This window comes from Camellia sinensis, chromosome 4, assembly GCF_055761805.1.
Source record: "Camellia sinensis isolate YWXY chromosome 4, ASM5576180v1, whole genome shotgun sequence".
Lineage (NCBI taxonomy): Eukaryota > Viridiplantae > Streptophyta > Magnoliopsida > Ericales > Theaceae > Camellia > Camellia sinensis.
Window position 1 is genome coordinate 19,898,955 of NC_138964.1, and position 144,179 is coordinate 20,043,133.

Sequence of the window (144,179 nt, forward strand, 5' to 3'; positions counted from 1 at the left end):
CAGGATGATGTCCCATGGTGTACGTTGTTCGCAAATGATATTGTTCTAGTGGATGAAACTAAGGGAGGAATTAACACTAAAAATTTGGAGATAATCATTTGAGTCAAAAGGGTTTAAAATTAGTAGCTAAATTGAATATGTAACTTTAGTAACAATGGAAGTAAAAATAATAGAGAAGTGATCCATAGAATCTAAGGGTGGGCATCGTGTTTGTGTTGTGTCATGTCATCTCAAATTCGTGTCAAAATTCTCTTAACACTAACACGATATTATTATTATTATTATTATTATTATTATTATTATTATTATTGTTATTATTATTTGTTATTGTGTCATGTTATTTGGATTCATGTCTGATTCGTGCCATATTAACGTATCATGCTAAAAAAATTGTTGTAATTAAAAATACTAAGTCTATAGAAAGATTAACGTTTTTTCCTAAGTTAAATTTCATGAAACTAATCTCTACTAAATGAAATTATTCAAAAAAAAATATCTATTAAATTTTGACTCTATTTTATTCAAAAAAAAATATTTTTATCGACTTTAAAATAATAAATGAAAAGATCATGTTCTCTCAAATAAAAGACAAAATGACTATATTAACCTCAAAATACTATTTTACGTATTTTCTTTATTTAATTGCGTAGGATACATAAGAGATTTAAACATTTCTAGCATCCTTTAATGAAAATAACATTAAAATTTGTAATTAATTATCTATTAAATGGGTTATCTGTGTCAATTTCATATTATGCAGGTTTGACATAACCCTATTTATTTATCATGTTATTATATAGTGTCATATTTGTGTTTGTGTTGAAAATGTTCAACCCTAACCCCTAACTTCGTGTACGATTCATGTTGTGTTAGAAATTCCCACCTGTAATAGAATCAAAGTAGGTTCAAGTGGAGTGCCTTTGGCATATTATGTGATCAATGATGCTAACAAAATTAACGTTGTTAATTTATAAAACAATTGTAAGACCAGTAATACTTTGCAGTTCACATAATATTGGACAATCAAGAAACAACAATCTCATGAAATGAGTGTAGTTAAGATGAGGATGCTTAGGTGGGTGTTTGGTAAGTTTTGGACAGAGAGAAATAGAATTGAATATACATTAAATGGTAGGAGTGGCACCCATTGAAAATATGTTGAGAGAGAACAAACTAAAATGGTTTGGTATGTACAATGAAGACTAGCAGATGAAATGATAGAGAAGAATGTGATAGAAACACCATAAAAGGAAATGTTAGGGGAAGACGTAAATTCATTTGGGATGTGATAGTAAAAAAATTAAACGAATTTATTTAATTTAACCAAGCATGCAGCTTTTAATAGTACGAAATGACGAAAAAAGGATTCACGTATCAAAGCCCACTTGATTGGGACATAAAGCTTTATTTGGTTTAGTTTCGTTTGGTTTATTTCACTGTATTTGGGGTCAGGCACCCAAAATATTTTAAAAAATTCTTAGGATCTATTTTCATTTGGGTTTCGCTAAAGGTTTCCACTTAGTTGTTAACTATCAAAATCCATACTTTAGGACATAACTTATTGCAGGTGTCTGCATATAAGCACATAAGCACTTGTAAATTGTATGTTAGACCGGATTGCACTCTGCCCCTCCAAGCTAACCAATAAAAAAACTAAATTTTGGGAGGTGCCACATTCTTCCACAACCATTTGGAAAATCAAACCAAACAATTTATTTTTGTTAAATTTATTTATATTTTTTCAAAAAAATCAAAAAATAATTAAAAAAATCAAACCAACCCGCTATATCATGTATTATTTTTAATATACATTCAATAAAATTAATAATTTTTATAAAAAATATTAACTTTGATATTAGAATAATTTGAAGACATTTCATCATAAAATACTAACATTTAATTTTATAATCTTGTAATAGAAATTTTAAAAAATTTAATGAGCTGAATTTGTAATACATTGTAGACGTCCCCGAACGCCCCGGGAGGATGAGTCCCGTTCTGTTCATTTGGGGTTACTACAGTTCGGACTCGACTTGTGTCATGGTTCTTAATCTGAACCAAAGAGTCCAAATCTGGCAAATCGTTTTTGAGAAACTGATTTTTGAAAAAGTAGTGCCAAACATGGACTGCTTTGCCAGATACAGAGTCGCCACCTAAATATTTTTTATGGGAGAATTTAGGAAACCCTGACTCGGTGCCGAAGGCCACATGTCCGTCATCACCGGAGTTGTCTCGGCTCGGGAGCTTGGGTACGATCGGGGAAGGTCAGCTATGAGCACCCCCTTTCGCCCGGTCCGAAGACCGGCCTCTACTAACCGTGATATCCGTATTTGAAAACTTTATGTGTCCTTATTCCATTTATTAGCCTAGAATTACTATGTTATGCGCGCAGCAAACAAGTATAAACTAGATTGCCTAATTTGGAAACAAGCATTGCATATCCGTTTGTTTTGGAAAATGCTTTGGATTTGCTACTCGCAAGTAGGCTAAAACACGGATTTCAATGAGTTCTTCCAACTCAAACAATCCAACCTTCACCCACAGGCATCCAAGCAGTTTATAACACATAAGCATCTAGTCACATGTTAAGCATGCTGACATGGCAACATTCACACTCATGCGATATGCTAAAGCGGAAATACTTACATCGTACTCCGTGCCAAAACAAAGAACTTGTTAGCAAACATGCATGATCCAAGTCCATGTTAAGTGCCTAATGCATCACATACAAAGTGTTGCTAGAATAGGCTCGGCTATCCTAAACATGGCATGTGAGTAATGCACAACTATCACATATTCAGTTTAGAATTTGAAGTACAAATGCAGTTAGCGTGATATACCGAGCCTAATACATGTAGCATAAATGCATGAATGCACGCATGCGTAGCAAAAGGTATGCTAATTTAAACGTGCCCTAATCTACCATCATAAGCGGGTAAATAAAAGGGAAGAAAGACGCGAGGTTGGAAGACATACACACACTCACGCACACTTATTACATCTTTACCCTCACTCGGAGGGATCGAATAAATATTACAGATTAATTAACTACGCAAGCTAATTAATATTACAAATTAATTTAATTAACGAATTAAATAAACTAAGAAAAGCAGATAAATCGCCTCGGGAAACGCGCCGTCATGCGCAAGCTGCCTCTGTTTTCTTTCCTCTGCTCCTCTGGAGGCTGTCAAAACCTCAGGACTGCATCCCTAGACACTGGGGAGTGCCACCGGCTGAGTGGAATTACCACCGGCACTGGTGTGTGGCCATCGGCACAAAATGGAGTTGTCGGCAGAGGAAAGATTGCCGGCCGGCACCTTACACTGCCGGTCGGCAAAGAAAGCCTACAGAACCTGCAACTCACAGCAACAGAGGGGCAAAACAAAGCATGGCAGCACAATTCAAGGCATGTATGCACCAACCATGTCCCTTATCATGATAATGACTCAAAGGGGCATGTGCCTCTATTCTCGGACCACCAATTACGCATTTCCATGCATGATGGCCCAAAGAACCAAGTATGCAACTTTGATTTCAAATGCAATGCAAACCAATCAAACCAAACAAGGCCCAATTCCTATCATTAAGTCAAGGAACAAGGCATGCATGCAAGATGCAATGCAACCTAAGCATACAAACTAAGGATGCAACATGGCATGGTGACAAGCTTATGCAAGCATACAAGCATACATATGGCAATGCAAATGGGTGCAAAGATGGACTTATACATGGATTAGGCAGCTTTAATAAGGCCCAAAACAGTAGCCATAATGCCCAAAAATGAAGGCTAAACATACATGCACACATACACATGTTAAGGCCCAACACTTAGGCACAAAGCAAGCAACAGTCAAGCACACTTGAAAGAGGCAATCGTGAACAATTGGCATGCAACGCGAGCTCTAAAATCATGTTATAAAATGATGCCAAATCACATTAAACAAGACAAGCAAGTGCATGCAAGCATGGTCCAAGTACTTGAAGCAAGTCATAAAGCTTTGAAGCATGTTTATCACAACAAACATGACATGCATTAAACTACTAAAACAGATTTTTAGCATGTCAAAACAAGGCCAAAGGACTTCTTAGATGGCATCTAAGTGGCTCAAATACAAAGGCATACATAGACACCAAAACATGGAGCATTGCTACACAAGCTTCCAAAGCATTAAAGGGGCATGCAAGGCAATCAAACAAGCATGGAAATGGGACTGAAATAACATGTGGAGGGACCCCAAATCACCAATTCGATGCAAAGATGTCATGCTACACATGCACATACCCAAGGCCAACAAGCCCAAATACAAAGGAGCTATATGATGCATGCCAAATTTGACCCAAGCAACTTAGGACAGACCTAGAACATGGCAAAATAAGCACATAATCTTCACAAGACTAAGCCTAAAACATGCTCCAACAAAGGCTAACAACCTAAGGCACATTAAGGCATAAACAAGGCATTACATGGCAACTATGCTAAGCATGCATGGAGTACCAAAACCAATTTAAAATCATGTTATATTATGGATATATAAGCATGAAAAATAACCTAAACATGCTCAACACACACTCAAGCATAATGCTCTCTCAAGAGGCCGAAACATACCCTTTTCAAGGACAACAAGGAGAGGGGGTGGCCCTCTCCTTCTTGGGACTTCAAGGCATCATCTTCACCACTAAAATCCCTCAAGATTTCAGTGGTGAAGAGACCCCAACACCAAAATCCCGGAGCTAGCACAAAATGGCCCAAAATGAGGCCTTTCAAGGCCTAAGGGTGGCCAACTACCCTCAAACAACAAAACACTCTTAATAAACAATAAAGAGGGCCTAAAAACAGAACTTTTTTATGTTATACAATAAGCACAAAAACAGCTCTAAGACAAGTAGAAAATTAATGTAAAAATGGGGAAAAATGAGACTAGGTTCTCACCCTTGTAGACCTCTTCACAAATGGTGCTCCAATGGCCTCCTTTAGCTTGGATCCAACACCAAAACTTCAAAACCAGTCCCTTAGAACCTCAAGAGCCAAAAGAAGGTGAAACACTAGGTGTTTGTGTGCAATAGTAAGACACAAAACACCTAGTGCACAAATGAGAGGGAAAGAGAGATAGAAAATGTATCTAACTCAAACCCTAGAACAAGAGCTCAACAATGGCTGTTTTTTGCTCTCAAAATCTCTCAAGTCTCTAACCTAAGTCCTCTCTCCTTGTTACAAGAGAGAGCCTCTCTCTATATGTCTTGTAAAGCTTACAAGACAAGCTTTACAAGAGGGAGATCCCTCCATACACGTGTATGGAGGGATGCAAAAGCAAGACAGCTGTCTAAAAATATCTGCAAAAGCAGATGAACAGCAATCGGCCGGCCAAAAATGCCATCTTGGCCAAAAAGAGTGCCGACCGGCACAAAATAGTGCTGACCAGCAACAAAAAGTGCCGGCCGGCAATAAAAATTGCCGGTGGCAGCAAACACCAGCCGGTGGCCTCTAGCCACTGCCGGTGGTGGGTGGGGATGGTCTACAAGCCCCACCCTGCCTCTCAAGGGCAAGATGCAAGTGTTTGGTGCAAAACCAGACACTAAACGGTCGAGTTCGGGGATCCTGAGGCAAGGCGCGCGAGCCGAGACCTCTGGGAACTTCAAACGAACACAAACATGGAAGATCACCGTGTGTTCAAACGGTGACGTCCAAGTCTTGAGGACGGTCAAAAATGGGGTGTCTACATACATATAATAGCATTATAGTAGAAATTAAAATTTCCTCACAAAACTTAAGAAAATTTGAAAAAGTTTTTGAAATGGGTATTGAACGAAGGGACTCATCGCCACTTCCGCTTTGTAACTGTCCACCACCATTGAAAAGAAAAATCTTAACATTATGTTTTAATAATTTTATTTTGATTTATATAATTAGAAGTCATTATTAATTGCACCGAGCCTTCAGGCACGGGCATACACTAGTTATAATATATGCATGAAAAGAGTCTTAAAACATTCTAATAAATAGTCCATAGAAATTTCCTAGGTAAGAAGGGGAAAAAAAAAATGACACTTTGATGGGTAAGCCTGTGTTTCATAATACCAAATAATTGCTACGGATGGCCCAATAGATTCACATGGATAACTATCCAAAATTTACTATATAGATTTAACCACCAACATAAATTTTCTCTCTATTTTTTGGCTATTATAAATTATCTCTCTATTTTTTTATTTTTTTTTTTGGTATGTTTAAGAAAAAAAAAGAGTGAATAAATTAAATTTTTTTCTTACTTTTCAGAACAAGCCAAAATGAGCTTTTTGTTTGAATTTCACAACAAAGCCTCTATGACCTCTAAAAAGCAGACGAGGGTTACTATTTCACATAGGAAATAATTTTGTCATTAAGGTCCCTAATGGCACAAGTTTGAGCAAATCAAATTAATTTATCTTTAATTGTTCATAAATCTGAAGAATTGGATCATCAGTTTTAAAAAATTAAGAACAATATTTGAAACCTCTATTTTATATTGTCCAAATCAATAGAGTTATTTCAACACAATGAAAAAAATAACAATTTCATACAAAACTTACACTATAATTTAAGATGTTTGTATGACTTGTCCAATTTTGTCCAATCTCACTGAATAAAAAAAATACTTGATAGAATGAACTGTTTTTTAAATGTGTGATATATCTGTCTACTTTATCAAAATACTAAAAAATAGATCAAGATTTATAAAAAGAAAACAAAATAAGTGTTTGTAGACGTCCCCGAACGCCCCGGGAGGATTAAGTCCCGTTCTGTTCATTTGGGGTCACTACAGCTCGGACTCTCAAATTGTCACGGTTCTTAATCTGAACCAAAGAGTCCAAATCCGGCAAATCGTTTTGAGAAACAGATTTTTGAAAAGAAGTGCCAAACATGGACTGCTTTGCCAGATACAGAGTCGCCACCTAAATATTTTTTATGGGGGAATTTAGGAAACCCTAACCCGGTGCCAAAGGCCACGTGTCCGTCATCACCAAAGTTGCCTCGGCTCGGGAACTTGGGTACGATTGGGGAAGGTCACTTCGTGAGCACCCCCGCTCGCCCGATCAAAGATCGGCCTCTACTAACCATGATATCTATTTTTGAAAACATTGTGTGTTCTTATTCCGGTTATTAGCCTAGATTACTATGTGATGCGCACAGCATACAAGTATAGACTGGATCGCCTGAATTGGAACAAAACATTTCATGTTTGTTTGTTTGAAAATGGTTTGATGGTGCTACTCGCAAGTAGGCTAAGACGTGGATTTGCCACCCTCAGGTGGGCTTAGAAAACATGATTTTTGCCACTATCTAGTGGGCTTAAAACACACATTTGATGATTTGTTCCAATCCAAATAACCCAACCTTCACCCACAGGCATTCAGGCAGTTATATCACATAAGCAAATAGCCTCATGGTAAGCATGCTATTCATGGCAGTCACTCACACGCATGCAAGGATGCTAAAGCATAAAACTTACCGAGTACTCCAAGCCAAAACAGAAACTATGTTAGAAATCATGCATGGTCCTAAACATACAGAAATGCCTAATGCAACACATGTAAAATGCAACTATAGTAGGCTCGGCTATTCTAAACATGGCATATGGAATGCTACAGCTAACATGTATTCAACTTGGAATTGAAAATACAATGCAGTTAGTATGATGCGCCGAGCCCGGTGCATGCAATACAGATGAATGAATGCAAACATGCTGTCATACTGTATGCTAATTGAAGCATGCCCTAATCTAACCATCATAAGCGGATAAATAAAAGGGAAGAAAGACGTGTGGTTGGAAGACATGCATCACACTCACGCACACTTATTACAGTTTTGCCCTCGCTCGGAGGGTCCGAATAAATATACAGTCCCGAATAAAAGAATAGTACAGTCCAAATAATGTACAAATTCCTAATTAATTAACGAATTAACTAAAAAAAATAAATAAAACTGGCATGCAAGCCAGGGACTGCCTTGACTCTTCTCCGGGTGATGAATGATGCATGTGCGGGTTGCCTTTGCGCGGAAATCCATGGCGATGCCCCGATTAGCATCTGTTTTCCTTTTTCTTGAAATGCGCGCCAAACTCTGGAAAGTTGCTGATTCTTGATTTTTGCTGCAACAGAGAGCAGGAAAGGGGCATAGCAATGTATTTCACAAATATATGCATGCCTCGATCCTCGTGCCACCAATCACGCATATCGATGCATGATGGCCGAATTGCGCAATTCAATGTAGAATGAATGCACATGAAAACACAACAAAACCTAACTCCATCATGGATGATCCGGAGTGTCGGTGACTAGGGAATTGAGACGCGTTCCGTCACTCGGAGTACGAAACGCACCTCGTTTCCCGCGCCCGGGCTAACTCCTATTCCGAACACAATGCAATATGCATGACATGCATGAATGCATCTAAGATACAGCCTAGCATGCACAATGCTATGAAAATGAGATGCCTCGAAATGCGTGCACACGGGCACACAAACCGAGGCAATGGCATACGCAATGCAATGGCATGGAAATGACATATAGAATGCAACATGGACTTATACTAACATGAGAGAGCCTCAGCCACACTCACATAAGAGGCCGATGGATGAAAATGAAGTGCCTCGAAATGCGTGCACGCGAGCACGCAAACCGAGGCAACGGCATACGCAATGCAATGGCATGGAAATGACATATAGAATGCAACATGGACTTATACTAACATGAGAGAGCCTCAGCCACACTCACATAAGAGGCCGATGGATGAAAATGAAGTGCCTCAAAATGCGTGCACGCGAGCACGCAAACCGAGGCAATGGCATACGCAATGCAATGACATGGAAATGACATATAGAATGCAACATGGACTTATACTAACATGAGAGAGCCTCAGCCACACTCACATAAGAGGCCGATGGATGAAAATGAAGTGCCTCGAAATGCGTGCACGCGAGCACGCAAACCGAGGCAATGGTATATGCAATGCAAATGAACGGAAATGGCATATAAGCATGATAATGGATTTTCAGCAATGAAACGTGGGGGAAAACGGCCCCGAAATGAGGCGAAAACACACCCGATGCGCGGAATAGTCCCGAAACACGAATTTTGGCACCCGAAATGGCCTATAGCTATACCGAACATGCAAAATTGGTACATGAAATGTAAAGACAGAAGCTAGGCAGTCCCAAAAAAGGCACTTTCACAGTTATAAACATGGCCAAACAGCAAGCATAGGTAGGGCAAAAATGGCATGCAAGAATAGGGGCCAAGAGAGGGGTAATGAAGCAAGTGATATAAGAAAAATCCAAACTGAAAAATTTTCTTCTACAACACTGAAGAGGGACCAAAAATATGCACATTTACAGTTTATGGCAGCCTCAAAATCAGTATACAAACATGCTAAAAAAAGGCACAAGATTGAGGCTCAAAAGGTGCTATAACATGAAGTATACAAAATAATCACCAAACAGAAAAAAAATGTTAATGAAAAATGAAGTATATGCCAAAATAAGATTATCTCTAGGCCTGTAAAATGGCCAAAAACAAAAACATGGTAGGCTAACAAAACATGCAAGAATGGGGAATAAAAGAGAGATATAACATGAAGTGGCATATGGAGGTCCCAAACCATGAAAGGACCTAAATGAAACATGAAGAATGGACCAAAATAAGCACTTTTTCAGAACTGTAAAATGGCCAAAAACAAAATCATGGTAGGCTGCCATTGCATGAAAAAATGGGACCAAAAGGGGAGTATAAAGGTAAGTATAACATGGAAGTCCCAAATGGTGTTGAGCCCTTCTTCAATGTTGAAGAGGGACTCAAAATAAGCCTAATATCAGTTTACAACATGCTCAAAAACAGATTACTCATGGGCCAAAAATAGCATGCAAGATTATGACATATAAGAGGATCAATGAAGCAAGTGCATCATGGAGGGCTCAAACAGGGTTGAGCCCTTAATGAAAAGTGAAGATGAGCTCAAAAGAGGGCCCCTTTCAGTTAGGGCCGGAGCTTGAAACAAAAAGCATATAGGGCTTACAAATGGATCAAGAAAAAGGGTCAAAAGAGGAGAAATGTTACTCACCCTTGAAGACTAAAGCTTTTGTTGCTTCTTGGACCAATTTGTAGCTCCTTTAGCCTTTGAGAAGCTCTCCTTGTTGCTGGAAATGAAGTGGTGATGGTAGAGCTTGGTGGTGTAGAAGAAATGGTGATTAGGGACTTGGAAGTTTTTTAGGAAATAAGAGGGATAGAGAGGGATTTGTCTATGGAAGCTTGAAGACAATTTTTTCTAACCCCAACATATGATATGGCTTGCTGGTTATAAGGGCAAAAAAGGAGGTGCAAAGGTGGGGGAAAAGGAGGGCAACTTTCCCCCACAAAATATCCCCCGGATATTGATATTTTCTGGGGGATAAAACTCTACAGCTGTAAAGTGAACAGTGCAAGGATCTCGGCCGGCCAGTTACTTTTGTTGCAGGTGGCCGGCCGGCCACACCCTCTAGCCGGCCGGCTAGGGGTCAAAAGGGTCAAGCAGATTTAGTGGCCGGCCACCACATGATGGTGTCCTCCCATGTGTGTACATCACAAATATGTGGTTCAAAGTTCAAGAATGTGGGTCCAAGGGGTTCAACATTAGCCCGGAAGGAGGGGTTCAAAAGGGTCAAATTGAATTAATGGCCGGCCACCACTTTTTAGGATCCTCCCAAGTGTGTACATCACAAATATGTGGTTTGGGTTTGAAGAAAATGACCCCAAGGTGTTCAACATTAGCCCGGAAGGAGGGGTTCAAAAGGGTCAAATTGAATTAATGGCCGGCCACCACTTTTTAGGATCCTCCCAAGTGTGTACATCACAAATATGTGGTTTGGGTTTGAAGAAAATGACCCCAAGGTGTTCAACATTAGCCCGGAAGTGTGAAAAACGGGCGTCGGAGGGCCTCGGAGGATGTATAACTGGTTGCTGCAACAATTGCTAGCCTCCCACCCTTCAGTGACCTTCCTAGTGATAAAACAGAGGTACCTGCCAAAAATGAACGAAAACCGTTGCAAAATGAATGTTCGGGGGCCAAAACACGCAGTTCGGGGTCCCGAAAATGGGCTGTTAAGCACCGGAAGTGGCATTCGGCCACGAAGTGGGTTTCTCAGACCCTAGTGTCCCTCAAAAGGGAGAAAATAGGAAGTATGCCAAAAATCAGAGCAAACGGAGATGGTTAGGCGGTCTCGAACCGAGGCACACGGCCAACGATCCCGAAAAATCGGGAACCGAACTCCGAAATGGGCAAAATGGCCCGCGGCCACAAAATGTAGCCCACGGCCACTAAGAGATGGTCTACAGGACCTCTTCCTCCCCTCAGGAAAAGAAACAGAGAAAACCGAGTCTGGTTCGCAAACCGAGGCAAGGCACAGAAGAGGGTTCGGAAGTCCGGAGGTAGGGCTCGCAGCCAGGACTCTGCAACTTCTGAACGAGCACGATATGCAAAATCACCGAGTGCTCAACTGGTGACATCTGAGTCTTAAGGTCGGTCAAAAATGGGGTGTCTACAGTGTTTTTAAAATTGGTCCCACTTACATGCGTACGATTAAATCATTGCCTAAATTAACAGTTGTGTAGAGTCATTATTATTATTTATTTATTTATTTATTTTGAGTGAATGCCTATTAAAAATTGATCATATTGAGGGAGGGAGGCCCTTGCCGCAATGGCAAGGTTGTGTTTATTATGCTGATAATAATATAAAATAAAATAAATCTATTATAATTCGAGTGTTATAGATTCAAATCATAGAAATAATGGGCTTGTTTAGTTTGTTTTCATAAAAAATTTTGCGAAAATTTCTCTACAAACAAATTTTCAAGAGTAATCAAACCAAACAAATTTTTTGAAAAAAAATCTCAAAATTTTGTTTGGTTACCTACTTTTCAAAATAACTTTCTCTCTTATACACATCAAATCAATCACTTTTTGTAAAACTCTCTCCCCAAAACAATTTTCCACAATCATTTCTGAAAGAAGGCAAACCAAATAAGTTTTCATACTTTTTATCTCAAAAACTACTCTACAAACACAAACCAAACACACCGTCTCTGGATACTGAATAATACACATGCATATATCTGATCTGCCTCTAAACTCTGCCATGACTGTAATCTTTGGAATTGTCCCTTTATAGATCTTGTAAATCAAAATGGATCACTAGCTAAAAATCTTGTAGTTTTGTTATAAACAAACAAAGTTGATCATAAAATTGAATACAAATACATATATACGCATAAAATTTTATAGAGTTTGTTACTATTTTGAAAATTTTTATCCATCTATATACATTTTGTGTACAGTTTTATAACCATTTTTATATTCTTAGACTTATTCAAAATCTGAAGTTATTGCTGCTATGTGATTCAAAATTTCTTTTTGGCCACTAATTCAATAAACATTTTTGTATAGGACATCTATACATGTGTATGAATTCCAAAAAGGATCATATGAACAAAGCATATCCAACCTCAAAAAGAATGGGAATAAAAAAAAGACCAATGACAACAAAGAATTAAGACAAGAAGTATAGTTATTTTTATGTTTTTTATGAATTAAGACAAGAGAGCAATGACAACAAAGAACCTTCACGCAGAAAAGATAAGAGTCTCCATATAGGAAGTAAATAAAAACTCCACGTAGAGATGAAATCTCAGCTGTTGTTTTATACGAATAAAAATAAGTGAGAAAAAATGAGAAAATAAACACTAATAAACAAATTGAGACACAAAAAAAAAAAGTGACAAAATATAAATTGAAGTAATGTTTCACCTCTACAGTTCCTTCTACCTTGGAAAATATAAATTGACAAAAATGAGAGGGCTGATTTTTATAGGAAAATGTCATTTATGATATAAATGTCACTTATAGGAAAATATAAATTGTCTTTTGACTCCCACAACTTTCTTTCACCAAGTGTCTGCCTAAACAAATTCAAATAACGAACACAAAAATAAAAGCAGGTTAATTTACAAAAATCAAATCAACACTGAAATATTATCAAAACAAAGAAGAAGAAACATGGAAAAAGAAAAATTTACATTTACTGTGCACAGGAGTATGATGTTAATCGTAATAAATAATGGAAAAAGCAGAACACAGGAGTTCCATAGACAGTTATGTTCAAACAAACTAACATTTTTTATGTGTTGTAAGCTTTTTTCTTAAAAAGCTAAAAAATCCAAAACATCAGGTTTATTTTAACTCATATTTTAATTAAAAAATGAATAATGATTGTTGGATTACAATTACTGATTACTTAAATAAAGTTATTGCCTCACAAATAATTCTAATTAAATGATTTAAAATTCATATAATTATTTTAGAAGTAAATTTCGATATATGTATATTGTTGATATTTTAATGTTTATTGTTTCATTGAAGCAAGTATATGGCAACTGTTCCAATTATCTTCTAGGGGGGAAACATAATTCGGGATCCCGATGAAGGTGTGTCATATGATGCTGAGCTGAAAGGGATATATGAGGTGCAACTTGGCACCACGCTTAGCAATTTTTAGGAGATGTTTATGTCCAAGGTGGCAAGTTACGGGGAAACTGTCCGATTGATCTTCAAATGTAGATATCCTTATCGCCAGTGGCAAGCAACCAGCAAATACAAAATATTACTGATCAATGACGATGAGGCGTTGAACACCGTATTAAGTATCTGTGGAAGTTTCCAACCACTAAATTATTTGGAAGTGTATATTGATAAAGAGGTTGTACACAATGTCCCGAATATAACACAGATGGATTCTCGTCCGTTCACTACATTGCTGACACATGGGATTGACACGACAGCGTTTCAGTCTCCTATGTATGAATCACATGAATGTTATGCAGTGGGCTACACACAACCGACATTTCAGGGCCATGGTGTAGAATCAAGTTCACGTGGTGGATATGAGACTGAATTTCACAATAACACAGAAGATGTGCCCACCTACAGCCATCATACCACTCCAATTGAAGTTGCTGGTAATATGGCTGAAACGGTGAATTATGTGCAGTTTGCTGACAGTGACATGTATGGTCCTGATGTCGCCCTAGACAATGATGAGAATGAAATGTGTGATGAAGAAAATTTATTGGGCGGATCAGATGATGATGAAGAAGAAGATGATGTCGACGCTACCGTTGACCTTGACAATGCCCCCATTCCACCTAGACCTGAAATCCCTTTCTATGAAAACATTCACATGGGTGGTGATTTTGACATTAGTAACCGCAATGTCGTTCCCCGTAACTGAATCTGGAACGCTGAAAATCCAAAGTTGGACAAAGGGATGGTTTTTGTTGATAAGAAGCAACTCATACATGCTGTGAAGTTGTACCATGTAACAAATAATCGAGAGTATAAAGTTGTAACCTCCAAGCGAGACGTTTGGGTGTGTGCTTGCAAGCACGATTATAGATGGTGGTTGCATGCATCTCTTAGTAGGAAACATGGTCTTTTTGAAATAAAGCAGTATAGGGGTCCTCACCATTATTTATATCCATGAATGAACAGGGACCACACTAATATTAGCTCCAGTTACATCGCTTCTCATCTTTTGGGACAAGTTACGGTGAGTATACAAAATAAATATTTACATATCACTACAAAAAAATTCGTTTTTTGCGACGGTAAAGGGCCGTCGCAAATGCCCAGGATGCCGTCGCTAATACTTTTTGCGACGGTAATATGGCTTTTTGCGACGGTAATGGGGGGTCGCGACAAAAGGGGTTGCAAAAGAGCTTTCGCGACGGTAAGTACCGTCGCCATTAGTTTCTGCAATGGTAAGGTGAGTTTTTTGCGACGGTACTTTTCCAGTCACCAATAGTGGAAAAAAAATCAGTTTTAGCGACGGCACGTAAATCCCGTTGCTAAAAGTCAGTTTTTGAGACGGCAGTATTACCGTCGCTAAAACTCTGGCATCATATAGGTATTGGCGACGGCAACGGTTACCATCGCTAAAGGTATCTTTTAATTCCAACTGGACAGCTTTTTGCGACTGTGTTGGTGCCGTCGCAAAAGCATGTTATGGTTTTTTGCGACGGGTCCTTCTCCCGTCTCAAAAAAAAAAAAAAACCCTGCTGCAAAATTATTAAAAAAATTAAAATAACCTGTATTAGATAAAAAAATAACTATAAAAAAATTGAAAAATTACAGAATAATATAAATACGTACATAAACAAAAATTGACAAATAATGAAAATTAATAATATTGTTCCATTCATAGCAATACATAAATAAAAATTCATAACAATAAAAAGTATGCCACTACATAACGTCGCATAATACATACATAATGTTGCTCACAAATTTAAATAACATAAATCAAAATCAAAACCAAAAGTTTTCGTCTTCATTCGTTCGTGGGTTACAAAAACAAAAATTGGTCATAATCTTGATACGCCCGCATTCTAGAAGAAGCAAGCTGCTACTCAGGAAATATCTGAAAAAAAGAAGATAAAAATAATTAAAAACCATATAATGGTGTTAATATTTTAATTATAGATAAATATAAAAAAAAAATTGACTACTATATAATTAGAAAGATAGTTTAGTAAATAATTTTGACTGGACCGAAATCCGGCTCTAACTCCCAAACCGGGAACCCGATTCGAGCCCCGTCTTCTCCCACAAGTCTCTCGTGCCTAGGTGGTCGTGTGTGCCAAGTTTCGTGCTAAACCGACGCCGTTTGGTGATTTTGGGGCGTTAACGCCTTGAATTAAAGTTTCTTAAAGAAGTAGTTTGCCTAAAGTGAAATCCGACTCTAACTCCCAAGCCAGGAACCCGATTCGAGCCCCGTCTTCTCCCACAAGTCTCTCGTGCCTAGGCGGTTGTGTGTGCCAAGTTTCGTGCTAAACCGACGCCGTTTGGTGATTTTGGGGCGTTAACTCCTCGAATTCAAGTTTCTTAAGGAAGTAGTTTGCCTAAAGTGAAATCTGGCTCTAACTCCCAAACCGGGAACCCGATTCGAGCCCCGTCTTCTCCCACAAGTCTCTCGTGCCTAGGCAGTCGTGTGTGCCAAGTTTCGTGCTAAACCGACGCCGTTTGGTGATTTTGGGGCGTTAACTCCTCGAATTCAAGTTTCTTAAATAAGTAATTTGCCTAAAGTGAAATCCGGCTCTAACTCCCAAACCGGGAACCCGATTCGAGCCCCGTCTTCTCCCACAAGTCTCTCGTGCCTAGGCGGTCGTGTGTGCCAAGTTTCGTGTTAAACCGATGTCGTTTGGTGATTTTGGGGCGTTAACTCCTCGAATTCAAGTTTCTTAAGGAAGTAGTTTGCCTAAAGTGAAATCCGGCTCTAACTCCCAAACCGGGAACCCGATTCGAGCCCCGTCTTCTCCCACAAGTCTCTCGTGCCTAGGCGGTCTTGTGTGCCAAGTTTCGTGCTAAACCGACGCCGTTTGGTGATTTTGGGGCGTTAACTCCTCGAATTCAAGTTTCTTAAGGAAGTAGTTTGCCTAAAGTGAAATCCGGCTCTAACTCCCAAACCGGGAACCCGATTCGAGCCCCGTCTTCTCCCACAAGTCTCTCGTGCCTAGGCGGTCGTGTGTGCCAAGTTTCGTGCTAAACCAACGCCGTTTGGTGATTTTGGGACGTTAACTCCTCGAATTCAAGTTTCTTAAGGAAGTAGTTTGCCTAAAGTGAAATCCGGCTCTAACTCCCAAACCGGGAACCCGATTCGAGCCCCGTCTTCTCCCACAAGTCTCTCGTGCCTTGGCGGTCGTGTGTGCCAAGTTTCGTGCTAAACCGACGCCGTTTGGTGATTTTGGGGCGTTAACTCCTCGAATTCAAGTTTCTTAAGGAAGTAGTTTGCCAAAAGTAAAATCCGGCTCTAACTCCCAAACCGGGAACCCGATTCGAGCCCCGTCTTCTCCCACAAGTCTCTCGTGCCTAGGTGGTCGTGTGTGCCAAGTTTCGTGCTAAACCGACGCCATTTGGTGATTTTGGGGCGTTAACTCCTCGAATTCAAGTTTCTTAAGGAAGTAGTTTGCCTAAAGTGAAATCCGGCTCTAACTCCCAAACCGGAAACCCGATTCGAGCCCCGTCTTCTCCCACAAGTCTCTCGTGCCTAGGCGGTCGTGTGTGCCAAGTTTCGTGCTAAACCGACGCCGTTTGGTGATTTTGCGGCGTTAACTCCTCAAATTCAAGTTTCTTAAGGAAGTAGTTTGCCTAAAGTGAAATCCGGCTCTAACTCCCAAACCGGGAACCCGATTCGAGCCCCGTCTTCTCCCACAAGTCTCTCGTGCCTAGGCGGTCGTGTGTGCCAAGTTTCGTGCTAAACCGACGCCGTTTGGTGATTTTGGGGCGTTAACTCCTCGAATTCAAGTTTCTTAAGGAAGTAGTTTGCCTAAAGTGAAATCTGGCTCTAACTCCCAAACCGGGAACCCGATTCGAGCCCCGTCTTCTCCCACAAGTCTCTCGTGCCTAGGCGGTCGTGTGTGCCAAGTTTTGTGCTAAACCGACGCCGTTTGGTGATTTTGGGGCGTTAACTCCTCGAATTTAAGTTTCTTAAGGAAGTAGTTTGCCTAAAGTGAAATCCGGCTCTAACTCCCAAACCGGGAACCCGATTCGAGCCCATCTTCTCCCACAAGTCTCTCGTGCCTAGGCGGTCGTGTGTGCCAAGTTTCGTGCTAAACCGACGCCGTTTGGTGATTTTGGGGCCTTAACTCCTCGAATTCAAGTTTCTTAAGGAAGTAGTATGCTTAAAGTGAAATCCGGCTCTAACTCCCAAACCGGGAACCCGATTCGAGCCCCGTCTTCTCCCACAAGTCTCTCATGCCTAGGCGGTCGTGTGTGCCAAGTTTCGTACTAAACCGACGCCGTTTGGTGATTTTGGGGCGTTAACTCCTCGAATTCAGGTTTCTTAAGGAAGTAGTTTGCCTAAAGTGAAATCCGGCTCTAACTCCCTAACCGGGAACCCGATTCGAGCCCCGTCTTCTCCCACAAGTCTCTCGTGCCTAGGCGGTCGTGTGTGCCAAGTTTCGTGCTAAACCGACGCCGTTTGGTGATTTTGGGGCGTTAACTCCTCGAATTCAAGTTTCTTAAGGAAGTAGTTTGCCTAAAGTGAAATCCGGCTCTAACTCCCAAACTAGGAACCCGATTCGAGCCCCGTCTTCTCCCACAAGTCTCTCGTGCCTAGGCGGTCGTGTGTGCCACGTTTCGTGCTAAACCAACGCCGTTTGGTGATTTTGGGGCGTTAACTCCTCGAATTCAAGTTTCTTAAGGAAGTAGTTTGCCTAAAGTGAAATCCGGCTCTAACTCCCAAACCGGGAACCCGATTCGAGCCCCGTCTTCTCCCACAAGTCTTTCGTGCCTAGGCGGTCGTGTGTGCCAAGTTTCGTGCTAAACCGACGCCGTTTGGTGATTTTGCGGCGTTAACTCCTCAAATTCAAGTTTCTTAAGGAAGTAGTTTGCCTAAAGTGAAATCCGGCTCTAACTCCCAAACCGGGAACCCGATTCGAGCCCTGTCTTCTCCCACAAGTCTCTCGTGCCTAGGCGGTCGTGTGTGCCAAGTTTCGTGCTAAACTGACGCCGTTTGGTGATTTTGGGGCGTTAACGCCTCGAATTCAAGTAAAGAACGCAAAGATGCATTTTAGCTTAGAATGCAAAGATACATTGTATACCTGATCTTCTGGTGGTTGTGTATATGGATTCTCGTCTTCTGCAGATTCCCTAAATGCCCGGTGGCCACTCGATGCATCAGGAACCTATGTTAGTCAGTGCATAATGTGTTAATCATATTCGAATTTCATACATAATCTTGAGTGAAAATTGAACTATCAAACAATTGTGATGTTTATATGGAACCTGTCTGTTGGGATCCACACTCGCCCCCTGTGACACAAGGGCCATCATCTCAGCTCTCATCTGCTGAGAACTCTGCTCGCAACTCCTCCCTCAACTCATCCCTTAGCTCAGCACGAACCTGCTGCGTGATCTGATCAATAGTCTATGGCTGGGGTGTTGACTGTGATGGCCCAGCACCATCCTTATACACCACTCTCCGAGGCACGATTCTCCCGTATGTGCGACAATATCCATGTCTGTCATGACCTATCAACTCATGGAAAATGGCATTCCTAGCCTCCAAAGTCCGACCATCCTCATGTAGCATAGAGAGTTGACGATTAAACTCATCCTGTATTGAATAAAACACACAAGTATACGTCAAATTAAGATGGTTGACACACAAAAAATAAACTTTAAATACAATCAAAGGTGTTTGGAAACTACCAAGGTCTGGATAACCTCTGGGTCATCTACTCTACGTGTCATAAGCCAAACATTCATCTTATCAGTAGACTCCCCCTTACTGGTCATCTACATCTTTTTTAGAAATATGAAAATTAGAATCCAAATAATTTGCAAATATACAATGTTTATTTATATACAAAAATAAAACAATAAAATGTAAACCTCATGCCGTATCTGAGAGAAAGTAGTACGCCCTGTGGTATGATTGTTTCCTACTATGCTTCAACCAACACGATGTAGTTTCCTTATTGCAACAAGGACATGCATATTCTCCTTTAGTGCTCCATCCTGACAAGTTTGCGTATGCAGGAAAATCACTAATTGTCCACAGTAAAGCTGCATGCATTTGAAACATTTGATTTGTTGATGCATCAAATGTTGACACACCCTCATTCCATAGTTCTTTCAACTCCTCAATCAACGGTTGCATATAAACATCAATCTTGTCACCAGGTCCTTTCGGGCCGTCAATAAGCACGGATAAAATTAGAAATGGTTGCTTCATGCACATCCATGGTGGCAAGTTGTATGGAATGAGCACAACAGGCCAAGTGCTATGAACTATGTTCATCGTCCTGAATGGGTTAAAACCATCAGATGCTAAGCCAAGCCTTACACTTCGGCAATCATTACTAAAGTCAATATTCCGACGGTCAAAATCTTTCCATGCAAGGGAGTCAGCAGGATGCCTGAAGACACCATCATCAGTTCGTTCCTCTGCATGCCATCTCATTAACTTGGCCGTCTTGGATGACATAAACAATCTCTGCAACCTTGACTTTAAAGGAAAATACCTCATCTGTTTTGCAGCTACTTGTTTGCCACCTGTGTTAGGACCATTTGAACCACCATCACCATTTGATTTCCATCTAGAACTGTTGCATATGACACACTTATCAAGATTGGCGTCCTCGTTTTGAAACAACATGCAATTGTTGGGACATGCATCCCACGTCTCATACGTGAAGCCCAAATCTGTTGTGACCTTTTGAGCTTTATAATATGAGTCCGGGAGTTTCACACCCAACGGAAACGCCTCATTCAATAACTCAAGCAACATGTCAACAGACTTGTCCGTCCACTGATTAAGCACCTTCAAATGTAGAAGTCGAACAATGAATGACAAAGATGTGAACTTCTGACAACCCGGATACAATTCACTTTGTGCATCTTGAAGAAGTTTGAAATACTTTGCAGTCTCTGCATTTGGACCGAGCTGGGGTTCAGATGCACGGGGATCAGGCCCCTGTGGTTCATCACCCTCAACACTTGTACCGGCATGTGGATTTCCCATAGCCCCTTGTATCATTCCAATCATATCATCTCCAATGTCTAAATTAGCTAATGTTTCATTCTCTCGATTACTATGCAGAGATATGTAAGATTCCCCATGATTAATCCAATGTTTTTATTTTTTAAAAAAACCATTCAAAATCAGATGCTCCCGTACACCATCTCGTACAAAATAGTATCGATTCTCACACTTCCTACACGGACAACTGATCATCGAACCTTCAACCCTATTGGTGTAGGCAAACACAAGGAATTCATCAATCCCATTAATGTATTCACTCGACATCCTATTTGGCAAATCAATCCAACTCTTATCCATCATCTGTACACATCCACAAGAATATCTCACCAAAGTAACTCTAAATATAATACCTACACATAAATATTCACTCGACATCCTATTTGGCAAATTAACGAAATGTCTAAAATTCCTATTTAAGGTTTAAATTAATTAAATTAAAAATTTAAGATTTATTTTATTATAAGGAAACGAATCTACAGATGAATTTGTTATATAGAAAAGTCATAAAAAAAATGCTGTGGCAGTGTCATTTTATCAATTACAAATCACAACAGCGAATGTTTTAGTTTGAAATAAAATGATCACAGAAGGCAACATGATTATGATTACCATTAGATGCACATAACTTAGATATATTTAATAAGTAAAATATTTGTGAAAAAATATTTAAAAATTCAATAAATATACAAGAATAGGAAAATGTATTGAATTTTTATATATTTTTTTGTATTTTTTGTATTTGATGATTTTTTTTAAAAAAAAAATCTATAAATATTATGCTTTTTAATTGTATCTAGATTAGATGCATCTAAGATATAAAAAATAAAATTCTTAAAATATTAAATTTTTTTATTACAAATTAACAGAACATACAACCATCTTGTCAACCAAATTTTGAATTCTCAGCCGTTATGAATTTAAACTGCTAACCTATGAATATCAAGGAAGGGCCAAGTGTAGATTTAACATTCATGTTATTTATTTATAATTTTTTGGTGTTTAAAAGCTGTAAGGACTGAAAACCACTTCAAAAAACTAAAAAAAAATTAGAACTGAAACCATAGTTCACCTTGTTATTTATTTATTTTGAAAAGTGTTGCACTTACTTAAATCCCAAATAAAGAATTTAAAGTTTGAAATAATCATACATTTTTTATATATAAAAAAAGAGAGAGTATATAATCTTAACAAAAAATATGCAATATATAAAAATGTAAAATTATATTAAGATTTGTTAATCAATATCTTTAAAGATCTTGTTAACAAGATAAATAGTGAATGTAGACATTAAAATAGTAGATGCTGTATGAGTTAACACAAAACAAATCTTGACCTACCACCAATCTATTGTTTGTCGGTAGAGGCTGAGGGGGAGAAAATAAATTACACATCCTCAGAGTGCTATCTTTTTCGGTGTTGGGTTATATATATACACGGAGCCAATTGGAAATTTTTAATTAAAGTATGTTATTAATAAACAGATTTATATACATATATATAGACAGATTTATATATATATATAGACAGATTTATATAAACAGATTTATATATATATAGAGATTTATATACATTGCATATATATATATAGACAGATTTCAAACATTCATCTATATATATATACAGAGACCGAGAGAGAGAGAGAGAGAGAGAGAGAGAGAGAGAGCATACGCAGAGGGAGAGAGAGTCGTTGCCGGAGCACCACTGCTTGTCGCCGGAGCCGTCGCCGCCGCACCACCGCTGTCTTCCTCGTAGCCCGTTTGGGAAATTTAGGGGTGAAGTTAGGGATTTGGGGATGATGATCGAGCGGCAACAGGAAAAAAAGAGGGTTTTTTTTTTGACTTTTTGCGACGGTATGATGTAGACCGTCGCAAATATAAGGAAAAACGGCGCCGTTTGAATTAATCTTTTTTTGCGACGGCAAATATCCGTCGCAAATGATATATGCCGTCTCAAAAAAAAGGTGTTTTGCGACGGTTTTATTTACCGTCGCTAATACTTCCGCATTTCCGACCCCTCCGCTTAGTTTCATTACCGACGGGTAAGTGCCGTCGCTAAAGGATATTATTTGCGACAGGTGAAGTTACCGTCGCAAAAAACCGTTTTTTGCGACGGGGGGCGCGGCGTCGCTAAAAACCCCGTGTTTTTTGCTATGTTTTCCTGTAGTGTATATATACATATTTGTTTGTTTATAGTGTTCACACCAAAATAATCTAACTCATAGGTATTGTCGTATGCAGAATGAACCTGATATGCCAATTAAGAATGTCATCGAAGATATCAAAAAGACCATGAACTATAATATATCATACAAGAAGGCGTGGCATGCAAGGGCAAAGGCAATTAGAATAGTATTCGGGGATTGGTATGAATCATATAGGCTGTTGCCTAAATTTATGCATTCATTACAAACATCTAATCCTGGCACCATCGTGCAATGGAAGCATAGATATACTGGAGGTACAACCATTATGCTCGTCTTCCACTTTGTTTTCTGGTCTTTCAAACCCGTCATCGATGGATTCAGATATTGTAGGCCTATTATAACCATAGATGGTACATTCTTATACGGGAAATACACTGGTGTGTTGCTTGTAGCAACGATTGTCACTGCCAATGGCAAAGTATTACCGCTTGCATTTGTTGTTGTCGACAGAGAGAGTTTGGAGTCTTGGTCGTTCTTCATTTCAAATATCAAGGAACATATTGTCATAGACCAACAGGGAGTGACTTTGATATTTGATCGAGCTGAGAGTATTTTAGCTGCTGTGAGGCGGCATTGGCTGAATCCCTCGCTTCAATTTGTTGGATATCATCGGCACTGCCTTCAACATGTTTGTAGTAACTTTAACACTGGGTTCAAAAATAAGGAACTAAAACAACTTCTATGGAAAACAGGGAGTGCTCATCAACGATGAAAGTGTAATGGTTACTTAGAACAGATACAGACTATTAACCAAGATGCCATCGATTAGGTTCACAAGATGAATCCTGTGGAGTGGGCCCTTGCGTATGACGGTGGATATCGGTGGGGGGTATTGACTAGCAATGGTGCAGAGTGCTTCAATAGCGTCTTGAAAGGTGCAAGGAACTTACCTATTTCAGCTGTGGTCAAATTTACATTTCGGCGGCTCGTAAAATATTTTGACGAGATGGGAGCCCAAGCTGAAATAGATGTACAAAATGAGTTCCAATACCCTAGAGAGATGGAAAAAAACTATTGAGGATGGCATCGCAAGGGGAAATACTTTCAAGTTGATATCGTATGACAGATTAGTTTGTAATGTAAACTAAATTGTTCTTATTATGTTGTGAAGTTAAGTACACCTAAAAACGTGAACTTAATTAGTTTGTATTAATATTGTCTGATAGGCCCCGTCGCGTATTTGAGGTGCAAACATCTTTTCGCCATGGACGAGGTCGCAATACACAAATTGTGCGGATGAATCAACCCACGTGCAGTTATGGCAAATATGAGATAAGACACTATCCATGTTTCCATATACTCTCTGTAATGTCTGAATGCGGTGACAATCCATTCGAGTAAATTGATCTAGTATATAGGCTTCCTGTATACATGAGGGTTTGGGAAACTAAATTCAATCCAATACCGCATCAAGATTATTGGGATGATCCGCAGTGGACCTTAATGCCTAATGTACTTCGTCTGCGAGAAGTAAAACTGGGTCGTACATCTATGTCTCGTATTCCGAATAAGATGGATATATCAGATAGGCGTTTGACCGCTCATTGTAGTGAGTGCCAGCAGACAGGTCATGATAGGCAAACATGTCCGGCGCAACTTGGTCGATGAAGACTATGTAATACTTACATATTGTAATAGATCATTTTTTAATTCTTTATTTGTAATAGATCATTTAATTCTTTATTTTTTAATTCTTTATTTGTAAACGGGGTTGTACATTTAAATATATCATTTTTTATTTGTAATAGATCATTTCTAATTGTTAATTCCTTATATATTGTAATTGTTTGATTTCCTTGAAAAAATTTACAAGTAACATACTAAACAAATAAATTAAACTAAATATGTATGCAAAAACATTTAACTATACCACATAGGCCTAAGTTTTTTATTGTCTACTTGATTGAAAATGTTTATTACAAAATTTTAGTGAAAATCACATAGTTCTTCTACCATTTAAAAATTTATTATTTATGAATAAATTAAATATTTTCGAATGCTGTAAGCATTTTTTACATTTACACTTTATAATTCAGATCTACGTAATTTACATATTTTATACTTTATTGGAACTTTTACCATTACAAAATCAATAATGAAGTTTTGTCAAATATACCATAAATGTAATTAGTAACCTCTTATTGAAAAAAAAATTCCCATTCAATTTTTTCGCAAATATTTATGTAGGAAAACTATCCACATGTTACTGGTCATTATTAAGCTTATGTAACTGAGACTCTAAAATTATTTTGTAAAAGATTTCTATATTAGTTATAGCATAGATAACGGTAGGTTCTGTTGAATTGCTTATCATATTTAATGACACATAAATTGATAAATTTATATTTTAGTGAATTGCTTCCATGTTAGTGGCACACAAATTTATAATTTTAAAATAATCGACCACATTTGTTTTTCAAGTTGTCATGTATGGAATAATTAGAGTTTAATTGTTATAGTTAAATTACATGCTCACCAATACAGTTTTTTGAAATGAAAATTAATTACATTTTAGTGAATTGCTTCCATATATGGTGTCACACAAATATAAATTTGTAAATAGTTGAGCATATTTTTCTTTTACAAATCATAATTTATGGAATAATTACAGTTTTCCTGTTATGATTAAATGAGACTTTTATTGTTATGATCTAGTATTTCACTTGTACAGGCTTCATGGCACATCTACTTGATGAGGTCCCACTTTTCAGTCATCCACATCGGGCTGATAGTATATGGGAGGATCTGGTATGCAATAACATTTGTTGGTCTTTACGCTTACAATGAAAATACACTGCATTTTTTTTTATATTACGTGATAATGCTATAATTTAAACTAGTCATTCTATTATGCAGGACGAGGCACACACCGTGGTGACATGCCGGCGGGGAGATTCCGGCCAGTGGGAGCATCCATTGGACCATAGAGTCTTGCAGTGTATACTACGCGCGGGATTCTATGGTGTTTATTGTATAGGCCATATTAGACTGGACCACCCACTCATCACTGCTCTCGTCGAGAGGTGGCGCACAGAGACTCATATATTTCATTTCCCGATTGGGGAGGCCACCGTCACATTTCAGGACGTATCTGTCCTATATGGTCTACGGATTGATGGGCGAGTAGTTACTGGAGTTGACCCATCATTGACGAGGAAGCAGTGGATAGCCCTATGTGTTGAGCTATTAGGAGTAGCACCTACACCTGCAGACTTTTAGGCAGGTAGATTGAAGGTGAGGTGGCTGTCCGAGCAGTTTGGTCATCTTCCAGATCAGGCTCCAGATAAGTTAGTACAACAGCATGCCCGAGCATATATTCTGTGGCTTATTAGAGAGGTACATCTCCCTGATAAGTCACAGAACCTGCTCAAGCTGATGTACTTGCCACTGTTGAGAGACATTGACACGATCAGCCAGTACAGCTGGGGTGGCGCGGCTTTGGCATGCTTATATAGGATGCTATGTCGAGCAGCTCAGGTGGGTGCGAAGGAGATCAGAGGACCCCTTGTCTTGCTACAGGTTAGTAAGAATTTTATAACATGTCAATTCATATTGTATGGCATATATTAGTATTGTAATTGCGTTCAAACTATTGCAGATTTGGGCGTGAGAGAGATTGATTCGCATTGCCCCGTCTAGGCGGCAAGTGGTTGCTTCTGGTGAGCTTTCCATCGGCCAGGGAGACGTGCAGTTGCCAGCCAGACCTCGAGGTAGCCGGTGGAAGGTTGACATGGCCACGAGGTCGTATCGTCCCACGTAGTCGTCGTGTATAGAGACCAGCTTGACCGGATGATAGAGGGCGAGGTATGAAATTTAAATACCTAAATTTTAATTGTCTTACTCATTGTATATGTTCATGAGCGATTTTTAATAGACTTGTCATTATTGTAGTTTATCTGGCAGCCTTATGCTGGTGTCCTCAGTATGCTCCCAAACTATTGCCGACTAGGTGAGGAGATATGGATGGCGAGAGTGCCACTCATTTGTTTTGACGTGGTTGAGTGGCATCTCCTTGATTGTGTCCTCCGACAGTTTGGTCGGGTCCAGTCCATGCCGGATCGGTGCGACACCGAGTGAAGGTTGTATGCGATTGATAGACGTGGCCGAATCGGTACTGACTAGAGTCTATTTCATATGCGATATATACAGCTGTGGGATGCCCATTGCGACAGTATTGTACAGGCTGACTAGAGCGATGAGGTCCTTCCCTCTTTCCGATCCTTACATGTTGTTGTATCGGCGACATACACACCTACTAGTCGGTAATCCGAGCCACCTGCTTGAGTCCAGATATTAGGGACTTGGGCCTTCTCTCGAGACATTGGTGAGTATCATAGTATGTGTCAGATAATTGTTAAGATCATAATTGATTTACTTTCAGTCAACTATAGCCTAATACGTCTGAATTTTTGTTTAGGTGGTTCGAACTAGGAGGTCATATCACTTGGCTGAGGACGCCCTTTTCAGACGTGATGGACAACATGCGATGCAGACCCTTGCAGAGATCCGAGAGTTATTGTACGAGAGGATCCAAAATGCCTATCGGGTAGATCGTCTGCATTTTGGCCACTACGGTGTACACAGTGCAGCAGCTGCTCCAGACACATCAGTCACGTCGACGTCAGTGCCTTCCACTTCAGCACCAGCCACAACAGGTCCTTGGACTTTAGTCACCCCACCGCATGGTACCCCATACATTTCTCCAAATTCCCTACACGTACATCCTACCCAGCATGCTGACCCTGATTGGACACCGCCCCGATACATGCATGACGTTGTTACCCCACCCACCCAGTTACCACCTACTTTTGTGGAGACTAGTTCAACCGCGATCATGAGTACACATGATGCAGTTCTCACTGACATCTCCCACGTTGAAGATGAGGCCCATATTGAGCCCCCCCAGAGCGCAAGGGAGAGGACGAGGTTATGGTTGTGGTGGACGTCGTGGCCGAGGTCGGGGTGCGGGTAGAGGCAGAGGTCGAGGTTGAGGTCCAGCTACAGATTGTGATACAGTTGCGCCAGATGAGGGAGTTTCACAGCTCACAGCAGTATCCGATCTTCAGCCAGAGACAGGATCAGGGGCAACACATGCAGGAGAGGGGGGGTTACACTCACAGGCTCCACAGGCAGTCAGTGGAGGGCCACATGCAGGGGAGGGAGTGTCACTGGATACGCATTTACGATTGGGGGAGCAAGATATTCAGAGAGTCTACTGCAGGAAACCGAGGAGGGAGGTCCACGGTCGAGGTTGTGGAACTGGAGGCAGGTTAGGGCATTAGCAGGTGTGATATGGAGTTTATAGTTTTTTTATTTATTTATTTATAGTAATTGTTATAGTTTTTGTAAATCAAACTTGTACAGATGATGTAAATGTGTCATACTTATTTATTTGAAAATATAATTTCACAATTTTTTATTCTTACTTATTTTGATGATTTCCAAAATCTCTTTCACATCTCTATCTCTCTCTCCTTCTTCGTAGTCTGTGTTGTATTTATAGTAATTTACGTTTTTTTCTCAAATTTACAAATTGAGACAACCATTTATAAACTAAAAAAATTATCAAACAAGTTTTTATGATAGTTTTTAAAATTTTTGTAAATATAAATTGAAAACTGAAAACAAAATGGTTACCAAACATGCCTCAGATGGTAAAAAAGTTGTAAAATTAACAAATAATTAAATAAGTTACCAACGTAAGAAATGACTTATCAAAAGATTTTTAGGCTATGTATGGTTTGATTTTTAGAATTTTTTTCAAAAAATTAAAAATTAATTTGGTTAAGAAATAAAAAATAAAAAATAAAAAATAATTATCATTTAAGGGTAAAAAATAATTATCATTTTAACTTTTGGGCAGGTTATATACATACGTATGGTTGTTTCAATTTAATTTGTAAAAAATTATTTCTAACCACTCAAAAAATAAAAATTATATAAAAATGATTTATATTTACAAAAATTATAAAAATTATATAGTTGATTATTATTTGCTATTATAAATTATTACATATATATATATATTTAATATTGGTCCCAAATTTATAAAATAAAATTTATATATATTAAAAAAATGTGAGTGTGGTGAGTGTGTGTGTATGTGTCAGAGAGAGAGAGAGAGAGAGAAAGAGAGAGAGTGTGTATGTGATTGTGAGAATGAAAATGAAGAGTGAGTGCAACAGTGAAAGCGTGTTTTCAAAATACATTTTTATGATTTAATTAAAAGCGCAGTTCCTAATCACGTTTTCTGAAGAAAAAAAAATTATAAAATTTATTTTTTAGGGTTTAGGATTTATTTTTTTATACGATTGAAGTTAAAATAAATTTTAAGAATTAAACTATAAATCCTAAACCCTAAAATAAAAATAAATAAATTTTAAGAATTAAACCCTAACCCCTAAAATAAAATAAAAAAAAATTTATCCATAAACACTAAGGTAGCGTTTGGCAACGTTTACATTTTTTATTTATGTTTACAAAAATCTTATAAACTAATTTTTGTTTATTTTTAGAAAAACATAAATTATAAACGTGTTTGGTTTGAACAAAATGTTTAAAAAAATTTAAAAACATAAAATAAAAAATATGTTTGTTCAGGCCTAAAATATTTATATTTATTTTTATTATTTATAACAATGGGATCACACATATTATAATTGAAAAAAATTTAATTAAAAAAATATAATTGAAAAAAAAATTATTTGAAAAAAAAATTAATTGGGAAAAAAATATTTGAATAAAAATTTAATTGAAATAAAAGATTAATTGAAAAAAATTAATTGAAAAAAAAATTATTTGAAAATATTGGTCTTAATTTCATATAGTTGATTATTATTTGCTATTATAAATTATATATATATATATATATATTTAATATTGGTCTTAATTTTATAAAATAAAATTTATATATATTAAAAATTATATTGGTTTGGTGTGTGTGTGGGGTTTGGTGTGTGTTTGTGGGATGAGTGTTTGTGTGTCGGAGAAAGAGAGAGAGAGAGAGAGAGGAGAAGAGTGAGTGCGTAGAGTGAGTGCATGGAGTGGCTGGTATTGAAAGCATGATTCGAAATCACGTTTTCTCAAAAAAATTTATAAAGCGTGGTTTGGAATCACGTTTTATGAAGAAAAAAAAAATCTTACCAATTTCCCGCGGGAGGGTCCTAGGAACAGTGAAAGCGTGGTTTGTAATAGTGCTTTAGCCTAGTTTGGGAATTCCGTCCAAAGTAGGCCTAGTTTGGGAATTAAGTTGCTAATTTGGCTTAATTTGGGAAAAGCCCCGCGCTCATGTGCTAAACAAACAACAAGGCAGTGTTTGCTTAGATTTGATGAGCGAAATAAAAATGAAAAGGAAAACAGAAAGAAAAGGATAAGAATTGATAGGATTTTAAGTTATATTTAGGTTTCATTTGTTTGGAAAGAAACCAATGATAAAAAATAAAAATAGTAGGAAGTGAATTGAAAAAAAAGAAAAATAAATGAATAGATAAAAAATTTTAGACAAAAATGATTTGGAAAGAAAATATAAACATTGCATAATGGATAGTTGTGGGGAGAAATATGAGTAAAAAGGAAACAAAATAAATTTGTGAGAAAAAATAAAATTTCAAAAGCTTTTTGTAAAAAATTGTTAGCCTATCTAACAAACTAGTTCTATTATTTTATAGGACTCTATCTATCTAAACAAATACATAATTTTTTTTCCCTTTTCTTTCACTTTTCTGTATGATTGCATTCACTTTCTTTTTTCATGTATTTTCTATTATAACCAAACAAAATGTAGAATTATATATATTTTTTTCTTTTCTTAAATCTTCTAAGCAAATGGCAAAGAATTTTTTTTCTTAAATCTTCTAACCAAAAGCAAGCAACAGAGAATTGACAGTGATTGAGCGAAATAATGTCTTAAACAATGTTGTATGTTGTGTCGTATCTTCGTTACTGGAGTGTAAGACAATGTTGTTGTTCATTTAGCTTACGGATGCATTTCAACTATTTGTTATATGAACCTGAAATTTATGAAATCCCTACATTTATAAGTACACATGTCAAGATTCGTTACGAATTTCTCTTCTTATTGATAACTCATGTATAAGCATTGCAAAGCCATTATACTGAATGAAAATGTTTGGTCATACATGCTTGTTTAGTTCATTCAGTATCATCATTATATTCCACATCAATAATGCATGAAATCATGAAAGTCTAGTTCAAGTAGCGTTCTTCAAAATAACAATAACGAAGAGAAAGCAAAGGTATTTGTAATTTGTAGAATTACAAGAACTCTTCAAAAATAATTGAAACATCTCCCTTCATTGATAAGTCATGGATAAGTATTACAAATCCATTACAAGATAAATGATTTGGTCATTCATCCAAACAATTTCATTCATTATCATTATCATCTGACATCTCAATATCAGATTCATACATAACATCCATGCTCCAGGCGAAGTACTGGTGTGCATCATCCATTAACCCATCTTCGGCACGCTCATTTGCGGTCTTCATTAGTGAGGACCTTTGCAAACGTTGGGTCATACGATTAACTTCGTCGTGGATACGATGCAATACCCTTTGCAACAACTGTGGAGTGTCAGTTGGCATACGCATGGCTAACCAGCGAGGAAATTTAATATTAACTTCACGACATAGCTCAACGAGAACGTTTGCTCGAGTTATGCGAAATTCCCATTCAGCTCTCATGGTATTGAGGGTGGCATGTGAGTAACGCAAATTTGGATTTAATGGGTATTGAAATTCATCTCCATTTGCAACCCAATAGCGACCAATTGCTGAATATAGATCAACCACCGTATATCTCATGATGATATCGCTCGAAATAGCTATAAAACTTTTGTTGTGGTATGATGCGATATTTATACCTCATATACACTTGGTAGCTGCATATATGAAATTATTGTAAACAACTATGCATCAGAGTTGTCACGTCAACTTTTATGACCTGAACAACTATACATCAACTTTATAGGAGTTGTCACTTCGACTTTTATTTACTACTCAGTGTATATCTGAAGGTTTTAAGCAAAGTTCAAATCCGCTTAGAAATGTAATTTAATTTTTCCGCTTACAAATATAATTCAATTTATTTTGCCTTGACAATATATTTAATTTCACTTTTTACCTTACATATTTCATTTAATTTAATTGGAGAAATTTGACCAATTTAATTTGAAGTTAATTATGTGTTGATTTAAGTCGGTGTTGTTCTTGTCTGTATACTAGGCTAGGTTTTATCTGTAACACTTTCAAGTTCTGTACATCGAAAAACTCATTCATTCTAACTCTACTACAAATTAATCTTCAATACATTCTAACTGTATAATATTTTATCTTCAACGTTTATGAATCTATTTGGGGCTACATAGGGTGGCTTTTTAAACACAAAGGGTCTAATTGTTTTGTTATTTTGTTCTGACACCCCCTCATCCCATTATGAATTGCAGAATTCACATGGGCACAGTAGGTATGGTACGATAATAAATTGTAGCTCGGCGCAGTGATACGTCCAACATTTCGTAATGATGCAGTGCAGTGACTTGAACAGAGGTAATAATTTGTATGCTTTGTTTTTTCCTCAGATGCTATGTAACTTTGTGCAGCGATGCAGTGATGCATGTCATGCATGTGACTTTGTGCAGTGATGCAGTGATGCATGTGACTTTGTGCAGTGGTGCATGCCACTTTATGCAGTGATACAGTGATGCATGTGACTTTCTGACTTTGTAAATTACATATTTTGTGACTTTTTTCCTCACATTACGTGATGCATGTGACTTTGTGCAGTGCAACTTAGATGCTTTGTTTTTTCCTCACATTTCAAAATTCATGTAAGTCACATTAATACGACCACATGGCAATAGTGTTAATAAACAATTATATAAAGGACTGAAGGAGTGAAGTGTAATTTACCGAATATAAAAAGAAGCAAAAAATGCAAAGAGGAGAAAATGAAATGACTGTGAAGTTCATTAAGTGAAAATAAGATAAAATATAGGCTGCAGTGCCAATCTTGTTCACATATCAGGTGACCATTTTATTATTTTGGTGAAAAAATCAACGATAGTTTTGTAGGTCGAAGTGAGTTGGACGGTTGTGTATTTACTTGCACTCTGTTTTATAGTTGTTTATGAATAATATTACTTTAAAACAAAGAAAATTAAAGCCGCTATTTCATTTTATGATTTCATTTATAATTTTTTGAAAACACCAATTTGTACTGAAATCATCAATTCCAAGTGACTACTTACTGTATTAAAAAAGTAAGCATGAAAAAATAGTTTCATGTGGCGATGTGACAACTCACTGCATTACTGATTAATTTGACAATTCACTGCGAATATGAAGGGATTGCATTGTGAAAAGGACGGCCTACAATTATGATTTTATCTGACAACCACGTCCGTGACTACATCACAAGTACACAAAGTCACGGGTACTCAGGATTGCATGAAATGAATAAGATAAAATAATATCACGGGTATCACTTCTTCCATAGTACCCCTGCATGCATTATCATCACCAGATCATCTCTAGTTAACCCCCAGTATGATGTCTATAAATAGCGCTACCCCCAGTATGATGTTTGTTCGAGTCATAACAATAGTAATATATCTACAATTACTATTATTATTAATTTTTTTATTTTATGAACAATGTCTTCAAGAGGTGCAGGAAGTTCACACTGGCAAAGAAATCCGAAAGTGTGGCTGCTACCTCCATTTACTTATGACTACAAGAGCGAAAAGTACTCGAGTCTGAAGGATTATTATGTTGGTATCTGAGCAGAATAGGCGTTCAGGGTAACGAAGCAAGAAGGATTGTTTAATGATCTACGTAACTTTGGGGCACCGGTACCTCATCGTCGTTCATTGACCATGGCTAGACGAAATGTGAGTGACTATGAAAAAGCAATTAATAGAATTAAGAAGGAGAATAACAAAATGTTGATGCGGAGATGTCGGCATTTCATGCTTCAGCTAGCCACCGAAATGGCAGAAGCAAGCAACAGAGATTTGACAGTGATTGAGCGAAATAATGTCTTAAACAATGAAAAATATCTCTCTGACTACTACATGTCAGATGAGGAATGAGAAATCAAACACCTTTATCTTTCATATATGTTTGTATGTTGTGTCGTATCTTCGTTACTGGAGTGTAAGACAATCTTGTTGTTCATCTAACTTACGGATGTATTTCAAGTATTTGTTATGTGAACCTGAAGTTTATGAAATAACTACATTTATAAGTATACATTTATTAGTTCATGACTTTCTTTATTGAATTACAATGAGTTAATGAATGTTCTGGATTAATGTATGTTTAATTATGTGAATACTTAAGGTTTTTTTTTTTTTCAAACATGATATACAATTCCATTTTTTGTACCCACTTTATAGACTCAGTGATGTGTGAAGAAGATGATTGGTTGATAATCAAATAATATTTAATTATCAACCAATCCTCTTCTTGACATATCAGTAGACTTATAAAGTTTTTGATGTTGTACTTTATTTAGTTTTTTTAATTTTGTTTATGAAATTTTGAAATTTTCCCCTACCAATTATCCCACAAAATGAAATTAAAATAGAAATATAATATCATGAATACAAGTAAACACAAAATCACAACAATGCTACATTGCATAACAACAATATATTGTACAAGTTCACATTAGAAACATACAAAACTTAATGCACCATCTATTCTAATAGAACATGGAAAATGATAGGGAGAGGAAAACAAATGCATTTTGATAGATAAAACAGAATTTGTTAGCTGGAGAAACAATCTCAAAGCCAAGTGGTTGGTCCAATTAGGGGACTAATAAAGTTACGATAGACGAATTGCCGCCTTCAACAGCACAGAAAACAAACAGGTAGCTTAGTCAAAAGCTTCTCTTAACTTGGGCTCCTCAAATACTGATCTTCTACATAAAGAATTTCAATCTCCATCAGGAAAGACGAAAGAGTTGACTTTCAATTCCTAGAAGTCCAGTCAAAATGATGACTCTGGTAAAGAATGGGGGGTTGACAGAAAACTAAACTTGGGGGCTGGACAAATAAGCTCAAAGCCAAGTGGTTGGTCCAGTTTGGGGACTAATAAAGTTCAGACAAACGAATTACCGCCTTCAACAACACAAAACAGAACAGGTAGCTTGGTGAAAAGCTTCCCTTAATTGGGGCTCGTCAAATAATGATCCTCTACGTAAAGAATTTCAATCTCCATCAGGAAAGAAGAAAGAGTCGCCTTCCAATTCCTAGAAGTCCAGTCAAAATGATGACTCTGGTAAGGAATGGGGGTTTGACAGAAAACTAAATTTGGGGGCTGGACAAACAAGCTCAAAGCCAAGTGGTTGGTCCAGTTGGGGGACTAAAGTTTAAAACCCAATTGGTTTTACTTGATTTGCTTGTCAAAATAACTATGTACAATTAATTATACCCAAACAGATTGTTTTCTGCACCTCTATAAAGAAATTGACGATTCTCTTAGTATAGAATAGCAATCAATGCAAGGCCAAAAATTTAAGAAACTAGACTTGTAACCAGTTCTAATGACGCTGATTTGATATTTTTCGGATTTATACCCAAAGAGAACAACACTTCCGAAATTACTGTGTAACACCAGTTTTCTGGATAGATTTGAATGCACCAGTTAATATAGATTTTGACTCCGAAAAATTATAAGAAAATTCTGATATGCAATTCAATATGTAATTAATCAACTGTAAAAATTTCAATTCAAAATTCATCCGTTTGATAAGGTTTCTTCATTTTTAAAGATTGTGGTTATGTGCAGAATTTCATACTCATAGATTGTACCCTCAACTTTATGTATCCATCTGATATTCCTCAAACTACATAAAATACACATGATATTCACAAACATTGGTGGTCAAGTACTCCTACCTAACCCACGTTTCACTCACAAGATCCACCATTACAAGCAAAAACACTCATGGAATATAACCCATGCCATATACTTGTTCTTCATACATCCACTATACCCATTACACTATTTGACACCAACTATTAACCTGATATTTATTGAAGCCACCTAATCAGTTAAGCTTTCATTCCATCCTCTTCCAATGAATGCACAGAAACATAAATACAAAATAACTGTATTCACAAAATATTGATTTCAACCTTGGAGATGGAGTTATTAAAGCACCAAACTAGTTGTTCAATTTTCACCAAAAGTTACTCCTATCTCCTCTTCATGGCTGCTAGTTGAATAATATGAGAGTTTAGGGTTACCCACACACTTTAAAAAATCTGACTCCCTTATCCTTTTGCTTTTATTTATTTATTTATTTTGTTATTGTTAAAATCTTATCTCTAAATTAGAGATTTCCACCATAAATTTATTTTAGGTTTAAAAATTAATTAAAAGACCTTCCAAATATTTAATTTGCACTTTAGGATTGACCACAAAAATATTTGAGATTGTAATATTATTATTATTTAATTATTTACTTAATTTTTATATTCGGGTTCTCACTGAACAGGTAGCTCAGTCAAAATTTTCCCTCAACAAGGGCTTCTCAAATAGTGACCTGTACGTAAAGAATTTCAATCTCCATTAGGAAAGAAGAAAGAGTTACCTTCCAATTCTTGGAAGTCCAGTGAAATGATGACTCTGGTAAGGAATGAGGGGTTGACAGAAAACTAAACTTGGGGGCAGGACAAACAAGCTCAAAGCCAAGTGGTTGGTCCAGTTGGGGGATTAAATAATTTCCAAAAAACTGTTCTTCGAAATTCAAAAACCGAGTACGATTTGGATTTAAAATTTATAACAATTATTTTAATATATACATTTTCATTCCAACAATATTTTCATACACTAGTCTTCCAATACTATTGAGTTAAGTGGTTGTCCGTGAGATTTGCAAATTTATTATGAGTGATTTCCAGAAAAAATGTAAATAACAATTAATCTTCCATACCTATGGGGTTAAGTGGGCGTGCGTGCGATTTACAAATTTGTTATGATTGATCTGCGGATAGGTACGTTACGACCAATGTTCAGTTGATGTTGTAAATGTTTCTCAAAATATTACAAATTGAACATTCAAAAGTTGATTTTAAAATAATTTCAAATGACAACAAAAATTCAAATAGTCATACTTTTCAATGAAATACAAATAGTTGGTCGTAACAACGAATGATACATAGCTAAGTAAAACACAACATTGCCTACATAAGCTTCCTTTTTTCACACATTGAGTAGTCAAATCGTAGAGAGACTTGTCAGTATATGCAGATGGATTGTCAAGTCACGTGACTTGGTGCACAGGCATTGCTTTTCTCTGTTTTCTGATTACAGTGACAACTCATCTCTTATTGATATATGTGGGATTGTCAATTCAGAAAGTCACATGACAACAATGAATTCACTGATTTAACTTACAGTGAGCATGCCCTTATTTTGTCAATATATGCAGATGGATTGTCAAGTCACGTGACTTGGTACACAGGCATTGCTTTTCTCTATTTTCTGATTACAGTGACAACTCATGTCTTATTGATATATGTGGGATTGTCAATTCAGAAAGTCACATGACAACAGTGAATTCACTGATTTACCTTACAGTGAGCATGCCCTTATTTTGTCAATATATGCAGATGGATTGTCAAGTCACGTGACTTGGTACACAGTATTTGCTTTTCTCTATTTTTTCATTCTAGTGACAACTCATACCTTGTTCATATATGTAGGATTGTCATGCAAAGGCATTTATTTTCTATGATTTTTCCTTCAATGTCTTTCTAAAGCCGTTCATAACCAACTATATAAACGACTAAAGGTGAAGACACAACCTTACAACTCATTTCGCCCTATGAAATTATCATTCATTTGTTTTAAAAAATTAGCATGGCTACACGATTCATGGGAGGGAGTGGGAATCGCAGAGGTGGTAGGAACTTGCAAATTTGTGACAGTTCACGACGAGGAAGGAGAATGGGATGTGGCGATGCTGAAGACGAAACAACAATACCTATTTTAGATTATGCTTGTGGTTATCGTGATAGGTTTGGGAAACAACATTTTTTGATGCCCAAGTATTATCGAGTTCAAGGAGGTTCATGTATGGAGCCATCTGACAATCAAACAAGATATGGTTTATCTGACGCTACTCGTCTCAAGTGGCCCGCACTATTTATGCAGCGGGTACAGCTGGAAACCTTAAGTCGGGAAAATCAACTTAAGGTGCCAAAAGCACGTTCTGTTGAGATCCAAAAGGAAGATCCTGATAATGTTGATCAACTATGTGAAAGACTACAACATGAGATTTCTCAAATGTGTCGTAGGTTAGTCCACGATATGCAACTATACATAGTTAAGAAGGATGCCCAGAAGAACAGAACAGAACCAAATGTTGCGGTTATCAAGGGTATCATGGAGGATCTTGAACTTGTCTCTGACGCTGAGCTTTCGGATTATTCAGACTCTGAGATTGCCGATTTAAGCGCGAATTAGGTGTTAATGTCTACACTTCGGCAATATTAGGTCATGCATTAATATGTAATGTTTGTGTTAGACTGAGTGTTTCCGTAATGAGTTTGTCAGATTGTCTGCCTAATATTTGTATGTCTAACTATTATGTTTATGTATTGTGTGTTCAGTTTAGGGTGTCCAAGATGTATGTATTGTGTGTTCAGTTCATGGTGTCCAAAATGTATTTTTGTGGGAGACTTATGTTTGTACTACCTATGTAACTGAAAACTGTTACATTTGCAACTTCAGTTATGTTGTTTTCATGCCTGTATGAGTATTTAGTAAATTAGTGACTTCGTATATTATGTATTAAGTTTTATTACAAAAATGTTGACAAAATTTATTTTAAGAGAAATACACATTCTCTTAACTTGTTCATCTTCTCAATCGTGACAACCCAAAAATGTAACCATTATTCATTGAATATAACAAATAACATTCTCATTCTTACAAAAAATACACTACCAATTGAATAAAACAAATAACCTTTCCATTCATTCATTCATTGCACAACATCAGTCTTATGAAATAAGCAAAACCAATTGAATCACAATAACATCAACTCCAACCCAATATTTACATTACATAAGTTCCTGTTCGTAATCAGAATTCAAATTACATACAAATTACATTACATAGCAAAAAACGAAAAAAGTACCATTCGTATGTAAAAAATACATCACCAAAATTTGAGGTCTTTCTCTTATTCCCTCTTGCTGCAGCTCTCGCGGTGGCCTTCGTCTTCTTGGCCTACTCTGCGGTGCTCTTCGCGTCTCACCCTTCGTCGTTGTTCGTCGAACTGCACAGTGTGTGGGTGTGCTTCGGACTGTAGAGCATGTATATCACCTTCTAACCCAAAACAAAGACGAAAGAAAATAATAATAATAATAATGAAAACGGCTAGAAAACGGTTTTATTAAATCGGTTTTCTGAATTACATTATCGCATTCTAACCCAAAACAAAGACAAAAGAAAAAATATATATATTTAAATGAAAACGGCTTTAGTAAAGCCAAAATAAATTTCTGAATAACACCTTCTAACCCAAAATAAAGACAAAAGAAAAAAAAGAAAATTTTACATGAAAACAGCTTTAGTAAAGCCAAAAAAAAATTATGAATTACATTATCACCTTCTAACTCAAAACAAAGACAAAACAAAAAACAAAAAATTTTTACATGAAAACGGCTTTAGTAAAGCTAAAAAAAAATTCTGAATTACACCTTCTAATCCAAAACAAAGACAAAAGAAAAAAAAAATTTAACATGAGAACGGCTTTAGTAAAGCCAAAAAAAATTTATGAATTACATTATCACTAAAACAATGACAACAGAAAAAAAAATTTAAAATAAAATAAAATTTAAATGAACAGTAAAAGCGTGGTTGCAATCCACGCTTATTGTAGTGAACAGTGAAAGCGTGATTCACAATCACGTTTTCTTAAGAAAATAAATATGCACAGTGAAAGCGTGGTTTGGAACCACGTTTTCTTCAAAAAACAAAATTTAAATTATATGCACAGTGAAAGCGTGATTGTGAATCACGTTTTCTTAAGGAAACAATATGCACAGTGAAAGCGTGGTTTGGAACCACGTTTTCTTCACAAAACAAAATAAGCACAGTAAAAGCATGGTTTGAAACCACGTTTTCTGAAGAAAACAAATTTTCCTTAAAAGCGTGGTTTGTAACCACGCTTTCACTATTTCACAAATTTTCTGCTACAAACAGTGAAAACGTGATTTGTAATAGCGCTTTAGCCTAGTTTGGGAATTTCGTCCAAGCTAGGCCTAGTTTGGGAATTAAGATGGTAATTTGGCTTAATATGGGAAAAGCCTCATATCAAGCTATTTCCCAAATTAGGCTTAGTTTTGACAGAATTCCCAAAATAAGTTAAAACGTGGTTACAAACCACGCTTTCACCGTTTTTGTGGCTCTGCCGCGGAAGATTTGTAAAATCGTAAAAGCGTAGTTACAAACCACACTTTTAATTAAGAAAACGTGATTGCAAACAACGCCTTTAAGGAAATCTGTTTTTATAAAGAAAGCGTGGTTAGAAACCACGCTTTTAAATAAAATTGTTTTGTAACCAAAATATAAGACAAGTAAGGAGGTGGCTCAAATGGCATTGCTTCTCTTTTCCATAGGAGAGGTATGGGGTTCAATCCCTCACATCTCCAAATTCCTCTATACTTTATATATTTATTATGTATTTTTTTTTTTATCAAACAAAGTAAAACATTTGTTTGGTTAACTAATATTTATAATAAAAATTATATTTAAAATAAAAAATAAATTTTTTTAAATTTTTTAATATTTAAAATATTAAAAAAAATATAACACATAAATGTATGAAATATAGTGCACATTAAAATAAATAAATATTTATGTGTTGTATTTTTTTTAATATTTTAAATATATATTTTTTAATATTAAAAAATTTTATTTTTTTAATATTAAAAAAAATATTTTTTATTTTAAATATATAATTTTTATTATAAATATTTTATTTTATTTTATAATTATATTTTTAAATATTTTAATTTTTTTTGTTATGTGTTTGATTACGATTTGAGTGTAGAGTTTTGAAAGTAATATAGAATTTTGAGTTATGTGTTTGATTATGAGGTTTGAAAGTAATTTTTTAATTGAGTTTTGAATTATGTGTTTAGTTCTGATATGAGTGTGGAAATGTGTTTTGAGTTTAAAATATTAAAATTAAAAAAATTTTAAAAATGTGTTAGGTTATTAATTTTCTTAAAAGTGTGGTTTGCAACCACGCTTTCTTAATTAAAAGTATGGAACCACGCTTTTACAATTTTACAAATCTTCCGTGGCAGGGCCACAAAAACGTTGAAGGCGTGGTTTGTAACCACGTTTTAACTTATTTTGAGAATTCCATCCAAACTAAGCCTAGTTTGGGAAATAGCTTGGTATTTTAGCTTATTTTGGGAAAAGTCCTCTACTAATGTGTGTCTTTTTTCAAAATATCTTTCATAAATTTTTATTTAGCAATTTATGTGTATATCTAACGGAGTCAGAATTTTTTTTTTAAAAAAAAGAAAAAAGACATAAATTAATGACGATATTAAATTCTTTTTCATAATAAATAATAATAAAATATTACTGAATTTAAATATTATAAGTCTTTTTTGGGTAAGTAATATTACAAGTCTATTTAAGGTTGAATTTTGTAAAAATATTAGAGAGTAACTATTATAAGTAGATTGGGAAATTATAAAAGAATGTAAGTCGAGATAGAAATGATATATTTTAGTAGAGAAATTCTATAAAATACATCGTAAAAAAATTGTGCATCATACAACGCAGTTATAATTTTTGTAGTATTTGATTATAACACATTGTGGTGCATGACTCGTTATAATATTGGTTATAACTTAGTTATGACATATTGTAATTATTATTTTGGTTATAACTCATTATAATATTAATTATGATTTTGCTTTGACTTATTGAAGTTATTTTTAGACTATAACCGAAGAGATGGTGTTTGGTTACAATTTATTATGGTCTTTTTAGTTATAACATAAAGTGATTTGGTTAGAATACTTTCTAATATTACAATCCCTTTTGGGAAGTTTGTTGTAGAAGGACCCATTTTAGTGGGATGCTTATAAGTAGCAGGAAAATCCTTAGGGTTCATTTTGGAAGAATTTTTTTAGCGGACTTTTTGATTTTTTTACTATTTTAGCTTGACTAAAAAACTTCCGTTTATAATGAACTTTGGAATTTTTGTAGTTTTATGAGAGAAAAAGTTAATTGATTATTATTTGAATTTAATATTTTGTTTTATTAACTTTTTAGACAATTTATCTTTTAGTGGGTTAAATTAGTCTCAGCCATCTTACCAAACAAAGGTTTAAGGAGCACTATTACAATTTTAAGGAGGAGTGCTATTATAATTTTATAAAGGATATACAAAATATAATTTGCATATATTAATAAAATTATCAAAAATTTATGAGGGCATGTGACTCCCTAATCTCAATGTAAATTTGTCATTGTATATATCTATCTTTATATATAACGGGCAGGGACAAAATTAGATATTTTGATCAGGGAGGGCCGAGTTAAGTGTAGCTAAAAAAGAATCTTTGACAATTATAACTATTTGTTAATTGTTATTAAAAATTTAGTAAGAAAAATTATTAAACCTATATCAATCATTTCTTAATGGTTATCTCAATTATTTCATACAATTTTAGGTCTATATAATGTAATCAGATTCTTAGTACACTTCATTACACTGTAATTTAAAATTTTTTTAAAGATAAATATAATTTTTTTTTCAAATTAATAGAATTATTGCCATAGCGGAATATGTGAAATGATTTGAAGTCATACCATATAGACTCTTAGAATAAAAATTTAGAAAAACCATTTTATATACTATAAAAATATTTATAAATCTGACAAGCTAGAAGAATTTCAAAAAACTTGGGTGGGGCCATAGCGCCCTGGTTCTCCCTTCCCTTCGTCCTGACAAGAAAATTCTACATAGATACTCAATTTTGAAGTGTGTATTATAAAAGGGTGAAACCCAATAAATTTTAAAATATAATTTTATAAATTATTTAATTTTTTTTTATAAATTTAAAGGTCTTATTAAAATAAAAATTATGTAAAAAGGTCGTCATTTGTATGTTTGAGTTTAATTTTTTACGAATAAAAGTGAATTTCTCTAAATGTAAAATTACATATTTGGACAATTTGCACTATAGAAGTTTTAGGCTCTGTTTAGTAGAGCTTTGGAACGTTAGTTTCAGGATTTGATTTGCACACCGTATTTGTTTACGGTTTTCAAAAATTAATTCTACACTCATTTTTGAAAACTCTATCCAAGGAGAAAAAATTTGGACTAGCCGATTGTCTTACCGGACGTCCGGAAGGTCGTTTGGCTGGTTGACTGGAACAGTGCATAATTTTTTTTTGTTACAATTGACACATTAATTTTTATATATTCAATAAAAAATATTTTTTGATTTTTTTAAAAAAATTTATGAGTTTTGAATAGAATTTTGAGTTGTGTGTTTGGTTATGAGTTATAAGTTTTTGTATCAAATATCATATGCTACATTAAAAATTTCCCACTCAATTCAAAACTTATTCACCAAATAAAATTTTCACACTCAAATCATAATTTCAAAACTCACAAACTCAAAATACAACTCTATTCTCAAATTATATTTACAAAACTCTACCAAATGCAATATTAAATTTTCACTCATTCTAGAACAAATCTCACATTACCAACAAAAACTTAACACTCTAACATAATACTCTAATGTAACACTCTAATAACGTAATACTCCAATGTATCACTTAAAAATTCTTTGATGTACTTTTTTCAAACATAACAACATAACACTAAAAAAAACTCTTTAATGTACTTTTTTCAAATGTAATATTCTAATGTAACACACAAAAAAAAAACCTCAGTATATGAAAACCAAACATAACACTCCAATGTAACATATTTCAATATGACACACAAAAATATTATAAAAACTCTTTAGTATTCTTTTTCCAAATGTAACACTTACAGTTTGAAATTATACATTGCCAAAACTTACTTAAGAAATTTTTGTAATCTTTTTAGAATAGTTTTTGAAGAATCCCACATTTTTTTTTTGGAGTGTTACGTTTGAGAAAAAAATATATTAAGAATTTTTTTTGTGAGTGTTATGTTTAGCAAAAGTATACTAAGAAATTTTTTTGTGTGTTACACTAAGGAATTTTTTTGGAATATTACGTTTGAGAAAAATACACTAAGAAGTTTTTTTTTTTTTTTTTTTGTGTTACATTGAGGTGTTATATTAAGGAGTTTTTTTGGAATGTTACGTTTCGGAAAAGTACACTAAGGATTTTTATTTTTATTTTTTTTTATTTTAAGAATCTCATATTTCAAGTCATTTTTGTACTCATTTTAAAATATTTTCCAAATAAAAAATATTCTCGTATAAAAATTCATCCCAAATTTAATTCTTATAGATTATGTACTTACCTTTTTGGCACCAAAGAAAAAAGAAAATGAAACATAATAGAAATAAGGGTATGGCCGTAAATTCAATTTTCAAATAATATATTAAATCTATTTTTTTGAAAATCAGTAAGACTAATCGATCTATAAGAAAATCCTTGGGACAAAATGGTTCATCATTTCTCAAGATAGGATTTATAGGTAAATTTTTCATAAATAAGTGGTATATAAATTAAAAAAGTATACCAAAATTGTATACAAAAATAATGTGGTTATCTTAATAATTATCATTTCAAAACAAAGTACCTATTTGAAAGACAGGCCAAGTTTGGGAAGACTAAATAAGTGCACTTTTTGTCTTTTTGGACTAAAAAATTGAGGTTGAAAATATGGATGTTTGGGTTAACTTTTTGACTTTTTATTGAAAAATGTGTAATAAAAAATTGTAAAAATTGATTTGTAAGGAAAAATTTGAATTGGGAGTTGTGCAGCCGTAATTGTTGACTTTGGTGAATAGTGTTAACTTTTTAACTTTTTGAGTAACTTTTTGACTTTTTGACTTTTTTGGAACATCCCAAACTTAGCCTAAAAATATCATTATCATATTATTCTAATGACGAATTTTATATGAATGACATTTTTTAACAAACAAATCAAAAGTGGAATAAGGAGGTGGCCTTTGGTGGATTTAAGTTGTTAAAAAATTCCACTTAATTTATTCAGTTTGAAGTATTGAATTATATTATCAAACACATCTAAGTAATCACCATATAAACACATGGAAGTAACAAACTTGTTTTGGGTGAATAGTAACAAACTTTTTAAGAAAGGTAAACACTGGCAAATGAATTTTAGAAAAATGCAGACTTGTAATTTAAGATATGAAAAATGCAGATTTGTAATTTAAGAAAGGTAAACACTGGCAAATGAATTTTAGAAAGGGACGAGCCTTATACATTTTATACACTCAAGTGATTCTAGTTGTATTAATAGGGAAGGAGTCAAGATTTTAATTAAGAAGGAACACCATTAAATTAAAATCTTAACAATTATTTACAATTTAATTTAATTTAATTTTTATTTGATGATAGAACTAAAAATTAGTGTGATGCAAAAGTTATATTTAATTATAACCTCAAGTTAACCAATTAAATTATATAAATATGCACACGCAAAAAGAGATATAGAGAGGAATAGATAAAGAAATAAAAGAAATGGCGAATAAATAATATATAGGGGCTGCTATATATCATTTTTTTTTTCACCGCTTTGAATCATTTAATCACATGGCAATATATTATTAGTTATTATTAATTATGTAATAATTATTTATAAACAAATGAACTAATTATGAGTATTCATATAAGAAGTGATAGAAAATTCATGACATATAATATTTTTCTAATATAAAATTTATAGGAAAATTTTTAACATAATTAAACATATATATATATATATCTAAAATGTAAAAAAAATTAGTGATATAAGAATTTCACAACATTACTTGAACGGTTTAAATTGAAATAACTTTTTTACAAGAGGCAAAAGTATAATTTTCCAAAAGTTGAGGGGCACGTCACCCCTTGGGCCTCACGTGCCTCCGCCCTTGCGTATGAAGGCTCTGTTTGGTAAGTGGTTATAATAATTAAAAAGTTAAAAAATTATTAAAAATTTAAAAAATTAAAATCATATAAAAAAATTAATGATTCTTTCTCATTTTCTCTATTTTTTACATGTTTTTTTTATAAAAAAATAAAAAAATATATTCCCAAATTCTTTAATTTTTTACCTCATATTTTAGTCAAAAAATAAAAAAGTCACTTCTCAAATAAACCTAAATACATACTTTAACATCTCATTGAAATACTTACTTACTCTTTAAATTAACAAACATTTAATACTCATTTACTCTAAACAAACATTTAAAACACAAAAATAGGCCTCATTTTTATCAAGAATAATGTTATATGCACCAATTTGTATATCAATTAGTATACTAACAGATGATGGAGTATAATTTTAAAGATTTTGGATATTTATAATTTGTATAATGGATAGAGTTAGTAATAATATCATAACATATATTGGTATATTAATTAGTATACCAATTGGTGCATGTATCACCGTTTTATCAATTAACACTTGCTTTTAACAAGCAAATCAAACTTACTTCATTTGAGATGCTTTTTTATTAGAGCCATTTCATTTAGAAAGTTAAATACCTGAAAATGCGGTATGATGCATCTAAGCAGTTAGCACATTTTTTTTCCTATAGAATTGACAGGTAGTTAGTTATTCCCGCGACAACTTAATGACTAGGATTTTAACGCGCCATTAGCGGCTCTCAATTCTCATTCTCATGAAACAAACAATCCACCAAAATATGAGAATTAAAGGAGGAAGAAAGAAAAAAAAACCCCAAGAAAAGTTCAACAGAAATGTAATTTCATCTATTTTTTGGGGTACAATGTAAATTTCAAATTCTGATTAAAATTTTCCATCAATCTTTACCTGTTTTCTTTCTTTCTAAATTCTGACTCTCTCTCTCTCTCTCTCTTTGTGCAGACGAATATTTCAAAGATGAATGCAGGGGGTGCGGATGGAGCCTCTGAACCAACTTCAACCGCTGCCAAGAAGCATTCCAAGAGACCCAAATGTGCATTTCCTTTACCCACTTCTTGAATTTAATTAATTGTTTATTTATTTATTTATTTCATATATTCTTGATGGTTTTATTGCAATTTTGGGTTTGTTTAGGCAAATGTTGTGAATTTTTGATTGGGTAACACTACATTGTAATCTTCATGGCATGCAATTTAATGGATGTAGAGACTAAATTCTCACATATATGCATGTAGAATGATATTGGGCCATTGCTTTTCTTTTTTTTTCTTTTGATATATTTTTTCGCAAATTGTGGAGTTTCTAATCTGGGTGTGTATTGTTTTCAAGAACCTGAATGCTATCAATCAAGAACACAGATGAAATTTGTGGTAAAACCATCAATGTCATGTTTACCATCAGTATATATGTGTATATATATGACAAGAATTAAAATATGTGAATAACATATTAGCATTTGGTATTGTCTTCAAGAACCTGAATGTCACGATTTGAAATGCATGAATGCATCTTTAATAATTATCTTTGATTATTCTAAGTTGGAATGTTTTTGATGGATGATTTGTGTGAACTAGAGTTGAATTGCAATGTACATTAGGGATGATATTAAAAGGTGAATAAACTATCAATTGCAAAATGCTGGATGCTTAGGTCATGTTCTTTTGGGGGACATGGCCTTGGGAATAGACTAATAATCCAACAGAATATATAGTCTCACATTTGGCTAGGAAAATTGTGTCTAGACTAATAGTCCACCCGTACATTGCATCCTCCCATATGTGGGACTCTTGAATACCAAGAGGGGAGTGGGATACAAAATGGGAGATTAAAGAAAGGTTCGGACTAATTGACTAAATTACAAAATTGATAGGATTTTGTCAATCTGTTCTCGTAATCCTAGGTACAAACATGAGATGAGATTGTTGGAACAATCTTCTGTGTAAATCAAATTAATAGAAACAAAGTCAAACAAATAAATAAATAACGTACCGAATTTATTTATCGAACCAAATTTAAAACTTTCAAAGACCAAGTCAAGTGTGTGACACTCTGTCCTTAAGACAGATTCGCCCCGCTACGATGCTTACGGTTGAGTGGCGTCTATCTCTCAGGATACAATGATCTTCACAAATTGTAGTAGCACTCCAAACAATTTATTTGACGAACCAAACCTGCGTTCTAACTCTCTGAAATTTATTCTAAAACTAATATGAAGAATAATTCACCAAAGACAAAAGTTGGACAACACAAAGGAATTAATTTCAAACTGTTTTTTCCATAGAATACTGCTGGAAATGTTGGTATATAAAGGCATACAAAGGTTGTCCAAACAGGTAAGTATCTGTAACTTCAACCCTTGAACAGATTTAGTAAGGAAACTAGACAAATCTGCAACTGTGCAGATTTTGAATCTGTCCAGAATTTCAACTGTGCAGATTTTGAATCTGTCCAGAATTTCAACAGATTGAAAACCTGTCTGGACAGAAATTTACTTGATGTTTGATCAACCAAAATCTGCTGGAACAAGTCTAGAATATACAGACCTGAAAATGTACTAATTTGAATTGAATAGATGCTGTTTGAAAATCAAACAGATATGGCAGTTACAACAGATAACTGCACAGCAGTTAAATCTGTTCGGGACAGTTCGAATCTGTTCGGGTGTAACTGATTTTGAGACCTGTTTGGACTGATTAATCTGTTCAGAAATAATGGATTGGAAGAGGAAATATATAGACAGAAAAAATAAATTCAAATTAGAATTTATTTCGGTTCAGAAAATAAAATTTTCCCGCAAGAATTTTGGAAAAAAATCAAATGAATTTTGTCCAAAAAATTAATATTAGAACCGCCCGGACGGTGGCACGCGCGTGTGGTGGTTTGGGCTAAGGTTCACTTTGTCCATAACTCCTCCCTTCTACAAACTTGGGGTGCCTCTTGTGGCCCAACCCAAGTGCTGTAGTCTACAGCTTATATACACAAAAAAACTCTCTTAAAGTTTCTATGTGAGACAACCCATTTCAAGGAAACCCACATTTCATTCTTTAAATGCCCATTCCACGAACCCGAAAACAACGTCATGTTCCCATTCACTCATAAATGGTTTTGACGAACCGTCTTCACTGTGGGACTTGCCACGCGGCAAGGAACACTTCACCTCTTCGGACCCACCCCAAAAGACGTTTGGGGCTCACTCCATTTTGGACTCAAAGTTGGCCCAAAATAAGCCTTATAAAACACCATTTTTCCAACAGAGGTATAATGCTAATCCCGTTTGATTCAGTCTGCCAAAACAAACATGGCCTTAGACGATTACAAGGAGCTAGAAGTTGTAGGGAGTAGCATCAAAATTCACTTAACAATTTTTTTCCAAACTCAGTTTACTGAATTCAATTTCTATTAAAGTTTCTATGGTAATTAGGGAAATCAAGTATTGAAGGTATCACGAGAGATCATGAAGGCCATATACATCACTTGATTTTTGCCATGCCTGCTGGATTTGGGGTAGTTGACGGAGAAGAAATCATGGCCCCCTCAAAGGACTAAGGTAACTAGTAGGAATACTTCGTTGGGTTTTGGAGGGATATGATCAACTTCACGTGATTAGTTAAATAAAATATGGCATGAAGCTTTTCTAAAGTATGCCAATTTGATGAAAGAGGTTGTGTTTTATGCCTGTCCTCTGTAGGTTTTAAATTGTCCAAGGTAGTTAAGGTCGTTCTCTTTCTTTCCTCCCTTCTCTTTTTATTTATTTATTTAATTTTATTTTAATTTTTTTTTTCTTGTTTCTCCTTCTTATACATGGCTCATCCCTTGTAATTTGCCAAGTAATGGATCATATGCTGTGTACGAGGTTTATGTTGGGGCACAACTTAGTTGTGTTTGAATCTTGAATTTGAGTTGGGATTTGTGGAAAAAAAGAGAAAAATGACAAAAAAAATAGCTTCTATTTTTATTACCTTTCTCTTCATTTTTCCTTTCCAAGATCCAAACACAGCCTTAATGTTTGGACATAATCTGGGAATTAGTAGGAATAATGTGCTACAATAGTGGGATTTGAGAAAGAAAGAAAAGAAAAGAAAAGTGCTGTCTCTCTAAAGTTGGTAAAAGTACATCTTCCATCATTTTGGATCCTAAGAGAATGGGGCAAGTAGAGAAAATATTGTATCTCTTTCTCAGTAGGTTATAACGAATCTCATGGCTTATGCTATTTTGGTTTTCTAAAAATTCTTATGACATAAATATAAAAAAATAGTAAAAAAGAACAATGTGGTCATATTTGGTGCACTTGGGTGGTGGTTATTATTTCCCAATGAAACTGCCTAAACAGAGCAATAACAAAACAGATGTATTACATTGTGTTTTATACACATTCAAATATTTTGATTTTTCAAAATTTGGAGAGTTTATTATCAGTGATTAAGTGCCTAACCTTTTGCAAGTAACATTAGTCATGTTTTTCATTTTTAGAGTTTGACCAAGATGTGAATGATTCTTATGATCTCACATATGTTAATCTCAATACTCGAATATTAGGTGTTGATGACTTGCACAATTACTAAATATTCCCTTTAGTTATGTTTGTTCTAGAGTTTCCTCATGGATAAACTACTTATCTATTGATTATTATATGTTTCAGATTCTAGGTTTACACAACAAGAGCTTCCTGCTTGCAAACCAATTTTGACTCCTGGATGGGTATGATTGATATTATTTATATAACTCAATCTCTCTCTTCAGATTTTCATTACATAATTCTCTCTCCCATGGTTTCAGGTCATCACAGCATTCATATTTGTCGGCATCATCTTTATTCCTATTGGCCTCGCTTCGTTGTTTGCATCAGAAAGCGTAATACATTACTATTGCATCGGTGAAGCTTTGTAGTTAGCATTTGACTGATATTTTATATGAACTCTCTCTTTATTTGAAATGTAGGTGGTGGAAATTGTAGACCGATATGACAAGGATTGTGTTCCTTCAAATTTTGGCGATGATGTGCTTGCATATATTCAAAGCTCCAAAACTAACAAGACTTGCATCAAAACTTTAACTGTCAGTCAATTAGTTCAAATTATTTTAGGCGTGTTCCTCTCTCCTCTTAGATTAATAATGTTTAGATGAACTCAAGTGCATTGCTTCAATGTTTTTCAGGTTCCAAAGAAAATGAAAAAGCCCATTTATATATATTATCAGCTTGACAATTTCTACCAGAATCATCGCCGGTATGTTGCTTATTTTCTTTTATTATATGGAATCAATTTACATGGTTTGATACTTGTTTATCTAAAGGTTTGGTTTTCTCATTGACTACTTCCACATTTGGGAATATGTGGCCCTCATAGTATACACTAGTTGAATTTGGGAGTTGGGACTATTTTGTTACCAAATACACTAATGCATAGAATTTTCTTGTAGAATGGAACTGAAATAAAACATATTTTTTGAAGCTATATTGACAATATTATTCATCCACTTGTCAGGACTATAACGCATTAGGAGTGAGTTTTTGAGCCCTAAATAAGTCTAAATAGAGAAGGGCCTATGGTGAAATTACAACAATCTTTTTTAATCTCATGGTATCATAAATTTCGTGTCCAGAATACTAGTACCAAATTTGGAAAAAAAAAATGAGTTTAGGCTTTACTGTAGCAGATTACTAGTACTGTTGCTAAACTTCATGTCCAGAATATCAGCAATTTCGTTCAAACAGTACGAAGACTGTTGATTTTTTTTTTTTATTTTTGGTTTCCATTTCTTATCCTTTATTCATTTTAAATTTTTTTCTTCTTCTTTTCTAACTCATTCTTTTGATATAAAATATTCCAATTCAAACTTTCAATAAGTTTTGTTTCATTATTGCATTGCAAGAGTTCATAAGGAATTGGTGAAGATAAAAATATATAAGTTGCTTGCTCAAGATCCTAGTATGTATTATTTTGTTACAATCAATTGATAATCATCTTTTTCTTTAATGATATTTTTTGTTTCTATGTATATCTATGTTGCCCAACATCCACTCATTCATTTTTGCTCTTCCTATTTTATTTGAATGTTGACAAGTGGACCTGTCCATTCTCCTGACTTTTTTTTTTTTTTTTTTTTTTTCAAGTTTCTATTTCCTTGTTTCGAGAGACCGATAAAAAATGGCTATTACACCAAGATCCCCTCAACTATTAGCAAATATCAATTCATCCCTCTTATCAAGGGATCTATACATTTTGACCCCTCCAATTATAAAACTATATCACTTTCACCCCCTCCACACCACCTTCAAAAGGGGGGACATTTATATGGTTTTTATAGTTGAGGGGGTTAGTATGTACAGGTTCACAGATGAGGGGGCTAAGGTGATACTGCCTAATAGTTGAGGGGGATTCATGTATCATTCTTTCAAGTGTAGAAGTCTCCTTAAAGCTATATCCCTTGTTGCTATATATATATATGCATCAAACTCACATTGAACTCGATCTCAAATCTGTCATAAATTTTTTCTAGCACAAATATTCATTGTCATTCTGAACAAAATTAGCTTATGGAAAAGATTGAGCTTTTCTCGCTAAATTTTGGTTATCTGTTTCTAGATATGTCAAAAGCAGAAGTGACAAGCAATTGCGTAACAAGGCATCCGAGTTTGAAACAAAAGATTGTGCACCTGAAGCCACAACTAAAGTTTCAAACAAAGATGTGCCAATTGTTCCTTGTGGCCTCATTGCTTGGAGTTTGTTCAATGACACATACGGGTTTTCATTGAATAAAAAGACACTGGAAGTCAATAAAAAGGGCATAGCATGGAAAAGTGATCGAGAGTACAAATTTGGGTCCGACGTCTATCCTAAAAATTTTCAACATGGTCTGATTGGTGGTGCAAAACTTGACGAACACATACCTGTATGGATATATTTTACCCGTTTTATTTTGTTATTGCTAATTCCTCTATTTTCGTGAAAAAACTGTGTTTAAGTGGGAATAATCCAAACTAAATGCGCTTTCATGAAGGTGCAAGTTGGAGCAAGCGATAGTTGTGTCCCATGCCACAACTTTCACTTGCACCCGACACAAGTTTACTTGCATTGCCATGAAAGTGAAATTATTTTGAGTTGTTCCCATTTACATGCACTTTTCCCAATTTTCTTCTACATTTTTTTCACTATCTTTTGTTCTTTGTTCCACGTGTAACAGTTAAGCGAGCAAGAGGATCTTATTGTTTGGATGCGAACTGCAGCGTTACCGACATTCCGAAAGCTATATGGAAAGATAGAGGTGGATCTTGATGCTAATGAGAAGATAACAGTTGCAATTCAGAACAACTACAACACCTACAGTTTTGGAGGGAAAAAGAACCTGGTCCTTTCGACCACAAGTTGGATTGGTGGGAAGAATGATTTCCTAGGTGTCGCATACCTTACTGTTGGCGGACTTTGCTTATTTATGGCGATAAGCTTCATTCTTTTGTATGTTGTCAAACCAAGGTAAGCCAAAGGTTCCAATAGTGTCGTACCAATTTTTTACGTAAGATGGATTTAAGTTCATTTGCTTTGCATTTCAAGTGCATTTCTGTACTGTCAAAGCCATGATTTCTATTCCATACCATTTCTTTTATTTTAACTTTATTTTGCTCTACATCGAGAACCAACTTGGGATAATTCTATCTAAGACCATTAAGATTAGTAAGATCCTACAATTGGAACTCAGCTCCCAGAATTTGATCGAGTCCTTTTTTTCTTCTTCATAACTTTTCTAGTTTTAGCCCATATGAAAGCACATAGTATGTTTCTAATCGGTCTTAAGCCCCAGTCTCTATGACTTACATTTTGGAACTAACAGCATCAATTGAATTAGCTTATACTTCCAAGACTCAAAATGCAGTGGTTGATTGGTTTGAAATCTGATATTTCTTTTACTAATTATTTTTTGAGATAAGAAACTTGTAGTGGGAAATTATCATCAATTAGGTCATTTCTACTTTGCATTTTCAAATGACTTCCAAAATTTGTCATTAGAGTTTGATTAGATCATTTGTAATTTTTTTAATAAACTTACTTTTTTTATTTTTATTTGTAATTTTAATACCAACAAAGAAACTGTGGGTTTTGTTGCATTGGCATGACCTGTGTACTAAATTTAGCACGATTTGCCCTCATTATATCTCACTTCCTTTTGAATATTTGATTAAAATTTATAGAACTCTCACAATATTATCTTGCTACAATTATCCTTTTCTACACTAGATTTGGAAGTATATACATATCCTCTCTAACTCCTACATTGTCTTTATCTTTTCCATCTAGTTCTTTATTGTAAATTATTTGGAAGGTGAGTTTTATGTCGATTACTGAGCTAAGTTGATTTTTTTATTTAGGCCTCTTGGAGATCCGTCTTACTTATCATGGAACAGAAATCCCGGGAATTTGAACTGAGCTTTATTCGGCATACATATTTGCATTTATGATGGTTATTAATGCACCACTATGCCATGCTGAGTTTTACTTTGACATTTTCTTTGCCATGGAAGAGTTTCTACCTGGTTGAGCTACCGACTTCATGTTTGAAGACTTCCAATATGAGTGTATAGAGATCTGTTGTTATTGAATGTCTTTTATTTTTCAAAAAAAAAAAAAAATTTTTGGAAATGGGCATTGATTGATTAAGTGGTAGATGGTATTATATTTCTTCTTCTTTCTTCAAATTTTTTTCCCTATATTGTTATATGTGGAAAATGGACATCCAACCGAACAAACGGCTTCAGTTATTAATAACTAGTTTTTATGCTTTTATTGTGGGGTGATGTTATATCATTTTGAGATATTTATGTTTTTCCCATCACAAACCTCTTGTACATTATTTTGATTTGCTTAAAGGACTTCGATATTGATTTTTGTTCACATTCAAATGTTTTTTGAGCGATTCAACGTTAGTATCAATTATCATTGTTGTTGTGGTACTACTTTGTTTTGGCAGTATAGCTCTGCAAGCACTTGCTTTATTGGTTTTTACGAGTTTAGGAATGATTTCATAAATAATGTGAACTAAATGTCACTGTATGTTTGGGATGTTAGTATTTTTGCTTTAAAAAAAAAAGAAGTCAAAGTTAAAACATGTTTGGCGTGTACCAAAAAAGTTAAGGAATCTTTATACAAGTTTGGAAAGACCAAACTATCCTTACGAGTGCACAATTATTTACACATTTAGAAAGGTAAAATGGGAAATTCAAGTAAAAAATAAAAGCATGACATGAGGCATTTATGTTTTTTCATACAACTAAAAAAATTATTCTTAAATATATTAATTTTTTTTGTCCTAAAAAAGTCAAAAAACTAAAAGTCCCAAAAATAGCTAATCCCAAATATAATCACAAAATTTAAGGATTGAAGTAGAAAGCAAAAATGATATATAGCACAAGTGGTCATGTGGAAGCATTTAAGTGCCAATGAAGCAAGACTCAAGTTTGAATTAATAAAGCAGTCGTGATAGAGGCCTCGAATTTGCCTCGAAGCTTTTTTTTTTTTTTTTTTATTATTTATTTTGTTTTTTTGGGTGGTTGTGTAGGAATGTACCAAAAAAATTAAATATTTCGTACCAATTCATCGTATAAAATTATATGAAATTAACAAATTGATCAGTCAAATGGTTAAAATTTATTTTTTGGCAAAAAAAATAAAATAAAAATAACACAGCCCAATAAATAAAATAAAATAAAATTTTAAAAATTAATCAGTCAATTTTATCATCCAATCAAAATAAAATAAAATTTTAAAAATTAATCAGTCAATTTTATCATCCAATCAGTCTAACACAACTCACTTGCAAAATATTTAATTTTTTAGCACATTCCCATACATAAATTACCCTTGCCAAAAGAAAAGAGAAAAAAAAAAAACAAACTAACTGTCTTAAATTAAAAAAAAAAAAAAATGGGATTCGAGGCAAATTCGAAGCCTCAGATTCGAGGCCTTAGGCATTTTCCTTAATAAAGTGTGTTGAGTTCTGATGAACGAGTTTGAATCACCTTAAACGAAGACCACTTGATTTCAAATCGAATTAATTAAGAATTATTGATTAATTAGGATAATGAAGATTGAAAATGACTCGATTTAACTTAATTAAATTAGCCCCTACTAAAAAAAGTAGTGGGCAAATAAAAAGTATTATGGTGTTTTTACTTCTTTTTTTAAAATTTTTTAATTTAATTTTTTTTTTTTTTTAACTTTTGTCAAGAGAAAGAAGAGAAATAGAAAGGGGAAGCTGCATTTGTAATGATAAGACTTGAACTTAAACTTTATGGCTATTGAAAGAGTGTCTTAACTTCTATGCCAACTCCTTAGTCTTGTATTAACTCCTTAGTCTTGTATTAAGGTGTTTGGACGAAAAATGAAACCACCACTTTCGATTAGCCTTGACATGTACTAATTAGTTTTGTATGGCCGATTTTTACATATATACACACACTGTCAAGACCCAAATCTGCCCCTATAAGTTTACAGTCATGACTGGCCAGTAATCTTAGATTACCTTTGGTCTCAAAGACAAAATTTCAAAATATTTAAAATCATATTGGGGCCTAAAGAGCAAGCAAAACAAAAATAATAATGTCCACTGAGCTTGTCCCTACATGATACAATAATAATTTATATACATGTACAAATCTTATATATCTCACACACATATACATTTAAGACTCAACAAAATACCAAACTTTCACCAAGCTAAGGAGCTGATTTTCTTGGCTCTACTCGAGCCTAACTTGTTCCATTTCGGAAGCTCTTCAAAGGTTGACACAGGTAGACTTCAAGACTTTCTGTATCCTTGTTGCTCAGTTTGCTCACCTACATATACATATAAATAGTGAGCTAAAACCCAACGAGTAATAACAAAATAAAAAGGTTAAATGAATGAAGTTTGACGATAATACAAAAAACCTGTCTTACAATTTCGAAACGAATCTTAAATCATTTTCAAAATAAGGCATTTGCCATATTATATCAAATTTATAACAAAACATTTTCCATATCAAATCCCTTATCAAAACATATATTTCTTTTTCCTAAACAATCCATTTCAATAGGCAAATCAATTTGATTAGCCATCATATCAATCCCTTGCAATAATAAAAACCATTGATTGATAGCATTTTCAATACAATTCCGATTTCAATTCAATTCTCAATGATCCATGTTATCCCAATAGCAATACTCATTCAATGACAATTTACGTGGTACATCCAATAGAGTGACAATATTTCAATAACAATGGACCACAAGGGTCATACAATGGACTACGATGGGCCAATCAAATGGGCCACGATGGGTCAATCAATAATCCAATGGACCACGATAGGTCAATCAATAATCCAATGGACCACAATGGGTCAATCCAATGGACCATGATGGGTCTAACACTAGAGATCTCTGTGTTTCAATCAATCTAATAGCCTTGGTATTGTTTCCCCAAGCAAGGGCCTATAATCAATGGCCGTGGTATTATTTCCCCTAGGCAAGGGCCTCACTAAAGGATACCACGAATACATTTCGAAGGTCATTACAAAATAACTTTTCAATAAACCATTCAATCAATCACATAATGATTTCGAAAACAGTAATCAACTCAAAATAAATATAATTTGAATATATCTTTATAAAGTTACTACTCACAATGGGTTAAGTCGATATAAGGTCTCACACGTCCACCGATACAAATCACATAACAAAAACACAATAGAAGCACCATTCAATATTCATTTCATTTTAATTCAACTCTCTTTATGTGTTTCTAGCTTATTCCATGACTATGTGAATCCAATTGGTGCCTAAGAATACTTAGAATGTCATGAGGATGCACGTAGAAGAGTTAGTCAAAAATTGCTGAAAACAGGGTCCTTGCTCGAGCGCACCTTTGGTCACTCAAGCGGTCTGCAAAGCTCTGTAAAAATACTGGGACCTCATAATGTTCGCTTGAGCGACCATCGATCTGTAAAAATTATGGGTTTTCAAAGTTAAAAAGTTGAGCTTCCAGATTCCAATTCAATACTTGGGGTCTTGCACAACTTTGTTAAAACCATATAATCTCTTTTAACAATCAAGAAAACATGATTAATTTCTAACCATTTACATCCAACTCCTTTAATTCAAGATTAAACTCCAAATTTCCATAAACTTGTGTTTACAAAACTTTTCCTTTTTCTCTTCAGAATATGAAATCAATTCTTTAAATCTTCTTAAATTTCATGATGCATGTGCAATTAAAATTCTAATTTATGCAAGACAACAAAAATCAAACCCACAAAATGCTCAATTCTAATCTAATTTCTACGAATTTAATCCAATTCCACCCTTTTACTAATTTCTTTGAAATTATATGAAATTGATTCTTAACTCTTTTCTATTTTCCTTTAAATCATGAAAATGGAGTTATGCAACTTTGCATGCATAAAATTAAGATCAAAACTATATAATTTTAATTAGAATAGCTCTAATTTGGATTATTATTAATTTTTTTCATATCAAACCCAAGTTCAAATCCATAAACCTTTTAAACATGAATTAAAATCTCAAAACCTTGAAATCCTATGATGCATGTTTAATTAGAATATTAAACTTGTAGAATTTGCCCATGCATGTAACAATGAGGCTTAATTTCATGCAAGACTACATCATCAAACCCAAAATAATCAATTTCCATAACCATGAACCTACCTTAATTTCTTCATCTTTGTTTTCTAATTTCGTTCTAATTATATGAAATTGAAGCACCAAAACCCTTGGAAAATAACGATGCATGTAAAATTAGAACTCAAATTCATCAAAGGTGACCAAAATCATACTCAAAAGATGAGCTTCTAAATCAATTCCTTAATTCTTGAACTTAATTTTTTTTTTTTTTCATTCTTTTCCTTGATTCCCTCATATTATATGTATTTAAACTCAATTACCTCATAAATTTAGGTGTTGAAGAGATTGTCTATAAACATTGGGTCAGAATTTCTTACCTATTAATCTTTAAGATAGAATTTGGTTAGGTTCTCCACTTTCTCTTTTCTTCTTCTTTTTCTTTAATCCTTAGCTTTTTCCTTGAGCTTTCCATCAAATTCCTTCCAGCAAAAATGGAATACGCTTCATCTCTCTCTCTCTCGCGGTTTCTCTCTCTCGAATTTTCCCAGTCGAACAGATTGATGAATAGCTCTAAGGCTCTAACACTAATACATAGCCTATCCTCTTCTTGATTTCATCTATTCCATTTTTTTTTTTTTTATATTAAAAATGGTGGGACACTTGCCCACCTTAAATTAATCCATGTGGTGATGTATGTTAGGATTAGTTTAGCACACTAATTGTGCATTAGTTTAATTAATCATAACTAATTACAATTTCTACATAATTTAATCGAACAATGCTATATATATTAATTAATGTACACACTAATGTACTAATAGATGATGCGACATCATTTATATGGTTTTAGATATTTGTAACTTGTATAATAAATGTGATCAATAATAACATCATAACATTAGTTGATACACTAGCGTGTTCACTAATTGGTATATGTAGTACCATCGAATTTAATTAGTCTAATTTTACTTCTATTAAAGCCCAATTAATTATATTTAATCTTTACCATTCTGAATTAGATTTTTAATCAAACTCTCAAAAAGGTTCCAAATATTAAATTAAACTTATTGCCATATTTAGATTTGATTTCCTAAATCATTTAAGCCTTCAATTTCTGATCAAACTCCAAATTTTCGTCAATAAATAACATATTCAAATTGGACACCTCATAAATAAATTTAATTCATAATAATCACAATTCTCAATCCTCATAATTTAATTAACTTAATTAACTCTAATTCGGACCTAATTAATCAAATCTCAATTTTATTAAACTGAATCGAATATTTAATTAAACCCCCATATGGTCCGATACTTGAAATTAAATTGAATCAACTCATCAATTTTACATTCTTGAGCCACTTAAGCTTTTAATTTCTAATTCTAAAATAGCTATTTATAAAATTATATACGAATCAACGCCAATATTGTCCATCAATTCCGTAATTAAATCAAAATAATAATTAATTAAAGTCCAAATCACTTTGATTAACTAAATGTAAAATATTATATGTGGCGGTCGTCACACATACCATCCTAAATTTATATGTTTTTATAAGTAATATTACCCTATATTTATGCAATAAAAACAATTAAAATAAAATTATTGTTGTTGTTGTTGGTTTTTTTTTTTTTTTTTTTTTTTGTTTTTTTTGTAACTAATGATCTTATTTTGATTGATAACTGAAGATGTTCGTAATACAATTGTATAAAATTGTTGATGAAAATAAGTAGTCCAAGAATTCTTGGAATAACTGGACTGATAAAAGATAAAGAAGAAGTCTAGCCATTTTTGTGACGAGCTCATAATCCTCCCAAACTGGGAGTTTAATCAGAAATGACATTTTAAATCAAAGTCATTGATTTTGGCTAAATTCCTTCGCTTAGGTCCTCAAATCATTGATTTTGCTATTTTATAAAAGTTTTGGTTTTAGTGATAACTTCATTTAGAAAATTTGTTTTTAGTATGTTTGCTTTGGCATGTTTATAATGTTTTCTAGTATTTGATTTAACTCAAATTTGTCATTTTTAGTAATTTTTTGTTTATTTATTTATTTATTTATTTTTGTGCTTTCTAAGAAACTATCCTAATTCGTTATTTTCTTATTTAGTTAAGTTTATGTATATTATAAAATAGTAATATACTTGTAATATAACCTTTGATCAATAATATTATTGAGAGAATTCTTTTCTTTCTAGTAGATTTAAGGTGTTATTCGTCTATTAAAATGATATGTAGCTTATATGATATTTTTGCTGCATCAAGTGTAAAACTAAAATTTTCTATGATTCAATTATATAATTTTAATGGTTTGATTCTAATTCTCAAATTTTGAAACCACAAAGGCCCAAATCTACCCCAAATTATACCAATTCGATTGGGGAACACTTAATTCAAAGGAACGGATTCAATCCCAAATCTACCCTCAATTATACCAATTCAATTGGGGAACACTTCAATGCAATACCTTTTAGTACTTAATTGTTTGAATATTTGACTAGTTCATAATTAATACAATTTTACAAGATTCAAATATATTTGAAAATCACTTTTTAGTGATTATTTTGTTATTTTTTTTATTTAATATATTTTTTTAACAGTTTATGTTTTAGTTTACTAGATGGATAACTAAAAATTGAAAAACAACAAAATAAAAAAATATTTACTTTCTTAGTTTTTATTTTTTTTATCGAAAAGCACTAAACTTAACGTATTATACATTCGATAATAAGTTATCCAATAAAGTAAATTGAAGCACAAGGTAAGTCTCAAAAGGGATAAAGAGGAGTTTCCATGCAGTAAGAAGAAAACATCTACGAAAGGAAAACCCTATACACAGAGGATTATTGCAACACAAAAATGAAAAAATAATATATATATATATATATATAAAATAAAAAATAAAAATAATCACCACTAAACACCTTCATGATCTATCAATCGTTGCCACTGAAAATTGTTGTGCCATAATTCTCCCATCTACGTTACAAAATAAATCATTGTAAATCTGAGTTGGTCACATAATGTATAAAAACGTGTTTTAATAGCATAAGATTTTGATCATGAGTCAAATTTGAATATAGATCTGAAAGCTTCTTCCTTGGCAAGTTGATGATGGAGACTAGAGAAGCCGTAACGACTAACCTAGTGATGAATTAAAAAAAAAAAAAAACGAAAGGAAGAAAAAGGCTAAATGTACTATCCTCTATTCAAAAAAGAAAGTAGAGAAAAAAGAAAAAAAAAAAATAAGACTAGGGTTTATTCTATTTTTCTTTCAATAATTTTTTTTTTAATTTAACTTGTTTTACCTTTAATTTTTTTTTTTTTTTTTTTTTTTTTTTTACATATGTAGAAGGTGAAATTATCTCCACAGGAAAAGTGAGATGATGTGTCTTGTTCTTTTACTTTGTTAAGAAAAATCAAATGTTAGTTATCACCCCCGACCAACTTTAGTCTAGAGGACTCTCTGACAATCAAGTTAGTATACTGATCGACCATATGAAATGTATAATTTGTATTTCAAAGAGGGTTCTTGAGTTACCTCTTTTTTGCCTCTAGTTCTTTACCTGTTGGCCCCTTTATAGTTATTTGACTTAAATCTTGTTTGTTTGTTTATTTTTTGATCAGAGGGTTTTGCCTTTGTTTGGCAATGACTAAACCAATTGTCAAGTTGTTTATATCCTTAATTGTTAAATCCTTATCGTATGGATGGTTTAGATCTTGTCAGATGCTAGTGGCCAACTTATTGAGCATCACAATCATGAGATGATTTTGATCGAACGACATTAGTTCCCACTAGGCCTAATCTACACCTTTGAATTTCCTAACTTGCATTCTCATTCGTCAGATTGAAGATCAAATTGACGATTCTCCTTTATTTGCATATCTTCCTTCTAGAAGGATATCTTTATGTTCAATTGCCTTTTTACACGCTTGAGTTGGGATCAACCTATTGCTAGTTGTCCTTTATGGGCTTAAGGAATTACTCGAGATTCCTCATCTTTTTGGGTTGATGTCAATGAATTTGGCCCGAGTTCATATGTTTTTTTTTCTCCACAACACAAATCAACCTAAAATGTAACAAATTTAACACATTTTTAAAATAAAAAAGGGAGAATATCCAAAAAAATGAGAAATATAAATAGTTGTACAAGTGATTTTGTACAATTTTTTTGCAAATGAGTTATAGTTTCATGAGCTTGTAATTATTTTTCTTTAGTTCCCACTTTTTTGATATTTTCTTGAATAAAAATCATTGCAACCAAAAAAATTTTGATAAAAAAAAGAAAAAAAAAACATATATAGACTTTGTTTGGTTTGTTTTCCAATTTTTTTTTTGAAAAAATAGAAATTAATTTAATAAAAATAAATATCAAAAAAATGATTTTAAGATTTTAAAAATTAATACTGCCTCTGAAAAGATAAAAATTATTAGTATTTGTAATTTTTTTTAATTTCATTTTATTATTATTATTTTTTTTTCTAAAACAAGTTTTTAAAAATCAAACAATGGCCATATATTTTCCAGATTCCAAATTCACCCAAAATCAGATTAGAACAGAGAAGTTATTGGTTTGTTTTGGGTACCGTCACGTGTCACTCCAATGATATTGGAATTAGGGTGGCTACTGTGCGGAGGTGTACAGTAGTCATTGCTGTGTAGTCATTTGAGCCCTTTTCGGGGTTCACATTTGAGCCCTTTTCGGGGTTCATTTTTGATAATCCGAACTGTTCACATTTAGAATACATCAAGTAGAACATACCTGTAAAAAATCAAGTTAATCAGATATCGTTTACCCATTTATCCACTCACATTTGTATCTAGAAAAATAAATAATAATTGTAATTTAAAGTATTAAAATGAATACAAATGTGAGTGGATGAATGGATAAACGATATCCGATTAACTTGATTTTTTACAAGTATATTCTACTTGATGTATTCTAAAATGTGAACGATTCAGATTATTAAAATGGGCCCTGAAAAGGGTCCAAATGACTGCACATCACAGCAACCACACCAATTCCAATGATATTATAATTGATAAAAAAAATATAATTACAAATTTGTATTGTGTTACTTTAATGATATTATAATTAATAAAAAAAGATATAATTATAGATTTGTATTGAGTGATTAATGAACGGAAATGACCTAATTAATCATTTTCGGATTAGAAGGTGAAATTACTTTATAGTCATCACCGGATCATCGTCGTCGTCGTCGTGAAAAAAGGTTAAAAAAGAGATCAGATAAGCCCAGAATCACCCCCACCAAGAAGTTTAGCAAGATAGAGACAAAAGAACAAAAGACAAAAGTCCAAAAAAAATAAAAAAATAAAAGGAAAGAAAAGCAATGGTTGGTACAAGAAGAACATCATCTGATACAACCCCACTCCTGGACCCCCAACACCACCACCATCATAGCTATTCCAATCGCCCCTCCTCCGCCTCCGCCTCCGCCTCAATGGCCGCCGGGTCTCCCTTCTCCGCCGTCGCCACCCCCCGCGGCTCCTCCGTCTTCCTCGGCGTTGACGTCGGCACCGGCAGCGCCCGCGCAGGTCCATTTTCATCTCCCTCCATATTTATGTATATCTTTTATCTTGGTCGAGTTTGATTGATTCATTGGCTTCTTTGTACTGAAATGATTGGTTAAACGTTTACTGTTCCATTGCAATGGTTGTCAAGGTTTTTATAGATTTTAATTTCAATGCATATTTTGGGAATTCTGTTAATTGAGCAGTGAAAAATGCTAGGTATTAATTATTCATATAGAAGATTGTTTTCAAACTTACATGAAATTTTCGTGTGAAATTTTACACTATGTTCGGATATTTAGCAGAGAAAAGAAAAGAAATAATTTGTTAAGTCAGGAGAGAAAAGAAATGATTGTCTCACTCACTCTCGTTTGGGTTGGTTAGGTTGGAAAGAAAAGATCACTATCACTCTGTTTGGTCATCCAGTTTTTCAAATCAGATTTTGAGTTTTCAATTCGTATTTTTTTTTATATTTTTAGTGAACTTTTTTTTTTTAATATTTTGGTCATTTTTTTAGATGCATCTAGATGTATTCAAAAAGTAAAATATTTATAAATAAATATTTTAAAAATTCAATAAATGCTACAAAATAAAAAAATAAAAAAAAATTTAGTACATTTTCTCTCCAATCTTGTTTGGATAGACTACGTATAAGAAAAGAAAAGAAAGTTGGTTGTATTACCAAAATAACTTTTTATGGATTTATTTCGTTTGTAGGTAATCTTGGAAATATACAAAATTAGTAATCTTCCCATTTACTTTCTCTCAAAATCTCTCCAATTTTAGAGAGAGATAATTCTCTCAATTTATTTCCATTTCTCCTCATTTCTCTCCTGTTAGTAATCCAAACAAGTGATTAGGATCAAGAGAAATTGATTTCTTTTCTTTTCTCTCCAAACCACTCAATCCAAACAAGGTGTTAGTGTAGACATTCAATTGAGCCGTTGTTCTATAATAACTTCTTCAAGTTCTTAGTATAATGTATTGTTCTTGACGTCTTGTGCTAAGTTTATGATTCTGGGTTTTAATTTTATCCACAATGCGATGCTTTATGCTTTTGAAATTATTCAATGAGGGTCTTGGTGAAATTAGCATAATTTTAGGCCCATTAGTTTGGTTACATTGCTTTACAAGATTTTGGGAAATGTTTTATCGAAAAGGCTTAGGGCATCTCTGGGGGATACGGTGCCTGTGACACAAGGGGCTTTTGTAAAGGGTAGACAGATTTTAGATGTGGCTTTGGTTGTAAATGAGGTGGTAGAGGAATACAAAAGTCTTAGGAAGGAGGGTCTGTCTTATTTTCAAGGTTGATTTTAAGAAAGCATACGATCACGTGAATTGACAGTTTTTTGGATTTCGTAATGAATAAGAAAGGTTATGGTGAACGATGGCTTTAGTCAATGGTAAACCAGGAGAAAATTCTACGGCTTCGAGAGGTGTATGACAGGGGAGTCCATTATCCCCTTTTCTTTTTATTTTGGTGGTTGATGTGTTAGGAGGATGGTTGATAGAGCTAGAGAGGTAGGTCTTTTTGAGGACTTAGAGGTTGGGAGAGATAGAGTTAGGGTGATTCACTTGCAGTACGTTGATGATATAATCTTTTTTTCTTTAGGGGATGAGAGTTAGATAGGTAATCTTTTTGCGATATTGAGACTTTTTGGGGTATTCGCTTAAGGTTAATTTGGAAAAAAGTAGTGTGATGGGTATTAATATGCAACATAATCAGCTTCAAAGAAAGGCTGCACTTCTTAGATGTAGGATTGAGGCACTTCCTTTCAAATACTTGGGACTTCCATTGGGGGGTAATCCTAAAAGTGAATCTTTTTTAAGTCCAGTTGTGGAAAAGATTGGCAAGAGATTGGAAGGGTGGAGTAAGGCCCTGGTTAAGATAGTTTTAAGTGATATTCCCATTTATTTTTTCATCCTTGTTGAAAGTTCCAGTGAATGTAGTGAGGTCATTAGAAAAGATGATGACGGATTTCCTATGGGAAGGTAAGGATGAGGGGAAGAAGGATCATTTGGTGATTTGCGAGATAGTTTCATTCCTGAAGGACAAAGGAGGTTTGGCCATTGGTAACATTGTGGCTTGAAACATGGCTCTACTTGGCAAATGGTTATGGAGATTTCTAGTTAAGAGTGATTGACTTTTGGCATTCTGTAATTAGAGGCAAGTATAGGACTCAGGATAATGGCAGGGCTTCACAAGTGGTTTTGAGGGGCAATTGTCGGGCTCTTTGGATGCCAGTTTCTCAAATCTGTACACTTTGGTCTCGTTTTCTTTTTGTAGGGGGGGGGGGGATAAGGAACTTGTTTGATCTGGGAGGATGTTTGGGTGGGCTCCTCCTCCTTTGCTTTGGATTTTCCACATCTATATGGAGTGGCTCGGTCTCATAATTGTTCTGTTGTTTCCTATGAAGCACAGACACGTGACATGACACAGACATGACACGAACACGCGGACACGTAAATTTTCAAAAAAGGGGGACACGACATGCTGGGGACACATTCAATATGCATAATTAAATTTATTTATTATATGTCATAAAATTATAAAAAAAAATCATTAAAAGGTAATAAAAAAATAGAAAATTACACTATTAATAAAAATTGGTTCCGATAATAAAATTAATAAACACATATAATTCTAATTAACAAAAACTAATTTGTTCTTATAAAGTAATCAGCCAAAAAAAAAAAGAATATAAATAAATAATAAATAAATAACAAATAAAGTTAAAAAAAAAAAGAAAGAAAGAACAATATAAAAAATAAAAAATAAAAATCACAGAGAGAGAGAATGCCATTGAGAGAGACGTTGAAGAAGAAAAAAAATGAAGACAGATAGACTGAGAGACTGAGAGAGAGAGAAACAGAGAGAGCAACTGAGAGAGAGAGAGAGCGATTGAGAGAGACGTTGAACAAAGAAGAAGATCGAAAGAAGAAGAAAGAAAGAGAGCGACTAAGACAGAGAGAGCGACTGAGAGACATAGAGCAACTGAGAGAGAGAGATCAAAAACAGAAGAATATCGAAAGAAGAAGAAGATGATCGAAGAACATACCTTCGCAAGAGCAATAAGCAGCGAGTAGTCTTCTTCTCTTTCTGTTCAATATCAGGTTAGGGCCTGGTTTACTTGCTTCACTTTTTGTTTTTTTACAAATTGACCCCCAATTGAAGTTTCAAAAATTAGGGCTGTGTTGGGTGTGTAACTTTAATCAATTTTCCACCCTCATATTTGAATGTTATGTTTGGTACAGGTTTTTAAATCATGATTCCAAATCAATTTCAAAACACCTTTTGAAAACATGTTTGGTAAAACTCTCAGTTTTTGAATTTTTGATCTACCCGGTCTTCCGGAACAGTAATTTTTTTTTTCAATTGCCAATCACCACCTATTATTTGGAAAAAAAATTATATTTGTTTTTGATATTTTTTAAATATAGAAATTATTTTTTTAGACCAAAATGATAAATTATTTTTTTGAATTGAATTTTAAAAAGAGTTTGGTTATGAGTTTTGAATAGAATTTTGAATTGTGTGTTTGGTTTAAGTTTTGAAAACTCTTTTCAAAACTCATAACCAAACAACTTTTCTCATTTCATGTCACATCAAAAATTCAAAATTCAATTCAAAACTCTTTTCAAAACTCATAACCAAACAAATTTTCTCCTTTCAAATCATAATTCCAAAGCTCACAAACTCAAAATACAACTCTATTTTCAAATCATAATTCTAGAACTCTACCAAACACTACCTAGGTTTTTGGCCCCTCGGTGTCTGAAACGTGTCTATAGCGTGTCTGGCTGCAAAAAAAAAGAAAAAAAGAAAAAAGGGACACCTTTTGGGACGTGTCGGACACGTGTCCACCTCGTGGTCGACACGTGTCCGTGTCCAACATTGAAATGTTGCCCTCGGAGGGGTGTCCGTGCTTCATAGGTTGCTTCCATGGCTTACTCTTTTTTGGCTCTAATCTCTTGGAATTTTAATTTTTCTAGAAACTTCAATTACAGAAAGACTACACAATTGACATCTTTGCTGTCAAGACTTGATCACTTTTCGTTGTCTCCTCTTGTGGAAGATAAGAGAGTTTGTGCTCTTCATTCGTTGGGTATCTTTTTTTGCAAGTCTTTTTTTGACAAAATCATTGATACTCCTTATGTCCCTCATTTTCCTTTTTGTAAAAGAATCTGGAAAGTTAGTGTTCCTTTTAAAGTAAAGATGTTCTTGTGGTCTTTGGTTCATGGAGGCATTTTGACAAATGATACATTGAAAAAATGGAGATCTAATCGTTTTCTAAATTCTCAATGGTGCATTATGTGTTGTAAGGATGGTGAATCTTTGGATCATTTATTTTTGCATCATCCAGTTGCTTTGAGCTTGTGGTGCAAGTTGTTTCTTTTGATGAATGTTTTGTGGGTGGCACCAAGAGGTAGTGCACAAATGCTATTAATTGATTTCTGTGGTTTGGGAGGATCGAAGAGGGCCAAGATGTTATGGTTTTGCGCTGTCTTTGCAACCTTTTGGGTGTTATGGTTGGAGAGGAATGCATGGGTTTTTGAAGATACATCTCGAGATGTGAATTTTCTGTGGGATAAAGTTTGTCACTTAGCTTCCTTTTGGGCTTCAATGAGCCCTCATTTTAAGGGAGTTACACTGTTTTTGTTAGCTAGAGATTGGGTGTCGGTATGTGCCATGTAAGAGTTTTTTATGGATGAAGTCTTTGTGTCGGTTATGTATTTTCTTTTCTTTGTTTCTCTTATTTGTGGAGGATGCCTCATCCTCATCCTCATCCTCGTCTCTTTTTTTCTTGATTAATCCATAAAATTTTTGTTGTTGATAAAAAAAAAAAAAAAGCATAATTTTATCCACAATGTGATTCTTTATGCTTTTTGAATTGGTAAGTCAATTATTCAATGAGGGTCGGTGAAATTAGCGTCTTTTTCGTATTCTGTTGAACACATATAGTAATAAATTCGGATATAGATATGTTTATACACCATGTTTGGTTCTTGCTGAATAATAGATTAGATTCTGCCTATTTGCGTACTAGTTTTCTTGTCTTGGTGTTTTGAAGAAACAATGAACTTTGTCATCTCTTCACTCTTCAATTATGGGTGGTTATTTTTTGGTTGTATATTAAGTGTGCACAGTATCTATACTCTTCTTAGATACTGCAATTTGTTCTTTACATGTTGCTGCTTGATGCAGGTCTGTTTGATGAGAATGGAAAACTTCTAGGTTCTGCTAGCAGCCCAATACAGATTTGGAAGGAGGGTGACTGTGTTGAGGTGATAAACAATGGAAATTCATAGATATTGACATGTATCTGCTGATTAGGTTATGCATGAAATTAGCAACAAAAACTTTGGGAAGACATCCTGTGTATAGTATGTTTAGGATATCCTAATTGTCAAGAAAAGAGCATGACATTGACATTTTTGTGTTTGGATGATTAGTTTATATATTGTCATGTTTTCTTATTTTTGTTTCTTTCCAAATCCAGCAATCTTCAACTGATATTTGGCATGCAATCTGTGCGGCTGTGAAATCAGCATGTTCCCTTGCAAATGTTGCTGGGGAAGACGTAACGGGTTTGGGATTTGCCGGTACTTGTTCCCTAGGTTTGTATTTTTGAACCAGTTTTTGTAATCACTGCTTTAATTAGGGAACTTTATTGCATAAGTTGCTTAAACAATGTGGTGTGAGGGATGTTGACTAAATAAAACTCATGCAAAATGGTTTCTGTCTGTAGTTGCTGTGGATTCTGAAGGCTCCCCTGTTTCAGTTTCTTGGAGTGGTGATTCAAGGAGAAATGTGATAGTATGGATGGACCATAGAGCTGTAAAACAAGCTGAGAGGATAAATTCATGTAACTCAACAGTATTACAGTACTGTGGTGGTGCTCTTTCTCCTGAAATGCAACCACCTAAGGTACTAATGCAGCTGATGTTTTGGTTTGTAATGCTTTACTACCTTATGGATTTTATTTCTTTAATTTCAATTTGCATGAGACGCATCCAGTCCAGATCATAGGTTTAATCCCAAACTATTGATTGATATTTGCCCTCGAAGCTAGGGATGGCACTGACTAGGAATTGGATTTTGATGAATATTTGGTTGAATTATCCCAACTGTGTAGGGAGGATTTATGCTTTTTTTGGTTATGTGGGAGACCTTGTGTTTTGTGTCACATTGTTTGTTTCTTCTTCTTCACTCATTTTTTTTTTTTTTTTTTTTTAAATTTTTTTTTACACTTCTTTGTGGGCAATGTTTTTGTTCTCATGTTGTCTTTTCTTATCTAATCTTTCTTCAGATGTGTATTTTTTGACTCAAATTTTTTTGACTGGGGAGAATGGGAATTTTAAGTTAAAAAAATTTTAAGTAAAAAACAAAGAGAATGGAGAGATTGGGAAAAACAATCTCAATGATAGGCTTGAAATGTGAGCTCAATGCTTGCTTGATACACAACAGAACATGAGTGCCTTGCTTGAACTTACTGTAGTTTGGTTTTCAGTTCGCTTGGAGAATACTAGGCCTATCATTTGAGGAGATTAGTAGATGTGGAAAATGGATGCGTTAGACCACTGCTTTTAAAGAGAAGGGAAGATGAGGATGTAGAGAAATTGGGAAAGTTCTAGACTCAAGAAAACTTGGTAAAAGTCCTAAAATCGAATTATCTTTGTGCAAAAAAATAACAATGCTTTGGCATTTTCTCATAGAACAACCTTTTAGGACTATGACTAGTTAAAGACATGGTTGACCTCTGGCTTGCACTGCATTAGAAGGGTGGTTGGCCAAGTCAAAGGATACCAATTGGAGTCAAAATGATGAGGACAACTTTAAGAAACTTGGCCTCAAGTTGCTTTAATTAAATTTGTGATGGATTTAGGATAGGAATGGATTGTAGCTTTATGATTTAAAAGGTAGAAAGCTTTTATACTATGTTTGGTATGCTGGAATGGAATGCCATTCCAGCTTTGCATTTATTTGGTTTGTTACGAGTTATGTAATTAGGGAATAGCCATTCCATTTGAATAACTATTGCAACAAAAAGTGGAAATACCTATTATTTCCTTCAAGTTAAGGAGTAGTCATTTCATTTAATCATGGAAACACGCTAAAATAGTGATGCTGAGTATAAGAAGCTCAAGGAAGGCTGAATTCAGAGAAGTGACTATACTTGGGCATTGGCATTATTTCATTGAGAAACTGATAGAAAATTTTTATAATTATGTTTCTAGTATTATTAGAGTCTTATTTTATGATAAGTTTATATTTGCTACGCTTTTTAGGTCAAGGGTATTTTGGTAATTTTCATATTTGCTAACATGGGTTGTAAGGGTCGCCTATGGGTCATCATGTGGGTCAAGTTATTTAATTAGTCTTTGTTTTTATTTCTTATTTAGTCTTAGATTATTTGGAAGCCAAAGATATTATAATAGTTTCATTTTCTGGTTATAGTTGGTTTAGGAAGTCTGTTAGTTCTATATAAAGCCATGTAATATTTATAATTGAATGTAGTTGATATTTTATAAAAAATTGAGAGCTTTGAAGCTTCTTTAAGGATTCTGTGATGCAATCAAACCCTAGGTGTGATGCCTATGGAATTTAGGTGTGATGCCTAGACCTATCTTCTTCTCTTCTTTCTTCTTCTTTTCTATTTCAATTTACTATTCTCGGATTAGTGTTCACAGCCTTCTAAAAGTGCACTTTTCAACCTCAAAACTCCATCCAATCACCCTCAAATCAACCTTAATCCCTTCCCCTACCTATTAGCCTTCAATTTGACTCGTGAAACCATAAATTACTTACTGTTTAGGCCTTAAAATAACCTCTGTTTTCAAAATCCAACACTGTCCCTACTTGTCTTGCATCAAATAGTTTGTTTGCCTCTCTTTTATTGGCCACCCCCCCACCACCATTACCACCATTGTTGCTGCTACTACCACCATTGTCGCCGCCACCACCATACTACAACCACCGCCATCACCATCACCATCACCATCACCATCACCAATACCACCCTAGTGTCACCATCACTATTTCCACCACCGTTATCACTACCTCCACTACCACCATTACCAATCGTTGCTGCTACTACCACCATTGTTACCACCGCCATCATCATCACCATCACCATCACCACCGCCATCACCAATACCACCCTATTGCCACCGCCACCACTCCCATTACCTTTACTGCCAGAACCATCCTACCACCACTATCACCACCACCATTGTTGTTGAGCACTACCCTATGGCCACCTCACCGGTACCATGACCATCCTAACCACCACCACTTCCACTACCTTTACTGCTTTAACCATCCTACAACCACTATCACCACCACCATTGTTGTTGAGCACTACCCTACAACCACCTCACCACTACCACGACCATCCTCACCAATACCACCCTATTGCCACCACCACCACTCCCACTACCTTTATTGCCATAACCGTCCTACCATCACTATCACCACCACCATTGTTGTTGAGCACTACCCTATAACCACCTCACCACTACCACAACCATACTAACCACGCAATCACTATGCCACACCACACTATACTATGCTACCACAACCACTACTGCTACCATAATGACCAATCTAACCACCACACTACCACAACCATTGATTCCATCATTGATCTCCAGGTGTTTAGTTTTCTTGTTACTAGTTTGGTAAAATATTTTCATTCCATTTCATCAGCTTAATAGGTATAATTAAACACAGGAATGCGAACTGTCATTCTATTTCTACTTCAATCCATGTTGGCAATTGTAGAAGAGGGTTCGAATGAGCTCACTAGAAATGGTGATTCTTGTTGGAAACTATGGAGTTCGCCGTAAAGTGTAGAACTTCTTGTAGATGGAAGGAAGAGGGTAGAGATTTGGTGATGGAAGAACTAGATTTGTAGAGAGAGAGAGAGAGAGAGAGAGATGTAGAGAAGTGGTGGAAGGGTGAAAGATCAAAGCAAGCTAGTTAGAGAGAGAAATAATGACTGACATCTCCAATCCCATTTCTGACTCCAATCACTCTCACTTTTTCAAAGCCCTTAAAACTTCTATGAGTGAGTTTCTAGAGAGATGGAAAGTGATTATTTTTTCTGGAGCTTTATGGGTGGTAGGTATTTATACACCCCCAAGATTAGCTTAGGGTTTAAGCAATCGATTGTAGTGATGCCATGTGTCCAAGGGAGCACATGGGGAAAAGATGCTCTCTGACTGCCAAGCTGAGGCAATTGCAACCTCTGAAGACTTTGTGCCTTCCCCTCGGGTTACCCTCGAGGAGAACAGACTATCCGGGGGTCTTATGAATTGCCCCAGCAATCCTTTATCTTCAGCCACCAATCCATCAATTCCCAACATCCCAAGATAGGGTCAGTGGTAGTTCTGGGGAACGTCTTGCCGCAAGGTTTGCCGAGTTTTGGAAGACCCCCCAAGTCCTGCTACCTAGACTTCGGGTGTAGGCGAGTTATTTTAATGAGGAATGGATATCTCTGAGTTCCACATCTTTGAGAAAGGGTCATTGACTTCAGTTGCGACATATGATTTGCGCGTCTCTCTCGGAATGGCTCCAAGCCCTCAGATTGCTTTGGGACCCACTTTAAAGAGCGACTTCTAGATTCCTAGAATCTTGCAAAGCCAATTGCATAGATTTCCGGGTTCATTGAACCTTTCGGGTTCTGGCCACATGGGTTTCCATGTTCATCGAACCTTTTGAGTCCCAAAAACATAATTCCCCCCTAGATTGGGGTTCGTGCCATTTCTATGAATTTTGAATATTTACTTCGAGCTTTTTCCGCCTTTGCATTTTGGGTGGGAAGTTTGAATTTTATATCTTCAATTTTCCCCTTCTTACAACAACCAAACCATGAAATGGGAATAGACATTCCATTCAATTCAACCTCTCATTCCATTCCAGGGTACCAAATGTTGCTTTGGTGTTTAAGATGGAGAAGGGCTAAAACTAATTTGGTTTCAAAATTGGAAGCTTGCTGGATTTTCAGAATATAGCTAATTTAGGGTCTTGATTTATGGTTTCAATGGTTAAATTGAAGGCCTATAGGGGCCTATAAGTAGGGGAATGGGTTAGGGTGTTTTAGGCTTGGTTTGTTGGGGTTTTGCGTTGAAGGGTGCATTTTTTAGTGAGCTTACAAATAGGAAGCCGTGATTAATAGTTTGTGTATTTGTGCCACGAAGAAGAAAGAGAGAGAAGTTCTTGACCATTGGAAGGGTTTGGTGTATTCACTTAAATATGATCTCAAATTCTCATAAATCAACTCTATATTGAAGAGAAAGATTACATGCATATTTATAAGTTGCTAGACTTCTCTCATTCTTTAAAGATTTTTGACTCACAAATAGGAAACTAGTAAATCTTTTTGATCGACAACACAAATTTTATTAGTAAAAGAAAAAAGAGAAATGCAAAACATTAGAGGACAAGAAATCCTCCTCAAAAGTAGACAAAGGAAATCGAGAAATAAAAAATTATAGAGTACATTATAAAAGATTCAAAAATATAACTTGACTATTACTATGACCCATGGACTAAAACTACAACCCATGTCTAGCAAAATTATAAATTGTTAAAATGCCCATAACTATGTAGCATACAGACAAATACGGGAGATCAACATGACTTGATACAAGCACGCTAACACAGTAAATCTTAAAAAAATAGGACAAGACAAGACATGGATGCAACAACATATTACTTTATTTACGTATCTCGTTCTCATATGCGTGCTATATAACAAAAAATGTAAACTAATATATTATTTATGTATTTCAACTTAAAATTGCAATTTCTGGAATATCAAGCTCCACAAATATCACATGTGATCTATATTCCAATTGTTTGCCTGTATACTCTCTCTCTCTCTCTCTATATATATATATATTTAAATCTAAGAAGCGTGGACACGGACACGTGACATGACACGGATGCGACACGGACACGTTGACACGCTAATTTTCAAAAAATACGGGACACAACACGTAGGGGACATGCATGCAATATATAATTTTATATATTTATTTTATGTTATATATATGAATATATCATTCAAAGATAATAAAAAATACAATATGACACTAATCTCTCTAAATTTATTTAGTTTTTGTTTTATTATTATATCATAAGTAGTTTTGTTCATACTTATAATTAATTTCACATGTGTCTAATCGATAGATACGTGTGTTTAAGAGATAAATATGTGTCCTCTAAGTGTCGAAAGAGTGTCCGGGTTTTTAAAAAATATGACACGTTTTGAAGAGTGTCGGACATGTGTCGAGGAAGTGTCGAAAGAGTGTCGGTGTCCGACACGGACACGTTACCTTTTTAGAAGTGTCCATGCTTCTTAGATTTAAATCTTAATCTTTATTTCTATATATCTTTCATGTGCTAGAAGTTGTTCATTGCTATATTTGTGTAAATGTTTTAAAACATATCTATGGTGTAAAAATTGCATTATATCACAAATCGTTATTATTAGGTGATTCATCAAATAGGTCGTGGTTGTATTTCTGGAGGTTCCAAGAAGTGTCTGCAAATTGTTGCTGAAGTTCTAAAGTTTTAATTAGGACACATTGAAGAAGTGTTGGATTCATTTCTACAGTGTCATAGGTGATGAAAGCCAATCAAGAAAGAGATTTCATTAGAGAGAGAAAATCCCAAAATGGGTACAAGAGCTCTTAAGTTCTGAAATATTCAATATCAAAATATCATAAAACTGAGTATTAGAGAGGCCTAACTATCTATTTATAGGATAAAAGGCCCAACTAACTCTTATGGTGCTAAACATATTAACCATACTAGTTCTAACTACATCAGACTTCCTCTCTAAAGGAAACAATTTGTCCTCAAGTTGGGACTACAACAAATTGACTCAAGACAACAAATTCAATAGAAATGACTCAATTCAATGACTTAGGGAAGCATGATGGACATGCAATGGCGAACAAGACTAAGTAGTTGCAAGTCCTTATTCAAGATCATCCTAGCAAATATCCTTCCATCGAAATGAGTTCTTGTTTATGGACATCAACTGAAGCCATGCTGAGGTGCGAATAGGCACCCATGTAGCATGTCATTTTGGAAACAAGATGTCATCAAAATAACGTTTCTCTCATGGGCCCAAAATAAACGCATCCTTCCTCCACGAAGCCAGCCTGGGTACCAAGTCAACACAAAGTGGAACAAATGTATTTGAAGATAGCATAAGAGGCATTTCTCGGAAGCAAAGATCATTCAACACCCATGAAACTTCAATGTCATGACTCTCCACCATAATTTTCTTGGAATCTAGAAAACAAATAGAAGGGATTGCAACTACTTCCTTCATGGGAAGCAATATGAGAGTAAAACTTGCTTCATCTACAAAACTTTCTACATCTTCAAGTACACCTTCGCTCTCTACGAGAAGATCATCCTCATCATCAGAGTGGTCCAAGATTGGAGCTCCTCCATATTCACAAACATCAACTTTCTTTTCATATTCATGAACATTAACTTCATCGTAATCGAATGCCCCCATCGGTTCATCAAAGATGGAAACATTTTCATCGTATCCTTGTTCTGCATCAAAGATAGGAACATCTTGATCACAACCTTATGTTTGATCATTATCTCCTCCTCTAAAGATGGAAGCTCCAACATCAAAGATAGGAACATCCGGATCATAATCTTGCCCATGATCACTACTTTCTTCCACATCTTCTTCATCATAACTTGGTTGACCGCCTCATCACTAAAGAGCATCTTATGATAATGTCTATCATCAAAAGTTTCTTTCATTCCCACACTAGTTAAGTAACCAACTTAGACATAGTCATAGGATGGTTGTCCGATTGCCAAGCCTCTTTGGTATTGATGTCTGAAATTTGAAATACCCTTCTTTTGGTGCTTCTCAACCAACAAAGGTGGCACATGACTAGAAGGCAAGAAGTGCTCCTTGAGCTTCTTTTTCATCTTTCTCCACTCTCTAACCTTTTCTTGGCCATTTCTTTGCCTACCAACTTGTAATTGTTTCCACCAATCGGAGGCACGACTTTTGAGGCTTTGAGAGACCAATTTCACTTTCCTTGCTTCCGGCACATCATAACACTCCAAATGACTTTCAATTGCTTTCAACCATTTCTTGAATACATCCAAATTGTAGCTTCCACGGAATTCGGGAAACACTAAATCATTGACGGTGTCATTCCACTCGGGATTTAAACCGTATGAATATGCTCTACGCCTATGCGGAGCACCAAAGAAATCATCAAGTTGATGATCCTTGGAACCATTACTGCCTTTGGGATGAAGTTGCTAGTGTTGCACCTTTCCAACCAAGGTAGCTATTTGTGAATTCAACTCTTCAATCTATTTCCGTTGATTTTGGCTTCCAATGTTCCTTTCAATTGAAGGATTCATCTCAATTTCTTCACCCAAATTCATAGCATAAGCCCTATCATAGCTACCTCTATGACCTTGACCTCGTTGAGCGATTGGCAGAAAGAACCACACACAGCTGTTACACCCACTGACTTGTATTCAAAGAATTATAATAGAAACAGAGATCCAATTCCAGTCCAAAGAAGAATTCTTATCACAGCAACAGAGATCCAATTCCAGTCCAGAAACCCAACCCACGTACAAACTCAATTTTAATTGAATAGTCCAGAATGAAAATCAGTCAATCAAGAATCATGTATTATGCAAAAATACGTAGGATCCCAAATGCAAGAGTGTATCAAGAATCAAATGAATAATGAGATCAATATTCAAGAATCGACTTTCAGCAACAAACCAGTCCACACAATCAGCAACAATGAAGATCATTCAAGAATCAATATCTATTCAAGAACTCAATAGAATTGACTTACAACAGTTGATTTGCTGGTCAATGGATGAACGAGGAACCAAGTCAAGCAAGGTTGATCTTGAGTCGGAAAATGGAATCCCGATTGAAATTCAATTCACGAAGTTGAATCCAAAAACAGATTGAAAACAGATCACAAACAGCCAGGGCTTTGATATGAATCTGAAGTGCAAACACCTAGGTCAAATCTGGAGGTCTTCTTTCAGATTGCAAGTTGAGATCTAGGGCAAACTTGAACTAAGAAATCGAATCGATGAACAGATTCGCAGTGGCTTATGAATGTCTTCAACAGAAACTGCTCTTGAACAAGAGAATCGAACCAAGAACAGTTCAAGAATCGAACCCAAATTGCAACCTTCCAGGTCGGAATTGCAGGCTGAAACAAGAACCCGAAAAATTCAAGGAACCCAGATTGCGATCTTGATAGCTTGACTCAAAATAAGCAGAGTTCAATCCCAAAACTCAGAAATCGTGAAGAATGAGTGTCACAGCTTGCGATAGCTTGATGTTGAAGTTTAGGGTCTAGTTGCTGTAATGATCAGAAAACTCAGTCGAGTAATTATCTAACCAATTTCAAACAGTGCAATTAGGGCAAGAACTGAGGGAACGCACAAAACCTAATGCTCTGTTACCAAAATGATGAAAACCAATCAAGAAAGAGATTCCATTAGAGAGAGAAAATCCCAAAATGGGTACAAGAGCTCTCAAGCTCTGAAATATTCAATATCAAAATATCATAAACTGAATACTAGAGTGGCGTAACCACCTATTTGTAGGATAAAAGACCCAACTAACTCTAACTAACTCTTATAGTGCTAAAACATTTCAACCATACTAGTTCTAACTACATCAATATATGTGTTGGTGTTTGACACGATACCGGATACTCTCAAAAAGTTTTGTGCGTCTTTGGTTCATAACTACTAAAACCTAATAAAAGCTATTAAATTTGTTCATAAGAATATTAAATTAAAATAAAAACATATAGTGACTCAAAATGATTCCAAAACTTCGTTTCATGATGCCCTAAACATGCATAAACAATATTTTGGATTTGCCCTATTTTTTTTAATATACTGTGCATCACTAAATAATATGTTTTCTACTTTAAACAGTGGGACGGAATGTGTATGTTTTTATAATTCAACCCACATCAGAATGTCTGAGTCATTTGTAACTCGCATAAAGGAACTATTTTTGTGTAAGAAAATTGTCTTAAAATTGACACTCCTTTGCTGCCTTACATGTTTTAGACGTGCTTTGAATGAGTTTGTGGTGATTTACTTCAGTTTTTATTTTTTTCCTTTATATTGTTTTATTTCTCCTTTTTGTTTTTGTTTTTTGATGTCCCAATATTCCACATGTATGCCATTTATTTTATCTTTTGATTGTAATGCCAAGAGATCTGCCAGATAGAAAGTGATTATTAGACTGCTCATGCAGTAGAATTTTGAAAAGTTGGATTTCTTTAATTTTTGAAAGTTCAATGGTGAATATTCTTAATGCAATTTGTTTTTTCCAGCTTTTATGGGTGAAAGAAAATTTGCGAGAATCGTGGTCAATGGTTTTTAGGTGGATGGACTTGAGTGACTGGTTGTCATACAGGTACAATTAATTGCTAGTCTGTTATGAATTGTTGTGAGCTAAGGACAAATGCACGGCATGACATAGACACAGCATGGATGTGCCATCATGAAAAATTTCACAAAATGCAAGATATGACACATGGGGTGACATATGAAAAATATATAATTTTATATATTTATTATATGTCACATATATGATATTTTAGTAGAAAATAATTAAAAAATGCAACATAACACTTAATCCTAAAGTTTAAAGGTAGAGGGATTACAAGGTTTAAATCTAGATTAATTTTCTTTTATAATTGTATTCTAAATTATTTTGTTCAAACTTATAATATGTGTCGTGTGTCCCTTTAGTGTTTGAAGCATTCCAGGGTCTAAAAATATAACAGTACACTTTTGGATGAGTGTCCAGCATGTGTTGGAAAGTGTCCAACAAGTTTCGGTGTGCGACATGTGTCCAACACGGACATGTTACCTCTTTGAAATTTCTGTGATTTTTACGTTTTGAGTTCACAATTCTTGTATGTAGAAACTCAAGTTTTGTTGCTGGCTTACATGAATTTGTCCTAATTTCTGTTATTTTCCTAGAGCAACAGGAGATGATACTCGGAGTTTGTGTACCACAGTGTGCAAATGGACGTATCTTGGTCATGCACACATGCAACAGGTAGAGAAAGAGTCCCGAGATATGGAAGCTTGTGGATGGGATGATGACTTCTGGGAGGAGATTGGCTTAGGTGATCTTATGGATGGACATCATGCTAAGATAGGTATATCTTTGTGTGGCTTCTTTTTAAAAAAATTCTTTTTGTATCCACTTTTCTGTCTGATGAAACTTCGGGACGACCTAAGTCGTAGCCAAATTATTTCCATATTTCTTTGGGGTTGTTATTTTGTGAGCTTCATAAGAATTACGTGCTGCATTGTTGGTATTAGGTCCGACATTATGACTAGATAAATATTGTTTTGTAACATTCAAGCAGATATATGGCTAGTTATTTCTCACATTCTAGTGAGTTCGGTGTGTCAATCTGCTAAAAATAATAATGTTTGTTGTACAGACTCTGCAACACTTTTCTATTATCATATTTTCTTGATTGCAGTTAATGATTTAATTATTATTCTGTGAACAGGACGAAGTGTAGCTTTTCCTGGCCATGCTTTGGGTTCTGGTTTAACACCTACTGCTGCGAAGGCAAGAAACTTTGTACTGAAGAATTCACATTGATTACAAGTGGAGCTTCATTGAGGTTCATTAATGTAGCCAATGCACATATTTAGTTACAGGAATAGGATTGTATCCTTTCTGTGGGGGTTTGGAGGCTGGCTCTCATGATATTATTAAAATATACAATGTTGGTGTTTTTCTTTATTCTGCTAAGAAGAACTTTAAATTTTCAGGAATTGGGTCTGATAGCAGGACTTCCTGTGGGAACTTCGCTGATTGATGCTCATGCTGGCGGTGTGGGAGTAATGGAAAGTGTGCCTGTGTCAGATTCTGAATCAAAAGGTTGTTGCTGTTCTACCTTTTGTCATAATCTAGTTGCTATTATTGGGAAAATACATTTTTTCCTGACAAAACATTAGTGTCCAGAGTTTGACGAGGAAGCTATATGCCGTCGTCTGGTATTAGTCTGTGGAACTTCTACTTGTCATATGGCTGTATCCAGGAACAAGTTGTTCATCCCAGGGATCTGGGGACCATATTGGTCAGGTATGCTTTGGGCACTTAATGTGAGGTACTTGGCTTGAAAATTTTAATTATAAGGTAGCTCTTTTATAATGATTCCTAAAAAATTTAAAAGCAAGGCCTAGTGATTAAGTTGGGAATAGCTGTTGTCCGATAATAGTGCAAATTAGACATTTAGGAATGCCTTCCATATGCTTCTTCAGTATTTCTCGACTGAGTGGATTTAATGTTTAGGAGCACCAGTTCTAAGAGATGATCCATGCTAAATGGTGTTTGTTTTGTTTAGAATGATACGTCCTTGTTTTCTTCATTTAAGTTCTTTTTCGAGATCAGGGTTTGGCAATTGTGTAGAATGATGTGAGGGGCACAAGAAGTTAATAACCTGCTGTTACTTGTTTAGTTGTTGCCTTCGGAAGTAACTCCTGACTAATAAGCATCATCATTTTCCTTTTTACCAAATATGTTCAGCGATGGTACCTGAGTATTGGCTGACAGAGGGTGGCCAGAGTGCTACTGGTGCATTGTTGGATCATATAATTGAAAACCATGTTGCTTCTTCTCACCTTGCTAATCGTGCTGCTTCTAAAGGTAAGGTATTGTTTATAGTGTGATGTACTGTGAAAGATGTGGTTGATTGTCCTGGAGATAAATTTGTGTCTTCTGCATTTTGTGAGTTAGGTTTGTTTCCTCATTCCTTAAAGTTATCCAGGTATTTCTGTGTTTCAATTACTGAACAAGATATTGGAGTCAATGATGCATGACCTGGGATCTCCTTTTATTGGTGCTTTGACTGATGATATACATGTCCTTCCTGATTTCCATGGAAACAGGTAAATGTTGGAGAATGGAGATTGAAACTTGACTTGTTTACTTGTATTTCGTGGACTCTTTGTTTTTGTTTTGTTTTGTTTCCCTGAAATAAGCTGCTTACTTTTTGTTTCAGGTCTCCCTTTGCAGACCCAAAGTCGAAAGGTATTGTCTGTGGCTTAACTCTAGACACAGGTGAAAAACAGTTGGCTCTTCTATACCTTGCCACAGTGCAGGGTATTGCATATGGTACACGTCACATCGTGGACCACTGCAATGCCCATGGGCACAAGGTAAGAATGATATACACTTTATTCTCCTTATATTAGTTTTTAACACGTTTAGTTTCACATCAGAACAGTCTTATTGATTGAGGATAGATATTTTCCCTAATTTTTTCAAAGTATTCGTTTTTTTGTTTGCAGATTGATACGCTACTTGCATGTGGTGGACTTGCAAAGAACCCTGTGTTTATTCAGGAGCATGCAGATATCATTGGTCTCTCTCTGTCTCTCTCTGTCTCTCTCTCAATACATCTTTTTTGATAAATAAAGATGGATGTATAAAAGAGACACAAAGTAGTTGCAACCTGTATACAAAAGGAAATATATCAAAACTCTAATTAAAAACTTAATCAAAGGCCTCTACAAAATCTAAAATATTGGTTGAAGGATGGATTGATCACCCTTGAAAGCCACTCTACAAAAAGGACAAACATCTACTTTTCAATCTAGAAGTAGGCTTTTCTTTCCATCAAAAGTTCTGCTCCTTTTATCCCACCCTGACCACATCATAATCAGTTGAACCAAGCACCATGCTTTCATCCTCCTCCTCCCAACTCTAGCAACATTCCATGAACAAAACTTCCCTACCATCAAAGGGAACACCGACTCCACACCAAATCAGAGGAGAGGCAAAGACCATAACTCTCTTGCTACCTCACAATGACTAAGGAGATGGCTCAACAATATCCTGTCTTTCTTACTCATGCAGCACCAATTAATATGCACTTGCTTCTTTTTAATCAAATTGACTGTTAGAATCTTACCATTCAGCACATGCCACACAAAAAAGCCACCTTAGAAGGTCCTTGGAACCCCACACCTTTTTCCAAGGACAAAAAGATCTCATGACACACAAGAGTCTCATAAAAAGACTAACGAAAAAGAGGCCAAAAGTGGAACAAGAACTTCGAATAGTGTCTCTCCTCCATTACCAAGACAAGTAGCATATAGATGGCAAAGAAGATCCGTCAATTTCTCCAATTCTCAATAATTAAGCTCTCTCTGCAAGGCAATGTCCCAAATAGCATGACCACCATCAAGGGAGACAAATGGTCTCCCTGCCACAAATTGCTTGACAAGTGGAAGAAACCAGCTGGAGAGCTATTAATGAGAACTGACACCCTGATAATAAAAATGCAATAGCGGATACAATTCCTCTACTTTTGACTGAACCCCATCTGCTCCAAACAATAAATAAGGAAAATACCAGTGGACATGAACGTAAGTTTTCTCAATGTCAAGCTTGTAGATAAGCTCAGATCTGTCACTGCTCATCTTGGAATCCACACCGTCATTAGCCACCAAAACTGCATCTAGAATCTGTTTACCTCCAACAGAAGCATTCTGGGACTCAGATACCACCATAGGCAACACATCCTCAAGGCGGATACCAAGAGTTTGTATACTTCTCCAATCAAGCTAATAGGTCTAATATCTGGAAATACATAACTTGGCACACATATATATTTACATTACGTATACATATGATTGCATGCATTAATATGCTGCACTCGTAAAAAATACATACGATGCACATTTATCATTTTCAATGGATCTGAGATTGAAATTTTTGTTAAGAAGTGCAATTTATCGGTACATAATATTGGGGGATTTTTTATTGGTTGGTTTATGCTCTGAATTATGTCTTGACTAGTCTTGAAGTTCAATTCGCAATGCTTGACCTTCCTCTAGGTTATCATCATGTAGGTTGTTTTGTTAGTTTGGAAAGATGGACCTATGACCAATTATAAGTATTAAGGCTAGTCTGAACTCCAGTTTGCAATGCTGATCTTCTGGAATCTGGAAAGTGATTAACTGCTCTGTTTCAGTAGCTGGAATTAAACATTGATCAAGCCGAGAGGCTTGAACATACTCCTTGACCGCAAAAGGTTGGGGAGTGGAAAAAAATTGAACTGTTTTGGTAACCAAAAAAGATGATGATTTCGAAAAGGTTTATTAAGGGTTGGAGTGGAAAATGTCACGGCAGGTTGAATTCACAAACGAGCCTTCTTTTAAACATTTTCTTAATCAGCTTTCCAAAGCCTTAATCCCAACTATTTCAGGTTGTGCTTGTTTTTTACTGATTGGCTTCACTGACCACATATTGACAAATTTAAGTCTTGCTTTTCTGTTGTTGGCACAGGTTACCCTATAGTTATGCCTCGAGAAAGTGAATCTGTGCTCTTAGGTGCTGCCATTCTTGGTGCTGTTGCTGCAAAGAAATATACTAGTGTCAATGAGGCCATGAAAGCACTCAATGCAGCTGGACAGGTATGTAAACACCATTTCTAGTTACTGCTTGTTTCTGTTTTGTTCATTTAGTTATGGCAAGGCGAAGGAGGTATTCAAGCTCAGTTGGTGATGGATTTTCACTCTGAGATCAACCTGCGGGCAACCTAATTATATATTCTAGTTGGAGCTTGCATTCTTTGCTTCTTTCACTTTGATCATCTGCACATCAGGCATGCATTTAACGGGAAGGATTGAGATGATTTGTATGGGTTTGATCAGTTAAACTTGCATTCATTGGTATGGCAAATACCAGATTTTTCTGATGTGATATTGTAAAAAAAAAAAAATGTCAAATTTTCTAATACACTGTAAATAGTACTTTGCTCTTACGTGAGAACTGAAGATATAAACTCTTATATCAGACATTTAATCAGTTTTCTAATGCATCCAATTTTATATCCGGGTGCCTTTACATCTTTGTGTGATTTTTATGCTTGGATCTGAGCAGGTTGTCCGTCCATCTGAAGACCCGAAAGTGAAGAAGTACCATGATGCCAAATACCATATTTTCAGTGAACTTTATGAGCAGCAGCTTTCTCATCGTTCAATTATGTCTCAAGCTTTGGCATAGTTTATGCCTAGATTGGTTTCAAACTCATGCATACTGGTGCTCCTCTGTTCGAATGCTTTCCTTGCAAAATAAAAATTTGAAGTGTTCTGTTTTGCAGAATGCAACAGGAACACTGAATCCAATGCAGTTACTCTCAGCCTTTTTGCTGAAAAATCAAATGTACAGGCTATTCTTATGGTTCTTCTTTCTGGTTCTTATTTATTTATTATTATTTATTTATTTATATATATTTTTATTTTCTTTTGTTAATAATTTTCCTTTTCTCTTATGTTCGTTTCGCAGCAAAGTGGAAAACAATTTTGTTTTTATTTATGTAAAGCTATTTACTTACAAAACACTTCCATTTCTCTTAATTTTTTTTTAGCATTTGGCTTCAATGTGAAAACATTTTTCTAGATTTTCAACTTCCAAAAAGGTGAAATTGCTAATTTATCCTAACAGCAAGTTCAATATTTCTTTTCTTCGTTGTTTGTTTGTCTTTGTTTTGTTTTTTTTTTTTTTTGACAAGAGCATGTAGTTCTTTCAATCCCTTTATTCTATCGTCATAATTATTCATGCTTATGTTAAGGATTTTGAGGGTCACCTATACCATAACAAATTTTGTTTTCTTTATTTCGCTAATAACATACTAGATATAGGGGTTGTTTGGTACAACTTTTAGAAGATGATTATATTTTATTTTAATTTGAGAGTTTATGTTAGACTGTTTGGTGCAACTTCTGCTTATAGCTTATTAGACAGAAAAAACTTAAATAGAAAAAAATTGAGTATTTAAAAGCTGAGGAAGGGATGTTTTTAACTTTTACCATTTGACTATCAACTTTTAGCTTGAGAAAAGCTCCACCAAACATGACTATAGCTGGATCAGGAAATTGCTTTGGGGAGTTTTTGTGAGAATGTATTTTCATGTAAACTTTTACAGAAAAATATAAAAAAAAAAACTATAATTCTTGTGTATAGATATTTTATTAGGCTTAATCTTGTATTTAAGTTGTCTTTGTTTTATTGTGTGAAGAGTTTTTGAATGAGTTTTTTCAATTCATAAATTGCTGTAACTGTGAAACAATGTCCCATATCACTTACGTATTAAAGTCACGTAAAGTAGACAAGTGTGAGGGTATCTTTACTTCAATAGCTAGCTGTTGGGGTTACGTTTTACCTCATACTGTGTAACATACTATTAGAGTTGTAGTAGAGATAGATGGGTGTGAATCTTAACTTTGCATGCGGTAGGTGTTGCCAGGTGAGCACCTCTTGCGAGAGAATCGCCTAGGTACCAAAGTAGAGTAATGTGAAGTAGACAAGTGTAAGGGCACTTTGACTTCAACAGTTAGTTTTGGGGTTGAGTTGTACCCAATACTGTGTAAAACTAATTTGTTCAATTTCACTTGAATTGTTATATTTTTGTAGAAAAATGCTAATAAAGTAATAAGATTTAGGAAAATGTCTCGTAGCTCAAATTTTGTGGCTCAAAAGTGGCTCAAATGGCCAAAACGACGTCGTTTTGGCCATTTTTATGTTGTTCTGTACTCAAAATGACGTCGTTTTGGCCATTTGAGCCACTTTTGAGTCACAAAATTTGAGCTACGTAGCATTGTCGTAATATTTATAAGTTTTTCTTATTGATGTGACATGCAATAATGAAATTTTAGAATCTAAATATGACCCACTTCAAGAATATAATAGGTGACGAATTAGTAAATGAAGTTTGTAGGATTTGTTAGTTTGTATAGTACTATTGTAATTGTTAAATAGAAAATATATAAATTTTTTTGTATATTTATATATTTTTTCGATAATGCTAGAATAAATGCACAAAAATAGAATATAAAAAAGTACACAAAAAACATATTTTGTGGTTTCAATTCATGTTTGATATGGTATGGGCTACATTTGAAATATATTCTAGCCATGTAATGTATTGTTGTATGTTTTATTTGCATGAACTTATCACTAATGTAGGTCTCATGTGGTGTGAGCCTTACAAAAATATGTGAGTATTGTGTAAAATTTTTGATATTTTTTTTTGGAATCCTTAGCATTGCTTTTTTATTTTATTTAATTTATGGAGGGGTGAGGTGGGATAATCAAGTCAACAATCATGAGTTGGGACATCCGTCTCCGTTGTTTCAACGCAAAATATTTTTCATTTTTTGTTAATTAGTTGAACAAAAAGTAAGTAAAAATATTTTTTTTGCATTATTTTTTAAAAATGACTTACTTTTAAAAATTTCATGAGTCAATTTTTACAAAGTTGACTTTCATTCATTACCTTTTCAACGTATTTCAAAAAGGTATCTTAACTCACTAAAAATTCATAAATGACAATTTATTGAATCAAAATTTCACTTCTAGACAATAAGATATATATTTTTTTAAGTGTCAACCAAATGCTGAAAAATAAAATAAATGTATATATATATATATATATATTTTTTTTTTGTGTAAAAGCAATTTACAAAAAGAATATTTTTTTGTATGAAATATCTTATGACGAAATAAATGGAGTCTAAATTAAAGTTGTTGGCAATGTGAATATGTTCACTATCCTTGGAAAAAAAAAAAGAAGGGATTTGTTGATAATATGAATATGTTATTATTATTATTATTATTTTTTACATTTTAATATGAGTTCTTTATTATTTTTTGTGTGAAAAGGTTATCTTGATTTTAAATTCTACATTGTACTGTCATAATCATGCAAAACAAACACTCACCAAAATATCTTTGAAAATTTTCACTTCTGTAAAATAAATATTAAAAAAATAATTCTTGTTATCTTAATTTCTCTTCACTTATCTTTTCTATTTTATTTTTTCTATTGATGTAAATTTAACCAATCAAATTTGCTTGTAAGCCGTAATTGAACTTGCTGTTGACCGCTCAATGGAAAGGCCAAAGGAGAGAATCAACATGGAAGATTAACAAGAGGCACGAGTTTAGGGGTGAGCATGGTCCGGATTGGAGTAAAATCAGGATCAATCTGTTATTTACGGATCTTGAAAAATTAGAATCAATCCAATCCTTTTAAATCGTGGAATCAATCCGAATCAATCCATTTAAATACGGATTGGATCGGTTTAGGACCACAGATTTACATAATTAAATAATAAAAAATATATATATAACACTTTAATTTCATAAAAATATAAGTATAGCACCATATTAGTTTCATAATAGCAACATGTCTTTTCGTAATAGCGACAAACTGTTCTATAATTTAAACAACCATAAGAAAACTAGTTCCACTATAAGTATTTGGACCATTACAAATTAACACTAAAAACTAGCAAACAAAAGTAATAAAATAAGATACTATGCAAGTATAGGTTTGGATTTAAGTTTTATATGAAATAAGAGAAGATACTATGAAGAGGGTGTATAATAAAAATATAGACTATTTGTATACGGTCCGGATCGGTTCCAATCCGGAACCAATCCATGAACTACGAATTTTTAATTTTTCAATCCGGAACCGAACTACGGATTCAAAAAATTAATCCAAACCTACTGGATTGGACTGGACTGGATCGGATTACGAATTTCACGGATTCCTTGCTCAGCCCTACACGAGTTATTGTCCTAAAATCATAATCACCTTCCTTACGTGCTAGTTTTAATAGAGGAAGGGTAAATTACACTTTGCATATTTGTAGTTTGTATCAAATTTTATTTTGTTCTTTATATATAAAATTGTGACGGTCAATCTATTATCCTTTTGGTCAAGTGTCAATATCCTCTTATGTTATTCAATTGTTTAAGTTTTAATATAATCTAGTTATGTGACTATTTATGAAATGAATGTAAGAGAAGAAAATCATTCCTCATTTTTTACCAATACACACTTTGTCTCACATAATAAGCATGTGGGAGTTATACAATATATATGTTCATATGCTGAAAATTAGAAGGAAATGATAAGAAAATATAGCTTTTGAAATGTAAAAAGCAGCAAAGAAATCGAAGAGAAAAGAAGAGGAATAGACATAAAACTTGTTAGTGTGGAAAATAGAGTTTCATAATTTCAATTTATACAAACTCTAGTTCGTCTTCTTAATCGTTCATAATTTGCATTTTGTTTTAGCCGAATATAGTCAAAATTTGATGTAAATTTTGAGAAGAAATGTGCATAGGCGGGAAGTGAGTATGATTCTCCTCGTTTGCCCTTATTTTATAGTTATATGTTTGTCACATTATTGATTTATGTTAAAGATTTAGAATAAATTACACTTTGCACCTCTACACTTTGCACCAAATCTCACTTTGGTTCTTACACATAAAATCGTGACAGTCAACCCTTACACTTTTGATCAAATCCCAATCTGATCCTTACACATGAAATTGTGATAGTTAACTCCTGACACTTATGAAATTGTGACAATTAACTCCTTGTACTTTTACTCAAATGTCAATGTTTCCCTTTTGTTACTCCATCGTATAAGTTTTTAACAGAAGTCAGTAATGTGATAAGCATATGACTACAAAATGAGGGCAAAAAAAGAAAATGACACAAATTTCTCATTTATACACATTTTGTCCCAAAATTTACATCAAATTTTGATTGTATTTAGTTAAAACAAAACAAAAATTGTGAACAATTAAAGAAATAAACTAGGATTTTGCAAAAATTAGAATAATGAAACTCTGTTTTTCACAGTAATAGAGTCTTCGATTTCTTTACTGCTTTTTTTTTTTTTTTTTTTATTTCAAAAACTCTATTTTCTTATTTCTTTGTCCTAATTTTCAGCATATGAACACACATATACATACAAACATATTTATTACATAGGGGTGTTTGCGGTTCAGTTACGGCAAGGAAACCTCTAATCCGCCATCTGTCCGTTGGATGGGCGGATTGGAAAAAATTAATCCACATCTGTCCGCTGAATTGACAGATGCGGATTGAATGGATTGGCGGATGGATGCAAATTGGTTTGTCTGTTTAAACTTTTACAAATTTTTAACATAATATAACAATTTTTCAACATTTTTTTTTTGGGATAATAATCCAACTCAACATAACTAAAAGATTATCAAGTAAATTGTCAAATACCAATAATAAATACATATAAGAAAATGATACATTATCAAAACTATTTCATTACTTTTTTTATTCAAAAATTATTTAATTTGATTTTTTTTTTTAAAAATGACAAAATTAAGCCCTATATTTTCCATACAAAAATATCAAATACCAACCTTTACCATTTGATAAAAGGATTTCCAAATTGAAAACTCGAACAGAATATCTAAACAAATTGAAAACACAAAATCTTACAAATTACTAGGGGTGCTCGCAGTTTGGTGGTTTGGTTGCGGCCAAAGGAACCTTAATTCCGCCATCCGTCCAAAATTAAGCGGATTGAAAAAAATCAATCCGCAACCGTTCGCTCGTTATCACGCATTCCTTCAAAATGCGGCAGATCAGTTCTGTTCGGTTTAGTCGGCTTGGGTGGATCGAAATATTCGCTACTCACCTCTAATATTATAGGGTAAAATATGCAAATGGTCTCTATAGTTTATACGATGTGTCAATTTGGTTCTTATTGTTTTAATTTGCTTGATTTTTCCTTTTAATTTAACGGATTGTGTTATATTAGTTCAATAAATAACGATTGTCAGGTTTGGTGGATGGAATGTCAAATGATGTGTCAATTTGGTTCTTGTCAAAATCAAGCCAATTAAAACAACATGAATCAAATTGACACATCGTGTAAACTACAGAGACCAAATTGACACATCATTTGACTTTTCGTCCACCAAACTTAATAGCCGTTATTTATTGGACTAATGTGACACAATTCGTTAAATTAAGGGGCAAAATTGAGCAAATTGAAATAATATGGACCAAATTGACACATCGAATAAACTATAAGGACTATTTTCATAATTTACCATATATATATATATATATAACTCTCACATACTTATTACGTAGGACTAAGTGTATATTGGTGAGAAATGAGAATGATTTTTCTCTTTTACCATCATTTCATAGTTACATGTTTATCACATGACTGGATTCTGTTAAACACTTAAACAATGACGTAATATAAGGGGCAAGTTGACACTTGACTAGAAGTGCAGAGCGTTGACTGCCACGATTTAATGTATAGGGACCAAAGTGAAATTTGACAAAAAGTGCAAGGGGTTGACTGTTACGATTTCATGTGTAAGGACCAAAGTGAGATTTGGTGCAAAGTTTAATTTATCCAAAGCTTTATAAGGTGGAGTAATAAAAGGGGGATATTGACATTTGACCAGAAGTGTAGGGGATCGATTGTCACGATTCATGTATAGAGACCAAAGTGGGATTTGACCAAAAGTGTAGGGGATTGATTACTTTCTCTGTCTCAAAATATTAGTTCCTTATTCTATTTTTCATTGTCCCAAAATATTAATCCTTTTTCAAAAATCAAGGACAAATAATATGAGTTTTCTATTTTGCCCTCATTTTAAATTCATTCACAACATAAAAAGTACAATTATGACAATTGATATTCCCCAAAAAAATGTACTATCAAAGGGTAATTTTGAAAAATCAATTTTTTTAAAGTGCAATAATTGTACTACCAAAAAAAGTGAGATTTCCCAAAAGGGATTATTATTTTGGGACGAAGGGAGTATTATAATTTTATGTGTAGGGACCAAAGTGGAATTTGGTACAAAATGCAAGAGTGCAAAGTGTAATTTACCTGAATTATTGACTCTAAAATATTAATACATTATTACAGAGAGTGTTTGACATGACACACGATTATTGAAGTTTGTTTTGAATTTTTTAAAATGTGTTGAAAATAGTAAAAATTTCTGTAATGTAATATGAGTGAAATAAATATAATGTTTGTAATGTGTATGGATCTAATATTTATAATGAACATGATCTTGGTTGTATCCCTTGATTCAAATTGATGCAACGAAATACACAGAGACTAGATATCATTCTAGTAGACGAAAGAGATTCTCGAATCCATAAGAAAAATAGAATCTTGAATCCACAAGGAATAAGAAATTCTAAATATTATTGAATAAAAGTTGATGCAGATTTCAACTCCTTCAGCTCAGCTTTGAGAGCCATATTATGTGCCTCATCAACAGTCCACACTACTGATTACCTTATCTTCTCTCGAATGGTTGATCTTAACCCATTGAGATTCTGGGCTACACATAGTTCTTTGGTCTCATTCAGATTATTGTGATATGAAAATCGAAAAAATTCAGTTGTATAATCAGATACAGATCTACTTCATTGGGTACAATTTCGGCACAAATAAAATAAGCATTGATCATAATTTGGTGGTGAAAATCCGTCCTGAAGGAGTTGTTTCATTTGACGCCAAGTCGGCATAGAATCTCTTCCTTGCCGATATCAGATTCTTTTGCAATTGATCCCACCAATTGCAGTACCTCCTTTTAGTTTGTATGCAACAAGTCTTTGATTCTAGAACATCCATTATCCTAAAGAATCGCTCTACCTCCGAAAGCTAGTTAAGAAATTCCTCAATATGTAGATTTTCATTGAATTGGGAAAGATCTATCTTCATTTTGTAGTCATCAAACCCTTGTTGTTGTAGCCTTCTTGGTTAATAATTGGTTAGAACTAGTTCAATCTCTAGTTCAGATTCCTCCTCATTGTCAGATGGACAACGAAGGGGACGTCTAGGATCATTCTGAATAGGTTGACCTCGGGCAAGTCTTCCGGTGTGCACTTTATTCTGGTTAATAGGTTGGCCTTAGGCAAATCCCTTAGCAAGGACCCTATCAACCACTGGTGGCCTATTGTTGGCGTTGAGATTCAGACCAATAGGTAGATCATGAATTTCGTTCAATTACTCTTGCTGTTTCTCAAAAGCAATCCACAGGGCATCGACCCCATGATCACTGCTAGTGGGGTTTGTATGATCTCATTTGTCTTGTGCCATTGAGTCAGGCGAATCCTTACTCTGATACCACTTGACGCAGCAAAATATATCACACGATGCTAGATATCGTTCTAGTAAACGAAGAACACCTCGAATCTACAAGGAAGAGAAAGAATTTTCAAGAAACTGAATTATATTGAATAAAAGTTATTTTTCCCGAAGGCAGACATGCTTATTTATAATGAACTAAACCCTAACTAAATAAAGAAAAATAAGGGTATTGTCATCTTAAAAATGCAATTATTATGTCAAGGGTTGCTCATGTGACAAGTTTCCATCTAAAACCTTAATATATTACTAATGGAAGTGGCTTAGTATCACAAGGTAAAACTTGAAAAGGGTTAACTATTGAGCTTTAAACATTAGGAGAATCACTAAAAAAGGGGTCAAAATTAAGGGATTACTGTAATTTACTCAATTTTTTATTATACCATATTCAAGGGAAAATTATACTAGTAGTCCCTGTATTTTGGTCTTTGTGTCATTTTGGTCATTATAATTTCAATTAGCTCGATTTTGACTTTAAATTTATGATTTTTTTTCCTCAATTTAGTCCAATTACTTACAATTGTTAGTATTTTTAAGAAAAAATATGCATATAAGTGACATATGTCATGCTTTTAGAGTTAAAATTATAAATTTACTTAACTTAGTGAATTATCCTTACATAATGTAGTGATCATTTTTCGTCAAAAATACTAACACCGTCATCAATTGGACTAAATTTATACAAAATCTAAAATTAAGGGTGAAAATTGAGTCAATTGAATGTATAAGAATCAATAAAATGATAACAAAGCGCAAAACATAAAGATTAGGGCTAGGTATAGGGTTATCTGACCCATAAAAACCGCCAAATCCGAATCACCCGCACCTTTTTGGGCGGTTTCACAAAATTGTTAGGGTCGGATGCGATTTAGGATTTTTCCTGTTTTGCGGGTTGCGGCGGGTCGCGTGTTTTACCTGCACGCGCACTCACCCGCACGCATTTGTATACAATTTTTTTTTAACCATTATATTTTCTTGTAAGTTTTGTAAGTGTGTAATCCTAATCTTCTATTCTCTCACTCACTTTAATCTGATTATCAAACCTGTAGGTACTAACATTATAATAATATTACATACTGTCTTGTTTGAAAAACTTATATTCAATTGGAATTTTTTTATTTTTTGCAAATCTAGTTATATGATTTTTTTTTCTATGTTAGTTTTTATTTAATTTTCATTCTAATTTTTTGTAATCCAGTTTTAATAGAGGATAGTGTTGAATCTCCCATAATAAAAAATATTTACAAAATGGGGAAAAACAAGCCAAAAAATAAATTTTAAAAGGAAAAAGCTTAATTTACAAACCGCCCGCACATCCGTGAACCCTATCCGCATCAACCGCAATCTGAATTGCGAGTGGTTGTGGGTTTAATTTTCTCCAAACCGCAGATATGCGAATAAATTCAAATTGCAAACCAAACCGTTAAAAACTGATCTGCAAGCAACCCTAATAAAGACTATCAATATAATTTGTCCCACATTCAGTAGGCAGTTTCCTCTTAAAAGAACAAACAATCATGTGCCCTTTGGTTTTATATAGGTGATTGCAAAGCAAAAGCCAAAAATCCTTAACGCATGAGAAAATTAGTTGATGAACCAACAATTTGTGAGAAATTATTCAATATTCTAGGAGTATTACATGTTTATACTTTCTAACCAATCATCTTTCAATATATCCCTTCATATTCTCCAATTACTCAACACAATACCCACCTATTCACGTTTTCTACCAACTATAATGATATGAAATACCATGTGTCCATACTCCAAGATTACTGAATAATTACTTACAAGTTATTGAATAGAAAATAATAAAACTGAATCAAAAAAGAAAACAAAATGTGAAATTAAATAAAAGTACAAGAAGTCACTATCCTAAAACCATAGTTTCCTTCCTTCGTGCAAATTCTAGTTACAATTCAGAATCTCATAGACCATCTGACACAACACACAATTATTAGCAACAAACGATAGTGCAGGCTCTGTCTCGAATTTTCTATAAAGTATAGGAAATAGTAGAAGGAAAAAGGTTGGTACCCTTTTACAGGATCCCCATCACCAATGTCTTGTGATTGATTAATTTTTTATTTTTGTTTTTGTTTTGTTTTGTTTTTTTTTCCTTTTATCTTTAGCTGTATCTGTGGAGATTATAGGAGTCAAGAAAAAAAAAAAAAGGGATCTGTATCATTTCTGATAGTAAAATAGGCATGACATGAGTCATTACTATCTAGCTAGCTTGGATAGAATTACAATTGGGTTCTTTATTTTTATTTTTTTAATAATTCAGTATTCGCCTCAATAAACTAATTAATTTGGAGGATTAATTTCACTGTTTACTAGCAAGGGTCTCAATTAAAGCCGAGGTTTTGGACTAGACCCGAGAAGTTGTTTGGAACTAAGAGAATTCGAACCGGAGACTATGGAGGGAGCACTGCCCCCAGTCCCAAGCCTTGACCACCAAACTAACTCTTTGGGATTAATTACAGGTGGATTCACAGAAACAAATTCAAGGAACTCCTGATCATGTTCTAGGACAGCTATTTCACACTCATCTATGGTCAACCAAGCTTCAATTTTTTCATCCAATCTGACTTCAATCAAAAAATCAAAATTCTTATTGCGTGAATCAACTGTAGCCCCAATATAACTAACCCACATGGGGTTTCCCCACCCAAAATCAACTTCATGGAAACCCACTTTGATCCAACTGCTAAACATGTATGGGATCAGATTTTTATTATTCTCATAGGTTTCTTTTAAGTCTTCGAAAAACTTACTAAATATTTCATACCCTTTTCCATCTCCTTGCTGTAGCTTTGGCAAAATATCAACTTTTGTTTTCTCTACTGCATCTCTCAGCAAGCCCAGCAAGCCATTCAATGACATGGTCTCCTCTTGGTAACTGCATCATAATGTACAACTACTTTCCATAAACAATTCCCAATGGAATATTTTGATGATGGAGGTACCAATATTTGTCGCCTTAAGTCCATTTGTTGACTCAATATGGAAGGTTGTTGCACACCCCAAACAGCTGTTGATGTAGCCATAGTATGTTTCCAAATGAAGGCTATTATTACTTCGTACGACTTGGATAAGGCACCTGTTCACTAGTGGCTTTAGCTTTGAGTCTGGATATTGCCTCGGAGTTGAACACAAATCTTTGTGTGATACCCTTTCCCTCCCTAAGCAACATCCTGTCAGGTGAGAGTGAGAGATCAACTGGCAGGGATTGTTTCGAAGCGAAGATTGAGGCCCCTGGGTGTCATGACCCGAACCCGCCCCTATAGGTTAGGATCATAACCGGACAGTAATTGTTAGATTACCTATGGTCTTAGACAGAAAACAGATTTTTAAATAATCATATGGGGCCAAAAGCGGAAGCAGACTTAAAAATTTTGTCCAATGAGTTGTGCTTACATGATAAAGTGAAACATTTCATAAACAGTCCATAATAACTCACACATAAAAACAGAGTTAATATCTTATACATCCAGGAACTTCAAGACATGCAGTCAACCAAAAAAAACAAGCTTATATGCATGGATGGTCCAACGTATTCACCGATATAGCAAAAGTGTAAACACATGAACAAAAATAAAGTCTCGTGCGTGAGACGTGCGGGCTGACTCCACAAAACTTGACTTCCTCTCATATCTTTCACTGAGGTTGGGTTTGGACATCCCTTTGCTCACCTACATACATACAAATGAGAGTGAGCGATAGCCTAGTGAATAATATCAAAATAAAGAAGTTACATGAATGAAATTCGTAACAGGCATATCTAACGGCCTTAAGCCCATTCACGTTTTTATCTAATATATCAAATGGCCTCAGGCCCAAACATATCAAACGGCCTCAAGCCCAATTCGTTTGTGTCAAACGACTTTTGGTTCAATCATTCATGTCAGACGGCGTTTGGCCCAATCCTTCATGTTAGACTATCATTCATGTCAGACGGCTTTTGGCCCAATCCTTCATGTCAGACTATCATTCATGTCAGACGACCTCTGGCCCAATCATTCATATCAGACGGCCTTTGGCCTAATCATTCATATCAGACGGCCTTTGGCCCAATCATTCATGTCAAACTATCATTCATGTCAGACGACCTTTGGCCCAATCATTCATGTCAAACTATCATTCACGTCAGACGGCCTTTGGCCCAATCATTCATGTCAGACGACCTTTGGCCCAATCATTCATGTCAAACTATCATTCACGTCAGACGGCCTTCGGCCTAATCATTCATGTCAGACGGCTTTCGGCCCAATCATTCATGTCAGACGGCCTTTGGCCCAATCATTCATATCAGACGGCCTTTGGCTTAATCATTCATGTCAAACGGCCTTTGGCCCAATCATTCATGTCAGACGGCCTTTGGCCCAATCATTCATGTCAGACAGCCTTTGGCCCAATCATTCATGTCAGACGTATTTATGTGTGTTTCATACTCATGATCATGATCGTATTTGTATTCACTTAGCCTTAAGCAAAAGATTGACATTTAGAATACTCATTCTTAATTCAAACATACAAATCCATAAGGCATGTACAGAAGTAACATTTGGGAAAACAACATACTTGAACATATCTTTACTAAGATATTACTCACAGTGTTCTGCCGGTGGATTCGTCCTTATGCTTGACCCTACACAATTCATAACACATATTGGGTCACAAACAATTCAATCCGTTCTTTAAGCTATTTATTTCTCTTAGGCTTCTTTCTTTACCTTTTAGGTCATTTACAAAGCTCAATGTATTCCTAAGAGTGCTTAGAAATGAAAGAGAACGGAAAACAAAACACAAAACCATTTTTCATAATTTCAGGAACAAGGCTCTCCGCTCGAGCGCAGATTTGGCTGCTCGAGCGGACCCCTTTGGTCTGCAAAAGTACTGGTTACTACATTTCTACGCTCGAGCGTGACTCTTTCCGCGCGAGCGAACATAAATGTCTGCAAAAGTTCTGGAAGCCAACATTTCACGCTCGAGCAGCGATTTCCCCGCTCGAGTGGACATGTCAAATTCTGAAATTTCCAGAATTGCATTTGAAGCTCAAACTTAGCATTCAAAGGGTCTAAAGCTCATGTTCTTGATACAAAATCATGGAAATCTTTATAAAATATGAGGACATAAGAAAATTGAGTCTAATTTGTCCAAAATCACAATTCAATTCCCAAATTATTTCACATTTTTCTTGACAACCCATACCAACTTCATATCTTTAAAACTCATGCAAATTAATTTCCATATCACCTTGAATTTCACATGCATGCGAAATATAGGCTTCATTTCCAACTTAGATAGCACAATTGATGCTCATCTTCATCAATGCATGATCAATTTTAAATCCATTACATCAAAACTCCTTTTAATTTACAAATTAAGTTCATTGTCCATAAACCCATAATTTTTTTCCAAAGCTTAATTCTTATTACATCTAAACATGAATCAATTATTATAAATCCATGGTGCATGTACAATTAGAGTATTAAATCTTGTAGAATTTGTCCGTGCATGTAGGAATTAGACTCGACTCATGCAAGTTATTCCAAAATCAAACCCAAAATAATTAATTCCCAATTTAACTTCCACAAATTTGAACCTAACTCTATTTCTTCACCATCTTACTAACTTCTTTGTAATTGCATGGAATTGAATCTACTTACTTCTTAATTTCAATTTCTAGATAATTTATCTACAAGATTTGAGCTTTGATTCCTCATCTAGAGTTCTTGATTGATGAGTTCCTTATGCATGCAATTTCCAAAATATAAATTAAAATGATTAAACTTAACATAATTTTCCATAATTATGTATGTAATTCATTTCTTGCTCAAAACCCAATTACTCTTTAATTTCATGAACATGATTCCAAACCCTTCTCAATCTCAAGCATAAAAAGAAGATCCTACATAAATCAAGCTTGAATCTCATACCTCAAATTTTAATTTCAACAATTTGATTTGATTTGATTTCTCCTTTAAATCTTCTTCTTTTTCTTTCTTTCTTCCTTCTCACAGTTTTGCACTAGCAGATTAACTACATTGTATGTATAAACAATGAAGTTCTCTCTCTCTCTCTCTCTCTCTTTTTGGTTCTCTCTTTTCTGTTTTCTATATGTTTGAATCTACTTCCCAGCACATGTATTACACACACACACAACTTCTCTTGTTGCCACCACGTTGCACACGTGCACACTTAATTAAGCTTCCAACACAACACTTCTTTGCACACCCAGAATTTCTCTGTACACACACCCATATACACCCTCAAATTTCTTAGATTCTCCAATTTATGATTAAAATTAACTTAATTAAGTAACACTCAGTCTTAATAAATCTTGATTTGTACATAATTAAATTAATTATAATTAATCACAAATCCTACATAATTTAATTAGTCTATTTGACTTTCTTAAGAGCCCAATTAATTATAACTAAAATTATCAATCTAAATCAGATTTTTAATCAAACTCCAAAACAAATTACATATTCAAATTGGACACCCCATAAACAAATTTAATTCGTAATAATCACAATTCTCAATCCTCAAAATTTAATTAACTTAATTAACTCCAATTCGGACCTAATTAATCGAATCTCAATTTTACTAAACTGAATCAAATATTTAATTAACTCCCAAATGGGTCCGTAATTAAAATTAAATTGATTCAACTTATTAATTTCGCGTCCTTAAGCCATTTGGACCCTTAAAATAAATCTTCAATAGAATCATATACGAATCAGATTCCATAATTCTCACAAATTCTAAATTAAATTAGGATAACGACTAATTAAAATCCCAAATCTCCTTAATTAACTAAATATAAAATATTATACGGGACCGGGTCGTGACACTCGGTATGTTAACATTGCTTCTGCTGCTGCTGATGATATTGTTGTTGTATGACTATGATTGCTTCTTGATAATCTTGACCTTGCAATGTTAATGGAGGCCCAATGTCTAATGAAGGCACTACCGGTTACTCCATCTATAATCTTGTACTTGAAACACCCAGAGATCACAACCCCACCACAAGTAAATATATTGAGTTGCATAGCAATTTGAACTACCGAATCACTTGGATTATGCAAAACATAATATGAAAGAAGTTGTTGCAAAATTGGTTTTATATAGACTTATTTTGGATTATTTTTGAGTCCAAAATTGAGTGGAGCCCACACGTCTTTTGGGGTGGGTCCAAAGAGGTGACGTGTTCCTTACTGCGTGGCAAGTCGCACGGTGAAGACGGTTCGTCAAAACCATTTATGAGTGAATGTGAACTTGACGTCGTTTTCGGATTCGTGGAATGGACATTTAAAGAATTAAATGTGGGTTTCCTTGAAATTGGTTGTCTCACATTGAAACTTTAAGAGAGCTTTTGTAAGTATATAAGCTCTAGGTGTACAACATTGGGTTGGGCACCAAGGGGCACCCCAAGTTTGTAGAAGAGAGGAGTTATGGACAAATGAAACCTTGGCTCAAACCACCACACACGCGCGCCGCCGCCGTGCCGGGTGTAGGGTGTGGGTCGGGTCGATTCTAATATTAATTTTTTGGACAAAATTTATTTGAATTTTTTCTAGAAAATTCTTAATGAGATTAAATTCCAATTTTGTGCCAAAATTGAATTTAATTTTCCGTCCAAATTTTACCACCTTCAGTCCGAAATTTCTAAACAGATTTAAACTGTTTTACAGTTTTAAAACTGCTAGAAACTACTGTGGTTACACAGATTTGAATCTGTACAGAGCAAACTGTCCAGCAGATCTGTTGAAATTCAAATAGTACCTGTTCATTCAAAAAACCCACTTGTTCAGTTTGTTTTTCACACCTGTTCAGGTCTATATATACCAGATCTGTTCTAGCATTTTGGTAATCTGAAATTCTTCATTTTCCTTCTACTTTTTCTCTTTTGCATGATACATTCTTCATATTAATTTTAGAAAAATTCAGAGAGTAAGAATATCGGCTTTTGTTTCTCGAACAAATTGTTTGGAGTGCTACTACAATTTGTGAAGATCATTGTATCCTTGGAGATAACGCCACTTAACCGTAAGCACCGTAGCGGAGCGAATCTGTCTTAAGGACAGAGTGTCACACACTCGACTTGATCTTTTTATTATTCATTCGGTTCGGTAAAATAAATTCAGTAAGTGATTTATTTTATTTGTTTGATTTGGTTTCAATTTATTTATTGTACACAGAAGATTGTTCCAACAATCTTAAGACAGATTCGAATTATTCTATTTACAGAATTTTTCGTTTGTTTCATTTTCTTTTTCTTTTTCTTACAGAAATTATTTTTTATGATTTTACAAAATAATATTCTGGTTGGAAAACAAATAGTAGTAATATACTGTTTGACAGATAGTAGTAATATACTATCTATTTTCTTTGACAACTAGTAGTAATATACTGGTGTCAGTAATAATTCAGAATATTTATTTTTGAAATTTTGTCAGAAATTAATTTTGGTTTTCAGAAATTATTTCTGAGTGTTCATTAATTAAAATTTTTTGTTTCAGTATTTTAATTATTGAAGTATTACAGAAATTTAATTTTCTGTGTGGAATTAATTTGGTTAAATAAAATTTTATTTTATTTTCAAATTAATTGAAAATAAAAGTTGCAATTCTTGTTTCTTTTATTTTACAGAATTTAAAATTCTGTGTTTATGGTTTAATTTTCTGTGTAGTATATAATTCTAATTATAATTTTATTTTATAATTTAAAATTATGGCTACTGAAACTGGTCAAACTAATGCTCAAACAAGTATTAGTATGGTGGCTGCAATTACGCCTACCCCTTCTCCTGTTGTGACTGTGCCAGTTAATCACGGTGAGAAGCTAGAGAAGTTCTCAGAAACTGATTTTAAAAGATGGCAATAGAAAATGTTGTTCTATTTTACAACTCTAAACCTGGCACGCTTTCTCTGTGAGGATGCTCCTATTCTAAAAGAGGATGAAACTGACTGGTAAGTGATTGCTGCGGTCGATGCTTAGAAACAAGCTGATTTCCTTTGCCGAAACTACATCTTGAACGAACTTTACAACGTCTACAGTCCTATCAAGACAGCAAAGGAACTTTGGGAGTCTTTGAAGATAAAGCACAAAACAGAAGATGCTGGTTCAAAGAAATTTGTGGTTGGTAAATTCCTGGACTTTGTGATGGTTGATTCTAAAATTGTAATCAGCTAAGTTCAAGATCTCCAATTCATTCTGCATGACATTCACGTAGAAGGCATGCCTCTCAGTGAATCCTTCCAAGTTGCAGCCTTAATTGAGAAATTACCACAAGGCTGGAAGGAATTCAAGAACTACTTCAAACAGAAGCGCAAAGAAATGTCTGTAGAAGAATTGATTGTGCGTTTGAGGTTTGAAGAGGACAATCGCAATTCTGAAAAGCGGGTTGGTAAGCATCTAATGAAGTCTAAGGCAAATGTGGTGGAACAAGCTCCAAAAGCCAAGAAACGGAAGTTTTCTAGAGAAAGTTCCTCACAAGTCTCTAAAGGAGGGAAATTAAAAAGTACAAGTTTAATGGCAAGTGTTACATTTGTGACAAAGAGGGACATTGGATCAAAGATTGCCGTTACAAACGCAAAGGCAAAAAAAGATCAAGCAAGAAGTATGCTCAAGGAAATATGACCGAAATGGACAAAATTTTCAATTGTGTAGATGTCGAAAATCTTTCTACAGTTGTTTCCGAGACAAACCTTGTCGGAAATCCTAAAGAATGGTGGATAGACATTGGTGCTACTCGCCACATTTGTGCCGATAAAAAGATGTTCACATCTTATTCAATGGTGGACAATGGTGGACAATGGTGAACAACTTTTTGTGGACAACTCTTCGACTTCTAAAGTTAAAGGACAAGCAGAGATTATTCTGAAGATGACATATGGAAATGAACTCACTCTCAACAATGTGCTGCATGTACCGGACATTCGCAAGAATCTTGTTCCCGGGTCTTTGTTGAGTAAAAATGGGTTTAGGCTAGTTTTTGAGAGTGACAAGTTTGTACTTACCAAAAAGAGATGTACGTAGAAAAAGCTTACATGTCTGATGGCCTTTTCAAAATGAATGTAATGACTGTTATACCTTCTGTTATTAATAATAATACATCTTCTTCTTACTTGCTTAAGTCTTCAAATTTATGGCATGGTAGACTTGGGCATGTTAATTATGGATCTTTGCGTAGATTAATTAATATGGAATGTTTACCTAAATTTGACATTGATTCAAATAATAAATGTGAAACTTGTGTTGAGGCAAAATTATCCAAAACTCATTTTCATTCAATTGAAAGAAGTATGGAACCACTTCAATTAATTCATAGTGACATTTGTGATTTTAAATCAATTCAAACTAGAGGTGGGAAAAAATATTTTATCTCTTTCATAGATGACTATATTAGATATAGTTATGTTTATTTAATTTGAACCAAGGATGAAACTTTGGAAACTTTCATTCAATATAAGAATGAAGTTGAAAATCAACTTGGTAAGAAAAATTAAGAAACTTAGAAGTGATAGAGGTGGTGAATATGAATCACCTTTTGGTGAATTTTGTAAAGAGCATGAAATAATTCATCAAACCACTGTTCCTTACTCACCTTAGCAAAATGGAATTGCTAAAAGAAAAAATAGGATTTTAAAAGAAATGATGAATGCCATGTTAATAAGTTCTGGATTACCTAAGAACTTATGGGGGGAAGCAATACTTTCTGCTAATTATATACTTAATAAAGTACTTCGAAAGAAAGTGAATCAAACACCTTATGAATTGTGGCATGGGAGAGTACCATCTTACAAATACTTAAAAGTGTGGGGGTGTTTGGCTAAAGTAGCTATTCCTAGTCCTAAAAAGACTAAGATAGGTCCTAAAACCGTTGATTGTATTTTCATTGGTTATGCCAAGAATAGTAGTGCATATCGTTTTTGATTCATAGATCAGAACATACCGAAATGCATGTAAATACTATTATTGAGTCTCGGAATGTATCATTCTTTGAACATGAATTTTCAAATAAGACTAGATAAGAGACTAGTAATAATAAAAGATCTTATGATACTATTACTAGTTAGGATCAAGAACATGATCAAGAACAAAAACAAGAAATAGATCAAAACGAAGAAGAGGAACCTAGGCATAGTAAACGTGCTAGAACCTCAAAAACTTTTGGTCCAGGTTTTCTAACATTTTTATTAGAAAATGAGCCTTTAACTTTTAAAGAAACTATGTCTAGTCCTGAGGCTCCTTTATAGAAAGAAGCTATAAACAGTGAAGTTGAATCCATCCTGTAAAATCACACTTAGGAATTCGTGGATTTGCCACCAGGTTGTAAACCTCTTAGGTACAAGTGGATTTTCAAAATAAAAATAAAAGCGGATGGATTAATTGACAAATACAAGGCAAGACTTGTGATCAAAGGTTTTAGACAAAAAGAAGGTCTTGATTACTTTGACACATACTCACCGGTTACTAGAATAACATCCATCAGAATGCTAATTGCTATTGCATCTTTGTACAATCTAGAAATTTATCAAATGGATGTGAAAACCGCTTTCTTAAATGGTGAGTTAGATGAAGAAATTTACATAGAACAACCAGAAGGATTTTCTGTTCTAGGAAAAGAAAAGAAAATGTGTAAATTGGTTAAATCATTATATGGTTTAAAACAAGCGCCAAAGCAATGGCATGAGAAATTTGACAAGGCAATGATATCAAATGGATTTAAAATTAATGAGTGTGACAAATGTGTTTATATTAAAAACATAGACAAAGGTTATGTCATTGTATGTCTTTATGTGGATGATATGCTCATCATAGGTAGTCATAATGACATGATTAAAACTACCAAGAAAATGTTGAATAAATATTTTGACATGAAAGACATGATCATTGCTGATGTAATTCTTGGTATGAAAATTACCAAAACATCAGAAGGATATGCTTTGTCACAATCTCATTACATTGAGAAAATACTTGACAATTCAGCAAAGATGATGATTATCTTGCTAGAACACATGTGGATGTTAATTTATTTCTTTCAAAGAATGTACAAGAAAGTATTTCTTAATTAGAGTATGCCCAAATTATTGGAAGCTTAATGTACTTGATGAATTGCACTCACCCAGATATTTCTTATGCAGTAAATAAATTAAGTAGATATACGAGTAATCTAGGAGTAGAACACTGGAAAGCAATTATAAGGGTTCTAAGATATCTCTAATTTACTTGTAACATTGGGCTTAATTATACTAGATATCCAGCAGTACTTGAAGGATATTGTGATACAAACTGGATATCAGATACTAGAGACTTAAAGTCCACCAGTGGGTATGTCTTTACTCTTGGTGGGGCGGTTGTATCTTGAAAATCTTCCAAACAGACTTGCCTAGCTAGGTCTACTATGGAATTAGAATTCCAATGTGGCCAAAATCGATGCCTGCTATATGCATACATTGTGATAATCAATAGGCAATAGGTAGAGCACAAAGTCATATGTATAACGGTAAATCACGACACATTCGTCGTTGACTTAACACCGTAAGACAACTACTCTCTAATGGAATTATTTCCATTGAATATGTGAAGTCTAAAGACAATATAGCGGATCCGCTAACCAAAGGGGTAGCAAGAGAGTTAGTTGAAAATTCATTGACGGGAATGGGACTTAAATCTATTAAATAAGAGTTACCACAACGGCAACCCAACCTAGTTGACTAGAGATCCTAAGATCTAGGTTCAAAGGGACAATCGAGTTGTGTATGACTCATAAGGATCACTAGGGAGTTAAATTCCTACCCATTTCTATGGTGAAATAGTGATGTCTGCAGCGTTTGAGGTTAAGTAAAATTTTAATGATTCTTATATCTAGGTAAACCTAGTGGAGTATGGCAGGATACTCTTCATACGAATCACCTATATGAGTGTGAACTGGGCCGATTCTATGAGATTTGTGAAGGGCTACAATTTTCTAGAGCACTCACGAAAGGCCAGGTTGTTCAGGGCCAAATGAACATAGTAGTGAGAGCTAAACTATGTTTGGTAATATATTGTGTGTGCTCTATTGTCTTGGTTTACATAAATGGCTGAGCAGTTTAAGACATCATATTCACTAATTAGCTAGTAAATCCAATAGTGTCTCACAAGGGAAGGTTCAAAGCCAAAAGCTATCTATCCTTTGCAGAATATTTCTAATTTCTATACTCTTTGTAATTAGATCATGTTGTTACATTTTCTCTTCGTCAAATTCCATTCATGTGGGGGATTGCTGGAAAATTGGTTTTATATAGGCTTATTTTGGGCCAACTTTGAGCCTAAAATTGAGTGGGGTCTACACGTCTTTTAGGGTAGGTCCGAAGATGTGACGTGTTCCTTTCCATGTGGCAAGTTACACGGTGAAAACGGTTCATCAAAACCATTTATGAGTGAATAGGAACTTGACATCGTTTTCGGGTTCGTGGAATGAACATTTAAAGAATTAAATGTGGGTTTCCTTGAAATGGGTTGTCCCACATTGAAACTTTAAGAGAGTTTTTGTGAGTATATAAGCTTTAGGTGTACAACTTTGGGTTGGGCCCCAAGGGGCACCCCAAGTTTGTAGAAGGGAGGAGTTCTGGACAAATGAAACCTTGGCTCAATCCACCACACATGCGCACCGCCGTGCTGGGCGCGGGTGTGGGGTGTGGGTCGGGTCGGTTCTAATAATAATTTTTTGGACAACATTTATTTGAGTTTTTTCTAGAAAATTCTTAATGAAATTAAATTTCAATTTTGTGCCAAAATTGAATTTAATTTTCTGTCCAAATTTTACCACCTTTAGTCCAAAATTCCTAAACAGATTCAAATTGTTTTACAGTTTTAAAACTACTAGAAACTACTGTAATTACACAGATTTGAATTGTATAGATCAAACTGTCTAGCAGATCTGTTGAAATTCAAACAGTACCTGTTCATTCAAAAAACCCACTTGTTCAGTTTGTTTTTCATACCTGTTCGGGTCTATATATACCAGATCTGTTCTAGCATTTTGGTAATATGAAATTCTTCATTTTCTTTCCACTTTTGCTCTCTTGCATGATATCAATCTTTATATTAATTTTAGAAAAAATTCAGAGAGTAAGAACGCAGGTTTTTGTTCGCCGAACAAATTGTTTGGAGTGCTACTACAATTTGTGAAGATCATTGTATCTTGGGAGATAGATGCCACTTAACCGTAAAGCATCGTAGCGGGGCGAGTCTGTCTTAAGGACAGAGTGTCACACACTTGACTTGATCTTTTTATTATTCATTTGGTTCGGTAAAATAAATTCAGTAAGTTATTTATTTTATTTGTTTGATTTGGTTTCAATTTATTTATTGTATACATAAGATTGTTCCAATAGAAGGTAGCCTAAAGACTGAAGATTGGGTGATTGTGCAGTAAGCAGCTCGGCCATGTCACAATTGACACGAGCAGTTGAGAAGAGGATCCCCTCATCGTTGCAGCCGATGGTGAGGCGGTCTTTGACTCTTCCTAAAAGCAGGTAGAAGAGAGCGAGTGTTTCTGAGAGTGAGTCCTTGAGTTGATTAATCAATTTCTCATTGACGTTGAAATTTGCATCCCTCTTGGGATAGTATAGGATGACTGGTGTATGACTTAGGCCAGCATTTTGATCAAGGAGAGAGAGTCTCAAGGTTCGTAGGTGAGGAGGTGTTGATGAAGATGGTTTTATGATTTCTTTGGAAATAAGTTCAACTTCCATCTTCATATGATTTCTTTGTGAGCTTTTATATTCCATCACCAAATTTGTTGTTGAAGCCTTCATCATCTAGCTTCCCGGTAGAGATCAAATTGAAGCGAATGTCGGGAACATGCCTCACATCTTTAAGCAACAACTTGCAACCCAAATTTATTTCCAAGCAAACATCACCCATGCCAACAACCTTGGACAAACCTTCATTACCCATTTGAACACACCCATAATCTCCTTTGGTGTAGGTACTGAAGAAATCAACTCGAGAAGTCACATGAAAAGAAGTACCGAAATCAATCACCCAATTGCTCTCTTGGTCCACAAAATTGATACAATCATGTTCACAAACAACCATGAGATCATCGGTAGTAACTGCCTTTGTGTCTTCTTGCTTCTTATCCACACTTTTGTCACGCATTTTCTCATTGTTCTTGAGTTTTTGACATTTTCACTTCATGTGCCCTTTCTCGTGGCAATAATAGCAGTCAATGTCTTTCTTTGAAAAATAACCATCTTTTGATTTGTTACGGCTTTGATCATGACCATGAGGAGTCTTACTCCTCTCCCTTGTTTTGCTTCGGCCTCTCACAACAAATGCTTCTGAATGAGAGGAACCCACTGATTTTCTTCTAGTTTTTTCATTCAACAAACTACTAGTGACTTGGCTCATTGTGACAACTCCATCGGGCACCGAATTACTAGCTGTCACAACCAAAGTCTCCCAATTATCGGACAAAGAACTAAGTAGCATCAAAGTTTGCAACTCATCATCAAAAATTATTTTCATAGAAGCAAGTTGGTTAACAATACTCTTTATTTCATTCAAATGTTCCGAAATGGGGCTACCATCTTTATATTTTAAATTAACCAACTTATGAAATAGAAAATTTTTATTTGTGGTTGATTTTCTGTCATAAAGGCCTTCTATTTTTTTTCATAAATCATGTGTTAAAGTTTCAGTAGCAACATGATGAAACACACTGTCATCAATCCATTGACGGATAACACCAACGGCTTTTCGATTAAGTCTTTTACATTCATCATCTTTCATATCATCAGGTTTGCCACTATCACTCTCAATAGGCCCATACAAATATTTGCAAAATAATAGGTTCTCCATTTTAGTTTTCCAAGTTACCCAATTGCTTCCATTGAAGCTAGACATACGACCCACATTCCCCTCCATTGATTTACACAAATAAATAAATCCAAATAAACCGTAAGCTCTAATACCAGTTGTTAGGGAAAATATATGATTTCCCACAAGTAATCAATCAATGGGAATGAAAACTAATGTGAAAAAATTAAATCAACAACAGCACAAGAATTTTTATGTGGTTCCCTCAATGTGAGGTACGTCCACGGGATTGAAATCCAATTCCACTATCAACCAAAAAGTTTCCAAACGATTATAAACGAGACACGAATAGTTTCACAAACCACTCTTAGGTAAATTCTAAATAATCACAAATAAACAAGAGGAAAGACATCACCAAATAGATAAACAAAATTGTTTTCCAAACATAGTTGAAGAAGACCACAAATCCAAATCAAAAAATAGCTTCACCAAATTGAATTCATAGCAAGCTGAACTTTGAGAACCAACCCACCGAATTGACAAGCACTAATCTCACAAACAAATCATACCCAAGCACTATCCCACGGAAGAACAATTCGCTACTGCTGCTAAAAAAAAAAGAACTAAAAACAATATATATATACATATATATATATATATATATTGTTGATTCTAGGTCTTTTATTGGAACCCTCACTGTTGCCAAACAGATTATTAAATACCCATTGAGCCTCTAAAAATTAGGTATAATATATTAAAAATATATTATAACCAACATCAAACCAAACTAAATATTTTAATAAATCAATTGGGTCACATACTCCAATAAAGAGGTATACCAACATCTCTCTGTCTCCCCTTTATTTTTTTTTTTCTGAATTTATTTAAAATTGCTTACCACTACTACATATTTAATTATCTGCTCATCTCTTTAATAACAAATGTTTGAAGATTTGTTTAAAATAATTAAATTAGTCTTCCTAAATACTTGAATATTACACACCAAGTTTTTCATACATTGTTAGAGATACTTTGCACTTGTGTTTTTGTGTTATTTGAATTTATTTAGTTATCTTCATTACATAGAATTATTTTTCACTTATTTTTGGTGTTTGAGAAGTTTGTGTGTTAGGTTTTTTTTGATTTTTTTCACCAAAAGACAAACTTTTTTGCAAAATTAAAAAAAATAAATCCAAACAAAATATCACACCCAACCTCATAATCATTTCACTTTTTCTCTCACAAACATCACATCTAATCACAAAAAAACTCAACTATCTTTCCAAACGCCAAAAAAATTTTCTCCAAATAAAATTTTACAACTAAAAAAATCTACATAAAAACTTACTTTCCAAACATCCACTATAAGAATTCGGGGTTTGCAAAAAGAGAGTCCGAATCCTCTTCAGCCCTCATCTCCAACCCATCCTCGGGTCAATGACCAAGATTTGGCCACGTCACCTCTAACCAAATCTATGGCTCAGATCAAATTAACTAACAAAAAAAAAAAAAATGAGTTTCATTCAACGCAGCAAAGCAAAACAGAGCTCCCTGAAATTGTGTTCGGCGGCGAACGAACATCGACAGCAACGGCTCGATGAACGAAGGAACATCGACGAACGAACACAAAGCACCATCGGCGGCGAACATCGACGGCTCCTTCTCGGGTCTCTCCCTCTATTTATCTATCTCAACAATACATATATTTTGCTACATATATTCATTGAAGAATAAACAGAGCAATCCTTGAAATTCTTGCCCTCCAAATATCCACTTCCTCCATTACTTCTCATCTCATACAATTTCTTTGCTTTGTTCACTCTCTCTCTTTCTCTCTCTCTCTCTCTCTCTCTCTCTCTCTCTCTCTCTCTCAATACACAGAAATAGAGCAATCCCAAAACACCTTCTTTCAAACAAACCACAAATGCCCTCTCTCAATGGTGCATGATTAGAGATATCACCCATTGAAGAAGGGTCTAAAGGTTATTGTGTAGGAGAGAAGTTACAGAGTAGCCTTGTGGGTTTAATCTAAGAGTAGCCTTATGGGTTTAATCTGTGAGTCACAATTCAATGTCCGTTCGCAAGAAAAACATGGGCTGTGGCTGTGTTGTGGTGGAGATGTGGTTGTATGGTGGTGGCCGACTTGGATTCGCCGCCGTCGATGTCAGGAGATGGAGTCGCCAGAGCTCAAGATATGGGAGAAAGATCTGTTTTGCTTTGCTGTGTTGAATAAAATTCATTTTTTTTTTTCGATTAGTTAATTTGATCTCAGCCGTAGATTTGGTTAGGACTGACCTGGCCAAATCCTGGCCGTTGACCGGAGGGAGGAAGGGCTGGAGAGGAGAGCTGGAGAGGATCCGGACTCCAAAAAGACGCTATTCACTCCCCTCTAGTGTTAAACAGTTGGGAAACACACTCCTTATTCACTAGTGCAGAATCATCACCGCACAGTTGGCATCGCCTAAAAGACTCGAACTCTTGTGGTGCAACCCCATGTACTTAGAATGAATGTGAACCACAGGCTAGGAACCAACATTTATTATAATTAGGATTGAAGTTTATTAGAATTTGTGTGTGTAAATTCTTTTGATTGACATGAACCAACATTATTATAATTAGCACTCCCTAATTTTTAAATTTAAGAAGTTTGTTCCAACATCAACCAATATTTATCATATTAGGATTGACATGAATCACTACAAGATACCTAACTAGCTAGGACAAAATTACAGCTGGGTTCACATAAGCAAACTCAAGGAACTCTTCATCATGTTCCAGTACAGCCATTTCGCGCTCATCCAAGGTCAACCAGGCTTCAATTCTATCATCCAATCCAGCTTCAATCAAAACAACAGTATTCTTATAAATTGAATTAACTCTTCCGGTCCCAGCAGGACTAATCCACGTAGGTTTTCCCCACCCAAAATCAACTTCATTGAAACCAATTTTGCACCAACTGCTAAACGTGTATGGATTTAAATTTTTATTACTCTGACAAGTTTCTCTTAAGTCTTGGACAAACTTACTAAATACGTCATACCCCCCATCATCTCCTTGCAGTAGCTTTGGCAGAATGTCATCTCTTGTTTTCTCTATTGCCGCTCTTAGTAAACCCACCAAGCCATCCAATGACGTGATCTTTTCTTCTTCTTCTTCTTCTACTTTTTCAGCAAATGGATAGTAGTGTGCAACTACTTTCCATGTAAAATTCCCAATAGAATACTTTGACAATGATGGCTCAAATATTTTCCGTCTCAAGTCCATTTGATGACTCAACATGGATGGTTGTTGCATACCCCAGACTGCTTTTGATGCAGCCATAGCATGTTTCCAAATGAATCCTGATATTGCTTCGACACGAGTTGGGTTAGGCACCCGTTCACTAGTTGCTTTAGCTTTGAGGGTGGATATTGCCTCGGATTTGAACAAAAACCTTTGTACGGTACCATCGCCCTCCCTAAGCAACATCCTTTCAGGCCAGTTTGAGTGATCAGCTGGTAGGGTTTGTTTGGAAGGAATCATTGAGGCCCCTGGGTATACTAACTTTTTTTCTTCTCTTCTTCTGGTGGTGGTGGTGGTGATGACAAGCCTAATCTTGCAATGGAATTGGAGGCCCAAGATTTAAGGAAGGCACCAATGGTTGCACCATCCATGATCTTGTGCATAAAACACCCAGAGATCACGACTCCACCACAAGTAAATATGTTGAGTTGAATAGCAACTTGAACTACCTTATCGCGTGGATCAACGAAAACATAATATGGAACAAGTGCGGAAGAAGACTGAAGATCGGGTGGTTGTGTTGTGATCAGGTTGGCCATGTCACAATTAACACGGGTGGTTGAGAACAGGACGCCCTCATCATTGCAATCGATAGAGAAGCGGTCTTTGACTCTTCCGGCAAGAGGGTAGAAGAGAGCCAGTGTTTTCGAGAGTGAGTCCTTGAGTTGATTAATCACCTTTTCATTGATGTTGAAATTTGCATCCCTCTTGGTATAATATAAAATGATTGGTACATGACTTAGGCCACCACCTTGGTCAAAAAGAGAGAGTTTCATGGTTCGTAGGTGAGGAGGTGTTGATGAAGATGGTTTTATGATTTCTTTGGAAATGAGTTCAACTTCCATCTTCATATGTAGGTTTGGTTTTTGTTAGTTTGGAACAAAAACTAAGATTGGCTGGTACTTATAAGTTATTTTTTCAGTAACAATATGGACAAATCAATGATGATGGTTGGTTTGGTTCGATCATTTGCCCTCTCTTACAAGCTTTTATGAATGAAAAATGTTATACGTCCCAAATTTTTTATTAAATAAATGATCAAATATTTTACATACATGTAAAATTCACAAAATTACATATCCTACACTCATATAAAATATTTAATTATTCATTTAATATAAAATTTTGTATGATAGCCAAAAAGTGATGTTATGCACGTGTGCTGCATGTTCCAGTTATGGTCAACCTTATGCAAAAGATGAGGCTGCAAATGTATAAAATTAATCCACGTGTGCTGCATGTTCCTCGTTGCATATCGGCCCATTTTGAAAAATGCCATTTATATATCTTATTATGCGTTTTTGTGATGGATGGTACTCATTTTTGTGATAAATATTACCTAATTTTTTTAAGTAAAATTGAGATAATTTATTGTTTAAAAATGATGTTATGCATTTTATAATAATATTATACATTTTTAAGATAACGTTACATTTTTTTTTATTCAAATATAAAATAGCGATGGCTTAAATAATTTGTCTCAAATGATGTGTTTTTGCGGGGGAGAAGTGTTTCCTTGCAAAAACTTCCTTGTTTTTTAGCCCCTTTTCTAGTTGGGATTATTTATTTAATTTCTAATATCTTTATCTAATTTTAATTTAATTCTATTTTAGATCAATCATTAATTATTTTATATTTTAATTTAATTATATTTTAAACTAATCAATAATCATTAATTATATTTTTATTTTAACTAAATCTTAATATAATTTTAGGTTTGGAGAAGATGGGATAAAATTATTTTTTTGGATTTTTTTTAAAGATCCTTAATATTAAGATTTTATAAGATAAATGATATACAATATTTTCATAGTAGTTAAGGTCCCACAACATTTTCACAGAGAAAATTCGACTCAGAGAAATTTTGCTCGACTCAGAGAAATTTGGGCCGATTCAGAGAAATTTTAATTTTTACAAAGGAATTTTTGTGAAAATTGAAATTTCTTTGAATTAGGGCTGAAATTTCTCTGAGTCAAATTTCTTTGTGAAAATGTTGTGGGACCTTAGCTAGTAAAAAAAAGATCTTGGCTTCTACTACACAAAGTTGGAGAGGGATGTTTCACTAATTTTTTCTATTGTTTTATTTTCTTAATTTTACTTAATTTCTTTTAGAAAATGAAACCCACGCTACAACAAGAATGTGATTTAGTGGCATCAAGGTTGTGGCATTTTATAAAAAAAAATGACACTAAAATTCATTTTAATGGCATTTGTTAACAAATGTTACTGAACGATCAATACATGACATGCTTTCAATCTCATTTTTGAGAAGGTGCCACTAAACTTTAGTAGTAACAACAATTTTTTTTTATAAAAAATGTCATTAAATTAGGTAGGTGTCCATAACTTTTTATGGCATTCAGTAAGAAATGTCATAAACAAATAATTTTTTATGGTATTTTGAAAAATGCTACTAAGCCAAATCTTTCAATGCTTTCTAATATCATTTTTTTTGGAAAAAAAAAAAAACCGCCAATATACTCCCAATAATTTTTAAAATGCAAAAAAATTAAATAAATGGACTCAATATAACATGTAATTTAACTCTACATGCCACATGTATAGCAAGATTGTTGAATTAAACTTAGGGCAAACTTTACTTTATCTCATGTGGTTTGGTCTATGTGTGATTTACCTCAATATTTGGGAATGACCATATAAACTCTATATAGTTTGTAGACTAGAGTGCAATGTTAGATCCGTTAACCATTTAATGAAGAATACTAAAATACCCATATATATAAGTAACTTAAGTGTGTGAATTACAAATATTTTCATCATTTGTTTGGAAGGCAATGTGCACTTTAACTCCTGTGCTTTATTTTGTACGATTTATTCCTTTGAAATTTGAAAATAAGTATATAACCTCCTTATGCCTGTCACATATTTTACACTTAGTATTAAGTTGAACGGAATCTTTAACGGTGTATTTCAGTCTACAAACCATGTAGGGGTTATGTGGTCATTTTCAAAAATTAAGCGGTAAACTGCACATGGCCCAAACTCCAAGAGGTAAGTGAAATTTTTCCTTAAACTTATTGTGCAAAATAATATAAAATTATAATTAATGTAAAATTAAATTATAATAATAATTGATAAGCAGACTTATATGAACCCATTTATTTTTTTTGTATCTTATTTTACAACTAAAATAATATAAAATTATAATTAATAACTCTCTATTCCATATCTAGTCCAAATATTAAATAGGAACACAAATATTAATTAGTGGCATGCTATAATTTAATAACAATAATTTAGTGTCATTGTTTAGAAAAATGCCATTTACTGTCATTTCATTAAACCATGCCACAAAAATACAGTATTACCTGTATCATTTTTAAGGGATGTACTTTTTCCCAAGTCATGGAACTGCAACCCTTTGACGTTGTTTGGGAATAATTTATTTTTGTAATTTTTAAAGTTTTTATGAAAATATGTGTCAAAAAATAAAAAGTGTAATATGATAATTTATAATAACTTTTTAACTAAAAATGAACCAAGCCTCGGTCTCACTTTTCTCTCTTATCTCTCAATCTGATTCTCACTTTGACTCTTTCATTCCTCTTCCACGATCACCATCATCAAATTCAAACCAATTATCGTATTCAACAATATCTCTCAATCAAATTATTCTTAGAACAGAGAAATTTTTGTATGCTAATACGTAACACTATCTTTTACTAATCGCAAATGTATATGTCCCTTATTATTTTTCAAACACCCAACATAAATGTAGTAAACTCTATTGTTAAAACCAATCACAATAGAAAAAGGTATCACATAACATATGACATGGGTAAGTCCATAAAGATTATAGCCCATCATTTAGGGTCCAATACATAACTCAAATACTAAAGCCCAGTATTGCTGAAACCCCATGTAGCAATAAGAACCAATGATAGCAAGACACATGGCAAGAGAAGGGCAAGCCACATAAGCAGACAAAGATCTGCAAAATTATTGCCACAACACATCGCCATAATGAAGCCCCTTACAGCATTTATTGCGATAACCCCTTTCCGTCGAGACAGAACGCCTTTACCATGAACAAGGTAAGCCAGAGCATAGACTTTCGGCCAAGGTGACAGGTCGGAAGGGACAACGAAATAATTACCGGAGGATATAAGCAGACGTCGAAGACAAGAAGAAGGTTAAGCTTTTCTATCTCTAATTCATCTCTACATTCCGCTTCTCTCTCTAACTTGCTCGTCGGAGGGTTCGCTGGGGGACTCCCTGTTCTCCGTTGAACTCGTGTGCAGGTTTTCTAGTGGGCTTGATCACTTGGACACCGGTTTGGGAAGCGTGGATCAGCCCGACCCGTTCCATCTGGAACTCGCTGTATCATCAGTTGGCGCCGTCTATGGGAAAGGTTTTTGTTCCGCGTGCCAATTGTGCTCATTGTCGCCGGAGGCCCTCTCCCAATAACTCCCTCCTATCACCTGTGAAGGTGGTCACAACTAGATCCATGGCTTCTCACCCTAATGTTCCTGATCATCAAGCCGACCCTCCCAATCTGAATAACCCACCACAGTAGTTCACCGTGCTCACCAACAGCATTAACCGCTTGCCCGAGCAAAACCAAGCCCTGATTAATGCTATACGCCAAAGAAACCTTCCTATGCCTCCTCTTCTACCTCCAGATATTCCACCCAACCAAGAACGAGCCCCGAGCCATACTATCCTGCAACCTAACCCACCCAACTTGGAAGGCTTGCAAGCTCCCCTCCCGGATATAAACCTGCCACCCCGGGCCCGCATCCATCGGCCCTGGTACCAATCCCTGAGGGAGAGGCCAGTAGCGTCCAGCCCCCGCTTCCCTCCGGTGGTGACAACATTCCTCTCTGGGATGCAGAACTCCGAACCATAAAGCTCCAGCTCCAAGGAGTCATGCAAAATATACAGCATAAACCATCCACCACGGCCAACTTGCCGTTCGTTGCCTCCATCCGGGACAAACCTCTACCCCCCAAGTTCAAAATGCCCACCATCGACTCTTTCGACTGTACAACGGACCCAGTCGATCACTTGGAGACCTACAAAACCCTCATGATCCTCCATGCATTCCCCGATGAGATCATGTGTCGGGCTTTCCTCGTAACACTCAAGGGGTTGGCTCGACTTTGGTTTAGTCAACTACCAACAGATTCTGTCTCTACTTTCTAGCATCTCAGTGACTCTTTCCTCAGCCATTTCATTGGAGCCCAGCGCCAACGAGGTCCAGTAACCCAACTCCTCAATATCCGTCAGACCGAGGGGGAGTCGCTGCGCAGTTTCGTTACCCGCATCAACACCGAAGCCTTGCAGGTAGCGGAAAACAATGACAAGGTCATCCTTACGGCTTTCATGGCCGGTCTACGGTCATCTGATTTCCTTTTCTCTCTCTCAAAAAACCCCTCGACCTCCATAGCAACCCTACTCTCTAAAGCCCAAAAATACATGAATGCCGAAGATTCCCTAGCCGCCCGACAAGACCCAAAAAACTCGACCTCCAGAGAGATGAGAAAGGACTCAGAAACCAAGAATACCCAATACACTCACCAAACACCTCAGTACAATGACCGACCACCTCGAGCCGACCGGTCGGCACCAGCACGACTGCTCGGCTGATTCAAGCGGTACACACTCCTTAATTTCCCCATGGAATAAGTCCTCAATAAGATCCAGCAGGACTACCCCCTAAAATGGCCCCAACCATCACGGACTCCTTCCAATCGGAGAGACCAGTCCAAATATTGCCACTTTCACCAGGACCACGGCCATAATACCGAGGAGTGTGTCAACCTCAAAGATCAGGTCGAGGGCTTGATTCGTCAAGGACGTCTCAGTCGATTCACAGATACTCGCCCTCAGCAGAGGCAACGGACTGAACCCATCAGAATCAACCGCCGGCGCACCTCTCCCCGACAACCAGCACAACCTAACCAAGGTCATGATCGCCCTCCACAACAACCTCAGGGACAAGGTAACCCCACCCCACCTGTTGGAGAAATCAGAGTTATTTCCGGCGGGCTTGCTTGTGGAGGACCATCCTGCTCGACCCAGCGGGTGGAACTCAGGAAAATAAGGCAAGGCTCAGACAAAGAAGTTGCCACATTTGACCGACCCTCCAAACAGCCCAAGCAGTGGACGGAGCCTATCACCTTTACGGACGTCGACTGCACAGGCATCCGATACCCCCATGACGACCCTCTCATCATTTCTACCCTCCTTTCCAACTACAAGGTCAGACGGGTTCTCGTCGACAACGACAGTTCTTCCGACATCATTTTCTTAAATTGCTTCTGCCAGCTCAAGATCGGGGAAGAAAGTCTTTCCCCTCCCCAAACCCCATTGGTCGGTTTTACTAGTGATCGGGTGACCTCCATCGGCTCCATCGATCTTCCCATCACAATCGACGAATATCCGCGGCAAACCACAAAGTTACTCACCTTCCTTGTTGTCGACTGTCCATCTGCCTACAATATCATCCTTGGCCGCACCGCCCTAAATGCCTTCCAAGCTATCACATCCACTTTCCATCTTGCCATCAACTTCCCCACCAATCTTGGAGTCAGCACAGTTAGGGGAGAGCAGACCGTGGCCAGAGAGTGTTATGTCGCTTCACTTAAAGAAGTCAAGCTTAAGAAGGCCATGATCATTGAAGGACTCGACATCAGAGACGAGGACGAGCTGGTCAGAGGGGAACCAGTGGAAGAGCTCGTCGAGGTCCTCATCGATCCCACCAACCTGGCAAAAATTGCCAAGATTGGCAGCCAACTATCCTCCCAGGCCAAGACCGACCTCATCGCCCTCCTGATTGAGCACAACGACGTATTTTCCTGGACTCACTTCAATATGCCAGGTATTGACCCCTCATTTATCACCCACCGTCTCAGTATCGAGCCCCATTTCGGACCCATCTACCAGAAACAACGCATCTTTCACTCGGAGCGTAATAACCTTATTGCTTCTGAAGTAGATAAGCTTCTTGAGGCACAATTTATCACAAATGTGGACTACCCCAGATGGTTGTCGAATGTGGTTCTGGTTCGTAAAAACAATGGTAAATGACAACTCTATGTCGACTACTCTGACCTCAACCGAGCTTGCCTCAAAGATAGCTACCCTCTTCCTCGCATAGATCTGCTGATAGACGCCACGGTCGGCCATCAAATGCTTAGCTTCATGGATGCCTTCTCTGGGTACAACTAAATTCTGATGCACCTGTCTGACTAGGAACACACCTTCTTCATCACCGACCGGGGAACCTACCATTACCGTGTGATGCCATTTGGGTTGAAAAATGCTGGAGCCACTTACCAACGGTTGGTCAATGCCGTCTTTCATCACCAGATAGGCCGGAACATAGAGGTATATGTCGACGACATGCTAGTCAAAAGTAAGCTCTCCACTGATCATTTGGCCGACCTGCGGGAGACCTTTACCACCCTACGAAAGCATCAAATGAAGCTCAACCCGGAGAAATGCGCCTTCGGCGTTGGATCTGGAAAGTTCTTGGGTTTCATGGTCAGTCAGCGGGGCATCGAAGCTAACCCCGAAAAAATCAAGGCCCTAATTGAAATGCAGTCACCCAGAATGGTTAAGGAGGTTCAGAGACTTATTGGCCTAGTTGCCGCCCTCAACCGCTTCATTTCCCGCGCAACGGACAAGTGCCTCCCCTTCTTCAAAGTTCTTCAGCAGTTGAAACAGTGCATGGCCAACCCCCCTTTTACTTTCTCAGGCAATCACGGGCAAACCCCTCTTTCTCTATTTGGCCGTGTCAAACACCGCAGTTAGTGCAACACTCATCAAGGAAGACGACTCTGTCCAACGATCGGTCTACTACATCAGTCGGGCTCTCAGGGGAGTAGAATAGAACTACCCATTACTTGAAAAAATGGCCTTAGCCTTGGTTATAGCCTCAAGACGACTCCGACCTTACTTCTAGGCCCACTCCATTATCGTCCTCACTGACCAACCGTTGAAGAAAATCATGCAACAACCAGAGTTATCCAGCCGACTTATACAATGGTCAGTCGAGCTCAGCCAGTTTGATATCTCCTACAGACCTCGAACGACGATCAAAAGACAGGCTGTCGCCGATTTTATCCTGGAATTCACTAATCCCATTCCAACCATGGCCCCACCACCTCCTCAACTCCAGACTGAGGCAGAAGACCCCCATTCTTGGACCCTCAACGTCGACGGATCATCCCGCAAAGAAGGCAGTGGGGCTGGTGTCACGACCCGAACCCGCCCCTATGGGTTAAGGCCATAATCGGCCAGTAATCACGAGATTACCTACGGCCTCAAACCAAATAAGACAAAACTCATCAGAGTAAAGAGGCCAAACGGAAGCAAATTTAAAACTTTGTCCATAGAGCCGTACTTATATGCACATCATAACATTCCAAACATACATATGTTAATAACTCACAACATAAAGTATAGTAACATAAAGTTCTATATAGACAGGATCATTCAAATCTAAGTCAGCCAAAACAAAGCTATATACAAACGTACACCAAAGTCCTTGCCAACATGACAAAATAACATAGAATGGCAGAAGGGCGAAGACGTGTCTCGTGCGTGAGACGCAAGGGCTGACTCTTCAAAACCTTAGTTGTTCCATACAGACTTCACTGGGACTGGGTTTGGACTTCTCTTGGCTCACCTACAAACACATGAATAAGCGTGAGCGAAAGCCCAGTGAATAATATCAAATAAAGAATATACATTGGAACAACATACATCAAATGGCCTTGGGACCAATTTATATTTCTACTAATGCATACATACGTAGACATATGTAAGTTAAGTAACTGCAGTTCCAAACACATCATACGGCCTTGGGCCCAATTCATTAGTGTCAAACTGTAATTCGTGACAAGCTATCATTCGTGTCAAACTGTTATTCGTGTCAAACTGGCCTTTGGCCTTTTCAAACTTCCATATCAAACTGGCCTTTAGGCCTTTCAAACTTTCATTTCAAACTAGCCTTTAGCCCTTTCAAACTTTCATATCAAGCTGGCCTTTAGGCCTTTCAAACTTTCATTCATGTTAAACTGGCCTCTGGCCCATTCATGCATGTCAAACTGGCCTCTGGTCCATTCATGCTTGTCAAATTGGCCTCGGGCCCATTCATGCATGTCAAACTGGCCTCTGGCCCATTTATGCATGTCAAACTTTCATTTGTGTCAGAACGGCCTTTGGCCCAACCATTTATGTCAATCGGCCTTCGGCCCAATCATTTATTCATGTCAAAACGGCCTTCGGCCCAATCATTTATTGATGTCAAAATGGCCTTCGGCCCATTCATTAATGTCAAAACGGCTTTCGGCCCATTCATTTATTCTTATCAAAACGGCCTCTGGCCCATTCATTTATTCTTATCAAAACGGCCTCAGGCCCATTCATTTATTCTTATCGAAACGGCCTCTGGCCCATTCATTTATTTTAACAACGATTGCCCGCCAAACGAATCAATGAACTTATAAGACTCACATAGAAGTAAGCAATTTGGACAACAACATAATTCAGATATCTTTGTTAAGATATTACTCATAGTGATCGGCTTGTGGATTTGCCCTGGAGCTTGACCCTACACATCATATAACACATATGGGCCACAAACGATTCAATCCGTTCTTTAATTCACATATTTCTCCTTAGGCTTCATTCTTATCTCTTTAACTCAATTACAATGCTTAATGCATGCCTAAGAGTGCTTGCAAGTGAAAGAGAACGGAAAACGAAACACGGAACGATCACACAAAATTTTCAGAAACAGGGTCCCTGCTCGAGCGTGAACTTACCCGCTCGAGCGGACCCATGAGGTCTGCAAAAGTACTGGTCATGTCATTTTTACGCTCGAGCGTGGAACTTAGACGCTCGAGCAGAAGTCCATTTTACATAGCTCCCCGCTCGAGCGTGGACTTCCCCGCTCGAGCGGATATCATGGTCTGCAGAAAATACTGGGAGCACGAAATTCACGCTCGAGCGGCAGTTTCCCCGCTCGAGCGGACATCAAATTTCTGGGTTTTTCAGAATGTGTTCTTGAGCTCAAATTCGACATTCCAACCACATTCCTTGCATATTATGGCTCCAATTTCATATATACTTGTATTAACATGGTACCAACACTAAAACACATCAACATGGAGCTCAGTTTCATGACTCAAACACATGCATGACTCATTTTCCACCAAACTCATTACCAATATAACAATTTCATGCATTCAACACATACACCCTCGTAATTTGCACATGCATGTGGTATATTATTCTCATTCTCAACTTATATGATGAAAAGGTGGTCAAGAACATAATCTTCAACTAAAAACTCACATAGATCATGCATTTGGTGCTCAAATACGCAAATTCAAAGCAACTACATACATGCATGCAACATTGACCTTCAATTCAACATGATCAACTCAATTTCATTTCAATTCTCGTTCTTGACCATTAATCAACTTTGAACACACATGATTACACATTACACTCATGAATTCAACAATCAATTGCTTACCTAGTGGCTCAATTTTTCCAATCAATAGCAAATTCTTGAATACTCTTCAAGATCACCAAGCTTTGAGCTAAATTGCACAATTCTCTCCCTTTCTCTCTCTCTACAGCCGACTCTCTCTCCCTCTCTTGGAGCCAAAATCAGCCAAATGATAAGAAGGAGGGATTTTGAGTGTATAGTGCCTTTTTACAACACTTTCCACTAATTTCATTATAATAATAATAACAATTGGGCACTAATTCATTAATTTAATCAACTTAATCTGGTCTGAATCAATTTTTCAATTAAACTTCACCGTAGGCTCTAAAAATCATGCCAATCACAATGGCGTAATCAATTTCGGGTTCTGTGGCCGATAAGGCCTTCAATTTAATTCCCAAAGCAGATAAGCAAACAGATATTTCTACGGTGAATAAATAGAAATTCAAAATCACACATTTTCACATAATGGCACACAAAATCATATTAAACATATAATCAAACTCATAATAAGGACCAATTAGCTAATTACGGAACAGGGTTATCACAGTCTTTCCCCCTTTAGGAAGTTTGGCCCTTCAAACTTATTTCACCTTTAGTCGAAAACAATTCGGAACGCTTTTCATTCAACGGTTCCAATCCTTTTTGATAGTCATTTACTGCTTAGTCTCAAAATCAAGCAACACTCTGTTCTCCATCAGTCAGAGACTTACCTTTCCCGCCATACAAGGCTTGTATGGTGCCATGCCGAAACTAGAGTGTGAGTCGTTGTTGTCAGCAAAGTCTGCCAACGATGGATAGATTTTTCCAATTCCTCGAAAGTCTAAAGTACACATTTGGAGCATTCCTCCTAGAGTCTAGATAGTTCTTTCTGATTATACATCAATTAGTGGATGGAAGGTAGCGCTGACTCACAATCCAGTTCTCATCGCCTCTTGAAGGCTTGTCAGAATTCAAACACATTTTAGGATCTTTGTCCAAACAATAGATACTAGGGTCCCATACAAACGAGCAATCTTGTCGATGTAAACAGTTGCTAGTCTATAAGCATCACATGAAGATTTTACAGGGAGGATATGAGCAAACTTAGTAATCCTATATACAATAACCCAAACGGGACTTATACCCTGGGTGTCCAAGGCAGCCCCACAAAAAAATTCGTAGTCATATCCCTATTTCCATTCCGAAATAGAGAGAGGTCGAAGTAGTTCCGCCAATATCTGATATTCGACTTTGACTTGTTAGCACCGAAAATATTTAGACACAATTTCACCAATTGCCCTCTTCAAGGTAGGTTACCAACATATTTATTTCGGATGCCAGCTAACTTTATCACAGAAGTTCGGTCTATTCCCTTGTCACAAAAGTTCAATTCATTCTTCAATAATTCCACAATTCACAATCCGATTCGGTATTTAGTTCAGTGACTCATCACAGTTATCTAAGGTTAACCAAAAGTCTTCAGGAATATGAAGTGGATCTAGATACGGATTCCCGAATCAACAAAGGTAGCATCGAAGCAATCAATTTCTAACACAATACACGTGTCCTCAATTCATTCAACAGTTTACGGTTTACAATTCAGTCCACATTCAATCCCCTGTTCTATCAAGTCTGTCCATATTATCTGATAATCGTCAAAAGCATAAGGCAATGCGTATAAAAATCCCCATGATGTTAAGGACAATATCAAAGGAGTCAATCACATATTAAGCACAGTTTACACATCCCCAGAGTCCCAATTACAGAATATAATGGCACTGAGCAGTTATTTACACAGAGTGTACTGAATTCACACACTTTCGGATAATCAGGGTTTTTCCAAAGCTCCTTTGATGATAATAACATCCACATAATACCGAAGGATGACATTCCGGACAAAACAAAGGAATAATCGTCTCGGAATCAAAGCACACCCGTTCACGACCGTCGGTGGCCGACTCGAGATCAATTAAACAAATCCACCCGTACAAAACCGTCGGTGGCAAAAGAGATGACTCAACAAAGGTGCTACATAGGCTTAACGTCCCCTAGCACGAAAGGACGCCCCAAGAATGTCATCAAAACAAACATAATACCACTCACCATAACCTGATTTCCCAAAATCCGATAACACTGAAGTAACTACCCTCCCATGCAAAACATGTTCTGATCAGTCAAGGATAAATGTTCAGTACTGCTTATAGTCAAATCAATCTGTCGCCATCGGTTCTCATAGCGTCAAACAAACAAGAATGTGACAATACACAAGCATTATTCTATAAAACTCCCAATCACTGGAGTTGCTCAATCCCGTTCACTTGTAACAAGTATGTCTTCAACAACTATAGGTCGGTTCTTCATAGTGTTCCTGGTTAGATCGGTCTGTTGATAGCCCATAAAAGGTCTTTCAAGTAAGTCAAGTACTCTAAACGGATTCAAGTTTTGGGTCTATCAATTTTTCTGCCAAGAATAATCTGGCTATTTATTTACAAGCAATCCTTAATCCCCCTCTACAAAATCAAATTAGATTGAGGGTTTTACCAAATCAATCCAGGCAAAGGTCTCGTCAAATTAAATCAAACAAAGGTCCCCTCAAATCATATCCAATGAGGGTTCTATCAAGGTAATATCAGACAAAGGTTCTATCGGATCGAATCAGATAAAAGTCTTCCCAAATAGGGTACATGGTTGATAGTTTCACAACTGTCCTAAGTTCATCACAGCTGGTCATAACAAGGTATCTCAAGTCAGGCGCAATATGGCATTGTCCACATAAGTTCCGGTGTAGTTACATATACGTGCAATTATTCATATCAGAAGGTATGTATCATAATCAATATAGCAGTTCTCAAATAAGTCTTAGATGCAAGCACATGGTACACAGTAACACATTAAACAAAGTTCTTCGATTACTCATAATATAGGATTTGTCACGCAGAGGTTCCAAATCAGTCACAAAACATAGGTTGACGAGTCAAGCTTAATATAGTCACATAGTCCAGTCAATTTTCTACCAATCAGAATACATGATCTCGCAATTTTAGAGTTCGACCTTGAGGGTGCTCAACTCGGTCACACAATCATAGAGTCAATCAATATCCCAATATGTATTTCACAATTTCCCAAATGGAGCACATAGATATTCAATAAATACAGTCTCGATCTTGTGGGTCCGACCAATCCAAACACACAGACAGCAATTATGAAAGGGCATGCTGATCCGAATCAAACAATACCCCAAGCAAAGGTGTACACATGCACTAATTCAGAATCAATCACATATAGGCATTCGTTTATAAACAGTATAGATACCTGGAATAACGGTTGCAGCATTCTGAGTACTTTCTGAGACGAGTGCAATTACTGTATCTCGACTAGCAATTCCTACCATTGGTACGAATCTAGCTGAGACAAAAGATCTATTCACATTTTGTTCAGTTCGGGGACAATTCCTTACCGTATGGTCCACTTTACCATACCTATAACGAGCCCCAGAGATTTGATAACAAACTCCTTGGTGTTTCTTACACTGGTGGTGGAAAGGTTCTTGCCGTAGCGGCAATTGACGTTGTTGTCTTAAGATCTCTGCTATTTCTTGTACTATTCCTTCCAGACTATCAAGTAGAGCTATGAAAGAGTCTGCCAACTCGTATGCCCTTACTTTATCCATGCTCTACACAAACTCCTATTAAGCCTTGCCAAACATTAGAATGCCCAATACGAAATTAAACACAAATACACATGCGTACATTCGCACATAGGCACATTTAATAACATACGTAACAGATGATTGCGCACTTATCAGATATCGCATGCTGAACATTTACTAAGTAGTTATATACTCAAATCATGTTCATATTTCACATAGACACCCATTTGCAGAGTCGAATGCACATAGGCAACTTTTCATGATTCATATGTTCATGTATGTGCATTATAAAAAAACAAACTCGTTATACACGTTAGTGCAACAATTCATATCTCATATAATCACATGTTTTCAACATTTGATTAAACTTGCATTATGCTTTATACAAAAGATTCACAGGTATGCATATACGAAGGAGCATACGTATTCAAATATTTTGCAATGCAAGCAATTCGCAAACTTATAGCACACAATCGTTCATATCAAAACAGTTAGGCGTATTCTCGATGCTTCCAATTTCATACTTATCATATGAATGCATCCTAGATCTTCTCTAGATGCTTATTGCTCTTTTGGACAAGTGTGTGAGTTATTAACTCGTGCTCTGATACCACTCTGTCACGACTCGAACCCGCCCCTATGGGTTAAGGCCATTATCGGCCAGTAATCACGAGATTACCTACGGCCTCAAACCAAATAAGACAAAACTCATCAGAGTAAAGGGGCCAAACGGAAGCAAATTTAAAACTTTGTCCATAGAGCCGTGCTTATATGCACATCATAACATTCCAAACATACATATGTGTAGACGTCCCCGAACGTCCCAAGAGGGAATCCCGTTTTGTTCATTGGGGCTTACTACAGTTCGGACTCAATGTCATGGTCCTGTATCTAATCTCGCAGAGTGCAATGCAAGACCGATGAATCATCAAAGAGTCCAAATCTGACAAATCGCTTTGAAAAACTGATTTTTAGAAAGAAGTGCCAAACATGGACTGTTTTGCCAGATACAGAGTCGCCACCTAAATATTTTATTTTGGGAGAAATTAGAAAACCCTGACTCGTGCCTAAGGCCACGTGTCTATCATCACCAAAGTTGCCTCGGCTCGGGAACTTAGGTATGATTGGGGAAGGTCACTTCGTGAGCACCCCCGCTTGCCCGATCAAAGGTCGGCCTCTACTAATCATGATATCGAGTTTTGAAAACATTATGTGCTCTTATTTCGGTTATTAGCCTAGAATTACTATGTGATGCACACAACATACAAGTATAGACTGGATTGCCTAAGTTGGAACAAAGCATCGCATATCCGTTTGTTTTGAAAACGGATTGAAGTTTGCTACTCGTAAGTAGGCTAAAACACGGGTTTCGACGAATTATTCCAACTCAAGCAACCCAACCTTCACCCACAGGCATTCAGGCAGGTATATCACATAAGCACATAGCCTCGTGGTAAGCATGCTATCCTAGCAGTCACTCACACACATGCAAGGATGCTAAAGCATAAACACTTACCGAGTACTCCGAGCCAAAGAAAGAAGCTAATTAGAAATCATGCATGAATCCTAACTATACTAAGAATGCCTAATGCAACACAAGCAAAAATGCAACTACGACAGGCTCGGCTTTTCTAAGATGGCATATGAGATGCAACAATCGATACATGTATTCAACTTGGAATTAAAATACAATGCAATTAGCATGATGCGCCGAGCTCGGTGCATGCAAAACAGATGAATAGATGCAAACATACGAGCATAAGGATGCTAATTTAAACGTGTCCTAAAACTAACCATCATAAGCTGGTAAATAAAAGGGAGAAAGACGTGGGGTTGGAAGACATACATCACACACATGCACACTTGTTACAACATTGCCCTCCTCAGAGGGTCCGAATAAATAATACACAACCGAATAAATAACGAATTACAACTAATTATTACATAACCCTAATTAATTAACAAATTAACTAAAATAAATAAGCTAGCATGCAAAACATATGAAATGGACTGCCTCAGCTCGGTCTTGAATGACAAGGAATGCATGCATGCTCGAGTCGCCTTGCTGAGAAATCCATCGCGATGCCCCGACTCGCCTTTGTTTGCAATTGATTTCAGAAACTTGCACAAATCTCCAGAAGGCTGAAACTACACCCTGGGAACCCATGGGAAGGCTGCCGACCAGCTCAGGACCTTGGAGACCACCTACCGACCACCTTTTGTGGGAGAAACCCAAAAGGATGGTCGGCCTGCCAGAAAAGTTGGTCGGCCGACCAGTTTCTGCCCCTGGTTTCTGGTTTTTCTGTAACAAAGGCAAGAGAGAGAGAAGGCAAGGTATTTTTAACATATGTATGCATGACCACTCTCCCCATCATTGCATAAGCTCTAGGGAGTGTAGTCCTCGATTCTCGTGCCATCAATCACGCATCCCGATGCATGATGGCCGAGGAGTCGAATTGCAAGACTCAATGTGAAATGAATGCACATGTAAATACCTAAAGCCAACAACTCTATCATGGATAGTCAAGAGTGTCGGTGACCAAGAATCGAGGCACGTTTCGTCACTTTGAGTACGAAACATCCCTCGTTTCCCGTGTTTGGACTAAACCCTACTCCAAACACAATGCAACAAACAATGTATGGACAAATGCAACTCTAGCATGAGATCTAAATGCAATGCAACTAAGTGATGCGAAGATGCACGGAATGTCATGCAAGCATGCAAATGGCATACACAATGCTATGAACTAATCAATGGCATACTCAATGCACATGGATTATATGGCATGCATATACGATACACTAACATACGCAATGTTATGAACGAGGCATACGCAATGCAATGATCAAACATGCGATAACATGGACTATAGGGCATACACAATGCAAGATGGACTTAAACCAAGATGGATGGGCCTCGGCCACACCCAAATCAGTAGCCATACATGATGAAAGTAGGCAACGAAAACACATGCAAATATGCACAAACGTAAGGGACCAAACCTAAGGCACCAAATGCAACTTTATCAAAGCATGGCAAGGGATAAAATATGGCATACAATCACACATTTTCCAGCTTTGAAATGACATGCAAGATGGTCCCGAATCATGTAAACACCTCACACAATGCATGCTAGATGGCCCGGATACCGAAACTAGTGAAGTGCATTACACTAGAGGTACACAAAGCAATGCACAAATGACCAAACCAGCCCCAAGCAATCCCTATGCAGGCCCAAAACAGTAGGAAAATGGACTAAAATGATGACTTGAAAGGCATGGAGATGAAGCTCATGCAATGGCCTAGAAATGAGGTATTTAAGCACGACTCTCAAACACATTTAAAGAGTGGAAAATATGGGAATATGGCACATGTATAGGCTCTGAAATGACATGCTCAATGGCCCCAAAACATGAAAACACCTCAGTATAAGCATGCAATAGGCTTCAAAACTCAAGGCTAGGCAAGGGTATTACACTACAACCATGCATAGCAAGCATCATTCGACCATGAGGCATAAAAACAGAGCTAAGGCAGTCCAAAACATGTACAAAATTAGTTTAAAGCATGGCCAAAAAGTGCTAGAATCAAAGACCAAAATAGCATGCAATACAAGCTAGTGAAGAAGATTTATACTACAAGTATATGAAACATTCAAGAGGTCACTAAACCAGAAAAATTCATAGGTATGACATGCCAAATAAAGCCCAAAAACTCATTGAAACATGGTCAACACATGCAAGAATGACATGCTCCTTTGATAGGCTATGAAGAGGGTTGTTCTACACATGTAAGATGGACACCCAATATGGCAAAACAAACTCTGGATAGAGCCTATGCAGGTCCTAAAACTCACCAAAAATGGCCTAGAACATGGCTTGGAAACATGCAAATAAGGTCTCCTTTGTTAGGCCAAATATGCTAGGAAACAAAACAAGGAGAGAGAGGGTCACCCCTCTCTCATTTTGGCACTTAAAACAATATGCTAGCCACTAAAAATCCACTGGATTTCAGTGGCTAGAAGGCCAAACAAAGGTCAATGCAAAAGCCCTAATGCATGGTTCAAAATAAGGCAAAATGAAGCATGCAAGGGGGTAGATGACCCCCAACAGAAAAATGATCTTAAAAAACATGTAAAGGACCTCAAAATAAGACTTTTTTCAGTTTACACCAAAGCTCAAAAATGCTTGCAAATATGGCTAAAAGATGAAGCAAAATAAAGCCTAAAAAAGGGGAATAGGGTGTTACCCTTGTAGCTCAGCAACTCCAGCAGCTTATGGACCAAAAATGCAGCTTCTTAGGACCTTTCAAGACCTCCAAGAAGCTTAGGTTGGTGTTGGAGGTGTTAGGCTAAGAGGTAATGTGTAAAGGGGCAAGAACTTAGCAACTTTGGAGCTAAAAGGGAGAGATATAGAGGGAGATAGATGTATAAGCCTTAGGGAAATTCTGAACCTTCTACAAGGAAGGGAAGGCCTTCTTTTATAGCCAAGAGGGTCCAAAGCTTCTCAAAGAAGCTAAAAACAAGCTTAAAGATCCTCCATACACGTGTATGGAGGATCCCTTCTGTGTCTTCCAGCTGGCACAGCTGGCAACAACTCACAGAGACAAGATTGAGGGAGGTAGGCCGACCACTTTCCCTGGTCGGCCGACCAGTTCAAAAGGTTTAGGTAGTCGGCTAGCCCATTTGGTGGTCTCCCAACTGAATGCAAGCTAGTGGTGTGGTAGGAGACCAGCAATTGTGGCCCAAAAATGAGGGAGACCAGTTATCTGTCAAGGAAACCGGCCGGCGGGGGAAAAGTGGTCTCCAAGGAGAAAAGGTGGTCTCCCACCCTTGTACCACCTTTCAAACAATGAAAACAAGGTCCATGCCAAAAATAAACCAAGATGGATGCAAAACGAGGGTTCGGGGGTCAAAACGCACGGCCGAAGGCCCCCAAAAACTGACTGTTAGGCATCGAAAGTGGCGTACGACCACGAAGGTGGTCTCCCGGGCCATAGTGTCCCTTTAGAGACAGGAAACAAGGTGTGTGCCAAAAACCGGAGCAAACGGAGAAAGTTAAGCGGTCTCGAACCGAGGTGCACGGCCGACGGCTCCGAAAATCAGAAACTGGTCTCCAAACGGGAACAGTGGTCTATGACCACGAAAAGTAGCCTACGGCCACTGAGAGATGGTCTACGAGACCTCTCCCTCCCTTCGGAAAGAGAAAATAGAACCTGGTTCGCAAACCGAGGCAAAGCACAAAAGGGTCCCGAGGTCCGGGGGTAAGGCTCTCAGCCGAAACTCCGAAACCTTAGAACGAGCACAACAAGCACCATCACCAAGCACTCAATCGATGACGTCTGAGTCTTAAGGTCGGTCAAAAATGGGGTGTCTACAATATGTTAATAACTCACAACAGAAAGTATAGTAACATAAAGTTCTATATAGACAGGATCATTCAAATATAAGTCAGCCAAAACAAAGCTATATACAGACGTACACCAAAGTCCTCGCCAACATAACAAAATAACATAGAATGGAAGAAGGGCGAAGATGTGTCTCGTGCGTGAGACGCAAGGGCTGACTCTTCAAAACCTTAGTTGTTTCATACAGACTTCACTGGGGCTGGGTTTGGACTTCTCTTGGCTCACCTACAAACACATGAATGAGCGTGAGCGAAAGCCCAGTGAATAATATTAAATAAAGAATATACATTGGAACAACATACATCAAACAGCCTTGGGCCCAATTTATATTTCTACTAATACATACATACGTAGACATATGTAAGTTAAGTAACTGCAGTTCCAAACACATCATACGGCCTTGGGCCCAATTCATTAGTGTCAAACTGTTATTCGTGGCAAGCTATCATTCGTGTCAAACTGTTATTCGTGTCAAACTGGCCTTTGGCCTTTTCAAACTTCCATATCAAACTGGCCTTTAGGCCTTTCAAACTTTCATTTCAAACTGGCCTTTAGCCCTTTCAAACTTTCATATCAAACTGGCCTTTAGGCCTTTCAAACTTTCAATTCAAACTGGCCTTTAGGCCTTTCAAACTTTCATATCAAACTGGCCTTTAGGCCTTTCAAACTTTCATTCATGTCAAACTGGCCTCTGGCCCATTCATGCATGTCAAACTTTCATTTTTGTCAGAATGGTCTTTGGCCCAACCATTTATGTCAATCAGCCTTCGGCCCAATCATTTATTCTTATTAAAATGGCCTTCGGCCCATTCATTCATGTCAAAACGGCCTTCGGCCCATTCATCCATGTCAAAACGGCCTTCGGCCCATTCATTAATGTCAAAACGGCCTTCGGCCCATTCATTCATTCTTATCAAAACAGCCTCTGGCCCATTCATTTATTCGTATCGAAACAGCCTCTGGCCCATTCATTTATTCTAACAACCATTGTCCACCAAACAAATCAATGAACTTATAAGACTCACATAAAAGTAAGCAATTTGGACAACAACATAATTCAGATATCTTTGTTAAGATATTACTCATAGTGATCGGCTTATGGATTTGTCCTGGAGCTTGACCCTACATATCATATAACACATATGGGCCACAAACGATTCAATCTGTTCTTTAATTCACATATTTCTCTTTAGGCTTCATTCTTATCTCTTTAACTCAATTACAATGCTTAATGCATGCCTAAGAGTGCTTGCAAGTGAAAGAGAACGGAAAACGAAACACGGAACGATCACACAAAATTTTCAGAAACAGGGTCCCTGCTCGAGCGTGAACTTACCCGCTCGAGCGGACCCATGAGGTCTGCAAAAGTACTGGTTATGCCATTTTTACGCTCGAGCGTGGAACTTAGGCGCTCGAGCAGAAGTCCATTTTACATAGCTCCCCGCTCGAGCGGATATCATGGTCTGCAGAAAATACTGGGAGCACGAAATTCATGCTCGAGCGGCAGTTTCCCCGCTCGAGCGGACATCAAATTTCTGGGTTTTTCAGAATGTGTTCTTGAGCTCAAATTCGACATTCCAACCACATTTCTTGCATATTATGGCTCCAATTTCACATATACTTGTATTAACATGGTACCAACACTAAAACACATCAACATGGAGCTCAATTTCATGACTCAAACACATGCATGGCTCATTTTCCACCAAACTCATTACCAATATAACAATTTCATGCATTCAACACTTATACCCTCGTAATTTGCACATGCATGTGGTATATTATTCTCATTCTCAACTTATATGATGAAGAGGTGGTCAAGAACATAATCTTCAACTAAAAACTCACATAGATCATGCATTTGGTGCTCAAATACGCAAATTCAAAGCAACTACATACATGCATGCAACATTGACCTTCAATTCAACATGATCAACTCAATTTCATTTCAATTCTTGTTCTTGACCATTAATCAACTTTGAACACACATGATTACACATTACACTCATGAATTCAACAATCAATTGCTTACCTAGTGGCTCAATTTTTCCAATCAATAGCAAATTCTTGAATATTCTTCAAGATCACCAAGCTTTGAGCTAAATTGCACAATTCTCTCCCTTTCTCTCTCTCTACAGCCGACTCTCCCTCCCTCTCTTGGAGCCAAAATCAGCCAAATGATAAGAAGGAGGGATTTTGAGTGTATAGTGCCTTTTTACAACACTCTCCACTAATTTCATTATAATAATAATAACAATTGGGCACCAATTCATTAATTTAATCAACTTAATCTGGTCTGAATCAATTTTTCAATTAAACTTCACCGTAGGCTTTAAAAATCATGCCAATCACAATGGCGTAATCAATTTCGGGTTCTGTGGCCGATAAGGCCTTCAATTTAATTCCCAAAGCAGATAAGCAAACAGATATTCCTACGGTGAACATATAGAAATTCAAAATCACACATTTTCATATAATGGCACACAAAATCATATTAAACATATAATCAAACTCATAATAAGGACCAATTTGCTAATTACGGAACAGGGTTATCACAGCTGGTCTCATCCTCACCGCCCCCGAGGGCGGTTATTTCAAATGTGCTTTCTGGTTCTTGTTCGATGCAAGCAATAATGAGGTCGAATATGAGGCATTGATAACAGGTCTCCGCCTAGCCAGAGACATTGGTGTCAGCCATATCCGGGTGTTCAGGGATTCCCAGCTCATTGTCGGACAAATCACGGAGGAATTCGATGCTAAGGGACACACAATGAGGGCTTACAGGGATATTGCACTCCCCCTTGCTCGCCTCTTCAATACTTTCCATATCAAGCACATTCCTCGGGTGAAAAACTCCAAGGCAGATGAGATGGCTCAATTAGCTTCTGCAGACCAGTTAGACCTCAGCCAAGGTGTCCGTCTCGAGTACCTGACCTACCCTGCCATTTCCTCCAACCAACAGGAAGTCCACTTCCTCCAAAATGAACCTATCCCATGGGCGTCCGACATCTTTCTATTTTTGACAACGGGGGAACTGCCAGATGACAAATAGCAGGCCGCCAAAGTCAGGGCCCGGTCGTCCAATTACATTCTTGTTAGTGGTTTCTTGTACAAACGTGGCTTTTCACGCCCATACCTGAGATGCCTCAACCCTGCTCAAGCGACCTATGTGATGAGAGAAGTCCATGAGGGTGTATGTGGCAATCATTCGGGTGGCAGGTCCCTAGCCCACAAAATACTTCGCACTGGTTACTTTTGGCCTACTCTCAATCAAGATGCGCCAGACTTCGTGCTCAAATGTGATAAGTGCCAACGTTTTGCCAACATCCCCCATGCTCCACCTACAGAATTGATCACACTTTGCAGTCCCTACCCATTCGCCAAATGGGGGATCGACCTAGTTGGCCCATTGCCCACTGGCCGAGGCCAAACCAAATTCGCCATTGTAGCCATTGATTACTTCACTAAATGGGTGTAGGCAGAGCCCCTTGCCACAATTACTGAGCAGAACACAACCAGATTCATCTGGCAGTCGATCGTATGCAGATTTGGTATCCCTCAAGCCATTGTCTCCGACAATGGCAAACAATTCGACAATGCCAAGTTCAGGAAATTCTGTGCAGAGCTTCAAATCCAGCCATGTTTCTCTTTCCCAGGTCATCCCCAAGCCAATGGCCAAGTTGAGGTCACCAACCTTTCTCTTCTGAAGATCATCAAAACCAAGTTGGAAGCTGCTAAGGGACTCTGGGCTGAGGAATTACCGAATGTACTCTGGGCCTACCGCACTACCGCTTGAACTCCCACAGGGGAGACCCCCTTTCGCTTAACATACGGCGCTGAGGCGGTCATCCCAATCGAAATCGGTCTTCCTACCCCAAGGGTTCTACATCCGAATCCAGAACTAACTGAATAGCTGCGTCGGGCAGACCTAGACCTAATCGAAGAGCTCCGAGAAACCACTACAGTCAGACGGGCCTCATACCAATAGAAAATGAGAACACACTACAACCGTAAAGTCCAACCGAGGGAATTCGCAGTAGGGGACCTTGTTTTGCGAGAAGCAACTCTTGCCACCAAAAATCCAACTGAGGGTAAATTGCCAGCCAAGTGGGAAGGACCTTACGTTGTGAAAGCCAGACCTCGTCCGGGTACTTACCGACTTCAGGATATGGAAGGTCGAGACCTCCCCCATCCGTGGAACGTCGAACACTTGAAGCGTTATTTTCAATAAATTCCTATGTCTGTTATTGATCAGTTCTTGTATTTTCTTTTTGGCAATCTACACACTTGAATGTTTTTCTTCTTCTCTCACATGATGTAAATTTCTGATCCAATGGGTTACACTTTACATGACAACAATCTTACATCTCAATTATCTGTGTGGTACCTCAATAACGTCCTGATTGCAGCACTCAGCTACAAGCCTCAGCCAGACTGAGCATGACAAGCCTCAGCTAGTCTGAGCATGACAAGCCTCAGCCAGACTGAGCATGAAAAGCCTCAGTTAGACTGAGTATGACAAGCCTCAGCCAGTCTGAGCACGACAAGTCTTAGCCAGACTGAGCATGAAAAGCCTCAGCCAGAATGAGCACGACAAGCCTCAACCAGACTGAGCACGACAAGCCTCAGCCAGACTGAGCATGAAAAGCCTCAACCAGACTGAGCATGACAAGCCTCAACCAGATTGAGCGTGAAGAGCTTAACCAGACTGAGTTACTTGAAGAGGCAGCCCGACCGATTTCATCATGGCTCAACCCGAACTGAGCACGAATGAAGAAATCGGCCAAGGCCACTATTGTAACTTTATGATCGTGGCATAGTTACCATACTTAGTCAAATTCCAGTCCAATGTTTTCCAAGTCAGACTGGCTCCTTGCTGGGTCATGATTCACAACTTCACTCTGCATTGAGGTTTTCTTACATTATAAACTTCACTCTGCATTGAGGTTTTCTTACATTTTAAACTTCATTCTACATTGAGGTTTTCTTACATTTTAAACTTCGCAATGACTTATACACAAGCCCTATGTAGACCACCACTTTCATTCTTTGCAGATCCTCAAATAATAAAGACAATAGCATAAAAACACACACAGAGCTCATAATTTTATTCATTCACAACTTATACATGAGTTTATTACAGAAACTCTAAAAAAAAATAAAAATAAACAAACAACCAAAACTCTAAGTACAAATTTTGTTCACACCAACTATTCCTCTTCACTCGAGGTGAGGTCTTCTTCTTCAACACCCTCGTCTAAGGGGGTCTGGGCCACGTCGTCTTCATCAATCTTCACACTGCTGAAGTCCAAGCCTGGGAACAGCTCTTCTGCTTTACGCTTAAACATCTTCCAGCCGTTGTCCCAGAACTTAGCCATCTCGTGTTTGTAGAAGTTCGACCGCTGGAAGCTCTGGATTACTTCTTCTTCACTCCTGCTCCCGACGGGCCAGCCCCTCCAGATGCCTCCCTTGCCAAGTTACTGGCGATCGCACCATTGATCGCCATCTGGAAGTCAGCAGACCTCTTGAACTGCTCTACTGCTGCGACGCATAAGTCAGGGTATGCTGCCCTATCAGAGGCTGACTTGGTCTTCTCTTCCTCTAACTCCTTCTCCAACCCCGCCTTTTCCTCCATCGACTTGGCCCGCTCGTCCCCCAACGTCCTCTCCACCCTAGCAATCTTCAGATCCAACTTTTCTTTCTCTTTGATTGACTGAGCGCGAAGATCTTCGTTGCTGGACATGGCCTCCTCCCACCGTTCGTTGGTGACGGTGCAGGCTGCCTGGGCCTCTTCTAGCTTCTTCTGCTTGTTCCCCAATTGGAACTCGAGCGACACCACCTTGTGGCGTTCCGCCTCCAGTTCCAACTTGGTCGAGAGCAATTCAGCATTAGCTCGTTCGGCTGAGTACCCCTACACCATCGCCAACACTTGCATCTTCTTGCCTTCTGGGCCTCTTCCAACCCTCTAGCGCATACACTTCACGCGGTCTTCCTCTATCCAGCAGTTTCTCTCCTCAAACTTTCAAGTTGGGCCTTCACCTCCTCCAACTTTACCTTCAGTGGCCCCACTTCGCCTTTGGCAGCCGCAATCTTTCTCAATAGGGCTCCTGCTAAGGCAGTTGCCTCCATTTGGGCAGAACACAGACCCATTAGCAGCTCAGCCTCAGTTAAACAGGCCACCAAGCTTACGGCCGCTTCTTCCACCACCCCCAAAAGGCGATCTACAGCTGTCTTGGCTGGGCCTCGTTCTCCCTCTAGTCACCCAAACGCTGCTGGCGCATGGTAGATGGTAGTCTTCAGCCTGACCCCCTCTCCTTGGGGTACATGAACCCCCTTGGGCTGTTGCTCCGCCCCCTCCTCAAGGCCAGCTGACCCACTCTCTACTTGCATCTTGGGGCCTATGGCATTCATGGGCTCTTCTCCTCCTTGGCCCCCTTGGTCAGTTGCCCCACTCTCCATCCTCCTTGTTGCCCCTAATCCCACTTCGGGGGTCTCCTCCGCCGTCACCTCCTTCATCCTCTTCAGGGCTGGCCCCTCTACCCTCTCCTTTACCCTCATCTTCTTTTTCGCCACAGCCTCCACCTCCTTGTTGGCCCTTTCCTTCAAAGGACCGAGTGGGGGCGATCGTGGCTCAAATTCACCCAAGTCCTTTTCCCCCAGCGGTTTGGGGCGCGGTCGGATCCTCTCCCTTGCGATCAGCTTCGGCGGCCGGTCTGCCTGTGACTCTTTGAATTTACTGGCCTTGGCAAGAATGGTCCTATCCTCCGCCTCTTGCGCCTTCTTTCTCGCCTCTAATTCCACCGGTTCCAAGTCTCCACCGGTCGACTGAGGGCCCAACCTTGCGGCAAAAAAGGATGACGGTTGAACAAGCTCGTTCCATATGGCGCCCTCCTTCTCCCACCAAGCCTTCACCTTCTTCACCCTCTCCTCAGCTGCTGCCCCCAACTTTGGCTCCACAGACTTGGTGGGCACTCTCCACACTGTGTGCACTCCAACTCCTCCGTTTGCGGACACGTAGAACCACCACGGCCTCCACCCCTTTATTGATGACGGCAAACCCGCCACCAGGCCCCTCCCTGCCGCCGCCTGCAAAGTGACCCAAGTTTCTTGCTGCCCCGAGGCCTTGTAGCATACAAAAAACTCGTCCACTGTCATAGCCGCCCCCTCGTTCGCCCTCGGCCACGTGCTTGCACAGGCTAGTACAATCTTCCACGCGTTGGGCATTAGTTGACCCGGCGCCACTTCCAACCGGTTTAGGACATCCACTACCACCTGCGGAAGCGGCAACCTCAACCCTTCCTTCAACGCCTCCTCATAGAGGGCAAACTCCCCCGGTCGGGCGTCTCCTTTGTTGTCGGTAGCTTTAACTCTATTTCTGCAGGAATCTGGTATTTCTCGCGTATACCCACCAACTCCTCCACGGTAATGGTTGACTTATCGGCCTTCGTATGCTAGTGATCTGGCTCAACCTAGCTGATTGGCTACGCAGCCGCTATCATTGTGGACGAACGAGGTCGTTCCACCGGCTCCCCTTCGCTTCCCACTCGCCTCTCCGTCCGGTATTGTTCTGCCAAATCCACCACATCGTCGTCGCCCAATGGATCGACCCTTGCGTTTGTTGCTTCCTCTTGGGCCATCTCTCTCATATGTCTGCAAATAGCTTCAGATGCTGGTGCGAGATTGTTCACGAAGTGTTGTAGGGGTGTATCACTAGCGACGAAGGATTTTACACTTGGAATATTTTGGTTGTTTGCAAAAAGATACGTGAAACGGATAATACCAAAAGCCCAAGGTTTTCCTATATTCCAAGGGTCACAATTAAATTTCGCCAGTTTGAAAATTTTCAAAAATCTGCCAAAACTGTCTTTTTGACACTCTATAATGACCTATCATTTCACTTCTTGCCTAACGCCTAACCTTCCCTACTACAAGATCCTGCGTGTACGACCACGATTCACTGCTCCCCTACCTACCTTATCTTTTCCACTTCAAATCACCACGTTCCCCGCGCACCACCACCCCCCCTTTCGCGGTCGGCCCTCCTTATGGTTGGTCCCTCTGCTTGGCCACCCTTCGCGGTCGGCCCTCTTCATGGTTGGTCTCTTCGCTCAGCCACCCTTTGCGGTCGGCCCTCCTCATGGCCGGTCCCTCTGCTCGGCTACCCTTCGCGGTCGGCCCTCTTCATGGTCGGTCCCTCTGCTCAGTCACTCCTCTCGGTCGGCCTTCACCCTGCCGGTCTCTCACAACCCTCGTTTTTTTCATTATTCCCTACGTTGGGCTAAAGCTGCACTTGGGAATGGGGGACTACTGACATGGGTAAGCCCATAAAGATTATAGGCCACCATTTAGGGCCCAATATATACTCAAATACTAAAGCTCAGCATTGCTGAAGCCCCACGTAGCAATAAGAACCAATGACAGCAAGACACATGGCAAGAGAAGGGCAAGCCACATAAGCAGACAAAGATCTGCAAAGTTATTGCCACTACACATCGCCATTAATGAAGCCTCTTACAGCATTTATTGCAATAACCCCTCTCCGTCGAGACAGAACGCCTTCACCATGAACAAGATAAGCTAGAGCTTAGACTTTCGGCCAAGGTGACAGGTCGGAAGGGACAACGAAATGATTACTAGAGGATATAAGCAGACGTCGAAGCCAAGAAGAAGGTTAAGCTTTTCTATCTCTAATTCATCTCTATATTCCGCTTCTCTCTCTAACTTGATCATCAGAGGGTTCGCTGGGGGACTCCCCGTTCCCCGTTGAACTAGTATGCAAGTCTTCTAGTGGGCTTGATCACTTGGACACTGGTTTGGAAAGTGTGGATCAACCTGACCCGTTCCATCTGGAACCTGCTGTATCATCAACATATATCTTATCCGTATACAAAAATTACTCCTTAGAATATGTTTGTTTGGCTGACCAAGGAGTATGATTGGATTGCTAATGATGTGGGTCTCACAATAGCGGGTTTGGTAGCTTTATTATTGGGTGAGATTGTTACTCCAGCCGTATTGTTAATCCCATACTACAACCGACTTAGCTTTCCATCATAGGATTGAAAAATCAATCCGTGGACTACACAAAATGGATTATAAATTATAACTTAACAAATTATAAATTATGACTTTAATCAGAAGTTATTAATCTGTTTGGTGTAACTGTTGAATTATAGATTTAAATTGCTAAGTATTGTTTATTAAATAAGCTGTAAAGTAGTTTTTTCAATTAACTTTTATTTTTTATTATTTACTATTTGTCTACATTTCTCATAAAAAAAAAAATTTATACTCCATTTGAGTATTTTCTATTTTTTAAAAAATAAAAAATAAAAAAATCTAAGCGTATAATTGTAAATTAAAATGTTCATAGTAAAAGTTGATAATCAGAAGTAAGGGACGAGCAGCTTCTCAGAATCAGCTTTTTTGAGTTAATATAAGTTGTTAGAATCAGAAGCTGTTTGAAATAAGTTTAACCAAACAGTCCAAATTAATTTTTTCAAAGCTAAAAGCTATAAGTTGACTAAAAAAATCCAAACAAACACTTAACCAATTGCTGCACCAAATTCAATTTTTTAATTTTTTTATTGGAGGAATATGAAACTACTTTGGTTGCTACACCAAAATTAGCAACTTCTCCTAGAAGCTACTTTGTAGGGATGGCAATTTGAAACCGGCCCGACGAGGACCCGATCCCTCAACCCCGATTTGAATGGGTTTTCCCCGAAAAATACCCCCGACGGGACGAGGATGGTATTCAAAAATCAATCCCCGATTAATTTCGGGCCGGGGACAGTGATAAGTGCCCCATCCCCGACCCCGGCCCCGCCCCGTATGTCCCCGAACTGATCTATATATATATATATAATATTTTTTTATTATTTGTTTTCGTCTCTCATTTCAGCCCTCTCATTTCTATTTTTTGTTTCATTTCATAATGCTCTTCTCTCTCTCTTCCCTCTACTCCCTCTCTCTCTCTTCCTCACCGTCTGAGACGCTACCTCCAACTACGACGACGGTCCATCTCCGACGACGCCACCTCCGACTAGGACAACGACGACGACGACGACGACGACGAGCGCCACCTCTGATGACGATGAGCAGAGAGATGTGAGGACGACGGGCAGATTGAGGCCAGATCAGATTCTGATCTGCCCTTTGATTTCAGACGAGCAGATCGACGCCGGAGCAGATCGACGCCACAAGATCGACGAGCAGCTCTCTCTCTCTCTCTCGCTCTCTCTCTTTCTCTCTACTCAGATCAGATCTCTCCTGATGTTGATGATGTTGTTTGATGTTGATAATGTTGTTTGTGATGTTGATGGTGTTGATCTCTCTCCCTTTCTGTTTGTTTGTTGTTGATGTTTTTTTTTTTTTTTTTTTTTTTTTTTTTTTTTTTTTTTTGGGTTCGGGGAATTTTGGGGTCGGGGAAACCCGATCCCCGTTAGGGGGCGGTGATAGGTCCCCGTCGGGGATCAGGGCTGGGGACGGGGAGTATGATCCCCGGCCCCGCCCCGTCCTACCCCGTTGCCATTCCTACTACTTTGGCTGTTTTAACAATACAAAATAATATTTTATAAAATTAAATTATATATTTTTTACAGCAAAAAAAATAAGAAAAATTAAAAAATATTAATTTTACATATTAATCTTTATAAACAAACACTTTTTATCTTATATCTCCAACCTAATACTACTACATTAATAATTTATTCACTCAATCTCACCGTACTTTTAAGGCATGTTTGATTGACATGATTAGAGCATTGGATTGAGATTATTAATCCGTGAGTCCAATAATCATGTGTTTGTTTTGAAATTTTGTTTCAGGATTATTAATCCAATGGATAATTAATCTAACAAATTTGTAGGATTATGGTGGGATTATATATCCTGAGTTGGAAAATAAAATAAAAAGACTTTTTTACTTTCATATGTTTTCTTATCCAATGCAAATCAAACAATGTATAAAGAGCTAATTTATCCTACTAATCCAATTGGATAGTGAATACCACACTAATTTAATGAGATTATTAATACATTCATTATTAGTCTTGTCAATCAAATATGACCTTAATCCCTTCTATCCTAATCAACAAAACAAACATGACCTTAGTTTTCCTTTCCACAGTCAATCGATCCATCGTGGATTCTAACAAAATGATGGATTCTGCTTTGGTTGCTACAAATCAAGATTGGGAGTCCACTGCCTTTGTCATTTTGATCATGGAGTGAAGGTAATGTTCATCTAAGAACCTTAAAATTTAAAAATCCTAATTTTTTGCTTTAAATTTTGTTTAGAGTTTGGTGAAAATTGAGAAATTAAGAAAGAAATCAAATGTTTGAATCTGATTAGAACTTTGTCCTTCATGCTTATAATCTTAATTTCTTTTTTTTTTTTTGGCACCATAAATCTACAAATTTTGCTATTAGTTCTTATTTATATAATTGTAGGACATATGACACTTTCCAACTCACTTGGAGGTTATAACAAGTTACAAAGTGTAAAGAAAACAAGTGAAAAAGATGATGAAAAGTGGAAGAATATGGAGTATATACTAGGTATGAACGGAGGAGATGGAAGATCATGGAGAGACACATGGCAAGACAATAATAAAGATGGAAGAGTAGGGTAGTTACTAGGTAATTTTTTCCTACAAGTTTTTGTTTATAAATAGCCATTCATGGCTACATTGTAATCATCCACTCAAATCAAAGACATGATTTCTATTTTTCTCATCATTTATATTTCTTACACTTTATTTTCAACACTTCATTTTCGAAGCATAGGAGTAAAGGTAAATTAATGATTATTTCGATTATTCACCCAATCATCTTTCTTCGTTACCTTTCTTCTTCTTTTAATTTTTCTTTTCTCTACACATGTCAATTTTGAAGTCATCTTCATCCAGGCAAAAGAACCATTAATGCAATCACTTGATAATTGACTTGAATTTAATTTGTACGGATTTTTCAATCCTTACTGGTACGCTCGCATTTATGATATTTGCTTTCGTAGGAAAAATAAGCCAATAGTTTTTTGAAATGCTCAGTGGGACGTCAAGTGTAAGAAATGAAAAATGAATTGTATCCATTCCAAATAGCCTAGATGAAATAATCTGGCATAAACAAAAAAAAATTGGATCTTCAAGAAGAGATCCATGTTTTTGGTGAAACAAATTTTCATCCATTACAATATTATTTGATGTAAGAAAAAAGATAGCATTTAATTGGAAAAATTCATTAACTTGATATGGAAGTGTGCCAATAGAATGATGAGTTATTAACTTTCGCTACCAAATCTTTAACCAAGGCTTTAATGGCTAGAATTGGTGAATTTTTTTAAATATTTTTTTCATGGTTGCAAGT

The 144,179-nt window shown here is 36.2% G+C and overlaps 3 protein-coding genes, 1 long non-coding RNA gene and 1 pseudogene across 4 annotated transcripts; 2 read left to right on the top strand and 3 right to left on the bottom strand.

Moving 5' to 3' along the window:
- Positions 1-46,874: 46,874 nt before the first annotated feature.
- LOC114267492 (ALA-interacting subunit 3) lies at positions 46,875-54,577 on the top strand. Its single transcript, XM_082924398.1, has 8 exons — positions 46,875-46,987; positions 50,594-50,652; positions 50,731-50,805; positions 50,893-51,009; positions 51,109-51,179; positions 52,539-52,845; positions 53,137-53,426; positions 54,317-54,577. The coding sequence occupies exons 1-8, from the start codon at positions 46,912-46,914 to the stop codon at positions 54,372-54,374; spliced, it is 1,053 nt and encodes a 350-aa protein (XP_082780524.1). The 5' UTR covers positions 46,875-46,911; the 3' UTR covers positions 54,375-54,577.
- Positions 54,578-63,695: 9,118 nt separating this feature from the next.
- Positions 63,696-85,387, top strand: LOC114267655 (FGGY family of carbohydrate kinase). Its single transcript, XM_028208708.2, has 15 exons — positions 63,696-64,123; positions 69,306-69,385; positions 69,601-69,718; positions 69,850-70,028; positions 79,493-79,575; positions 80,148-80,329; positions 80,693-80,754; positions 80,961-81,069; positions 81,154-81,273; positions 81,718-81,837; positions 81,959-82,079; positions 82,193-82,349; positions 82,482-82,554; positions 84,484-84,611; positions 85,081-85,387. Exons 1-15 carry the CDS (start codon positions 63,919-63,921, stop codon positions 85,201-85,203), a joined length of 1,860 nt encoding a protein of 619 aa, XP_028064509.2. The 5' UTR covers positions 63,696-63,918; the 3' UTR covers positions 85,204-85,387.
- Positions 85,388-95,525: 10,138 nt separating this feature from the next.
- LOC114267291 (akuammiline synthase 2-like) lies at positions 95,526-107,938 on the bottom strand. Its single transcript, XM_028208315.2, has 4 exons — positions 107,632-107,938; positions 100,159-100,248; positions 96,254-96,431; positions 95,526-96,075 (listed from the first exon to the last, which is right to left on the bottom strand). The coding sequence occupies exons 1-4, from the start codon at positions 107,936-107,938 to the stop codon at positions 95,526-95,528; spliced, it is 1,125 nt and encodes a 374-aa protein (XP_028064116.2).
- LOC114267666 (uncharacterized) lies at positions 96,549-99,294 on the bottom strand. The gene is made up of 2 exons (XR_014366097.1): positions 99,116-99,294; positions 96,549-97,824 (listed from the first exon to the last, which is right to left on the bottom strand). It is a non-coding gene; the product is annotated as an uncharacterized LOC114267666 (long non-coding RNA).
- Positions 107,939-111,647: 3,709 nt separating the features above from the next.
- LOC114267295 (epi-neemfruitin B 7-O-acetyltransferse L7AT-like) lies at positions 111,648-113,203 on the bottom strand (annotated as a pseudogene).
- Between the last annotated feature and the right edge of the window lie 30,976 nt (positions 113,204-144,179).

Bases quoted from the DNA above. Each gene is read 5' to 3' on its own strand.
- LOC114267492 (XM_082924398.1), top strand. From the start codon at position 46,912: ATGAATGCAGGGGGTGCGGATGGAGCCTCTGAACCAACTTCAACCGCT. The intron at 50,806-50,892 runs GTAATACATTAC...TTTGAAATGTAG, and splicing joins CGTTGTTTGCATCAGAAAGC to GTGGTGGAAATTGTAGACCG. The intron at 53,427-54,316 runs GTAAGCCAAAGG...TTTTTTATTTAG, and splicing joins TTGTATGTTGTCAAACCAAG to GCCTCTTGGAGATCCGTCTT.
- LOC114267655 (XM_028208708.2), top strand. From the start codon at position 63,919: ATGGTTGGTACAAGAAGAACATCATCTGATACAACCCCACTCCTGGAC. The intron at 81,838-81,958 runs GTAAGGTATTGT...AAAGTTATCCAG, and splicing joins TAATCGTGCTGCTTCTAAAG to GTATTTCTGTGTTTCAATTA. The intron at 84,612-85,080 runs GTATGTAAACAC...GGATCTGAGCAG, and splicing joins CACTCAATGCAGCTGGACAG to GTTGTCCGTCCATCTGAAGA.
- LOC114267291 (XM_028208315.2), bottom strand. From the start codon at position 107,938: ATGAAGATGGAAGTTGAACTTATTTCCAAAGAAATCATAAAACCATCT. The intron at 96,432-100,158 runs GTAGTGCCTTCA...CATGACACCCAG, and splicing joins GATTATAGATGGAGTAACCG to GGGCCTCAATCTTCGCTTCG. The intron at 96,076-96,253 runs GTAATAATAGCC...ATTATGATGCAG, and splicing joins CCTTATCCAAGTCGTACGAA to TTACCAAGAGGAGACCATGT.